We start from the raw sequence: 144,179 nt of genomic DNA on the forward strand, positions 1-144,179 counted from the left end.
GTATTCTGTTTATTGAACTCAAATTCAAGCCCCTTACAATATGAAATATCGTATAATATGAAAAATAACATTCAGTATAACTGAACTGATTCTAATATTAAAAGTCAAATTCATTTATCATTGAAAAACATTTGATGTTTTGATATGCAAGTATTGTGTATTATCAAGTATTATTATGTATTATCTATTAATAGTGTGTGTGTGTGTGTGTGTGTGTGTGTGTGTGTGTGTGTGTGTGAACATGTGTAGAGAGAGAGACATTAAATGTCCTCATTACATTCATCATCAGATGAGTCTGAATGGTCCATGAAAAATGGTCTTCGTGACCTAAGGCTTCCAGCAGGCCATAAGTTGATAGCTGGGGCAGGATCAACTTCTTTACAATCGCGTGAACGTTTCTAAACAGCAGCTCCATCCTCTCCAGCTCAGCCGACTTCATGACAGCCAGGGACTTGAAAGCAATGCTGTCCTGTAGTGAACTAGCCGTCTTCGCCGGTTTTGATGTTATAGTACCGATGTGTGCATTTGACTTTTCGTGGTCCTTTTGAGTTTAAAATTACTGGTGCCTGTCTTTGCCATACTTTCTACAGTCTTCGCAGTCCATGGTATTTTTGATTTTGCTATGAACTAGCCAATCTGGGGGGCACGGTGGTGGAGTGGTTAGTGCTGTTGCCTCACAGCAAGAAGGTCAGGGTTCAAGCCCCGTGACCAGTGAGGGCCTTTCTGTGTGGAGTTTGCATGTTCTCCCCGTGTCCGTGTGGGTTTCTTCCAGGTGCTCCGGTTTCCCCCACAGTCCAAAGACATGCAGGTTAGGTTAACTGGTGACTCTAAATTGACCGTAGGTGTGAATGTGAGTGTGAATGGTTGTCTGTGTGTCAGCCCTGTGATGACCTGGCGACTTGTCCAGGATGTACCCCACCTTTCGCCCTTAGTCAGCTGGGATAGGCTCCAGCTTGCCTGCGACCCTGTAGAACAGGATAAAGCGGCTAGAGATAATGAGATGAGATGAGATCTCGTATGGCGTGTAATTCACCCCTCTCATTTAAATATGTCGAAAAATTTTAGGCGCGCGCTTTGCGCATCACGGACCTCGGTGATTTTAAAATGCTGCCGCCAGCCCTGTTCATCTCTGCCCCTTTTTTCCTGAGCAGCAGGGTTTGAAACTCCAGCTATATGCCACCACATAGTGCACTTGTCAGTCGTCAGCAACTTTGTTGCTTCGTTCATTAACCGCAGGTTACCGTATCATTGATTTTATCTGAGACGTTAACAAACATTCTAAACAATTCTATGTTGTCAGAATGTTTATGCAGGTGCTCATGGGACTTGTAGGCGCGTAATATTACATTGCAATGCATTTTTTATATCAGATGCCTTCAGAGAAAACTACAATTAAAATATATTGTCATACCACAGAATAAACCACCCACCAAAGTGGCTAGTGAGACTAAAGTTATTACCCGCCAAAGCCGAATATATTATAAGACTAGATTAAGAGATTTTATCGCTTCCTATGTGGTCAGTTATTGCAATATAACCCTGTGGCAGTGGGGCCGTGGCCAAGCATCGGTTTGTGAATGGAGGGCGGGGTCAGTGAAGGTGAGTAGCAAAGTCAATGCATCTGTTGTCAATTAATGTTGCACGTGTGTGTGTGTGGTGTGTGATTTTGCAGTGACGGTGGACGGTAGAAAAGGAAAGAAAGAGAGAGCAAAGCAAAGGGAGAGAGTGAAGCGAAGGAGCTCTCCTGACCAGAACAAAAGTGTGCACGTGTGTGTCTGGATAGTGAGCAAGCGAATGAATGAATGAAGCTGAAAAGCGACAATCTTGAAAATAAAAAGTGTGTGAACATCATCTCCCGCCTGCCGTGCTGCAGTACTCCACCCACATCAGGGCTTACTACAGTGGTGCCGAAACCCAGGATACTGAAGAGAACCATCCATGGAGTCCTCCCCATTCAAGGACCTCATCCATGCCCTTGCCACTGCCCAACAAAACCAGCATCAAGCACTGACTGCCCTCCAAAAAGAGCAGGAGCAACACTTTGAAGCCTTGATGCTGGCCCAGCAGGAAGATCGCCAGGCATTCCGGCACCTGCTCACATCGGGGGGGGGGGGGGGGGTAAATCCTTGACCGCCACCGCAGAAGACCCTCCCCACGTGACTCTCACAAAGATGGGGCCACACGAATTATCCAGAAGCCTTCGTTGCTCTCTTCGAGCAAGTGACCGAAGCGTGGGGGTGGCTGGTCAAGCAGCATGGGGTGCGCTTATTTCCGACATCCGGCTCGTATACTCAGACCTGAAGCGAGACATCCTACAGCATGTTGGCCGCTCCCCAGAACAACACTGTCAGCGCTTCAGGACGCTGACATTGGAGGAGGTTGGCTGGCTGTTTGCATTCGGCCAATAGCTCTGGGACGCCTGCCGGCAGTGGCTGAGGACGGACGACTGCGATGCCAAGGGAATCATCGATCTGGTGACACTGGAGCAGTTCATCGTGCGTCTTCCAGAAGGACCGGTGGAGTGGGTCCAGTGTCATCACCTGGCGTTGCTGGATCAAGCCATCGAGTTGGCAGAGGCTCACCTGGCGGCGGTTCCAGTGGCAGGCGGACGTGTTGCCTCTTCTCTTTTTCTCTCTCCTTGTCCTGGCCCCCTCCCTCCTCTTCCTGTCCCCACCCCGTTCCCCCCACCACCACTGGAGGGGAGCCGGGCCACTGCAGCCGCACTGTCCTCCCGTCTTCCCCTTCCATGTCTGTATCTTCTCCCCCCCCAGGGGAGTGATGCCCATAACACCGGTGCAGAGGTGGAGTCTGAGCCAGTATGCTGGCACTGCGGGGAGCCCAGGCATCTCCAGGGTCAGTATCCCACGATGGGGGATACTGGTGGGAGCCGTGGTCCGGATCCCTGATGCACCAGAGACTGCCCCAGATGAGGCCAGAGCATATCGTATACTGGTGAGTGTTGAAAGGGATACGTATTACTAGACCTCAATCCACCAAAGCCTGGTGCAAGCTGAGGCACTGGGGAGAGCACAAGTGGTGAAGGTTTTGTACGCACACGGGAATGGGATGTTCACAATTGCCCATTAATGTTTGTCCACATTCTACAACCCCAATTCCAAAAAAGTTGGGATGCTGTGTAAACTGTCAATAAAAACAAATGTGATAAACTGCAAATCTTGGAAACCCTATATTTCATTAAAAATAGTACAAAGACAACAAATCAAATGTTGAAACTGAGAAATTTTATTATTTTTTGAAAAATATATGCTCATTTTGAATTTGATGTCAGCAACAAATTTAAAAAAGTTGGGACAGGGGCATGTTTACCACTGTGGTGCATCACATCTACATTGAAAAACACTCTGTAAATGTTTGGGAACTAAGGAGACCAACTGCTGTACTTTTGAAAGAGAAATGTTGTCCCATTCTTTCCTGATATACAATTTCAGTTGCTCAACAGTTGAGGGTCTCCTTCGCCGTATTTTGCACTTCATAATGCGCCAAATGTTTTAAATGGGAGACAAGTCTAGACTGCAGGCAGGCCAGTTTAGCACCCAGACTCTTTTACGACAGAGTCATGCAGTTTTAATATGTGCAGAAAGTGGTTTGGCATTGTCTTGCTGAAAGAAGGAAGGCCTTCCCTGAAAAAGATTTTGTCTGGATGGCAGCATGTTGCTCTGATCCCTTCCCAGATGTACAAGCTACCCATGCCATGTGCACTAATGCACCTTCATACCATCACAGATGGTGGCTTTTGAACTGTACACTGATGACAAGCCAGATGGTCCCTCTCCTCTTTAGCCTGGAGGACGTGGTGTCCATGATTTCTAAAAAGAATTTCTACTTTTGATTCATCAGACCTTGGGACAATTTTCCACTTTGTCTCACTCCATTGTAAAAGAGCTCGGGCCCAGAGAAGGTGGCAGTGTTTCTGGATATTGTTAATATATGGTTTTAACATGCATTTGTGGATGCAGTAATGAACTGTTTTCACAGATGATGGTTTTCTGAAGTGTTCCTGAGCCCATACAGTGATTTCCACTACAGACATGTGTCTGCTTTTAATGCAGTGTCACCTGAGGGCCTGAAGATCACAGGCATCCAGTGTCAGTTTTCAGTCTTGTCTCTTGCATACAGAGATTTCTCCAGATTCTCTGAATCTTTTAATGATATTATGTACCATAGATGATGTGATCCCCAAATTCTTTGCAATTTTACATTGAGGAACGTTATTCTTAAATTGTTGCAATGTTTGCCCATGCAGTCTTTCACTGAGCAGTGAACCCCTCCCCATTTTTACTTCTGAGAGTCTTTGCTTCTCTGGGATGTTGTTTTTATACCCAATCATCTTACTGACCTATTGCCAATTAACCAAATTAGTTTTCTTTAGCATTACACAACTTTTTCAGTCTTTTATTGCCCCTGTCCCAACTTTTTTGAAATGTGTTGCTGACATCAAATTCAAAATGACCATATATTTAAAAAAAGCAATACAATTTCTCAGCTTCAACATTTGATATGTTGTCTGTACTATTTTCAATGAAATACATTGTTTTTATTTATGTTTTACACATTGTTCCAACTTTTTTGGAATTGTGGTTGTATTTCGGGGAGAAAAACAATTTAAAGGCAGCGGTTAATCCATGCCTTACCCACCCACTGATTATGGGGAGTGATTGACTGGGGTTCAGAGGATTAATGGAGCATATAGTAGGGGGTGGGTCCTGTAATAATGCGTCACGGGGAGATAATGGTGTGGCATTAACTAGGGAAGCTGTCAAAGAGCCGTCTACGTCAGCACCATGTCAGAGCAATGCGAGGAGTGAGGAGCAGTTTGCCCCTCTTCCCTCTCTTGGGGATTCCCTCAAGGATTTCCCGTTAGAGCAGTCGCAAGATGATACTCTTTGCGGATGACAGCAAACTTTACCGGCCTATAGACTCTAAGTTCTCCGGCTTTGTTGCAGTCTGACCTAGATGGTTTGTATTTATGGAGCAGTGATCATAGGATGACATTTAACACCATTAAATGTAAAGTTTTGCGTATGTCCAAGCGAAGATCTCGTAGAAGGCCCCTCAACATATATCATCTTGGCGAGGAAGTATTATTGTACCCTCCTGAAACCTCTGATTTGGGTGTATTTGTCTCTGGCAACTGCACATGGAATAGTCATATCGAGCAGATGTGTGTGAAGGCGAATAGGGTACTTGGGCTAGTGAAGAGGGTGTGTGGCAGGGATATTTGTGACATCCAGACGAGAAAGTTGTTATACACGGCGCTTGTCAGGCCGTTACTAGAATATTCATCAAGTGTGTGGTCACCCTACTCAGTAAAGCATCGCAGACTGATAGAGAACATTCAGAGGCGTGCCACTAAATTCATATTGAACTATCCTCCAAGAGAAGTCAGTTATATTAATAGACTAGTCCAGCTTAACTTACTACCTCTTGATTTTCGTAGACAAATGCATGATTTAGTTCTCTTGTTTAAGTATAAAACTGGAACTGTTACTAGTAATTTTGGACGTTTCATCCAAACTGCCACTCGGCATTATAATACCCGTAATTTTCATCAAGCCAACTTTGACCTAATCTCTAGGCACAATCAGGAATATTATCGTAACAGCTATTTTCCTAGGATTGTTAAGTTGTGGAACAGCTTACCTAATATACTTAAGTCTAGCCAGGATCTCTTGTGGTTTAGAATCCATCTAAACGACCACTTTAGAGGTTTACTACAAACCTATAGCCCGCCATGATTTGTCAATTATTATGTATACTTTTTTTTCTTAATTTATTATGCAAGTCAAATTCTAATTCCTGTATGAATTTATATATATATATATATATATATATATATATATATATATATATATACACATACATACACACACACACACACATACTTTTTTGAGCTTAGGGGATACGTTGCAATTGGGGCTCCGCCCTGTTCGTCTCTCCAGTCACGCTTTACCATTGTTTTTTTTTTATATGTTAATTTGTGTATATATTTTCTGTGACAAATTACAATAAACTAAACTAAACTACTCTGTGTCATGCGTTTGACCAAGTGAGAGTAATCGATGGTCAAACTCTCCAGCCAAATGTGGCACCCACCTTCCTGTGTTTCGCTATTATTAAGGATAGGCTGGACACTCAAGCTGGTGAACAGTTGACCTCTTCTCTTTATCTCTCTCTTTCTCCTGCCCCTCCTCTTCCCGTCCCTGTCCCGTTTTAGGGATTAACATTGTTAGCCCCTAAGAGCCGTAGGGAACTTATGTTCCATGCGACTCACTTTAATCCCATGACCGGACACTTAGGGCAGGATAAAACACTAGCCCGAACAGGCCCAGTTCGATTGGCCAGGGATTTGCGGGGACATTTGCTGGTGGAGTACGGCGTGCTGTGAATGCCAATTAGTAAATCCCACGGCCATCCCAAAAGCGCCTTTGTGCCCGCTCCCCCTAATTGAGACCCCGTTCGTGAGAATTGGTATGGATCTCGTTGGGCCATTAGATTGGTCAGCATGAGGATATCGCTTTATTTTAGTTCTGGTGGACTATGTAATGCGATATCCGGAAGCAGTGCCTCTCCATAATATTTCCGCATGCAGTATTGTGGAAGCACTCTTCCATATTATTTCCCAGGTTGGGATTCCGAAAGAAGTCCTAACGGACTAAGGCTCTTCGTTTATGTCACACACACTGCGTGAACTGTAGGAGTTGTTGGGGCTTAAATCTATCCACACCAGCGTCTAACACCCACAGGTTTAGTAGAGCGCTTTAATCAGATACTGAAAAATTTAATTCGGAAATTTGTAAGTGAAGATGCACGTAATTGGGATAAATGGCTCAAGCCCGTTATTCACAGTACAAAAAGTCCTGCAAGCCTCCATGGGATTTTCACCATTTGAATTATTATATGGGCGAAAGCCATGTGGCATTTTAGACATGCTGCGGGAAAACTGGGAGGCGGGACCTTCAACTAGTAAGAACGAAATTCAATACGTTCTCGACCTGCGTGCAAAGCTCCACACCCTCACGCACTTTACCCAAGAGAATTTATGGCAGGCACAAAAACGTCAAGCCTGGCTGTACAACAGGGGCATGCGCCTTAGGGAGTTCCTTCTGGGAAACAAAGTACTCGTGTCATTGCCCACGTTAAGCTCCAAATTACTCTGCGATCAGCCAGTTCCGCACCATCTCCCTGCTGAGTGTAGAAGCCAAGATTTTTTTCTCAGTCTTGGCAAGACGAATAATGACCTACATGACAGAGAATGGATATGTCGACATCTCGATCCAGAAGGGGGGAATTCCAGGGTTCTCTGGATGCCTGGAACACACCACCATCCTCAGCCATCTGATCCAGGAGGCCAGGGGGAGCAAGGGCAACCTAACAGTTGTCTGGCTGGATCTCGCCAATGCATATGGGTCCATGCCCCATTCCCTCATCAACAAGGCCATGGAGCAGTACCACATCCCTAACAAGATCAGGCAGATGATCAATAGCTACCTGGGGCCATTCAAGCTGCAGCTCCAGACTGCCAAGTTTACCACCACATGGCAGCCACTGGAGAAGGGGATTGTAACAGGATGTACAGTATCCCCCATCCTGTTCATCATGGGGATGAATCTCCTGATAACAGCAGCAGCAGCAGAGGCCAAGGGACCAGTCACGGCAGCAGGGAGCAGACAACCCCCACTGAGAGGATTCATGGATGACCTCACCATAACAACCACATCACATGTGCAGGCAAGGTGGATCCTGAAGACTCTTGGGGCTTTAGCATCATGGGCGAGAATGGCTTTTAAGCCCAGAAAGGCACGGAGCATGGTGATAAGGCAGGGGAAACTGACCGATGCTTTCGAACTGCATGTCCAAGGTGAGCAGATCCCTACAATCAGGGAGAACCACCATTAAATGCCTGGGAAAGTGGTATGATGACACCCTCAGTGACAGAAACAACATCTCCGACACTGTAAATCAGGCGCACGAGTGGCTGAGGAGGATTGACAGGTCAGGCCTACCTGGCAAGTTCAAGTCCTGGATATACCAGCATGGGCTTCTACCAAGGCTGATGTGGTTGCTGACAGTCTATGAGGTCCCAATGACTGCAGTGGAGGGGGTGGAGAGGAAAGTGAATAAACATCTGAGGCGGTGGCTTGGAATCCCTCCCAGCTTCACAGCAGTGGGGCTCTACATTCGATCGGAACAGCTCCAACTTCCAGTTTACTCTGTGGTAGAAGAGTTCAAGGTGGCTAAGTGCAGGGTGGCAATGATGCTCAGAGGCTCAAAAGACAAGCGAGTCAGCAATGCGGGGGTCGTAATAAGAACAGGCCGTAAGTGGGCAGCAGACACTGCAGTCAGGCAAGCCGAAAGCTCCTAGGAGTTGAGGGATATCATTGGCAATGTCTGCACTGGCCAGCAAGGACTGGGAACATCTCACTTCACCCAGTGGAGGAAGGCAAGCGTCCAGCAGAGGAGGGAGATGGTGCAAGCAGAAGTGCGTCACCAAGAGGAAGAGACACGGAAAGCAAAGGCTGTTGAACTAGCAACCCAGGGGACATGGACTAGATGGGACCTCCCAAACAGGAGGGTCACATGGACTGAACTCTGGAGGCTGGAACCTTTCCGTGTGAGCTTCCTCTTGAGGTCTGTATATGACACACTCCCATCGCCAGCGAACCTAGCCAGGTGGGGCCTGAGGGAGGACCCACTCTGCAAGTTGTGTGGGAAGAAGGGTACACTGTCCCACATTTTAGCAGGGTGCCAAACTGCTCTGGCCCAGGGGAGATACAGGTGGCGGCATGACCAAGTGCTCAGTGTGATTGCTGACATCTTCGAGCAGGCCAGGAGACAGTCACAAGTACCATCATTGCAGTTTGTCAGGGCAGGAGAGAAGACATCCTCTGTAAAAAGAGCTAGGACCAACATCCTCCAGGGGTCACAAGGATGGGAGATGTCAGTCGACCTGGGGAAAAAACTCATTTTTCCCCCATCATCCAGACCACCTTGAGGCCTGACATTGTCATCTGGGCAGAGCAGGCAAAGAAAATCATCCTGGTGGAACTGACTGTGCCTTGGGAAGAAGGCTGTGATGAGGCCCATGAGAGGAAGAGCCTAAAATACCAGGACCTCATCATGGAGTGCAGGGAGAAAGGCTAGCAAGCATGGCTGTTTCCAGTGGAGGTGGGGTGTAGAGGGTTCCCGGCACAGTCTGTATGGTTGGTGCTCACTACACAAGGCATATCAGGTAAGGAGAGGAAGACAGCTGTGCGCAGGATTGGGGAGGCAGCAGAGAGAGCCTCATGCTGGTTGTGGTTTAAGAGGGAGGAGGGGGGCTGGAGGCCTGGAGCTGATGGGCAGTGACCTGGCCACCACTGCTGACCCACCAGCTGGAGGGTGTAGCGGTTAAGGGTTGAAACATCCCGTGAAGGTTGGGCACCGTCTGACGACATCGGCTCCAGGCCAAAAGCCACAGTCACTTTAGAGAGTGGCTGTATGTATGGCATCACGTGATGTATAAACAAGTCACCAAGTGGCAAGGGCCCTTCGAGGTCACATCGCGAATCAGGGACATCGACTCTGAAATGAGGCGAACAGATGGGGCAGGGCTCTGCAAATATACCACCTCAATCTATTAAAATGTTGGAATGAGGGGGTCCCTGTCACGTTGCCATTGGTAGTTCCAGAGAGGGCGGAGCTGGGGCTAGAGGTAAAAACAACAAAAGCAACAACTCAAACCGCTCCAGTCCCTTGTGGAATCCACCTCTCACCAGCCCAACTCACAGAGGTTGCCAAGTTGCAAGAGGAATTTTCTGACATGTCCTTGCCCCTTCCCAGCCACACCCACCTCATAGAACACCACACTGAAATGCCCCCAGGAGTGGTGGTGCGTAGCCGCCCTTACCGCTTACCTGAACACAAAAAAAGGTGGTTCGGGATGTACTCAAGGCTATGCTCAATATGGGCATAATCGAGGAGTCACACAATGACTGGAGCAGCCCAGTGGTCCTGGTACCCAAGGCTGATGGGTCGGTACGGTTCTGTGTGGACTACAGAAAAGTCAATGTAGTGTCTAAATTTGACACATACCCAATGCCTCGCATTGATGAGTTGCTTGATCGGTTAGGTGCTGCTCGCTTTTATTCAACACTGGATTTAACAAAGGGATATTGGCAGATCCCCTTGACTCCTCTATCCCGAGAGAAAATGGCTGTTTCCACACCATTTGGATAACATCAGTTTGTCATGCTTCCTTTTGGGTTATTCGGGGCTCCTGCTATGTTCCAGTGGCTTATGGACAAGATCCTCAATCCCCAAGCCGCCTATGTGGCAGTGTACCTCGATGTCATTATTGTGTATAGCAATGATGGGCCGCTGCACCTTGAACACCTTAGGTCCGCTGCAGGCTGGACAGCTCCCCAGCCTGAGTCAGGCGGTGGGGGTATGTGGCAGCAGGGGTGTGGCCAAGCATCGGTTTTTGAATGGAGGGTGTGATCAGGGAAGGTGAGTGGCAAAGTCAATGCACCTGTTGTCAATTAATGTTGTGTGTGTGTTTGTTTTTGCAGTGACAGCAGAGGGTAGAAATGGAGGGAAAGAGCGAAGCAAAGGGAGTTCTCCTGACCAGAACAAATGTATGTGCACGCATGTGTCTGGATAGTGAGTGAGCAAGTAAATGAATGAAGCTGAAAAGCGACAATCTTGAAAATAAAGTTTGTGTGAACATCATCTCCCGCCTGCCATGCTTCAGTACTCCACCCACATCAGGGCTTACTACAAACCCTTATGGTTTGGAAATGTAAAATAGCACAAGAGGTGAAATACTTTCCACATATACTGGCCATTTTATTAGCTACAACTACCTGTGAATTAGCATTCTCTACCCAGTAGTGAAAATAAGGTGTGTAAATGTGTGTACTTACATATACTGGGACAGCATTTGTGTCCACAGTAAAAGTATTGAACATTTCAACATTCATATTATTGTGGCTAACTTCAAAATTCAAATATGCTGATTGCTTTAGTATTATATATTGTGCTTTGTTTAAGCAAGCAGTCAAAACAAAATTAGAATAATAAATTTGCATCTTTGTCCATATCTTGATGAATCAAATCAAACAGATCCAGAAAAGCAGGTGGACAGTATACAAACATGAGGCAGAACATGCAGGCAAGTAAGTACATCAAAGGATTTAACCATCAAAGCAATGGGTACAAACAGTGGTAAAGCAACATTGTCCAAACCTTTCCAGTATGTTCTTCCAACCTGACTCACTTGCGGCTTAGGGTGTATCCAAACCATAAAAACAGCTGCCTGCTCAGGCTGTAGTCAGAATAGATACCTACTGAGGTATCTTCATCTCCAGGATTTTGAAAGCAGTATATACACTCCACAGCCACTTTAAGAGGAACATTTGTACCCCTCTTCATTCATGCAATTATCCAATCAGCCAATCATTTGGCAGCAGTGCAATGCATAAAATCATGTAGATACAGGTCACAAGCTTCAGAATGGTGGAAAAAAAAATCTCAGTTACTTCTGCTGTGGCAGCAATGCTACCTACTGTGCCACTGTGCTACCCATGTCGTTTTTCCCCCCAAACTTTTTTTTTTTAATCAGTTGTGAAGAGCAGTTATTTGAGTTACTATAGCCTTTCTGTCAGCTCGAAATAGTCTGGCCATTCTCCTCTGACCTCTATTATCAACAAATGCTTCTGTCTACAGAACTGACACTCACTGGACATCTTTTTTTTTGCACCATTCTGTGTAAACTCAAGACTGTTATGTGTGAAAAATCACAGATCAGCAGTTTCTGAAATACTCAAACAGATCATTTGGCACCAACAAACCTGCCATGGTCAAAGTCACTGAGATCACACTTTCCCCACATTTTGTTGTTTGATGAAAACATTAAGTTCAGTTTTTGATCTTTACTTGCATGACTTTTATGCATTTTGCTGAAGCCACATGATTGACTGAATAAGTGCCTGAAAAAAGCAGGGGTAAGTGTTGTTTAGGGGAAAAATAAATAAATAAAATATATAAAATTACACAAGTATATGTATCCCATAATCCAGTGCACCAGCCATTCTATAAAAATGGTGGCAGAAAACACAGGGGAACTTTTGTGGACAATTGTTTTTTTACTTGTATTTGTTATATTTAATAATATTATATGAATAGCAAGAAATGTTTGGTGTAGTTACAACATATTCACTCTTTTCAGTTTTTGTATTATTTTCACCACTGATACTTTATTTCATCTTGTCTAATGGACTTTAGTGTTAGTGTCTATTAAAGTATGTCAGTATCCTGGCAATGTGGTGACATGTTGTCTTTAAAGCATGTCTCAAAGTGCTGCGATATGACAACTCACATTTGTAACAGCACATACAGTAAGGCATCATGGCAGCTTTGTTTTCAGACACAACTTACAGTACTCATTCTTTTAAACCTGACAGATTTCCCTTAGCTTATTTCCTGCTTGCTTCCTCTCAAGAGTCTAAATTAAGCACATTGGCAGTCTAAATAAATTCTAACAAACAGGAAAATTGCAAAGATATGTTTACCAAAAAATAATTTGAATTTAAATTTTAAAAAGCTCCAATAATTTCACTTAAACCTTGTAATTACTCCTATACATATGGTATTACTGATTGTTGGCAGGTACCTGGTGCACAGGTGTGCAATGGTGTGAATCAAATGATTGTGTGAACAGGAGATACAAACAGATTTCACAGAAGGATTTTTTACACAGTTAATGTGTGCATATGTGTGTCTATGGGTGTGAGCAGATTTGTAGCATTTTAAGCTAACCTTTATATGCAAGTCAGAAGGCTAAATAGATCAACAACATGTCAATGTGTTTGTTAATACTGAAAGTTGCTCTCTTCGTGTGCATGTCTCAACGCCAGATCCGACAGGTATTATCTTTACTGCCTGTAGAAAAATGAACAAACACAAATTCAGTAATGTGTGTTTGCTTACTATGAACAATATAATGGCAATATGGCTCCAGGGATTCATCTATTGTTGGCAGATTCCAATAAAGAAATTGCACAGTAGGAAAAAAACAATCTACTTTTGAAGATGCTATAACATCTGTTGATATGCCTATCAACAGAGCCAGAGAAGCTCCATTTAATTTGGTGTGCATTCATTAATATGAATATTGGCAAGTTTAAATTTTTAATGCAGTATTTACAGGGCATAAGAGGCATTTGGCTTCACTTTTGAACTACCTTGTATACACCTTACGATGTGTGTGTGTGTGTGTGTGTGCCATTGCCTGTAATGATGGTGTCTCCTTCATAGTTGAAGGCACAGGAGAAGATCTCATCAGTGTGTCCTTCCAACACCTGCACACATTATCATTACTGCACATGAGTTCTTTACTTCAGAACTCATTACAGAACATGACTTCTGAAGGTTTATATAAAGCAAGTAAAGGGTGCAAAATTAGTAATTAATAAATTACATAATCACACCTGCAGACATGAGCCAGAGTTCGCACACCAAACACGTGCTGTCCGATCCGCACTCGCTGTTAATACCCGTGTCCCCTGTGGGTTAAAGCACACCTAGAAGAAATTAAGAGTCACCAGTCATGCGAAATGAATATTAATGTGATTCAACGTTATTATTTTATCTTCGTTCAAAATGCAAAAGCAAAAGTAATGGCATGTAATTCATTATACCATACATCACAAAAAAGACAGTTATAATGGTATTTCAAAATATTGTCACAATCCCTTGTTACACTACTGTTCATACTGCCTAGGTGGACGATATTATAGTGCAATGAGATAAACGTCTTACTACATAAATTATGCAGTATTTGTCATAACTACTGCCATTATATAGTGAATCCTTTCCTTTTTTTTCCTTGACCCACACCATGCATGAACACAGTATGAAGCAATATGTGATACCCTTCCTATCACCTTCCTGGTTCATAAGCGGACCATAATGGAGTTCATATTATTAGCGAATAACTGATAGTTCAGCTAATGCAACTATTATTGGTACGATGTCTCTCAGTCACTCTGGATAACAATCAATCTAAGACACTGAATGGAGAATTAACAAACTACAAACTTCACAATAAAGTATTTATTGATCATGAAAAGTTTTTTCTTTTCTTTTTTAGGCCTTTGTAACTGAGGATAATGCCTTGCACCATAACTTTATGAACACAAAGACTTTTCTTCTTTATCGTGTTTTTTTTCTCAGCCTATTTTCAAGTAAAATTAATAAATAAAAAAAGAAAACTTGATATAGATTAAGTCAAGCCTGAAGCATATTAACTAACTATAAACTAAAATCACTAACTTGCACTTCAGACACAGGACAATTAAGGCCCTGGTCATGCTATTGGTCCCAATTATGTTGCACAAGGGGTAAAGTTGAAACATCCTTATATGTACCCAGTACTATACTTTTTGATTTCCTAATACCCTAAAGTCAACAAACTGCAGGGAGTGAGAGCTTAATGGGACAGAGTGCACATTATCCAAACATCTGAATGAAGCAACAAGAAGGCTCTTCTGCTTCAAATAAGGTGGTGTAAACTCAAAGTTCCGAAAATTCACTTTACCTAGGCTTGTCAATGATCCAAGCACACTTTCTTTGTGACAAAACTTGAAAATTTCAGCAGAATCGGAACATCGGTTACAGAGGCAATTGAAATTTCATATGTGACAAATGTTTACCGAAAATAGTCAAATGAACTTTGGCCAAATGGCACATCTTAAAATTCTCAGTGTCAGAAGTCTGTGTATTACACCTACAGTATATATGTTAGACTCAGCCTTCTAAGAGGACATTTTGAATGACTCCAATTCTCACCTGTTGGGACACAGCAGCCTACTAGAAATAACTTAAAGTTGTTTACGGAAAATGTCACATACGGAACCATGGGTTTGCATTGCATCTGGTGAGACTGACATTCCACATGCAGCTTGAATCTTACTACACATTTAAACTATCAACTGTTAGTAGTCCAACCAACAAGAAATTTAGAGGCTATGCCAAACAGGCAAAAACTATCAACAGTTCCTATCTGGTCCTATATCTGCACGCAACATGGCATATGGCCAAATGGGAGGCTTTGGATGACTGTGGTCATCTGGAAATAGATCAGAAAAAAAATCATTATGCTACCCAAGCTAGTCCTATATGAACACTATTAGGACATGTTGTGCTTTTGGTGATAAATAGCAAACATGATCTAATAGTAGCTTAGACGTGACATTTTCTGGAATAAGACCAATAATGTGACCAGGGCCATAATTATGTTTTGCTCTCTCAGGCTTAATCCAAAATAGTGGTCACTCATACACATCAAGGTCAAGGCTTTTTTTTATTGCCATTTCAACCATATACAGTTAGTACAGTACACAGTTAAAACGAAACAACATTTCTTCAGGACCATGGTGCTACATAAAGCATCACAGGACTACAAATCTACATATAACAGCAAAAGTGCATGAGTGCAGCAAGTGCAAACACTGCAGACTATAAACTACACATACAACATAAAGTGCAAACATCAATAACAGAAATTGGAAACATCAAGGATAGCACAAAAAAAAAAAGACAACTAGCATAAACAGACAGCACAGTGCCAACCAGTACCTGTCACTGATAATGTACGGAAAGTTTGAGTGTGCGTTTTGAGGTAGTAATATGTTCAAAAAAATTAAATAAATGTAAACAATATGCAAGTGATAAACATTGTAAACATTGTAAAAAGTGATGTGTATTGTTCTTCACTGTGCAAAGATTGCAGTGAGAGTGGTGATCTCAACAGTCTGTGTGTATCAGACCAGTCCCACGGAGTTGAGGATTCTGATGGCATGTGGGAAGAAACTGTTACAAAGCCCGGCTGTGAAGGCCCAAATGCTTTGGTACCTTTTTCCAGATGGCAGGAAGGTGAAGAGCTTGTGTGAGGAGTGTGTGGGATCATCCACAGTGCTGGTGGCTTTCCAAATGCAGCGGATGGTGTAAATGTCCGTGATGGAGGGAAGAGAGACTCCAATGATCTTCTCAGCTGCTCTCGCTATCTGCTGTAGGATTTTGTGATCCAAGACGGTGTAATTCCCAAACCAGACCAGTAAGAACAATGAGTCAGCAGACAGAGAGAAGGTACAATGGCTATCAGACTGGTGCAGAGTCAACAACCAGTCTCTAAACGTAGACAAAACAATAGAGATGGTTGTTGACTTTGGAAAAACACAAAGTGACCACTCTCCAATGTACATTGACAGCTCACTCATGGAGGACATCAGGAGCACCAAATTCCTTGGTGTCCATCTGGCGTAGAACCTCACCTGGTCCCTCAACACCAACCCCAAGAAAGCCCAACAGCGTCTCTACTTCCTACAAAGGCTGAGGAAAACCCATCTTCCATCACCCATCCTCACAATATTCTACAGAGAACATCTGCCAGCTGGTCTGCACATCCTCTGAGCATTATACCGTGGATGGTGTCTGGTCTAGCAGCCTTCTGTGGGTTGACTCTGCGTAGTTTTCCTCACATCAGCTATGGTCAGACACAGTACCTGGTCATTGGGAGGAGGGATGGTCTTCCTCATTGCCATGCCATTCTGTGCCTCAAACCATGTGTAGAAGCTGTTTAGCGCATCTGGAAGGAAGGCATCATTGTCACAGGCAGTTGGTATTGTCCTGTAGTTTGTGATGGCCTGGATACCCTGCCACATGCGGCGTGTGTCACCGCCATCATGAAAGTAGTTGTGGATTCTCTGGGCATGTGCTGATGGCCTGAGTCAGATTGGCCCTCGCTACTCTTAGGGCTGCCCCATCACCTGCTCTGAAGGCAGCATCTCGGGTCCTCAGTAGTGCGCTCACCTCTGCAGTAATCCACGGCTTCTGGTTGGGGCAAGTGGTGATGATCTTAGAGACAGTAACATCATCAATGCACTTGTTGATGTAGCTGGTTACTGATGCTGTGTACTCCTCTAAGCTGGTGCAGTCACCATTGTTTACAGCCTTCCTAAACATGTCCCAGTCAGTTCTCTCAAAACAATCCTGGAGCGCAGGATTTTTACCAGGTTTTTACCTGCTTTAGAAAACTGACCGGTTTGGAGCATCTGACGAGTGCTCTGTATGATGGAATTAGTGTAACAGAGATGTGGTCTGAATAGCCAAGGTGGGGGTGGGGCTCCGCCCGGTACACACCAGGAAAGTTAGTGTAAACAAGATCCAGCATGTTCGCCCTTCTTGTTGCAAAGTCCACATACTGATAGAATTTGGGGAGCACTGACCTGAGATCCACATGGTTGAAATCTCTGGTGACAATAAACAGTCCATCTGGGTGTGCATTCTGCAGGTTGCTGATATCACCGTACAGTACACAGAGCGCTTACTTAGCATTAGTGCCAGGGGGAATGTAAACTCCTATTATGAAGATGGAAATCTGCTCCCATGGTAAATAAAATGGTCTACATCTAACAGTCACAAACTCCACTAGTGATGAGCAATAACTAGAAACTAGCAGTGAATTGCTACACCATTTTTCGTTGATGTAAATACACAAGCCACCTCCAAGAGTCTTACCGCACAGAGCTGCATTTCAATCGGCTCAGAACGAAGCCAGCCCATACAGCCAAATGGCGGTCACTGGAACTCTACCGCTGAGCCATGTCTCTGTGGACACAGCAGTTTCTAAATTCACGCTGGGTAGTCTGCTGGAGTCAGATATAGCCTTTCCAGCAGATCATATTTTATGATGTTTTCTGCATGATTTCTGTACTGAAGGAGTGCCTGGCGATGGTAGACATGAACACCAGTTAATCCAATGTCCATGTGCTGTACAAGGTTGGGCAAAGGAACAAAATGACAAGCGACTCCCTTTCCCTGAGAATATTGGTGTTTGGATCTCTCCATCCTGATTGGGTGTTTCAAAAGCTTCATCTTCTTCATGGTATTTTCAGCTTGTTTGTGCCACTCAGGTGTGATACATTTTAAGTCATATTATTATCGAAAAGAGTTCACCGTAAATAGAAGTGAAACTGAATTTTTTAAATGGTGTATAACAGGATGTATTCAATTTTATGATGAACTTTATGATGACAACAAAAAGGTTGCTTATTTGCTAATGATCCTAACTAGTTAAGCTAACTTGTCAGACAGGGAATGTGAACATGAGAACTGTTTAAATAGCTACCTGTCCCAGTGTTTGTACTGTTTTGCTAGGATACTGTTAGCCACTCACAACCTACAGCAATTAATTATTAAACAAAACAGGTTTCATTTTTTTTCCCATAAGCCTCATAATATTGTGCTGCTCAATATGATACAGGAATCAATACTGTAACATTGTAAACTATGATAAAAACTAGACAATTATCAAACTACAAAATTGTAATATCTGCAGATGAGTCTGTATGTGTGTGTGTGTGTGTGTGTGTGTGTGTGTGTGTGTGTGTGTGTGTGTGTGTGCGTGTGTGTGTGTGAGAGAGAGAGAGAGAGCGCGCGGGAGTAATTAAACTCTGTGTGACCCGTGTCACTGTGGCAGTATGTTCCGTAGCCAAAATTGATGAAGAGCCCCTTATGCGGATGCTGTTATAAAAATGTAAGAGTGTGTTTGAATTATAATCCATTATACAGGAAATGGGACTATTCTGGCCTTCATGATGAGAGAGAGAGAGAGAGAGAGAGAGAGAGAGAGAGAGAGAGAGAGAGATGATGGATGGACACAGGGAGGAATTGAGGGGGAGTGTGAGAAAAATAAAAGATGTGTTCATAATGATAATGGTGGCATGATGACAGGAGTGAGAAGGAAATGGGTAACTGAAAGAAATATGAGAAAATGGTATAGAGAAAGAGATAGAGAGCAAGACAGGTTGAGGCAAACAGGAAGTGACTGAAGGACAGGTAAGTAAAACAGGAAATGAACAAGAGAAAGAGGAAATGGAGATGCAATAAGGAAAAAAGAGGTGTGTGTGTGTGTGCATGTGTGTGCATGCGTGCGTGCCCTTTCATGCATGCATGCAAGACTTACCTTAGATATCTCTCCTTCATGACCCTCAAGTTTACATACACATTGGTATGTTTCTGAATTAAACACCCTGGATGTACCTAAAGAGAGGGGGAATGAGTATGAAGAGAGGATGTGAAGGTAGTGATGATAATGATGGTAATGTTTATGATAATCTTGTTGTAATGCAGATGATGATAACAATATTGACTGTGATCATGATGCTAATGATTGTAGTGATGTTGGTGAGAACTGTGCTCATGGTAATGATGTGACTGGTGTGATACTGGTAATGATGTGCCTGCTTGTTAGCTAGCACTAGTGATAATGTGGTTGGTGAGTATGGTTAGTGGTGGTGTGGAAAATTGTGATGCTGTTGTGCTGATGATAGCAATGGTCTCACCATCGGCTGAAGCTGTTGCGATGAGCTGACCAGTATAATTGAAGCAAACATCCAGCACCTCATCATCATGACCAATTAAAGTTGCCAAACACTGGCCACTCTCAGCATCCCATACCTACACACATACAAAAATACAAGCTCAGTTTAGGCCTTTTATACACACATACAAAGCATTTATTTGTGATATTTACTGACTATAGCACTGATTTCTGACCTTACAGCTTTTGTCCATAGAAGCAGAGACAATGAGGGAACAGTCCCAGTTGAAATGCACACAACTGATTTCTCCCCTGTGCCCTATTAGAGTGTGTATTCGCCTTCAATGACACATACAACCCAATAAATACATTTTTAAAATATTCCACAGAACGTTTGTGAAATGGCTATCTAGAATATGGAATGGCTATGCTAATTTCCCTTTTTCCACAATTCAGGTCCAGGCAGAGAATGTTCAAAATTCTGAGTGAATTCTGAGGACCCTGATTGCTGGGTCACACACACCTCCCTGATGGCACATCCCACAGTGTGAGTGTGTGATCAAAAGACCCAGTGACCAAACGATTTCCGACCGTGTTGAAGGAGAGAGAGATTATCTCAGCAGAATGACCCTAAGTCAGTATGAGAGACAAAAAGGCAAACAAAAGGGAAAATGAGACATTAGTCATTATTCTACACCAAGGACAAAAACAGAACATGTAGAATATTTAAGAACTGATTATTCTCATGCATAATTTACATTCACTGAAGAGGAATTGGGAAGTTAAACAATATTATGGTGTCATATCACACACACACACACACACACACACACACACACACACACACAGCAAAAGGCAAAGAGGGCTCCATATGCCACAAACTGCCTCGCTGCCTATGTGAAAGTAAAGGCACAAACAATTATGACACCAAGAACTGGCTGAATACCTAGTATCCTATCTAGGCTTTCCATAATTACATTGTTTTCAAGAATGGTGTTGGCCTGGGTTTGAGGGGATATGGTGCAATGGAATTTTGTTTTAAAAATAAGTTTGTTAGAAAAAACATATCCCTGGAAAATCAAACAAAAATAATCACCATGGAAGCAGACAGGATTGCTTCTGTGGAAGTGGTGGGATTCGTGAGAATTCTTTCTGGAGTGAACAGTGGGATTTTTAAAAACAGTCCCATGCACGTCTCGAGTCCACACCTTTACTGTGGGTACAGGTGAATGCATTATCTATTGACCTTCCAAAATCTCATCTCATCTCATTATCTCTAGCCGCTTTATCCTTCTACAGGGTCGCAGGCAAGCTGGAGCCTATCCCAGCTGACTACGGGCGAAAGGCGGGGTACACCCTGGACAAGTCGCCAGGTCATCACAGGGCTGACACATAGACACAGACAACCATTCACACTCACATTCACACCTACGGTCAATTTAGAGTCACCAGTTAACCTAACCTGCATGTCTTTGGACTGTGGGGGAAACCGGAGCACCCGGAGGAAACCCACGCGGACACGGGGAGAACATGCAAACTCCACACAGAAAGGCCCTCGCCGGCCCCGGGGCTCGAACCCAGGACCTTCTTGCTGTGAGGCGACAGCGCTAACCACTACACCACCGTGCCGCCCACCTTCCAAAATAAGAGTTGTATATAATCTTTAAACAGGCACTTGTAACATGACTGTAGCTGTTACACTTGTAGCTGTTAAAGCAATGAATGAAGGTCAAATATGATGAAGAAAGCTGCAAGTGGCAGGCACTCTTTTTTATGTATTGTTTACACTTAAAGTTGAGTTGAAGATCAGTAAAATAATATACTACTGTAATCCAGTCAGACAATAACAAATGCAACTTATTTCCATCCCTCTTTATCTCATGTACAGTATTTGAAATATAACTATAATATTGCTGCTGTTTAAACACTTCTTCTGCCATTTAGAAATGGAAATTGCATCATAGCACAGCACTGCTGTCTGGCTAAGTCTACGGTAATGCATACTCCGCATCTAATTCCTATTCTAGTGGTCAATTAACCAGATTTACTAAAGTAATAGAACAGCCCTTCAGATGGACAAAGTGGCTCAACTGAGGGTAGGGGGAAAAAAAGAATTGGAACACAGACAAAAGATACGCACTGCTAGGGTGGAAACCTCTTTACCACTTTCCACATCCCATAATTTAGCCATAGTGTCCATGCTGCCTGTGGCAACCAGGGTACTCTGGGGGTTGAAGGTTACACAGACCTGCAAAGGACACACACACACACACACACACACACACACACACACACACACACACACACATTGTATGCCTGTGCAATCTGTAAAATTAACTGGTGTGTTTTTAAATTTGTGTTATGCCTTTTTTAGGATGATAGCAAAACATACACCAATGGTTTCTGACAGGTGGAAAAAGTACTAATGTGTAACCAGCAAAGGAGGTTGCTGATGGTGTCACTGTCAGTGTTGTGAACCTAAAACCTTTTTAATTATTCAGTAATGACTATGAATTATTCAGTAACTACAGTGCATAATAGGACAATAGGAAAATGTATAGTTACGAGAGTGACAAATATAAGCCTATCATTGTTGAGTACAGGGAATTTAAGGAATCTATACAGTGTGTGAACAAGATATTCACAAATATTTTAGATTCATACATAGATTTTTCACAACAGATCTATATCAGAATAAAATAGAATAAAATCAACTCTTGCAGACTTGAGGTAAAAGACATACGATTTCTGCTGTGTGTCCTCTAAATGTGTAGAAACACTTCCCAGTTTCAGCACTCCATAATTTGCAAGTCTTATCAAAGGAGCCTGTAGCTATTTTATCTCTGAGAGAGACAAAGTTAGAGAGAAACACAGAAAATAAAAATGAATATGTTTCTGTCCATACATTTCCATATGTACAGTGGTGCTTGAAAGTTTGTGAACCCTTGAGAATTTTCTATATTTCTGCATAAATATGACCTAAAACATCATCAGATTTTCACACAAGTCCTAAAGTAGATAAAGAGAACCCAGTTAAACAAATGAGACAAAAATATTATACTTGGTCATTTATTTATTGAGGAAAATGATCCAATATTACATATCTGTGAGTGGCAAAAGTACAGTGCCTTGAAAAAGTATTCATACCCCTTGAACTTTTTCACAATTTTTCCACCTTACAACCAAGAACTTAAAAGTTTTTTTATTGAGATTTTATGTGATAGACCAACACAGAGTAGCACATACCGGTAATTGTGAAGTGAAACGAAAATGATAAATGGTCTTCAAAATTTTAAACAAATAAAAATCTGAAAAATGTGGTGTGCATTAGTATTCAGCCCCCTGTACTCTGATACCTCTAAATACAATCCAGTGCAATCAATTGCCTTCACAAGTCATCTAATTAGTTAAGAGTGTCCTACTGTGTGTAATTTACTCTCAGCATAAATACACTTGTTCTGTGAAGGCCTCAGTGGTTTGTTAGAGAACACTGAAGAACAAACAGCATCATGAAGACCAAAGAACTCACCAGACAGGTCAGGGATAAAGTTCTGGAGAAGTTTAAAGCAGGGTTAGGTTATTAAAAAATATCCCAAGCTCTGAACATCTCAAGAAGCACTGTTCAATCCATCATTCAAAAATGGAAAAAGTATGGCACAACTGCAAACCTACCAAGACATGGCCATCCACCTAAACTGACAGAGCGAGCAAGGAGAGCACTGGTCAGAGAAGCAGTCAAGAGGCCCATGATCACTCTGGAGGAGCTGCAGAAATCCACAGCTCAGGTGGGAGAATCTGTGCACAGGACAACTATAAGTCGTACACTCCACAAATCTGGCCTTTTTGGAAGAGTGGCAAGAAGAAAGCCATTGTTGAAAGACAGGCATAAGAAATCCCATTTGCAGTTTGCCAGAAGCCATGTAGGGGACACAGCAAACATGTGGAAGAAGGTGCTTTGGTCAGACGAGACCAAAGTTGGAACTTTTTGGCCTAAATGCAAAGCGCTATGTGTGGCGGAATATGAACACTGCTCATCACCCTGCACACACCATCCCCACTGTGAAACATGGTGGTGGCAGCATCATGCTATGGGGATGCTTTTCTTCAGCAGGGACAGGGAAGCTGGTCAGAGTTGATGGGAAGATGGATGGAGCTAAATACAGGGCAATCCTGGAAGAAAACCTGTTGGAGGCTGCAAAAGATTTGAGACTGGGAAGGAGATTCACCTTCCAGCAAGACAATGACCCTAAACATACAGCCAGAGCTACAATAGAATGGTTTAGATCAAAGAATATTCATGTGTTAGAATGGCCCAGTGAAAGTCCAGACCTAAATCCCATTGAGCATCTGTGGCAAGACTTGAAAATTGCTGTTCACACAGTTGTACGTCTCTGCAAAACCTGATGAGAGACACCAGCTTAATAGAATTGAGGAATGTGTTAAGGACGTTAGACACTGGATGCTTATTAATTTCCTTCTGCTTAACTCTGACAAGACTGAAGTACTTGTGCTAGGACCACATACAGCTAGAAGTAAGTTTTCTGATTACACAGTAACTCTGGATGGCCTTTCTGTTTCTTCACGTGCAGCAGTAAAAGACCTCGGAGTGATTATTGACCCCAGTCTTTCATTTGAAACTCACATTGATAACATCACCCGGATAGCTTTCTTTCATCTCAGAAATATTGCAAAGATAAGAAATTTAAATGTCATTGCATGATGCAGAAAAACTAGTCCATGCTTTCGTTACCTCCAGGTTGGATTATTGTAATGCCTTACTGTCTGGATGTTCCAATAAGTGCATAAACAAGCTCCAGTTAGTTCAAAATGCAGCAGCAAGAGTCCTTACTAGAACTAGAAAATATGACCACATCACGCCTGTCTTATCCACACTGCATTGGCTCCCAATCAAATTTCGTATTGATAATAAAATACTACTATTGACCTTTAAAGCACTAAATGGTCTCGCACCACAGTACCTGAGTGAACTTCTGCTCCTCTATGACCCGCCACGCCTACTTAGATCAAAAGGTGCAGGCTATCTGCTGGTACCTCGTATAGTGAAGGCTACAGTGGGGCAAAAAAGTATTTAGTCAGCCACCAATTGTGCAAGTTCTCCCACTTAAAAAGATGAGAGAGGCCTGTAATTTTCATCATAGGTACACTTCAACTATGAGAGACAGAATGGGGGGAAAGAATCCAGGAAATCACATTGTAGGATTTTTAATGAATTAATTGGTAAATTCCTCGGTAAAATAAGTATTTGGTCACCTACAAACAAGCAAGATTTCTGGCTCTCACAGACCTGTAACAACTTCTTTAAGAGGCTCCTCTGTCCTCCACTTGTTACCTGTATTAATGGCACCTGTTTGAACTCGTTATCAGTATAAAAGACACCTGTCCACAACCTCAAACAGTCACACTCCAAACTCCACTATGGCCAAGACCAAAGAGCTGTCAAAGGACACCAGAAACAAAATTGTAGACCTGCACCAGGCTGGGAAGACTGAATCTGCAATAGGTAAGCAGCTTGGTGTGAAGAAATCAACTGTGGGAGCAATTATTAGAAAATGGAAGACATACAAGACCACTGATAATCTCCCTAGATCTGGGGCTCCACGCAAGATCCCACCCCATGGGGTCAAAATGATCACAAGAACGGTGAGCAAAAATCCCAGAACCACACTGGGGGACCTAGTGAATGACCTGCCGAGAGCTGGGACCAAAGTAACAAAGGCTACCATCAGTAACACACTAGGCCGCCAGGGACTCAAATCCTGCAGTGCCAGACGTGTCCCCCTGCTTAAGCCAGTACGTATCCAGGCCCATCTGAAGTTTGCTAGAGAGCATTTGGATGATCCAGAAGAGGACTGGGAGAATGTCATATGGTCAGATGAAACCAAAATAGAACTTTTTGGTAAAAACTCAACTTGTTGTGTTTGGAGGAGAAAGAATGCTGAGTTGCATCCAAAGAACACCATACCTACTGTGAAGCATGGGGGTGGAAACATCATGCTTTGTGGCTGTTTTTCTGCAAAGGGACCAGGACGACTGATCCATGTAAAGGAAAGAATGAATGGGGCCATGCATCATGAGATTTTGAGTGAAAACCTCCTTCCATCAGCAAGGGCATTGAAGATGAAACATGGCTGGGTCTTTCAGCATGACAATGATCCCAAACACACCGCCCGGGCAACAAAGGAGTGGCTTCATAAGAAGCCTTTCAAGGTCCTGGAGTGGCCTAGCCAGTCTCCAGATCTCAACCCCATAGAAAATCTTTGGAGGGAGTTGAAAGTCCGTGTTGCCCAGTGACAGCCCCAAAACATCACTGCTCTAGAGGAGATCTGCATGGAGGAATGGGCCAAAATACCAGCAACAGTGTGTGAAAACCTTGTGAAGACTTACAGAAAACGTTTGACCTCTGTCATTGCCAACAAAGTGTATATAACAAAGTATTGAGATGAACTTTTGTTATTGACCAAATACTTATTTTCCACCATAATTTGCAAATAAATTCTTTAAAAATCAGACAATGTGATTTTCTGGATTTTTTTTCTCATTTTGTCTCTCATAGTTGAGGTATACCTATGATGAAAATTACAGGCCTCTCTCATCTTTTTAAGTGGGAGAACTTGCACAATTGGTGACTGACTAAATACTTTTTTGCCCCACTGTACATCAGGGGGCAGAGCCTTTTCTTACAAAGCCCCACAGTTATGGAACAGCCTTCCAAGTAATGTTCGGGAATCAGACACAGTCTCAGCATTTAAGTCTAGGCTGAAAACATATCTGTTTAGTCAAGCCTTTTGTTAATGGTGTTTATGAGGTAAAGGAGTAGATCTGGAGGGTCCTCAGACATAGAGTGTTTTGGTAAACTGGGATGTATGGATGCTGTCAGTCCCCACTCGCTTGCTCACTCGAGTTTGTTGACGGTGTAGTGGCTGGCTGCTTTATGTCCCGGGGCTCCCTCATGCCTGTGTTACCTTCTGGCTCTCTCCTTTTAGTTATGCTGTCATAGTTAGTTGCCGGAGTCCCTGCTTGTACTCGGTGCAATATGTATACCGTTCCTACTTATTCAGGTGACATTGGGCATACCTAACCACCTGTGTTTTCTTCCCCCCCCCCCCCCCCAATCTGTCCCTCTGAGTTACATGGAGTCAACAGGAAATCTTTTGGTGGAGAGGGTGGAGACCTCGACTGGCTATCGTAGCCTGCAGGGAATCGGCCGTCAGACATTCTGTCGCATGTCCCAGACCCGGTGAAATGTAACTGAATTGTCTTGGCCAGCCCTAAGGGTCCCATCTGCATCTCATCATTGCTGAGGAGTGTGCTCCCATCACCCAATCAAGCATCCAGCCAGAGCAGGTCATGATATATTTTACCGTATTAACATGCCATTGTGTGTTATGCCTGATGTAAAGACTCTCGTCTCTGCGAGCCTACCACACAGATTTAATACTTGTCATTTTTAGGGCATACCTAACAACGTGTTTTCTTTCTCTCTCTCTTCCCCCCCATCTGTCCCTCTGAGTTACATGTTGATCCTGGGATTGAGATGCTGGCCTCTTCTGCCCCTCGGACCTGCTTGATCCATCCTGGTGCCCTGTGTCTGGTCGGAGTTTTATCGCCCCACTCCTGTGAAGGACGGCCCCATGAGGACAGTTGAGGGTTATACCTGTTAAAACTGTTAATATTATAGTCAGGCTGTCTGTTGTTGCCCAAATGAGGATGGGTTCCCTTTTGAGTCTGGTTCCTCTCAAGGTTTCTTCCTCATGTCATCTGAGGGAGTTTTTCCTTGCCACCGTTGCCACAGGCTTGCTCATTGGGGATAGATTAGGGATAAAATTAGCTCATGTTTTAAGTCGCTCAAATTCTGTAAAGCTGCTTTGCGACAATGTTTATTGTTAAAAGCGCTGTACAAATAAACTTGATTGATTGATTGATTGATTGTTCACAGACACTCTCCATCCAATCTGGCTGAGCTTGAGCTATTTTGCAAAGAAGAATGGGCAAAAATTTCAGTGTCTAGATGCGCAAAGCTGGTAGAAACATAACAAAAGACTTGCAGCTGTAATTGTAGCAAAAGGTGGCTCTACAAAGTATTGACGCAGGGGGGCTGAATACTAATGCACATCATATTTTTCAGATTTTTATTTGTTTAAAATTTTGAAGACCATTTATCATTTTCGTTTCACTTCACAATTATGTGCTACTCTGTGTTGGTCTATCACATAAAATCTCAATAAAAAACTTTTAAGTTTGTGGTTGTAAGGTGGAAAAATGTGAAAATGTTCAAGGCGTATGAATACTTTTTCAAGGCACTGTATGTGAACCTTTGCTTTCAGTATCTGGTGCGACCCCCTTGTGCAGCAATAACTGCAACTAAACATTTCTGCCAAGGGAATTCAGTCACGTGATCACCATCTGTGTTTACATCCCTCCAAGGGCAGACGCAGCCACTGCATGTGAGAGGATTCACTCTGTCACAGCAAGGCTGCAGACACAGCACCCTGAGGCATTTATCATCATTTCTGGGGACTTTAATCATGCTACTTTGGACTCTACTTTGGCTGCTTTTTTACCAGGCTGTGGATTGTCCAACAAGAAACAACAGGACTGACTTGCTGTATGCTAATGTGAGTGATGCATACAGAGCCACACCCGTCCCCCCACTAGGGAAGTCTGACCACAACCTGGTTCTTCTACAGCCGAAGTACACCCCCCTGGTTCAAAGGCAGCCTGCAACAACTAGCTCCATCAGGAAGTGGTCTCCTGAAATGGAAGATGCCCTCAGAGACTGCTATGACATCAAGGACTGGGATGTGCTGCTTAGCCCACACTGTGAGGACATAGAGGGGCTGACACACTGTCTGACAGATTACCTCAACTTCTGTGCAGACGTGGTCTCCCCCGCTAAGACTGTACAGTGTTACCCTAATAACAAGCCATGGGTAACACAGGAAGTCAAAGCTGTCCTCAACAGGAAGAAGGCCGCCTTCAGGAGCAGGGATAGGGAGGCGATGAAAGCAGCACAGCAGGAGGTGAAACGCTGTGTGAGGGAAGCTAAGGACAGCTACAGGAGAAAGGTGGAGCAGAAGTTGAAGAAGAACAGCATGAGGGAGGTCTGGGAAGGTGTGAAAACCATCACAGGCCACAATACAAAGACCAGAGTCATTGAGGGGACAGTGGAGAGGGCGAACGAGTTGAATGACTTCTTCAATTGGTTCAACCAGCCCACATCCCCCCCCACCCTCTCCCTCACTGCAGCCATCTCTCCTTCTTCCCTGAACACACCTCCCCCCAGTCATCACAGCAGCCCCCTCCTCTCCCTCCTCCCCCACGTCAACACAGACTCCTCCATGCATTACTGCAGCCAGGTCAGAGGTCAACTAAGGAAGCTTCACCCCAGGAAAGCAGCAGGCCAGGACAAGGTGTGTCCATGACTACTGAAGACCTGCACTGCTGAACTGGGTGAACCACTCCAACACATCTTCAACCTCAGCCTGCAGCTGGGGAGAGTGCCAACCCTCTGGAAGACATCATGTATCGTTCCAGTTCCCAAAAAGAATAGGCCCAGCGAGCTGAACGACTTCCAACCGGTGGCACTCACTTCACATCTGATGAAGACGTTGGAGCAGCTCTTCCTCAGCCTCCTCAGACCCCAGGTACAACATACGCAGGACTGTCTGCAGTTTGCGTACCGGGCAGGTGTTGGTGTGGAAGACGCCATCCTCTTCCTGCTACACCGAGCCCACTCGCATCTGGATAAGGGAAATGGCACAGTGAGGATCCTCTTCTTGGACTTCTCGAGTGCCTTCAACACCGTCCAGCCCCTATTGCTTCAGGACAAACTGAACAGGATGCGAGTGGATGCCTGGTCACCTGAATCTCCAGCTACCTCACTGACAGGCCGCAGTACGTCAGGCTGAAGGACATCACGTCTGACACTGTGATTAGCAGCACCGGAGCACCCCAGGGCACGGTGCTGGCCCCTCTTCTCTTCACCTTGTACACCGCAGACTTCTGCTACAACTCGGAGCTGTGTCACATTCAGAAGTTTGCCGATGACACAGCCATCATTGGGTGTATCAGTGACGACAGAGAGGAGGAGTATAGGAGCCTGGTGAGGGACTCTGCTGTGTGGTGCAACAGGAACCATCTGCAGCTCAACACCTCAAAGACCAAGGAACTGGTCATTGACTTTGGGAGGTCCAGACCAAGCTCACGACCAGTTCTGATCGAGGGAGTCAAGGTGGAGGCTGTGGATTCCTACAAGTACCTTGGGCTGTGGCTGGACAGCAAGCTGGACTGGACTTGCAACACCAATCACTTACACAGGAAGGGACAGAGCACACTATACTTCCTTAGGAGGCTGCAGTCCTTTAACATCTGCAGGAAACTCCTGTGAATGTTCTATCAGTCTGTGGTCACCAGTGTCCTATTTTACACCGTGGTGTGCTGGGGGGGCAGCACATCCAAGAAGGACACATCCAGGCTGGACAAACTGATCAGGCAGGCCGGCTCTGTGGTCGGCATGAAGCTGGACACTCTGGTGACGGTGGCAGAGAAGAGGTCTATGGACAAACTATTGAACATCATGGATGATGCCAGTCACCCTCTGCACACTGTCATCAGCAACCAGAGGAGCCTGTTCAGTGACGGAATGCTCCTTCCCAAGTGCAGGACGAACAGATTCAAAAACTCCTTTGTCCCTCATGCCATCAGACTGTACAACTCCTCTCTGGGGGGGGGGGGGGGGGGGGTAACAGGAGGACAGAGGACGGGAAGGAGCAGTAGCCTAGCCTAACAATAAGCAATACCGGACAATGTGCAATATAAAGTGCAATATCTCTCCTGCTGCCCCCCTTCTCCCCCCTTTTTTCCCCTTCCTCTCTTCCCCTTATCTTATTCTTTTTATATTTGTATATGTAAATACTTAATTTATTTTAATTTATCTAGAAGTTTTCTCTATTTCTTTTCTCTGTTTATTCTGTAATGATGCTGCTGGAATCTTAATTTCCCTGAGGGAACCCTCCCAAAGGGATCAATAAAAGTTTTATCTAATCTAATCCAATTTCTGGTAGCTGTTGATCAGTCCTGCACACAGGCTTCGAGGAATTTTAGCCCATTCCTCCATACAGAACAGCTTCAACTCTGGGATGTTGGTGGGTTTCCTCACATGAACTGCTCACTTCAGGTCCTTCCACAACATTTCGATTGAATTAAAGTCAGGACTTTGACTTGGCCATTCCAAAACCTTAACTTTATTCTTCTTTAACCAGTCTTTGGTAGAACGACTTGTGTGCTTAGGGTCGTTGTCTTGCTGCATGACCCACCTTCTCTTGAGATTCAGTTCATGGACAGATGTCCTGACATTTTCCTTTAGAATTTGCTGGTATAATTCAGAATTTATTGTTCCATCAATGATGGCAAGCCATCCTGGCCCAGATGCAGAAAAACAGGCCCAAACCATGATACTACCACCACCATGTTTCACAGATGGGATAAGGTTCTTATGGTGGAATGCAGTGTTTTCCTTCCTCCAAACGTAATGCTTCTCATTTAAACCAAAAAGTTCTATTTTGGTCTAATCCATCCACAAAACATTTTTCCAATAGCCTTCTGGCTTGTCCACGTGATCTTTTGCAAACTGCAGCTGAGCAGCAACGTTCTTTTTGGATAGCAGTGGCTTTCTTCTTGCAACCCTGCCATGCACACCATTTGTTGTTCAGTGTTCTCCTGATGGTGGACTCATGAACATTAGCCAATGTGAGAGAGGCCTTCAGTTGCTTAGAAGTTACCCTGGGGTCCTTTGTGACCTCGCCGACCATTACACACCTTGCTCTTGGAGTGATTTGTTGTTTGACCACTCCTGGGGAATCAATGGTCTTGAATTTCCTCCATTTGTTCACAATCTGTATGACTGTGGATTGGTGGAGTCCAAACTCTTTAGAGATGGCTTTGTAACCTTTTCCAGCCTGATGAGCATCAACAACGCTTTTTCTGAGGTCCTCAGAAATCTCCTTTGTTCGTGCCATGATACACTTCCACAAACGTGTTGTGAAGATAAGACTTTGATAGATCCCTGTTCTTTAAATAAAACAGGGTGCCCACTCACACCTGATTGTCATCCCATTGATTTAAAACACCTGACTCTAATTTCACCTTCAAATTAACTGCTAATCCTAGATGTTCACATACTTTTGCCACTCACAGATATGTAATATTGGATCATTTTCCTCAATAAATAAATGACCAAGTATAACATTTTTGTCTCATTTGTTTAACTGGGTTCTCTTTATCTACTGTTAGGACTTGTGTGAAAATCTGATGATGTTTCAGCTCATATTTATACAGAAATATAGAAAATTCTAAAGGGTTCACAAACTTTCAAGCACCACTGTATACACACCACAACCCCACTATAATGAACTCCTTGGAGGACGTCCGAATAGTTCATTATACTGAAAAGTTTGTAATACAGAAATGGACCCACTTCCACATATAAATATATGACCAATTATAATTTTTGTCTCATTTGTTTAACTGGGTTCTCTTTATCTACTTTTAGGACTTGTGTGAAAATCTGATGTTGTTTTAGGTCATACTTATGCAGAAATATAGAAAATTCTAAAGGGTTCACAAACTTTCAAGCACTACTGTATGGATTGAAATATATATGAAAGTGTATAGTAAACTACATTGATTTCTTTATCCATATCTCAGTGATTTATAAACCAATTTCCAAACTTTGACAAACACAAGCTCAATATAATAAGTATAAAGTGAATTTTAATGAGCTAGTGATACACAATACACATCCTGTCACCTGAATATCAACTTACAGAAAATGAATATACTATATTGAACAGATGTTTAGGATAAATACCATAATTGGTCAAATTGTCTGCACAATATGTACGCTAAGCCAATCCCATCTTTAAACATCTTTATAAAGGGACTGAGAGAGATAAATACCGGTCCTTATAACAGTCAATGCTTACAAAAGGCTATTGTACAGTAGGTGCATCAAGTAGGATAAAGTTTCTGGAGCAGGGGCTGCATATTTTTGAGTCCTGGATAGGTGACAGACAGTGCATGAATGAGATTTCCAAATCAAACATAGCATTACAGAGAGGGAGTAATAAGCTGTTTTGAATTGAAGCAGAAAGTGAATGAGGGAGATAGAGCAAGAGAGTGATAAAGAAAGGCAGATAAAGACACAGAAGGGGGCAGTAGGATAAGGGAATGAGCACCTGACTCAAAATGACAAGTGCTCCCACAAAACAGCCCGGAGCTGGCTGAATCTGTAGTGTGCGTGCGTGTGCAGGTTCTGTTTGAACTTCAGTTTTGTCAATTTAATTCAGCAGCAAGTGATGTGGCTTTTTTAACTTAATACTTTATTTAAAATATTTCAGATTCAAGTGTGAATGTATTGTTGAATTCCAGTTGAAAGCCAATATCACATACAGTTGTGCTCATAAGTTTACATACCCTGGCAGAATCTATGATTCTTTGACCATTTTTCAGAGAATATGAATGATAACACAAAAACATATTTTCCACTCATGCTTAGTGGTTGGGTGAAACCATTTATTGTCAAACAACTGTGTTTTCTCTTTTTAAATCATAATGACAACAGAAACTACCCAAATGACCCTGATCAAAAGTTCACATACCCTGGTGATTTTGGCCTGATAACATGCACAGAAGTTGACACAAATAGGTTTGAATGGCTACTAAAGGTAACATCCTCACCTGTGATCTGTTTGCTTGTAATCAGTGTGTGCGCATAAAAGGTGAGTGAGTTTCTGGGATCCAGACAGACTCCTGCATCTTTCATCCAACCACTGACGTTTCTGGATTCTGAGTCATGGGGAAAGCAAAAAATTGTCAACGGATCTACGGGAAAAGGTATTTGAACTGTATAAAACAGGAAAGGGATACAAAAAGATATCCACGGAATTGATAATGCCAGTCAGCAGTGTTCAAATTGTGATTAACAAATGGAAAATCAGGGGCTCTGTTAAAACCAAACCACGGTCAGGTAGACCAACAAAAATTTATGCCAAACAACACAGAGACAAGCCTCAAAACTTCTGGAACAAGGTAATTTGGAGTGATGAGACCAAAATTGAACTTTTTGGCCACAACCATAAACGTTACATTTGGAGAGGTGTCAACAAGGCCTATGATGAAAGGAACACCATTCCTACTGTAAAGCACGGAGGTGGATCTCTGATGTTTTGGGGATGTGTGAGCTACAAAGGCACAGGAAACTTGGTCACAGTTGAAGGAAAGATGAATGCAGCACGTTATCAGCCAATACTGGAGGCAAATTTGCACTCATCAGCCCGGAAGCTGCACATGGGACGTACTTGGAAGTTCCAACATGACAACGATCCAAAACACAAGGCCAAGTCGACCTGTCATTGGCTACAGCAGAACAAAGTGAAGGTTCTGGAGTGGCCATCTCAGTCTCCTGACCTCAATATCATTGAGCCACTCTGGGGAGATCTCAAACGCGCAGTTCATGCAAGACAGCCCAGGAATTTACAGGAACTGGAGGCTTTTTGCCAAGAAGAATGGGCAGCTTTACCATCTGAGAAAATAAAGAGCCTCATTCACAACTGCCACAAAAGACTTCAGGCTCTCATTGATGTTAGAGGGGGCAATACACGGTATTAAGAACTGGGGTATGTAAACTTTTGATCAGGGTCATTTGGATGTTTTTTGTTGTCATTATGATTTAAAAATAGAAAACACAGTTGTTTATCAATAAATGGCTTCACCCAACCACTAACCATGAGTGGGAAAAAAGTTTTTGTGTTATCATTCATATTCTCTGAAAAAAGGCCAAGAAAGCAAAAAATTCTGCCAGGGTATGTAAACTTATAAGCATAACTGTAAATGTCATGGAACTATACTATAGGTTTTCAGCCTTGGGGTTGAAACCCACTCTCCTCATCTCCTGAGATGAGGATGGGATTGTATATTTTTACCAACTACTTATTGTAGTTACATGCACATGAACAATTGATTTATAGAATATTGTAATATAACAATTAAAACTGTTTGATAATAATAATAATAATAATAATAATAATAATAATAATAATAAAATACATTGAATTAGCCTTGATTAAATTTGGAGCTTCGTTTAATCCTGCTACACCAGACTGTGTCGGTGCTGCATCCAACATGCTGCCATGCTAATTAAAGTGGTCTTTTACACCATACACTGGTTATGGTTTGAAACTAGAAACACTAAAAAAATGCAAGAATGAGTACATCTCATCTCATTATCTCTAGCTGCTTTATCCTGTTCTACAGGGTCGCAGGCAAGCTGGAGCCTATCCCAGCTGACTACGGGCGAAAGGCAGGGTACACCCTGGACAAGTCGCCAGGTCATCACAGGGCTGACACATAGACACAGACAGCCATTCACACTTCACACCTACGGTCAATTTAGAGTCACCAGTTAACCTAACCTGCATGTCTTTGGACTGTGGGGGAAACCGGAGCACCCAGAGGAACACGGGGACACGGGGAGAACATGCAAACTCCACACAGAAAGGCCCTCGCCGGCCACAGGGCTCGAACCCGGACCTTCTTGCTGTGAGGCAACAGCGCTAACCACTACACCACCGTGCCGCCCAGAATGAGTACATTTTGCAGTGTATTTCTATAATTTAAATTGGCCATGGGCAATATTTCAGGCTCTATCCTATTGCAGCATCACATACTCTGGCATTGGTTAAAATTTGATTGGCCACAAACAGTTGGGAAACCCTGAACTACACCCTCAATTATGATCTTAACACTAACTCACTACAGTAATATAATTTAATTATTTCACTACTCCAATACTTTTAGCTTCTTGTAGCTGCAGGATGTTCTCATTGATTTATAGCGGAGCTCCATACTTAAGAAAATATGGCAACCCATTCAGTTGATTTTTCATGGACACACAGGGATCCCAGCTGTGTACATCCGTCCGTGCCCCGCGCGATTCTGATTGGCTGGTTGATTTTGGCGGGAACTAGAAGCACGAGCGTGCCTACATACAGTAACTTATTTTTGTCTACAGATAATTTCATATTTATCGGTTTTTCCACCGAGAACAACTCAAACAACGCAACAAAATAATAATCATTTTTACAAACTTTAAGGCCCACTTTACACGGGGACGGTCTGAAACAAAAACGCAAAAGTCCGTTTTCGTTCTCACTTTTTTCCACGTCTACACGACCGTTTTCAAGGAGGAAATCTGCATCTATACGGTGACGCATAAATGTGTGGAATTCAATTGGATGTTGTAATAGGGTGTGCCGAGCGGATGGAGTAGTCAGTCAGAATGATGAGCAAAACAAGGAAAATTCTTGTACAAAAATAGTTTTCTTTTTATTCTTAAGCCGGCAGTTAACACAAACAGGACAAAAAAAAAACCACTGATGACAAAACCAAACAAAAAAAAAATCTGGGACAAAATGCCCACGCAAGCTAGGCTACTCTGGCATTACTCACACAGAGCTCAAGTCATGCGTCCTCTCCCTGCAGAGGCCATCCCCCGAATGAACAGTGCAGCGCATATTTAAAAGACTACGTCACAGTCTTAACACAAAATCAATCAACACATCTAGACAGATTTTAACAGTTCTAAACATTTTCACTGCATGCATTACACTCCAACAATATGCAGACCTTAAATATTACAACAAACACTTAGGTAAGATTTTTAGACCATTTCTCTCCACTCTAATGAGCTGCTTTCCCGCACATCGCGGAAGAAACCTTGAAAAGCGCTTTCAGACCTGCATTCTGGTTTGGTCCCGCACCCGAAGACTACAGCAGGTAAACGGCTACAAACATTTCTGGCTGATGTTAGATAAACTCTAGCAGAAAAGGATTCAGATGTTAAGCGTGCGCACTTAATGAATCTTTACACGCTATTGTTTATAGTGAAAACTAATAAATGCTTGCGCTGTTTAAACCTGTGTTGCGTCTTTTACTATGAACACATGTACCAAACATTTCAGGTTTACATATCTAAAAGTTGTAACAAATGTACCCGTAACAAAACATACTTGTAAAGCCCCCATTACCAAACCCACAACAAACATACAACACAGATTGTATTTGGAATGTCTTTGCAACTGTGGTTTAGTCCATTGCACTTGACCATTGAAACATGACCAGCGGGAGGAACCACTGTTTAGTGACCGACGCATTGCGCTCTGTCACAGATGTGCATGCCAGGCGGCTAGGTGGTGCTGTGAAAGACCTCCGCTATGTCTGCACGCATGCGCAACGTCTTCTGTCTTGTCTGATCTGCACATCTGCGCCGCGAAAACTTTGACTACTCTGGCTATGGTAAGTAAGAAAGTAAGTAAAAAAGTAAGAGCATACTATACCCGCCTCTGTTCATTAACAGTATATGTGCAGATTCGGTATAGATGTTCGAAGGACTCCTGGACGTTTATTAAAGCTGCCAGAGCAGCTTGAAGGTCCGTTGGATCGATGTAATCAGACATGCTCTTACTTTTTTACTTACTTTCTTACTTCCCGGGCTGGCATGTACAGTATATGACATGTATGACGTAAATGCGTACCCGACGTGCGCAGATCCGAGCAGAGTTTCGCGTATTGGGTAGTTTAGAAGGATATGCAACGGGGGCTGTTTTTAACTTATCCACTCTGGAAGGCGTTTTCAATTTTTTCCGTTTTTCAGCCTCGGAAACGCCGTCCCCGTGTAGACGAAAGGCACTTCCGATAAAATATTTAGTCGTTTTTACCCGACAGCGTCCTCGTGTAAACGGGCCCTAATACAAACTTTCAAAAGATGTCAGAACAAGTTAATCAAGGAGAAAAGGATGAAGTCAAAACTGGAAAGAGAGTTTTGACAGAGGAAGAAAAGGAAAGAAGACGTGAAAGAGCTAGAGAAAGGCGAAGAAATCTTTCACAAGAAAAGCGACAAGCTGAAAGAGAAAGAAAACATGTAAAAATGAATGAATAGAAACGATGAGTTGTAGAAATTTAATTCTAAATAGTCATGTTGATTTTGAAGTCACTCCGAAATCCTTTGGGATCTGACAAGTTGACCTGAATCCAGTCAGTGTTTTCATGAATCGTGTGTCTTCTGTTTTCAAAAACATTTTGCTATAAATCCCTAAAGCACACTAGTTTATAGTAATAAAAAGAATAATACACATGTAAGTTTGGAGAAATTTATCTTCTCGTGATAAAATTGAAATTGAAACACATCAAAGTATATCATCTGTTGCATGTTTGTTTTCATTTGAATGGAAGCTCCACTATTACGTAGTACCTAATTTTATATTTAACAAATACACTATAGGGGCAAAGGTTTGTGGACACCTCACCATCATACCGATATTTGCTTTTTGAACATAACATCCCATACATGGTCACTGTTTGTTGTTCCACTCACTTTATAAAGTTCCACTCATACAGGAAGGCTTCCCACTAGATTTTGGAGAATGTCTGTGGAGATGTGTTCATCTAGATACAAGAACATTAATCATGTCAGGCACTGATGTCAGGTGAGAAGGCTTGGGGCACAGTCAGTGTTCCAGTTCATCACAAAGGTGTTCAGTGGGGTTGAAATCAAGACTCTGTGCAGGCTACCTGAGTTCTTCCACTCCAACTTTGGCAAACCATGTCTTCATGGAACTTGCTTTGTACACAGAGGCACTGTCTTCCTTGAACATGTTTGGGCTCTTTAGTTTCAGTAAAGTGAATCTGTAATGCTACAGGATACAAAAGCATCTTATACAATTGTGTAATTCCAATTTTATGGCAACAGTTTGGGAAAGGTCCACATATAGGTCTGATGGTCAGGTGGCCACAAACATTTGGACATATAATGTAACAGTTTATATTTAAGGGAGGTATGAGAATTCTGATTTATGAGGATGGAAGAGTGGAACAGAGAAAGTAATGGATAATAATAATAATAAATAATAATAATAATAATAATAATAATATTTATTACCCATAGGGATTATTGAATGCGATGGCATAAACAACATTTCTGTGCCCATCAAGTGTGTGCAGTTCCTCTCCAGACACAGTGTCCCATATTTTACATGTCCTGTCATAGCTCCCAGTTATAAAACTGCAGACAAGACAAGGGAGAAAAGATGAGTGAGTGAGTGAGTGAGTGAGTGAGTGAGTGAGTGAGTGAGTGAGTGAGTGAGTGAGAGAAACATGAGCAGCTTGGGTAAACTCACCTTGACCCTGATTTATTGAAAGCGACATTGGTAAGAGGCAGGATGTGAGCCTGAAGCGCCTAGAGAGAGGGAGAGAAAGGAGAGAAGGAGTGAGAGGGAAAGAATGATGGATGGAGAGAGTATGTTGTGAAGTGGTGTGCTTAAGTGCATTAATTCATTTCCAATCTATAATCCTGACTGAGTAATTTACATACATCAGTAATTTTCAACCTGTAAACTATGGCTTCCAAGTGGGTGGTGGTATTGCATCCAGCAGAAGCAGCATGAATATTATGCTTTTAGCATACACAGCTGCAGGGACAGCTGGGGCAACTGAAAAAAAATGTGTTATTCAGTACATGCATGAATCTGTCCTGCTGCTTCACATGTTAATATACTTGGCACTGATATTAGATAAAAAAGATGTTAGTTTTTCAAAAATGCAGAGCACATTTTTTCAGCTCTAACCCTTTATAGTTGGCAGTATTTCTTATTAATAATTGTCATATTATTAATTTTGCCACTAATGACTGTGGAGCTAAAAAAAGATGTGGCTTGTTGTTTTAAGCTGTTGTGTAACAGAGTAACAAACAAGTCCATTAAGTGTTACTTGTTGAAGCTTTGTCAACTTTCCGAATCTTTGGTTAATTTCAGGGCAGGATGGTGAGCTGTTTATTCTGCCAAGCCTTGATGGAACTGGGTTATGAACATGATCAATGCTCAAAGTATTTTAGATTTGAACATTCACAGAGCCAAAGGGCATCTCACAGGCTTTGAAAATGCTGTTATTCGTCACCTTTCTATGTAGCTTTTCAGTCAATGCAAGGAGGGAAGCAAATGGCAGATGTAAAAACGAAGGTATGCTCCTTCACCCTGTTGCAGCTGTAGAGGACTCTTCTGAACAGTCCCAGGGAAGAAGAGAGAGTCTTCATTGCATTGAAATACAGATTTGAGGAGCTGGCAGAAGGTAGCCTAAATGCTAAATGCCCTGCAATGGGATTATGATGAGCTGCATGGAATAAAAGATCCCTATGGCTCTTTGGGACCAGCAACTGGATCATTTTCTCTCCTGTTTGAGTGTCCTGCGTCACCCGATATAGCCAACCTTTAATAACAGAGAAATACAGGTAGGAGAGTGCAACATTAGGCTGGAGGTTTTGACCATCAATTACTCTCACTTGGTCAAAAGCGTGCCTCACACCTGCTACTTCATCTCACATCTGCTATAACAGGAAATCCTGAAGGGAAATCCTTGTGGAGAGCAGAAGGGCAGAGCCTTCCCCACCCTCCATGTCTCCCTGATGTGGAACTGATGCAGATGACCCTGGAACTGCCTCCACAGATAACGCTGCATTGGAATTCCCCCAGGGTGCACTACAGCAGAACTACGGTAATCCACAAATAAGTGCTTTACTAACATTTGAAACCCTGACCAATTTGTTGACAGTATTAGTGGATGGGTGATGCGAGGACTAACCGCCACCTCCATACTGTGCTTTTTGAATCAGAACTGGATAGTAATGGGCACCAGTGGATATTTATAAGCATCCCCATGTACACACTTCACCTTCACCAACTTGTGAATTCCCCAATGCCCCACATTAAATCAGGCTTTGATTAACTGTGGTCTGATTACCACCCGAGTCCACCAAGGCCTGATGTGTACCCCCTTGAAAACTCACTGCACTTGGTATGCCCTCCTTAATCAGGGGAGGCCTGAGAAATGTCAGGAACGAGGGTCAGAACCCCCACCTCCTAAAGAGGATTCTGATCCCAGAAATGGCCAGTTTTCCCACTACCCCCTCAGACCTGCCTGGGCTTTTCCCCAGCCTTGATGAGCATGGATTGTTCCACCTGTGGAGAGAGAGGGGGGTAAGTGGTAATGATGACATGAAGGCACAGGGGGATGAGTGAAAATGAGGAGGGGCACAGGTTCAGGGAGCGGGCTTCAGGAGAATTGGCTCTTGTTTTCATAGTGCAGGGGGAGGGGAGGGGTGGGATGGAAGAGAGAGAAGGGGCGGGAGCTGCCAGATGGTCTTTTGCCAGCTAGACCACCTCCTCCAGCAATGGCACACAGTGGAACTGAACCCAGGATGAAGTTCTTTCAAGCAACAAAATGACAAACTGTTATAGCACCACTCAGTTGAGGATGTCATTGGTGTTGCGCTCTTCTGTCAGCAGCCACCATTAGTAGCCATCTCAGAGCTGTTTGGCAAAGGCAAACAGGCAACCATCCTCAGTGGATGCCAGTGTGTGGAAGCACTGGAAATATTATTCCAGGGTGCAGCTGACCCACTACACAATAGGCTGCTTCAGGTCCAGATACTCCAACAGGTGGGTGGCTGGGATATGCTGAGCTGCACACTGGGCGTTCCCTGTCAGGAATGGTAAAAGGCGGACCACCCGCTGTGAGCTCCTTGACTATTCCCAAGCTGGATTCAGCTCCGGATCACCTGGGCCTGGAGCAGGACATGGAAGCGCTGCTCCTGCTCAGCACACAGCATAACGAAGGCCTGACATTGGGTTTGGTGTCTGCTCACAAGGGTCTGGAGGATCTTGGTGACTGGGGTGGACTCCATGATGGCGTTTCTTCCTCAATTTCTCAGGTTTTGGTACCAGTGTTGCAATACAAGGCCCTTGGGAAATGAGGAGATTGGAGACACACTTGACAACTCAAAGTGTGTTTTATTTTTCTTTACTTTCACTTTTTAGTGACTTCATCTGTCCTATGTATACACACAAGCACAAAGAGACACACACACACGGCATTGGATAGCTCTCTCTCTCTGGTTACTGGCTTATTCTGAAAGAACACCAAAAGGCACAAATAAATACACTGCCAGTAATCAAGCACAAGTGAAACTCATGATGTGTTACCTGTCAGTTCTACCTGACTTCTCATCGGCCACAGCTGATGCTCAACCATGCTCCAGCTGCCACATATACAATATAATGGTCTATCACACTTTAGCTCAGTGGCTAACAAATTTGCCAGATATTTACTGCTAATGAGATAACATTAAGGTTAGCTAAATTATCTAATTAGATGGTTAACATGAGTGCCTTGCTGCTTTATAGGTAATGGCTCGTTTAGCTGTTGCTAAAGTATTATAATATATAAATCCAGCCATTTGTGCTAATCCATGTGCTGACCTGAAGTTGTTCAATGAAAGGCTAGTGGTAATGTCACATGACAAGGTTTATGATTAGCTGATCAAACCTTGATCTGACCTTGATGACCCAGGGACACTTGTCATTTCATAAAGTCAAGACAAGTATGTTTTTATTCACATGGCCTTGCTTAATCACATTTTTTTTTACATAACTGACTCTCTGCTGCCATCCAGAGGTTATAGGTAAAACAGTTAACTCAAATTGTCCATTTTTGTTAAAAGTGATGCATGAAGTTTTACATGGAGTATTTTGTGTTTATGACTGTGAAGTGTTCTAAAGAACGTGCAATATAAATTATGCAATGACAAAGTTATTACTCATGTATAATAAATATCCCTTTTTAGGTTCATTAAAGTCTGTATGTACTTAAGACCAATAGCTTTAGTCCTTCCAATAAGGTACATTGCTCTCCATGATTATTCGTACCCCGTTTAAAGATTAGTAAAAAGGGGCGGGGGAAAAATCCACCTTTTGGTGAAGTAGCTTTATTTCACACTGAAAAATGAGAAAACTCAACCTTGAATTGAAATAAATTTATTCAGAGAAAAACAAATCCCTCATCAAGAAATAATTATGAGTAGCTACATTTTAGAACCATTCCCTGAAGTATGGTCAGCACACTTCTCCCTCATTTGGTTTGTGCGTTCTCTTATTTTTCTAGTGTTGATGGATGATTAAGGGAATTTGGCCTCTGCGTCACCTCATATTTGTATCCCAGTTAATTACGGAGTCATGGATTACAGCTTGAAATTTGCTACACATTCCAAATCAACTCAAAAATGTACAATTTAAATGGGAAACATGCTTCAGTTACATTGTGTTCACTATACTTACCAGGGGTGCCAATAATAGTGGGACGTGTTTTTTTTTTTTAAGTAATTATTTCTTAATGAGAGCTTTGTTTTCTCTGAATAAATTTATTTCAATTAAAGGTTAGATTTCTCTTTGTGTGTGTGTGTGAGAGAGAGAATAAGGTTTTGCTGAGATTCAAACCCGGTTCGCTGGTGTGATAATCCAGCAAACCCCCACTAGGCCACCAGGGGGATGACTCAAGTGCAGAGGCGAGAGGCAAAAGTAGAGTATCAAAAACAGCTTACAGTATATACAATCCAAGGGAAAAACAAAAAGAATAATCCAAAAGCTCAGAAGATATACAAAAACAAAAATATCCCAAGGTTCAATGTCCAAAATCCAACTCAGAAGAGAAGAGGCAAAAACTCAAACGCTCAGAAGATCCAAAGGTCAAAACAAAAATCCACAAAGTCCAAAAGAAAGCAACAAAAACCAAGAAAGCTAAGACACAGGCAAGGTACATGGGACAGAGGGAACTAGCACTAACAGCATAGCATAAAGACTCCGTGACTAGGGACCAAACAGAGGGAGAATAAATACACAAAATAAATTGAACACAGGTGACGATAATGAAGACAAACAGGCAATCAACACAAACACAGGAACAGTGGCGGCCTCTAGAGGCCAAAACAAACATGACAAGAAAAGGAAATAACAGCGGCATCTAGAGGCCAAAACAGTCCCAGTCCTAACAAGAAGCTGCTACTTCACTAAAATATTGAGTTATTCTAACCTTTTTTACTCATCATTACAAGAAGTGCCAATAATCATGGTGGGCACTGTAATACTCTCAGTAAGGTCTATTATAACTTGCTCATTTACAGTCAGCTAAAGTACCCTTAGTAAATTAGTACCCTTGGGAAAGATGAGTAAAAAATGTAAAACATATTTTTGTGACGAGACAGTGTGTAAAAATGGAGAGAATCCATTTAATTAATTTGACAAATAAGGTGACACTGGCAAGGAATTTGATTTGACATTTACTCCAAGATGAATACAAAGAGACAATAAACAATAAATAGAGGTCAACATATAGTGTCTTGCAAAAGTATCCATCCCCCTTTGTGTTTGTCCTGTTTTGTCACATTACAAGCTAGAATCAAAACAGATTTTTGGGGAGTTAGCACCATTTGATTTACAAAACATGCCTACAACTTTAAAGGTGCACATTGTTGTTTTATTATGAAACAAACAATAATTAAGATGAAACTAGATAGAACTCTATGCCAACGGCGTCGATGGGGATGCCTCTGCCCAGTAGACTACATGCCTTATTAAGTTGTGATCTGGGGATGGACATTTGACCTCACAGTAATCTTGACCTGGCGAAATTACTTGGATCAGCCTTGGAGATATTGTATTCACAAGGTTTTCGGACAGACATTTGACCTCACAGTGACTTTGACCTTAGACCTTTTGATCTCAAAATCTAATCAGTTTATCTTTGTCCCCAAATGCACAAATGGTGAAAGTTTGGTGAAATTCCTTTCATTTGCCTTGGAGATATTGTGTTCACAAGGTTTTTGGACAGACATTTGACCTCACAGTGACCTTGACCTTAGACCTTTTGATCTCAAAATCTAATCAGTTTATCTTTGTCCCCAAATGCACAAATGGTGAAAGTTTGGTACAATTCCTTTCATTCGCCTTTGAGATATCGTATTCACAAGGTTTCAGGACGGACGCACGCACGGATGGACGCACGGACAGACGGACAACCCAAAAACATAATGCCTCCTGCACCTTATGGGGGCGGAGGCATAAAAACAGAAATCTGGAGTGTGCATAAGTACTCACCCCCTTTCGTATGAAACCCCTAAATAAGAGCTGGTCCAACCAATTCACTTTATAAGTTAGCTAATTAGTTGATTAAGATCCACCTGTGTGCAATCAAAGGGTCACGTGATCTGTTACATGATGTCTGTATAAATCAACCTGTTCTGGAAGGACCCTGACTCTGCAACATTACTAAGCAAGCAACATGAAAACCAAGGAGCATTCCAAACAGGTCAGTGACAAAGTTGGGAAGAAGAATGGATCAGGGTTGGGTTATAAAAAAAGTAACCCAAACTTTTAATATCCCACAGAGTACCATTAAATCCATTATAGCAAAATGGAAAGAATATGGCACCACTACAAACCTGACAAGAGAAGGCCGCCCACCAAAACTCACAGACCAGGCAAAGAGGGCATTGATCAGAGATGCAACAAAGACACCAAAGTAAACTGTGGGTGGTAGAAATGGGCAACTGGACTTGCTTGAAGATTCTTGAAAACGTTTCACCTCTTGTCCAAAAGGCTTCCTCAGTTCTGTCTGACTAATAGGGAGAATCACTCCCTATTAGTCAGACAGAACTGAGGAAGCCTTTTGGACGAGAGGTGAAACGTTTTCAAGAATCTTCAAGCAAGTCCAGTTGCCCATTTCTACCACCCACAGTTTACTATGACCTGGATGACTGAGAATCTTCACAGACAAAAGACACCAAAGGTAACACTGAGGAGGAGCTGCAAAGATCCACAGCGGAGATGGGAGGATCTGTCCATTGAACCACTTTAAGCCATACACTCCACAGAGTGGGGCTTTATGGAAGAGTGGCCAGAAAAAAGCCATTGCTTCAGAAAACACGTTTAGAGTTTGCCCAACAGAATGTGGCAGACTCCCCAAACACATGAAAGATGATTCTCTGGTCAAATGAGACTAAAATTGATCTTTTTGGCCATCATGGGAAACGCCATGTGTGGCGCAAACCCAACACTTCCCATTACCCTGAGAAGACCATTCCTGCAGTGATGCAGTGATGCAGGGATGCTTTTCATCTGCAGGGACAGGAAAACTAGTCAAGACTGAAGGAAAGATGGTTGGCACTAAATACAGGGCAATTCTTGAGGAAAACCTGTTCGAGTCAGCCATAGGTTTGAGACTGGGATGAAGGTTCACGTTCCAGCAGGACAATGACCCTAAACATACTGCTAAAGCTACACTGGAGTGGTTTAAAGGGAAACATTTAAATGTCTTGGAATGGTGTAGTCAAAGCCCAGACCTTAATCCAATTGAGAATCTGTGGCATAAATTGAAGATTGCTGTACACCAACGCAACCCATCTAACTTGAAGGAGCTGGAGCAGTTTTGCCTTGAGGAATGGGCAAAAATCCCAGTGGCTAGATGTGCTAAGCTAAGAGAGACATATCCCAAGAGATCTGCAGCTGTAATTGCAGCAAAAGTTCGCTCTACAAAGTACTGACTTTGGGGGGGAGTGAATACCTATGCGCACTCCAGATTTTTTTTTTTCATCTTAATTATTGTTTGTGTCACAATAAAACAACGATTTTCACTTTTAAAGTTGTAGGCATGTTGTGTAAATCAAATGGTGCCAACCCCCCAAAAATCCATTTTAATTCCAACTTGTAATGCGACAAAACAGGACAAACACAAAGGGGGATGAATACTTTTGCAAGACACTAAGTATGAAGGAATACAAAAATGTACATAAGTACATTTGTATTTACATATTCAAATTCACACACACACACACACACACACACACACACACACACACACACACACACACACACACACGAGAGAGACCTACTCATCCATAGGTTTTTATGTAGTTTGACTATTTTATACATTTTAGAACAATACAGAAGACATCAAAACTATGAAATAACATGGAATATATATGGAATTATGCGGTAAACAAAAAAGCGATAAACAAAAAATTATATATACTGGATATATGTTTCATATTTTAGATTCTTCAACGTAGCCACCATTTACCTTGATGACACTTTCCACACGATTGCCAGTATCTTAACCAGCTTCATGAGGTAATCAGCTGGAATGCTTTTCAATTAATGTGTGTGCCTTGTCAAAATTAATAAGGGGAATTTCTTGCCTTAGTAATGCATTTGAGATCAAACAGTAAATAGTAAATCAGAAAAATACAGTAAATTTTCCTATTTCACAACTCTAGTATGTTCAAGAACCGCTCAACTAAGTACAACCTTGATTCCAAAAAAGTTGGGACAAAGTACAAATTGTAAATAAAAACGGAATGCAATAATTTACAAATCTCAAAAACTGATATTGTTTTCACAATAGAACATAGACAACATATCAAATGTCGAAAGTGAGACATTTTGAAATTTCATGCCAAATATTGGCTCATTTGAAATTTCATGACAGCAACATATCTCAAAAAAGTTGGGACAGGGGCAATAAGAGGCTGAAAAAGTTAAAGGTCCAAAAAAGAAACAGCTAGAGGACCAAATTGCAACTCATTAGGTCAATTGGCAATAGGTCATTAACATGACTGTGTATAAAAAGAGCATCTTGGAGTGGCAGGGGCTCTCAGAAGTAAAGATGGGAAGAGGATCACCAATCCCCCTAATTCTGTGCCGACAAATAGTGGAGCAATATCAGAAAGGAGTTTGAGAGTGTAAAATTGCAAAGAGTTTGAACATATCATCATCTACAGTGCATATCATCATCAAAAGATTCAGAGAATCTGGAAGAATCTCTGTGCGTAAGGGTCAAGGCCAGAAAACCATACTGGGTGCCCGTGATCTTCGGGCCCTTAGACGGCATTGCATCACATACAGGCATGCTTCTGTATTGGAAATCACAAAATGGGCTCAGGAATATTTCCAGAGAGCATTATCTGCGAACACAATTCACCGTGCCATCCGTCGTTGCTAGCTAAAACTCTGTAGTTCAAAGAAGAAGCCGTATCTAAACATGATCCAGAAGCGCAGACGTCTTCTCTGGGCCAAGGCTCATTTAAAATGGACTGTGGCAAAGCGGAAAACTGTTCTGTGGTCAGACGAATCAAAATTTGAAGTTCTTTATGGAAATCAGGGACGCCGTGTCATTCGGACTAAAGAGGAGAAGGACAACCCAAGTTATCAGCGCTCAGTTCAGAAGCCTGCATCTCTGATGGTATGGGGTTGCATTAGTGTGTGTGGCATGGGCAGCTTACACATCTGGAAAGACACCATCAATGCTGAAAGGTATATCCAGGTTCTAGAGCAACATATGCTCCCATCCAGATGATGTCTCTTTCAAGGAAGACCTTGCATTTTCCAAAATGACAATGCCAAACCGGGGCGGCACGGTGGTGTAGTGGTTAGCGCTGTCGCCTCACAGCAAGAAGGTCCTGGGTTCGAGCCCCGGGGCCGGCGAGGGCCTTTCTGTGCAGAGTTTGCATGTTCTCCCCGTGTCCGCGTGGGTTTCCTCCGGGTGCTCCGGTTTCCCCCACAGTCCAAAGACATGCAGGTTAGGTTAACTGGTGGCTCTAAATTGACCGTAGGTGTGAATGTGAGTGTGAATGGTTGTCTGTGTCTATGTGTCAGCCCTGTGATGACCTGGCGACTTGTCCAGGGTGTACCCCGCCTTTCGCCCGTAGTCAGCTGGGATAGGCTCCAGCTTGCCTGAGACCCTGTAGAACAGGATAAAGCAGCTAGAGATAATGAGATGAGATGAGACAATGCCAAACCACATACTGCATCAATTACAGCATCATGGCTGCGTAGAAGAAGGGTCCGGGTACTGAACTGGCCAGCCTGGGGTCCAGATCTTTCACCCATAGAAAACATTTGGCGCATCATAAAACGGAAGATACGACAAAAAAGACCTAAGACAGTTGAGCAACTAGAATCCTACATTAGACAAGAATGGGTTAATATTCCTATCCCTAAACTTGAGCAACTTGTCTCCTCAGTCCCCAGATGTTTACAGACTGTTGTAAAGAGAAAAGGGGATGTCTCACAGTGGTAAACATGGCCTTGTCCCAACTTTTTTGAGATGTGTTGTCATGAAATTTAAAAATCACCTAATTTTTCTCTTTAAATGATACATTTTCTAAGTTTAAACATTTGATATGTCATCTATGTTCTATTCTGAATAAAATATGGAATTTTGAAACTTCCACATCATTGGATTCTGTTTTTATTTACAATTTGTACTTTGTCCCAACTTTTTTGGAATCGGGGTTGTAAATGACAGTCCATCATTACTTTTTGAAATGTCTTTTAATTAAGAAAAATAAAGAAAAAACATGGAATAAGAATGTGTTCCCAAACTTTTGACTGGTACTCTTGGTCTCTGTTTCTCTCTCTCGCACGCACAGAGTGTGTGTGTTTGTTCCAGCTACCAGGGTGGCGCACCCTGCCTTCTAGAATATGTGCCTTGCCCTCCACAACATGCATCCTATCCTCAAATACCAGCTCATAATTTTGCAGAATTTACCAAGCACTCGGCACATATGTTCCACCACAGAAAGTGTGCCCTAATGAGTGTTGCCAACTTTCAATGAAGGTAACACATGTTGACCAATCACAACACACTATTACATGGGTGCAAGTATAAAATTTTCAAAAACCTGAAAAGTCTGACAAGGTGTGCACAGCCATGCGGGGGGGTTACAAAGGGAGGTGAGCCCCCCTTAGGGCTCGAAAAAAAATTAAATTACAAGTTAAAATAGTTGTCTCTCATGCAATCTCATGCAAACATTTATAATTTTAATAGTTATATGATTTGCATATTCACATCAAATTAATACATTATCAATTCATCTGAAATCATTTTTCAAGTACAAGGCTTGATATTTCAAAACATCTAGCAACTACTAATTTAAATGTTGAAACAACCATTTTTAATATGCTTTTGCTGTGATACCTTTTTTACAATAGCTGTGTTGATTTGGTCGAACAACGTGCTACGTGCATGAAACACGATATCACACATGTATAACACCGTGAAACAACGGGCTAGTCAGGACCGCTCGTCGGTGAGCGGTGTATAAATTGAATGAGGTTTGTGGCGAAGACGAGATGAAAAGATTTGTCTCGTGCAGAGACTGTACCGCTGTAACCCAGTAATACACTGAGAGTAGAGCCAATGATTTTCCTTTTCAAAATCTGCCTTTTTCCGTTTCGGACAATGAAAAATTCCGTTTCAATTCCGTTTCACAATTTCAGTTCAAAATTGTTCTGTTTGGCTCCAATTTAGTAATTCTGGCTGACATAATTTTACTTGGGTTTCAAAGTATTGCATCTCTAGACACAAATGGTCCTTTGCATGATGAAGTCATTCATGAAAAAAAATATATAATAAAACAATTACACTGACAGGAAGCTGATAAATTGCATTAATAAAAAAAATTAAAGTGGGATCACAGATTGAGACAACTCAAAATATTTTACTTGACATACTGATAACAGATAAATCAAGAAACTAGGATCACCGTTAACTAAAAACCCATCTCATATATAATATATGCAATATAATAACAGATATAATCTCAATATAATATTGAGAGTACTGATAAATTAATATTCAGTAATACTTACTGAGCCTGTAATGACAATACTCATAACTGACTAAAAATATTACTCTATAGCCATCTTTTTTAGTACACCACAAACTCATGAAACAATGTTTCCTAACAAAACACAGAACACACTCTCAAACAGACTAGAATAGTTTAACTTTGATTGTAATGACAGTCCTGAATATTCCTTGCAGATCAATCATTGCGCGCTCTCAGAGTACCTAGAAACGCTGCTCGATATCGCCATTATGATAGAGCATCATAAGTTGTTTAGTGTTGGTCTCCGTGAGACTGAATCTTCTGTCATGTAAAAGATGTTTATACATGGAAAAGGAGCGCTCAACGTCCACACTCGCCCTTGGCAACCATATGGTGTCCTTGGCCACCAGAGCATTCGTTTCTTTTAAGCGGTCGCCATTCTGGTTGCGACGCAGGGAGCGAATCTGTAAACAAGCAGCTCATTGGCTGGCTAGGTGTGCCACAAGCCAATCACAATCACCGACAAAGCTGCCTTGACCGGAAAGGCATGTCTGCTTGGGCGTTAGCGGCAGTTACGCAGAAGCCTTCTGCGGCAGTTACACTTTGACATGCGAGCAATGTTTCACTATAAAAATTCCGTAATTTCCATCCGTTTTCCGCGGTCGTGGAAAATCATTGGCCCTATGAGAGTGAGACAGTGAGAGGACCACCCCTATTACCCCCCCCCCCCCAAAAAAAAAATCTTAACGGATTTACACGATTTGGAAAAATGACTTTTCAGAACCAAAAAAAAACAGAGCTTCCGGCACATGCCGGAAAACTTGCACCTATGCTATTAGCATGGGGTCATAGACATGCTCTGGTGACCATTTTGTCTTATTACAATGATGAGTCAGTGAAGCAAGGTACGTTTGAAAAGCAGCAATGCCTACAAACATGCAAAAGAAAAAAAAAAGAATTGGTAAAAGTAGCAAGGGGCTCACAGAACCTAGCATCTCTGTTTGCCAGAACGGAAGTAGACCTAGATGTTGAGGACTAAACAAATTCAATCAAAAGTTAGGACCAACAGATCTAGACTCTTGATATACAGTGGTGCTTGAAAGTTTGCAAACCCTTTAGAATTTTCTACATTTCTGCATAAATATGACCTAAAACATCATCAGATTTTCACACAAGTCCTAAAAGTAGATAAATAGAACCCAGTTCAACAAATGAGACAAAAATATTATACTTGGTCATTTATTTATTGAGGAACATGATACAATATTACATATCTGTGAGTGGCAAAAGTATGTGAACCTTTGCTTTCAGTATCTGGTGTGACCCCCTTGTGCAGCAATAACTGCAACTAAACATTTCTGGTAGCTGTTGATCAGTCCTGCACACTGGCTTGGAGGAATTTTAGCCCATTCCTCCGTACAGAACAGTTTCAACCCTGGGATGTTGGTGGGTTTCCTCACTTGAACTGTTCGCTTCAGGTCCTTCCACAACATTTTGATTGGATTAAGGTCAGGACTTTGACTTGGCCATTCCAAAACATTAACTTTATTCTTCTTTAACCAATCTCTGGTAGAATGACTTGTGTGCTTAGGGTTGTTGTCTTGCTGTCTTGCTGCATGGCCCACCTTCTCTTGAGATTAAGTTCATGGACAGATGTCCTGACATTTTCCTTTAGAGTTCACTGGTATAATTCAGAATTCATTGTTCCATTAATGATAGCAAGCCATCCTGGCCCAGATGCAGCAAAACAGGCCCAAACCATGATACTACAACCACCATGTTTCACAGATGGGATAAGGTTCTTTTGCCGGAATGCAGTGTTTTCCTTTCTCCAAACATAATGCTTCTCATTTAAACCAAAAAGTTCTATTTTGGTCTCATCCATCCACAAAACATTTTTCCAATAGCCTTCTGGCTTGTCCACTTGATCTTTAGCAAACTGCAGACGAGCAGCAATGTTCTTTTTGGAGAGCAGTGGCTTTCTCCTTGCAACCCTGCCATGCACACCATTTGTTGTTCAGTGTTCTCCTGATGGTGGACTCATGAACATTAGCCAATGTGAGGGAGGCCTTCAGTTGCTTAGAAGTTACCCTGGGGTCCTTTGTGACCTCACCGACTATTGCACGCCTTGCTCTTGGAGTGATCTTTGTTGGGTGACCACTCCTGGGGATGGTAACAATGGTCTTGAATTTCCTCCATTTGTTCACAATCTGTCTGACTGTGGATTGGTGGAGTCCAAACTCTTCAGAGATGGTTTTGTAACCTTTTCCAGCCTGATAAGCATCAACAATGCTTTTTCTGAGGTCCTCAGAAATCTCCTTTATTCCGTGCCATGATGCACTTCCACAAACGTGTTGTGAAGATCAGACTTTGATAGATCCCTGTTCTTTAAATAAAACAAGGTGCCCACTCACACCTGATTGTCATCCCATTGATTGAAAATACCTGACTCAAATTTACCTTCAAATTAACTGCTAATCCTAGATGTTAACATACTTTTGCCACTCACAGATGTATAATATTGGATCATTTTCCTCAATAAATAAATGGCCAAGTATAATATTTTTGTCTCATTTGTTTAACTGGATTCTCTTTATCTACTTTTAGGACTTGTGTGAAAATCTGATTTTGTTTTAGGTCATATTTATGCAGAAATATAGAAAATTCTAAAGGGTTCACAAACTTTCATGCACCACTGTATATGGACACAAGTGTTTTACTGGAAAATACACCACTCGCATTTTTCATACAAGCTACATCCTGGACATGGAGATCCAAAACTGTGACATATTTCTCTATGCGTCACTTGTGAGGAATTCACTGAATTGTTTTGATAAATTTGGGTACTTGTTTGTGAATGTGTCCACATAATAAAAAGAAAATCAAATGTTGGCTTGAAGATATGAAGTTTATTTTCCCGTATTGAAAAACTCACATTTTTCATCCGAAACACATTCCAGATCTGAGTGGCATATTTAAATAATACTGGCTGGCAGTGAGTGGTATATCAGATATATTCCATTCAGCTAGCATGATATTGAGCAAGTCGAAGACAAGTTCAATATCATGCTAGCTGAATGGATTATATCCGATATACCAGGAAAAAGCTAGCCAATATTTTTATTATTATGCACACACATTCTTTTCCAGTTTTTTTATGTCTGTTAGTATGTTTTTCTCTTGTAAATATGCATGAAGAATATCTACTGAAGTTTTAGTAGCCTTTCGGGTGTTCAACACATCTTTCTCTTACTCGGCGATCAAAGAAATGCTTCTGTGCATGCGCAGCAGAAAATTCTCTCATTGACTATTCACATCAGCTCCAATGTGTGACGTTATGTTGTCTTCACAACCATGCAATATCGTTAACCATATTCAACACTCATTCTCCATGAGGTAGAATGACATGATACACATAGGATAAGTGATATCCTAACAATATTGCGCAGTATCAAACCAAAATTAATGAAACCCACTAGAAGGGAAGAGAATACATGTTTTTCATTGAAAAAGTGTCCTGTATGTATAATAATTTCCGATATTTCACTCCAGTGATGTCACTCCCAATGTTTTCCCACTGACTGAACATGCGTTGTCAAAATAGCACCCCGTTAAAAATTAAACTTTTTTTTTGTGGATATGTTCATATAACAAAGAACATTACACAGTTGGGTGAAAATATGAAGTTTATTTTCTTGTGTTGAAAATATTTTCACTCGTTTGCTTTGCTCACTTATGAATATGTTCAACACTTGAAGATAAACGAGCATATCTTCATGCAGCCATGTAATATCCTCTTTCTCTCTCTCTTCATATGTATACCTCTCACACACACACACACACACACACACACACACACACACACACACAGAGTTGTGATCAGAAGTTTACATACAGTTACTTGAATGTCATCTTGGATATGAATGTCATGGCAATATTTGGGTTTTCAGTAATTTCTTTGAACTGTTCTTTTTCTGTGACAATGATTCTACAGCATACATCTTAAAAAAAAAAAAACCACGAGAATTTGGTGCACAAGTTTTAATTTTCTTTTGGTTTTCTGAAATCAACATGGGGTCAAAAATTTATATACGCTCACTTAGATTATTAATTCAGAAGTGCTGAAACTTTAGAAATATCTCTTATCTTGCTAAGGCCTCTTAACATCCTGTTAGTGATAATGATTGACTACAGCTGGTAGCTTCTCTGTGCTTTCATAAAAAGAGTTTGTTGACAGCACTCATTGGATTGACCAACACACAGTAAAATGGGAAAGTCCAAGGAGCTCAGTGCAGATCTGAGAAAGAGGATCGCAGATGTACACAACTCCGGAATGTCTCTTGGAGCCATTTCTAAACAACTGCAAATTCCAAGATCAGTTCAAACAATTGTATCCAAGTTATTGTGAGGTGTAGTCACTTTGCCAAGCCACTTTGCTTCAAGAAAACCCAAATTGTCACCCTCAGCTGAAAGGAAATTGGTTTGGATGGTCAGGAACAACCTGGGAACCAACCATGGCACAGCCCTGCCATGAACTGGAAGCTAATGGATCATTGTCTACAGTTCAGATCACCATGGACTAAGAGGCTGCTATCCAAGAAATAACCCCCTGCTCCAAAATTGACACCTTCAAGCTTAACTAAAGTTTGAAGCTGACCACACGGACAAAGAAAAAGCCTTCTGAACGATAGCTATATGTTCAGATGAGACAAAGATTGAGTTGTTTGGCCACAATAACCACCATGTACAGAGGGACACTGAACCAACTAGTGGTAGGATCATCATGCTCTGGGGAGGTTTTGCTGCCAGTGGAACTGGTTCATTGCACAAAGTGGATGGAATAATAAAGAAAGAGGACTACCTCAGAATTCTTCAGCATAAACCATCAAAAACGAACACGACTTGGGAGTTACAACAGGACAATGAACCCAAACACGTATCAGAGCTGGTTGTGGAGGATGAAGCAGGCTAACATTAAGCTTAAAACAAGTCCTGACTTCAACCCTATTGAAAATATATGGACCGTGCTTACAAGTCCAGTCCATGCCAAGAAAAAAAAATTAATTGAACTCTATCAATTCTACCATGAAGAGTCGTGAAATATCCAATCAGAATTCTGCCAGAAGCTTGTTCATGGTAAACAAAAATGTTTGGTCAAGGTGACTCTTGCGAAGAGACATTTTACCCAAATATTAGGTGTGCTGTATGTATAATTTTGACCCTGTGCTGATTTCAGAAAACCCAAAGAAAATTAAAACTTGTGCAACAAATTCAAGTTTGTTTTTTAATTAAAGATGTATGCTGTACATTCTGCCACAGAAATAGAACAGTTCAAAGAAATTACTGAAAGCCCAAATATTGCCACGACATTCATATCTAAGATGACATTCATGTCACTGTATGTAAACTTCTGACCCAAATTTTTATATTATATAACACACACACACACACACACACAGAATACGAGCAATCATGCACTCTGATTGGTTACTCTACTACTAGGATATCAGCTCATACACTGTGAGGAGAGAAAAACAAATTGGCGGAGTGTTTTGTTGAACCAACCAAGGATGAAATAAAAACTCTACTCAAAACAAAACCCCAAAAAATACAAAAAAAAGCCACAAAATATGGAATAAATGTATCTGTCGGTAAGAACATATCTGTGGCAACGGGGGCGTGGCCAAGCAGCAGTCTGTGAATGGAGGGCAGGGTCGGGGAAGGTAAGTGGCTAAGTCATTCCACCTGCCGTCAATTAATGTGTGTGTGTTTTACAGGGATGGAGCATAAAAGGAGAAAGGGAGAGAGAGCAGAGAAAAGGCCCTCTCTCCCCGACCACAACGCATGTGTGAATGAATGAATGAATGAATGAGAGAGAGAGAGAGAGAGAGAGAGAGAGAGAAAGAAAGAAAGCTGAAAAGCTCAATAAAGTGTTTGTGTAAACATCAACTCTCGCCAGCCGTGCTTCTGTGCTCCACCCACATCAGGAACTGTTAAAGCAGTGCCCAGCAGGAAGATCACCAGGTGTTCCAGCACCTGCTCGCATCAGCAGGGGCGTCGACCGCCGCTGCCGGCACCCTCACGAAGATGGGACTGCAGGACGATCTGGAAGTGTTCCTCGCTCTCTTCAAGCAAGCAGCTGAGGCGTGGGGATGGCCGCTGCGCCTCCTCCCGCTCCTGACTGGCGAGGCGCAGCTCGCAGCTCCCTGCTGACAGCCAACTGGTGTATACTGACCTGAGGAAAGCCATCCTGCAGCGGCTCAGCCGCTCCCTGGAGCAACATCGCCAGCGCTTCCGGACGCTGGCATTGGAGGAGGTCGGACGGACGCTGGCATTGGAGGAGGTCGGCCGGCCGTTGGCATTTGGCCAGCAACTCCGGGGCGCCTGCCGGCAGTGGCTGAGAGTGGAAGACCGCGATGCCGACGAGCTCATCAATCTGGTGGCACTGGAACATTTTATCTCTCAGCTTCCAGAAGGAATGGCGGAATGGGTCCAGTGCCATCGCCCGGCATCGCTGGAATGAGCCATCGAGCTGCCGGAGGACCATCTGGAGGCGGCTCTGATGGCAGGCAGATGAGGCGTCTCCCCTTGCTTCTCTTCTCTCTCTTTCCCCCTGTCTCTCATCCCCCTCCTCACCCCATTCCCCTGCCACAGAGGCGGCAGCTGGCTCCTCCCCAGCCAACCCATCGCACCCGTGGTGTCCTTCCATCTCCCTCTCCCATGTCTGTGTTGTCTCCCCATCAGGTGAGTGACACCCATAACACCAGTGCAGAGGGAAAGCCTGGGTCAGTGTGCTGGCGCGGCGGGGAACCAGAGCATCTTCAGAGTCAGAGCTCCGCAAGGGAGGTGGGAACTTTAATCCGGATCCCCGATGTGCCAGAAGCCGCCCCCGATCGGGCCGGAACGTATCGCATACCAGTAAGTATTCAAGGGGATACATATCACGCTTTGGTGGATTCGGTTGTAATCAGACCTCAATTCACCAACGCCTGGTGCAAAGTGAGGCACTGGGGAGAGCACAAGCGGTGAAAGTGTTGTGTGCGCACGGGGACGTTCACAATTATCCCTTAGTGTCTGTCCATATTCTATTCCGGGGCCAAATGCATAAAGTAAAGGTGGTGGTTAGTCCTCATCTCACCCACTCGTTGATTTTGGGTACTGATTGGTCAGGGTTTAAAAAACTGATGGAATATCTAACATGTAGTGGGTCCTGCACTAGAAGGTCATGGGAAAATCCTGGTGTGGCATTGACTGGAGAAGCTGTCACAGAGCCGTCTACATCAGCACCACGTCAGAGTGAGGAGCAGCCCACTCCTCCTCCCTCTCTTAGGGATTCCCTTGGGGATTTCCCATTCGAGCAGTCGCGAGACGAGACTCTGCGGCATGCGTTTGACCAGGTGAGAGTAATTGATGGTCAAACTCTTCAGCCAAGCGCGACACCGGCCTTCCCTTATTTTGCTATTATTAAAGATAGATTGTACCGAGTGATGCAGGACACTCAAACTAATGAACGAATAACCCAGTTGTTAATCCCAAAGAGCCGTAGGGAACTCGTACTCCATGCAGCTCACTTTAATCCCATGGCTGGACACTTGGGGCAAGATAAAACACTATCCCGAATAATGGCCCAGTTCTATTGGCCAGGGATTCATAGGGATGTCCGTCGGTGGTGTGCGGCATGCCGTGAATGCCAATTAGTAAATCCTGCAGCCAACTCCAAAAGTGCCGTTGTGCCCTCTTCCTCTAATCAAGACCCCATTTGAGCGAATTGGGATGGATCTCGTTGGGCCATTAGATCGGTCAGCACGGGGATATCGGTTTATTTTAGTTCTGGTGGAATATAAAACATGATATCCGGAAACAGCGCCTCTCCGCAATATCTCAGCACGCAGTATTGCGGAAGTGCTCTTCCACTTTATCTCACGGGTCGGGGATTCCAAAAGAAATCCTGACAGACCAAGGCACTGCGTTTATGTCGCGCGAACTGTATGGGTTACTGGGGATTAAGTCTATCTGCACCAGTGTCTATCACCCACAAACGGATGGCCTAGTAGAGCGATTTAACCAAACACTCAAGAACATAATCTGGAAATTCATAAGTGAAGATGCGCGTAATTGGGATAAATGGCTCAAGCCCCTGTTATTCACAGTACAAGAGGTCCCACAAGCCTCCACTGGGTTTTCTCCCTTTGAATTATTATATGGGCGTAAGCCACGTGGCATTCTGGACGTGCTATGGGAAAATTGGGAGGACGGACCTTCACCTAGTAAAAACGAAATCCAGTACGTTCTTGACCTGCGCGCAAAACTCCACACCCTCACACACCTAACCCAGGAGAATTTGCGACAGGCACAAGAACGTCAAAACCGGCTGTATGACAGGGGCATACGCCTTAGAGAGTTCACACTGGGAGACAAAGTGCTAGGATTATTGCCCACGTCAAGCTCCAAATTAGTTGCCAAGTGGCAAGGGCCCTTCGAGGTCACATGGCGAGTCGGGGACATCGACTGTGAGGTGAATGGATGGGGCAGAGCACTGCAAATCTACCACCTCAACCTTTTAAAACGTTGAAATGAGGGGGTCCCTGTGGCGTTGGCAGTCCCAGAGAAGGTGGAGCTGGGGCCGGAGATGAAAAAGATAACATCTCGGACCACTTCGGTCCCTTGTGGAGACCACCTCTCACCGGCCCAACTCACGGAGGTAGCCAAGTTGCAAGAGGAATTTTCTGACGTGTTCTTGCCCCTTCCTGGTCGTACCCACCTCATAGAACACCACATCAAAATGCCCCCGGGGGTAGTAGTGCATACCCGCCCTTACTGCTTGCCCAAACACAAGAAAACAGTGGTTCAGGACAAACTCAAGGCCATGCTTGAAATGGGCATAATCAAAGAGTCCCACAGTGACTGGAGCAGCCCAGTGGTCCTGGTACCCAAGACAGATGGGTCGGTCCGGTTCTGTGTGGACTACAGAAAGGTCAACGCAGTGTCTAAATTTGACGCATACCCAATGCCTCACATTGATGAGTTGCTTGATCGGTTAGGCGCTGCTCGCTTTTATTCGACACTGGATCTAACAAAGGGATACTGGCAGATCCCCTTGACTCCTCTATCCCAAGAGAAAACGGCCTTTTCCACACCGTTTGGTTTACACCAATTTGTCACGCTCCCTTTTGGGTTGTTTGGGGCGCCCGCTACATTCCAGCAGCTTATGGACAGGGTCCTCCGCCCTCAGGCTGCCTACGTGGCCGCCTACCTAGACGACATAATAATCTACAGCCATGATTGGCCGTGGCACTTGGAACACCCGATGGCCGTTCTAAAGTTGCTGAGGCGAGCAGGACTCACAGCTAACCCGAAAAAGTGTGCGATTGGGCGGGTGGAAATACGGTATCTGGGGTTCCACTCGGGCCATGGGCAGGTGCGTCCCCAAATTAACAAGACTGCAGCGATTGCGGCCTGCCCAAGGCCCAAGACCAAAAAGGAGGCGAGACGGTTCTTGGGGCTGGCTGGCTATTATCGTAGGTTTATACCTAATTATTCGGACATCACCAGCCCACTAACCAATCTCACGAAAAAAGGGGCTCCAGATCCGGTCCAGTGGACGGAGCAGTGCCAACAGGCCTTCTCTGAGGTAAAAGCTGCACTGTGTGTGTGTGGGGGGGGGGGGGGGGCACTTTTACACTCCCCTGACTTCTCTCTCCCCTTTATTTTGCAGACTGATGCATCGGACAGAGGGCTGGGGGCTGTTTTGTCCCAGGAGGTGGAGGGCAAGAAGCGCCCCGTGCTGTACATCAGCCAGAAACTGTCGATGCGCAAAAGCAAGTACAGCACAATTGAGAAGGAGTGTCTTGCCATGAAGTGGGCGGTCCTCGCCCTCTGATACTACCTGCTGGGGCGCCCTTTCACTCTCTGTTCGGACCACGCACCCCTCCAGTGGCTCCACCACATGAAGGATGCCAATGTGCGGATCACCCGTTGGTATCTCGCCCTCCAGCCATTTAAGTTCAAGGCCGGGGGCACAGATGGTGGTGGCGGACTTCCTGTCCCATCGGGGGGGGGGGGGGAGTCAGCTTCAGGCCGGATGGCTCCCCAGCCTGAGTCGGGCGGAGGGGGTATGTGGCAGCGGGGGTGTGGCCAAGCATCAGTCTGTGAATGGAGGGCAGGGTCGGGGAAGGTAAGTGGCTAAGTCATTCCACCTGCCGTCAATTAATGTGCGTGTGTGTGTGTGTGTGTGTGTGTGTGTGTGTGTGTGTGTGTGTGTTTGTTACAGGGATGGAGCATAAAAGGAGAGAGAGCAGAGAAAAGGCCCTCTCTCCCCGACCACAACGCATGTGTGAGTGAGTGGGTGAGTGGGTGAAAGAAAGAAAGAAAGAAAGAAAGAAAGAAAGAAAGAAAGAAAGAAAGAAAAGCTCAATAAAGTGTTTGTGTAAACATCAACTCTCGCCTGCTGTGCTTCTGCGCTCCACCCACATCAGGAACTGTTACAGTATCTTTTTTTTTTTATTTTTCAAGAATTATAAGATTTTTCACAAACTGCTACTGTCATTTTGCCGGTTTATTTACATTCTAAGTGGAAATGATTTTGCTGGACGTTTTGTATACATTTTTATTCATTGAATTTGTAAAAAATAACAATAAAAATGTTCTGTTTCTCAAAATCCAGTGAATGCTTTCAGTGTAAAATGCAGTGAACTTTCATACATTCTATATTCATTGCATATAAAGTGAAAAATTTCAAGCCTTTTTTTATGATTATGGCTCATGAAAATCAGAAATCCAGTATCATAAATTAGAATATTTCCTAAGATCAATCAAAAAAGGATTTACAATACAGAAATGTGTGTTCATTTATACACTCAAGACTTGGTTGGGGCTCTGTTACCATGAATGACTGCATCAATGTGGCGTGGCATGGAGGTGGTCAGCCTGTCGCACTGCTGAGGTCTTAATGAAGCCCAGGTTGCTTTGATAGCAGCTTTCAACTCATCTGTATTTTTGGATCAAATGTTTTTCATCTTCCTCTTGACAATACTCTATATATTCTCTATGGTGTTCTGGTCAGGTGAGTTGGCTGGCCAATTAAGCACAGTAATACCATGGTCAACAAACCATTTGGGAGTAGTTTTGACACTGTGGGTAGGTGCCAAGTCCTGCTAGAAAAGGAAATTGGCATCTCCATAAAGCTCGTCAGCAGACGGAAGCATGAAGTGCTCTAAAATCTCCTGGTAGACAGCTGCATTGACTTTGGACTTGATAAAACACAGACGAAAACCAGCAGAGGACATGGCACCCCAAATCATCACTGACTGCAGAAACTTCATACTGGACTTCAAACACCTTGGATTCAGTACCTCTCCACTCTTCCTCCAGACTCTAGGACCTTGATTTCCAAATGAAATGCAAAATTTCATGTCATTTGAAAAAAAGAACTTAGGACCACTGAGAACAGTCCAGTTCTTTCTCTCCTTATCCCCAGTAAGACATTTCTGGCGTTGTCTCTGGTTCAGGAGTGACTTGATATTAGGAATGCAACAATTGTAGCCCCTTTCCTGAAGAAGTCTGTGCATGATTTATTGACACCAGCCTCAGTCCACTCCTTGTGAAGCTCTCCCAAGTTCTTGAATTTACTTTTGACAATCCTCTCAAGGCTGCGGTCATCCCTGTTGCTTGTACACCTTTTCCAGCCAGCCTTTTCAGCAATTACCTTCTGTGGCTTGCCCTCCTTGTGGAGGGTATCAATGATTGTCTTTTGGATAACTGTCAAGTCAGCAGTCTTCCCCATGACTGTGATTGTGTGTATTGAACTAGACTGAGAGATACACATATTTATACTGTTTTACTCAAACTCGAAATAAAATATTCTACAACCCCGATTCCAAAAAAGTTGGGACAAAGTACAAACTGTAAATAAAAACGGAATGCAATAATTTACAAATCTCAAAAACTGATATTGTTTTCACAATAGAACATAGACAACATATCAAATGTCGAAAGTGAGACATTTTGAAATTTCATGCCAAATATTGGCTCATTTGAAATTTCATGACAGCAACACATCTCAAAAAAGTTGGGACAGGGGCAATAAGAGGCTGGAAAAGTTAAAGGTCCAAAAAAGGAACAGCTGGAAGACCAAATTGCAACTCATTAGATCAATTGGCAATAAGTCATTAACATGACTGGGTATAAAAAGAGCATCTTGGAGTGGCAGCGGCTCTCAGAAGTAAAGCTGGGAAGAGGATCACCAATCCCCCTAATTCTGCAAATAGTGGAAAGGAGTTCAAAAGTGTAAAATTGCAAAGAGTTTGAACATATCATCTACAGTACATAATATCATCAAAAGATTCAGAGAATCTGGAAGAATCTCTGTGCGTAAGGGTCAGGGCCAGAAAACCATACTGGGTGCCCGTGATCTTCGGGCCCTTAGACGGCACTGCATCACATGCAGGCATGCTTCTGTATTGGAAATCACAAAATGGGCTCAGGAATATTTCCAGAGAACATTATCTGTGAACACAATTCACCGTGCCATCCGCCGTTGCCAGCTAAAACTCTGTAGTTCAAAGAAGAAGCCGTATCTAAACATGATCCAGAAGCGCAGACGTCTTCTCTGGGCCAAGGCTCATTTAAAATGGACTGTGGCAAAGTGGAAAACTGTTCTGTGGTCAGACGAATCAAAATTTGAAAAGTTCTTTATGGAAATCAGGCATGCCGTGTCATTCGGACTAAAGAGGAGAAGGACGACCCAAGTTGTTATCCGTGCTCAGTTCAGAAGCCTGCATCTCTGATGGTATGGGGTTGCATTAGTGCGTATGGCATGGGCAGCTTACACATCTGGAAAGACACCATCAATGCTGAAAGGTATATCCAGGTTCTAGAGCAACATATGCTCCCATCCAGACGATGCCTCTTTCAGGGAAGACCTTGCATTTTCCAACATGACAATGCCAAACCACATACTGCATCAATTACAGTATCATGGCTGCGTAGAAGAAGGGCCCGGGTACTGAACTGGCCAGCCTGGAGTCCAGATCTTTCACCCATAGAAAACATTTGGCGCATCATAAAACGGAACATACGACAAAAAAGACCTAAGACAGTTGAGCAACTAGAATCCTACATTAGACAAGAATGGGTTAACATTCCTATCCCTAAACTTGAGCAACTTGTCTCCTCAGTCCCCAGACGTTTACAGACTGTTGTAAAGAGAAAAGGGGATGTCTCACAGTGGCAAACATGGCCTTGTCCCAACTTTTTTGAGATGTGGTGTTGTCATGAAATTTAAAATCACCTAATTTTTCTCTTTAAATGATACATTTTCTCAAACATTTGATATGTCATCTATGTTCTATTCTGAATAAAATATGGAATTTTGAAACTTCCACATCATTGCATTCCATTTTTATTTACAATTTGTACTTTGTCCCAACTTTTTTGGAATCGGGGTTGTAATATTTTGAGGGTTTTTTTTTTTTAACACTGTAAGCCATAATGATCAAAATTAAAATAGAAAAATGCTTGAAACATCTGAGCCTGTCAGGAGGTTTAGGCACAAGTCTATTACTGCTCAGTCTGCCAGTTGCAGCATATGTTATTGCAGGGGAGATCCTAATATTCTGTCACTGAACAGGGCCACAGCCTGGGGAAAGAAACCATCTTGGTACCTTAAAATTCTTGTTTTAACACTCCAATATCTCATCCCTGAAGGTAGGAGCTGAAAGATGGGTTGTCAGGATGTGTTGGGGAGTGACAATCTTGACCGCATTCTTTCCGCATTTGTTGATGTAGAGGTCATGCAAAGCAGGCAGGTTGCAGCTGATGATTTTTTCTGCTGGACAGATGCCTTTTCCCTTGCAGTGCACCATCCAAACTAGCACAGTCAATGAGGATGTGAGGACAGACTACGACAGCCATATGGAACTGCACCTGTCATGAAGAGCTGTTTCTGACGGCTTGAATTTTCTCAACTGTCAGAAGAACAATATCCTCTGCTGGGCCTTCTTGGTGATGCAGACAGTGTTGGTCTCCCATTAAAGGCTTTATGAGACGGCGGTCCCAATGAATTTGAATGACTCTACTTGGGTTTCCACTGTTTCACTTATGATGAGGGGAAGTCATTTCCTAAAGTCCACAACCATCCCAACAGTTTTGAGAGTACTGAGCCACTGATTGTTACAACTGCACCAAAAAAAGTAGCTGGGTCACTTCCTGTCTGTATGCTGACTCCTTACCAGAGAGAGTAAAAATTGTAACTTTCTTGTTTTTTATATTTTTCCAGTGCCTTCAGACTTTGTATATTATGCTTTTAACCTTTGTGTCAGGTTTATTTCGGCACTCAGAGAGTAAGCTCGATTATAAATTTGGCGTGACTCTTAGAGTGCAGAAATAAACCTGACACAAAGGCAAAAAGAAAGAATTGGCATTGTGTTCCAATACTTTGAAGGGCACTTTGGACTGTATAGACATATGTCCCCAATGGAATATGACAAGCTATTTTGTTAATGTTGCACAGTTAAAGACAGTAGATTTTGATTTCTGATACATTCAAAGAATGGTGAATATTCAGAATGAGTCGCAAATATATCATTTGTCAGGAACATCTGTGTGTGTGTGTGTGTGTGTGTGTGTGTGTGTACACAGACGTGTTTGTATTTTCATACCTTGAACAGGTAGAAGTTGCGTTCATCTAGTTGACCGAGTTTCTCCTGTAATCGTTTAATCAGCACTTTCACCTGATCCGTACGTGAGTCAGTGATTAACGGCTCGATTCTTCTGATTTCTGATAACAACTCATTCACATCGGTGCTGAAATGAGATGCAGTATGAATTACTTCAACTACTTGTATACAAAGTTCAATGTTATAATTGCATTAAAATACAGTGTCTTGCAAAAGTATTCATCCTCCTTTGTGTTTGTCCTGTTTTGTCGCATTACAAACTGGAATTAAAATGGATTTTTGGAGGATTAGCACCATTTGATTTACACAACATGCCTACAACTTTAAAGGTGAAAATCGTTGTTTTATTGTGACACAAACAATAATTAAGATGAAAAAAAAACAGAAATCTGTAGTGTGCATAGGTATTCACCCCCCCAAAGTCAATACTTTGTAGAGCCACGTTTTGCTGCAATTACAGCTGCAAGTCTCATGGGGTATGTCTCTATTAGCTTAGCACATCTAGCCACTGGGATTTTTGCCCATTCCTCAAGGCAAAACTGCTCCAACTCCTTCAAGTTAGATGGTTTGTGTTGGTGTACAGCAATCTTCAATTTATGCCACAGATTCTCAACTGGATTGAGGTCTGGGCTTTGACTACACCGTTCCAAGACATTTAAATGTTTCTCTTTAAACCACTCAAGTGTAGCTTTAGCAGTATGTTTAGGGTCATTGTCCTGCTGGAATGTGAACCTTCATCCCAGTCTCAAACCTCTGGCTGACTCAAACAGATTTTCCTCCAGAACTGCCCTGTATTTAGTGTAGTCTATCTTTCCTTCAGTCCTGACCAGGTTTCCTGTCTCTGCAGATGGAAAGCATCCCCACAGCATGATGCTGCCACCACCATGCTTCACTATAGGAATGGTGTTCTCAGGGTGTTGGGTTTGCACCACACATGGCATTTCCCCTGATAGCCAAAAAGATCAATTTTAGTCTCATTTGACCAGAGAATCTTCTTCCATGTGTTTGGGGAGTCTGCCACATGCTGCTGGGCAAACTCCAAACATGTTTTCTTAAGCAATGGCTTTTTTCTGGCCACTCTTCCATAAAGCCTCACTCTGTGTAGTGTACTTAAAGTAGCCCTATGGGCAGATACTCTCATCTCCGCTGTGGATCTTTGCAGCTCCTTCAGTGTTGTCTTTGTTGCATCTCTGATTCATGTCGTCCTTGCCTGGTCTGTGAGTTCTGGTGGGCGGCCTTCTCTTGTCAGGTTTGTAGTGGTACCATATTCTTTCCATTTTGCTATAATGGATTTAATTGTGCTCTGTGGGATATTAAAAGTTTGGGTTATTTTTTTATAACCCAACCCTGATCCATACTTCTTCACAACTTTGTCATTGACCTGTTTGGAGTGCTCCTTGGTTTTCATATTGCTTGCTTAGTAGTGCTGCAGAGTCAGGGCCCTTCCAGAACAGGTTAATTTATACAGACATCATGTGACAGATCATGTGACACTTTGATTGCACACAGGTGGATCTTAATCAACTAATTATGTGACTTATGAAGTGAAGTGGTTGGACCAGCTCTCATTCAGGAGTTTTATACAAAAGGGGTGAATACTTATGCACACTCCAGATTTCTGTTTTCATATCTTAATTATTGTTTGTGTCACAATAAAACAATTTGCACCTTTAAAGTTGTAGGCATGTTGTGTAAATCAAATGGTGCTAACCCCCCAACAACCCATTTTATTTCCAGCTTGTAATGCAACAAAACAGGACAAACACAAAGGGGGATGAATACTTTTGAAAGACACTGTACATCACATGATTGCAAAAGTTTAGGTTATATTAATCAATGTATTAATGGTAGGTCAGATTAATTCAATAAATTTGGAATGGGATGTTTAAAAAGCAGGCGGCATAGTGGTTAGCACTGCTGCCTCACAGCAAGAAGTTCTGGGCTTGAGCAATACACATACATACAAATATATATATTTGTGTGTGTGTGAGAGAGAGAGAGAATGGTGGTGTAGTGGTTAGCAGTGTCACCTCACAGCAAGAAGGTTCGAGCCCAGCGGTCGGTGAGGCCCTTTCTATGTGGAGTTTGCATGTTCTCCCTGTGTCTGTGTGGGTTTCCTCTGGGTGCTCCGTTTTCCCCCACAGTCCAAAGACATGCAGGTTAAGCTAACTGGTGGCTCTAAAGTGAGTGTGAACGATTGTTCATCTCTATGTGTCAGCCCTGCAACAACCAGGTGACTTGTCCAGGATGTACCCTGCCTCTTGCCCATAGTCAGCTGGGATAGGCTCCAGCTTGCCCGCAACCCTGCACAGGATAAGCAGCTACGGATGATTGATGGATGTTTAAAAAGCACATATGGGTGTGATGGTCAGGTTTCCACAAAGTTTTAGTCAGTTTGGCTGCTTTTTTTTGAGAAAAAAAAAAATCACTGCTCACCAAGATTTTTATCTAGCTCTGATGCCGACAGCAAGTTATCTCAGGGCTCCAGACCACTACCATTTTAACTTTTGGAGATGATATGACTAAATTTTTTAAATAGGAGCACCATCTGCGACTTGCACATATGCCCCCTCCCCCATTTTTTTAAAAAGTCATCATCGTATATCATGTGAAACACCAGGAGGGAATAAAATTTTATATTATCCATCCATTATCTGTAGCTGCTTATCCTGTTCTACAGGGTCGCAGGACAGCTGGAGCCTATCTCAGCTGACTATGGACGAGAGGCAGGCTACACCCTGGACAATTCACCAGGTTATCGCAGGGCTGACACAGAGACAAACAACTACTCACACCTATGGTCAATTTAGAGCCACCAATTAACCTAAGCTGCATGTCTGTGGACTGTGGGGGAAACCAGAGCACCCAGAGGAAACCCATGCAGGACACAGGAAGAACATGCAAACTCCACACAGAAAGGCCCTCACCGGCCACTGGGCTTGAACCCAGGACCTTCTTGCTGTGAGGCAACAGTGCTAATAACTACACAGAAAGGCTTGAAACCAGGACCTTCTTGCTGTGAGGCAACAATGCTAATCACTACACCATGGTGGTGTAGTGATTAGCACTGTTGCCTCACAGCAAGAAGGTCCTGGGTTCAAGCCCAGTGGCCGGCGAGGGCCTTTCTGTGTGGAGTTTGCATGTTCTCCCTGTGTCTGCATGGGTTTCCTCTGGGTGCTCTGGTTTCCCCCACAGTCCAAAGACATGCAGCTTAGGTTAATTGGTGGCTCTAAACTGACCATAGGTGTGAGTAGTTGTTTGTCTCTGTGTCAGCCCTGCAATAACCTGGTGACTTGAACAGAATGTAGCCTGCCTCTCATCCATAGTCAGCTGGGATAGGCTCCAGCTTTCCCACGACCCTGTAGAACAAGCAGCTACAGATAATGGATATATATATATATCCATCCATTATCTGTAGCTGCCTGTTCTACAGGGCTTTGTAATTTGAGATTTGTAAATTATTGCATTCCGTTTTTATTTACAATTTGTACTTTGTCCCAACTTTTTTGGAATCAGGGTTGTATACGTGTGTGTAATATATATATATATATATATATATATATATATATATATATATATATTACACACACGTATACAACCCTGATTCCAAAAAAGTTGGGACAAAGTACAAATTGTAAATAAAAACGGAATGCAATAATTTACAAATCTCAAAAACTGATATTGTATTCACAATAGAACATAGACAACATATCAAATGTCAAAAGTGAGATATTTTGAAATTTCATGCCAAATATTGGCTTATTTGAAATTTCATGACAGCAACACATCTCAAAAAGTTGGGACAGGGGCAATAAGAGGCTGGAAAAGTTAAAGGTACAAAAAAGGAACAGCTGAAGGACCAAATTGCAACTCATTAGGTCAATTGGCAATAGGTCATTAACATGACTGGGTATAAAAAGAGCATCTTGGAGTACCAGGGGCTCTCAGAAGCAAAGATGGGAAGAGGATCACCAATCTCCCTAATTCTGCGCCGACAAATAGTGGAGCAATATCAGAAAAGAGTTCGACAGTGTAAAATTGCAAAGAGTTTGAACATATCATCTACAGTGCATAATATCATCAAAAGATTCAGAGAATCTGGAAGAATCTCTGTGCGCAAGGGTCAAGGCCGGAAAACCATACTGGGTGCCCATGATCTTCGGGCCCTTAGACGGCACTGCATCACATACAGGCATGCTTCTGTATTGGAAATCACAAAATGGGCTCAGGAATATTTCCAGAGAACATTATCTGTGAACACAATTCACCGTGCCATCTGCCGTTGCCAGCTAAAACTCTGTAGTTCAAAGAAGCCATATCTAAACATGATCCAGAAGCGCAGACGCCTTCTCTGGGCCAAGGCTCATTTAAAATGGACTGTGGCAAAGCGGAAAACTGTTCTGTGGTCAGACGAATCAAAACTTGAAGTTCTTTATGGAAATCAGGGACGCCGTGTCATTCGGACTAAAGAGGAGAAGGACGACTCAAGTTGTTATCAGCGCTCAGTTTAGAAGCCTGCATCTCTGATGGTGTGGGGTTGCATTAGTGCGTGTGGCATGGGCAGCTTACAGTACACATCTGGAAAGACACCATCAATGCTGAAAGGTATATCCAGGTTCTAGAGCAACATATGCTCCCATCCAGACGACGTCTCTTTCAGGGAAGACCTTGCATTTTCCAACATGACAATGCCAAACCACATACTGCATCAATTACAGTATCATGGCTGCGTAGAAGAAGGGTCCAGGTACTGAACTGGCCAGCCTGCAGTCCAGATCTTTCACCCATAGAAAACATTTGGCACATCATAAAACGGAAGATACAACAAAAAAGACCTAAGACAGTTGAGCAACTAGAATCCTACATTAGACAAGAATGGGTTAACATTCCTATCCCTAAACTTGAACAACTTGTCTCCTCAGTCCCCAGACGTTTACAGACTGTTGTAAAGAGGAAAGGGGATGTCTCACAGTGGTAAACATGGCCTTGTCCCAACTTTTTTGAGATGTGTTGTCATGAAATTTAAAATCACCTAATTTTTCTCTTTAAATGATACATTTGATATGTCATCTATGTTCTATTCTGAATAAAATATGGAATTTTGAAACTTCCACATCATTGCATTCCGTTTTTATTTACAATTTGTACTTTGTCCCAACTTTTTTGGAATCGGGGTTATACGAGAGAGAGAGAGAGAGAGGAGGAGTTTGTGTGTGTGTGTGTGTGTGTGTGTGTGGGTGAGAGAGAGAGAGATGGAGAGTGGGGCACTAATGGTAGTTTTCCAACTGTAGTGAATTACACTTTGTTCTCATTCAGGTTGTACAGGACAAAAGTCATTATAAAACTCTTATTTATTTCAAAACTACAGCAGTTGGTTTCCCCAGTTCCCAAAAGTTAACAGAATGTTGTTGAAAGTCGAGGTGATGCAACACAGTCATAAACATGCCTGTGGCAGTGGGGGCGTGGTCAAGCGTCGGTCTGTGACCGGAGGGCGGAGTCAGGGAAGGTAAGTGGCAGAATCACTACACCTGATGTGAATTAACCTGTGTTTATGTGTCTTCCCAGCAACCACACCCTATATAAGGAGAGAGAGAGCAGAGGAAGGGAGCTCTCTCCTGAACCAGATGACTTTTGTGTGTGTGTATGCGTGTGGCTGGGAGAGTGTATGTTTGCTACTTAAAAGTGCAAATAAAAAGAGTTTTTGGAACTCAGTTCTGGCCTGCTGTACTTCTGTGCTCCACCCACCCACTCTGACTTCTACAGTGGTGCTGAAACCCGGGATCCGAGCACAGAGGAGAACAGCCCCATGGAGTCCTTCCCCTTCGCAGACCTGATCCACACCCTCACCACGGCCCAACAGAGCCAGCACCAGGCGCTGCTTGCCCTCCAAAAGGAGCAAGAACAACAGTTCGAGGCCCTGGTGCTGGTGCAACAGGAAGATCATCAGGCGTTCCGGCACCTCCTCACGTCGGCAGGGTCCACCATCTCCACCGCTGCGGGCCCACTCCACCTCACCCTAACGAAGATGTGCCCGCACGACGACCCCGAGGCCTTCCTCACGCTATTTGAACAAGCAGCAGAAGCCTCGGGGTGGCCGGTGGAACAGTGCGCGGCGCGCCTCCTCCCTCTGCTAACGGGTGAAGCGCAGCTGGACGTGCTCCAGCTCCCCGCCGACAGCCGGCTGGTCTACGCGGACCTGTGCCGGGCCATCCTCCAGCGTGTGGGGCGCACCCCTGAACAACATCGTCAGCGCTTCCGTGCTCTGCACCTAGAGGAGGTCGGCTGCCTGTTCACGTTTGGCCAGCAACTCCGGGACACCTGCAGGCGGTGGCTGAGGGCTGACAACCGCGATGCCGAGGGAGCCGTTGACCTGGTGGCACTGGAGCAGTTCATCGCGCAACTTCCCAAAGAAATGGTGGAGTGGGTCCAGTGCCATCGCCCGGCGTCGCTGGATCAGGCCATCGAGTTGGCGGAGGATCATTTGGCGGCTGTTCCCGCAGCAGGATCACAGATCCCCTCTTCGCTTCTCTCCTCTCGCTCTCTCTCCCCCTCCCCTTCTGTGTCTCATCCTCGCCCCGTTCCCCCACCGCGGAGGCCGGCTCCCTCACAGCCGGTCCGCCACACTCGCGGTGTCCTCCCGTTTCCTGCTTCCGTGTCTGTCTCTCCCCCCCTCAGGTGAGTGAGCCCCAGAGTATCGGTGCAGAGAGAAAGCCCAGGCCGGTTTGCTGGCACTGCGGGGAGCCGGGGCGCCTCCAGCATCAATGCTCGGCAAAGGAGGTGGGCGCGGTGGTCCGGATCCCCGACGCGCCAGGAGCCGCCCTCAATCGGGCCGGAGCGTATCGCATACCGGTGAGTATCCAAGGGGATACATATCAGGCGTTGGTGGACTCTGGCTGTAATCAGACCTCAATTCACCAAAGCCTGGTGCAAGACAAGGCATTGGGGGGAGCACAGGGGGTGAAGGTGTTGTGTGTGCACGGGGATGTTCACAGCTACCCTTTAGTGTTGGTCCACATTTTTTTCAGAGGGGAAAAATTTAAAGGCGGTGGTTAATCCTCGCCTCACCCACTCGATAATTTTGGGGACTGACTGGCCGGGATTCAGGGAGTTAATGAGTAATTTAGTAAAGAGTGGGTCCTGCCGTAATTCAGCAGGGGGAGGTCCCGGTGTCGCATTGGCAGGAGCCGCTGTCACAGAGCTGTCTATGTCATCTCTGCGTCAGAGTGAAGAGCCGCCAGCTCCTCCTCCCTCTCTCGGGGAATCCCTCGTGGATTTTCCATTAGAGCAATCGCAAGACGAGACTCTGCGGTATGCGTTTGACCAAGTGAGAGTAATCGATGGTCAAACGCTCCAGCCAAACGCCACCCCGTCCTTCCCCTATTTTTCTATTATGAAGGATAGACTATACCGAGTGACGCAGGACACTCAGACTAAAGAACAAATCACGCAGCTCTTGATTCCAAAAAGCCGCCGGGAATTGGTATTCCAGGCGGCTCATTTTAATCCCATGGCTGGACACTTAGGGCAGGATAAAACACTAGCCCGAATAATGGCCTGGTTCTATTGGCCAGGGATTCGCGGCGATGTCTGTAGGTGGTGTACGGCATGCCGCAAATGCCAGTTAGTAAATCCAGCGCCATTCCAAAAGCGCCTTTGCGCCCTCTCCCATTAATCGAGACCCCGTTCAAAAGGATTGGGATGGATCTCGTCGGGCCATTAGATAGGTCAACATGAGGGTACCGCTTTATATTAGTTCGAGTGGACTATGCAATGCGATACCCGGAAGCAGTGCCTCTTCGCAATATCTCAGCACGCAGTATTGCGGAAGCGCTCTTCCGCGTTATCTCCCGAGTTGGAATCCCCAAAGAGATTCTGACTGATCAAGGAACCTCGTTTCTGTCACGAACACTGAACGAACTGTATGGGTTATTAGGTATTAAGCCGATCTGCACCAGCGTTTATCACCCACAAATGGACGGTTTAGTTGAACGATTCAATCGCACCCTCAAAAATATAATTAAGAAATCCGTAAGTGAGGACGCACATAATTTAATGTCTCTGCAAAACCTGATGAGAGACACCAGCTTTATAGAATTGAGGAATGTGTTAAGGACACTAGACACTGGATGCTTATTAATTTCCTTCTGCTTAACTCTGACAAGACTGAAGTACTTGTACTAGAACCACATACAGCTAGAAGTAAGTTTTCTGATTACACAGTGACTCTGGATGGCCTTTCTGTTTCTTCACGTGCAGCAGTAAAAGACCTCCGAGTGATTATTGACCCCAGTCTTTCATTCGAAACTCACATTGACAACATTACCAGGATAGCTTTCTTTCATCTCAGAAATATTGCAAAGATAAGAAATTTAATGTCATTACATGATGCGGAAAAACTAGTCCATGCTTTCGTTACCTCCAGGTTGGATTATTGTAATGCCTTACTGTCTGGATGTTCCAATAAGTGCATAAACAAGCTCCAGTTAGTTCAAAATGCAGCAGCAAGAGTCCTTACTAGAACTAGAAAATATGACCACATCACGCCTGTCTTATCCACACTGCACTGGCTCCCAATCAAATTTCGTATTGATTATAAAATACTACTATTGACCTTTAAAGCACTAAATGGTCTCGCACCACAGTACCTGAGTGAACTTCTGCTCCTCTATGACCCGCCACGCCTACTTAGATCAAAAGGTGCAGGCTATCTGCTGGTACCTCGTATAGTGAAGGCTACATCAGGGGGCAGAGCCTTTTCTTACAAAGCCCCACAGTCATGGAACAGCCTTCCAAGTAATGTTCAGGAATCAGACACAGTCTCAGCATTTAAGTCTAGGCTGAAAACATATCTGTTTAGTCAAGCCTTTTGTTAATGGTGTTAATGAGGTAAAGGTGTAGATCTAGAGGGTCCTCAGACATAGTGTTTTGGTAAACTGGGATGTATGGATGCTGTCAGTCCCCACTCGCTTGCTCACTTGAGTTTGTTGACGGTGTAGTGGCTGGCTGCTTTATGTCCCGGGGCTCCCTCATGCCTGTGTTACCTTCTGGCTCTCCCCTTTTAGTTATGCTGTCATAGTTAGTTGCCGGAGTCCCTGCTTGTACTCAGTGCAATATGTATACTGTTCCTACTTATTCAGGTGACATTGGGCATACCTAACCACCTGCGTTTTCTTTCCCTCCCCCCCCAAATCTGGAGTTACATGGAGTCAACAGGAAATCTTTTGGTAGAGAGGGTGGAGACCTCGACTGGCTATCGTAGCCTGCAGGGAATCGGCCGTCAGACATTCTGTCGCATGTCCCAGACCCGGTGAAATGTAACTGAATTGTCTTGGCCAGCCCTAAGGGTCCCATCTGCATCTCATCATTGCTGAGGAGTGTGCTCCCATCACCCAATCAAGCATCCAGCCAGAGCAGGTCATGATATTTTTTAACCATATTAACATGCCATTGTTGTGTATTATGCCTGATGTCAAGACTCTCGTCTTTGCGAGCCTCCCACACAGATTTAATACTTGTGTCATTTTTAGGGCATACCTAACAACCTGTGTTTTCTCTCCCCCCCCCATCTGTCCCTCTGAGTTACATGTTGGTCCTGGGATTGAGATGCTAGCCTCTTCTGCCCCTCGGACCTGCTTGATCCATCCTGGTGCCCTGTGTCTGGTCGGAGTTTTATCGCATCGCTCCTGTGAAGGACGGCCCCATGAGGACAGTTGAGGGTTATACCTGGAGGATGCTCTGGACTCTTACAGTAATGCTTTTATGGCTGAGGACTACAGTTGACTTGCTAACTTTAGGACTGCAGTTGTCACAAGCAGTTTTGCACTCAAGTTTCCATCAATGAAGAGTTTATAACATCAACGAAACTGTCTTCATGTTAAAACTGTTAATGTTATAGTCATGCTTTCTGTTGTTGCCCAAATGAGGATGGGTTCCCTTTTGAGTCTGGTTCCTCTCGAGGTTTCTTCATGTCGTCTGAGGGAGTTTTTCCTTGCCACCGTCGCCACAGGCTTGCTCATTGGGGATAGATTAGGGACAAAATTAGCTCATGTTTTAAGTCGTTCAAATTCTGTAAAGCTGCTTTGCGACAATGTTTATTGTTAAAAGTGCTATATAAATAAACTTGACTTGACATAATTGGGATAAATGGCTCGAACCCTTGTTGTTTGCAGTGCGAGAGGTCCCACAAGCCTCCACAGGGTTCTCCCCATTCGAATTGTTATATGGGCGTAAGCAGCGCGGCCTTTTAGACGTGCTGCGAGAAAATTGGGAGGAGGGACCTTCACCAAGTAAAAATGAAATTCAATACGTTATTGACCTGCGTGCAAAACTCCACAAACTCACACACCTAACCCAGGAGAATTTGCGGCAGGCCCAAGAACAGCTAACCCGCCTGTACGACAAGGGCACGCGCCTTAGGGAGTTCGCACCGGAAGATAAAGTACTCGTACTGTTGCCCACATCAAGCTCCAAATTGGTCGCCAAGTGGCAAGGACCCTTTGAGGTCACACGGCAAGTCGGGGACGTTGACTACGAGGTGAGGCAAACGGACAGGGGTGGGGCGCTACAGATTTACCACCTCAATCTGCTCAAACTCTGGAACGAGGAGGTCCCCGTGGCGTTGGTGGTTCCGGAGAAGGCAGAGCTGGTTCCGGAGAAGGCAGAGCTGGGGCCGGAGGTTCAAAAGGGAGCATTGACATCGCGTACCTCTCCGGTCCCTTGTGGAGACCACCTCTCCCCGACCCAACTCGCGGAGGTTGCCCAGTTGCAGACTGAATTTTCGGACGTGTTCTCGCCCCTGCCCGGCCGCACCGACCTCACAGAGCACCACATTGAGACGCCCCCGGGGGTGGTAGTGCGTAGCCGCCCTTACAGGCTACCCGAACACAAGAAAAAAGTGGTTCGGGAAGAACTCGAGGCCATGCTCGAAATGGGCATCGTCGAGGAGTCCCACAGCGACTGGAGCAGCCTGGTGGTCTTGGTACCCAAGGCCGACGGGTTGGTCTGGTTTTGTGTAGACTATAGAAAAGTCAACACGGTCTCTAAATTCGACGCGTACCCAATGCCTCGTATTGATGAGTTGCCCAATCGACTAGGCACGGCTCGCTTTTACTCGACACTGGATTTGACAAAGGGTTATTGGCAGAGACCCTTGACTCCATTATCCCGAGAAAAAAATGGCCTTTTCCACACCGTTCGGCTTACACCAGTTTGTCACACTTCCTTTTGTGCTGTTTGGGGCGCCCGCTACGTTTCAGCGGCTGATGGATAGGGTCCTCCGTCCCCACGCCACCTATGCGGCCGCGTACCTTGACGACATCATTATTTATAGTAATGACTGGCCGCGGCACCTACAATACCTGAGGGCCGTCCTTAGGTCGCTGAGGCGGGCGGGTCTCACAGCCAACCCGAAGAAGTGTGTGATTGGGTGGGTGGAAGTACGGTATCTGGGCTTCCACTTGGGCAATGGGCAGGTGCGTACCCAAATTAACAAGACGGCAGCGATTGCGGCCTGCCCGAGGCGCAAGACCAAAAAGGGGGCGAGACAGTTCCTGGGGCTGGCTGGCTATTATCGTAGGTTTATACCTAATTATTCGGACATCACCAGCCCGCTGACTGATCTCACTAAAAAGGGGGCACCAGATCCAGTCCAGTGGACAGAGCAATGCCAGCTGGCTTTTTCTGAGGTAAAGGCTGCACTGTGTGGGGGGCCACTGTTACACTCCCCTGACTTTTCTCTCCCTTTTATATTGCAGATGGACGCATCGGACAGAGGGCTGGGGGCTGTTTTGTCCCAGGAGGTGGAGGGGGAGGATCGCCCAGTGCTGTACATAAGTCAGAAGCTGTCAGTGCGTGAGGGGCGCTACAGCACCATAGAGAAGGAGTGCCTGGCCATCAAGTGGGCGGTCCTCACCCTCCGTTACTACCTGCTGGGACGCCCTTTCACCCTCTGTTCTTTCCACGTGCCCCTCCAGTGGCTCCACCGCATGAAGGATGCCAATGCGCGGCTCACCCGTTGGTATCTGGCACTCCAACCCTTTAACTTCAAGGTGGTCCACAGGCCGGGGGTGCAGATGGTCGTGGCGGACTTCCTCTCCCGTCAAGGGGGGGGGGGGGGGGGGGGGAGTCGGCTGCGGGCCGGACGGCTGCCCGGCCTGAGTCGGGCGGTGGGGGTGTGGTCAAGCGTCGGTCTGTGACCGGAGGGCAGAGTCAGGGAAGGTAAGTGGCAGAATCACTACACCTGATGTGAATTAACCTGTGTTTGTGTGTCTTCCCAGCAACCACGCCCTATATAAGGAGAGAGAGAGCAGAGGAAGGGAGCTCTCTCCTGAGCCAGATGAGTTATGTGTGTGTGTGTGTGTGTGTGTGTATGTGTGTAGCTGGGAGAGTCTATGTTTGCTACTGAAAAGTGCAAATAAAGTTTTTGGAACTCAGTTCTGGTCTGCTGTACTTCTGTGCTCCACCCACCCGCTCTGACTTCTACAATGCCCCTGTCCCAACTTTTTTGAAGTGTTGTTGACATCAAATTCAAAACAAGCATAAATTTTACAAAAAACAAATTTTCTCACTTTCAACATTTGATATGCTGTCTTTGTACTATTTTCAATGAAATATACTGTAGGTTTTCCAAGATTTTCAAATCATCATATTCTGTTTTTTTTTATTTACATTTTACACAGTATCCCAAATTTATGGAATTGGGGTTGTAGTTGTGTGTAGTGTCATGTAGTTTTGTGGTGTTTTATGTCGCATCATGGTCCTGGAGGAGCACTGTTTTGTTTGAGTATTGTACAATCTGTATAATGGTTGATATGACAATAAAGCCACTTGACTTAATCTGATCATAGTACACAGTTGTGGTCAGAAGTTTACATACAGTGACATGAATGTCATCTTAGATATGAATGTCATGGCAATATTTGGACTTTCAGTAATTTCTTTGAACTGTTCTTCCGTGGCAGAATGATTGTACAGCATATATCTTTAATTAAAAAAAATAGAATTTGGTGCACAAGTTTTAATTTTCTTTAGGTTTTCTGAAATCAGCACAGAGTTAAAATTATACATACAGGGTCAAAAATATACATACAGCACACCTAATATTTGGGTAAAATGTCTCTTCGCAAGATTCACCTTGACCAAACATTTTTGTTTACCATGAACAAGCTTCTGGCAGAATTCTGATTGGATATTTCACAACATGGTAGAATTGGTAGAGTTCAATTAAAATATTATATATATATATATATATATATATATATATATATATATATATATATATATATATTAGTGCATCTCAAAAAATTAGAATATTGTGAAAAAGTTCAATATTTTCCATCAGTTATTTAAGAAAGTGAAAATGTTATATATTATAGACTCATTACACATAAACTAAAATGTTTCAAGCATTTTTCTATTTTAATTTTAATCAGTATGGCATACAGTACAAAAACAAAAAAACCCATCTCAAAATTTTAGAATATTTCATTTCGAGTTTGAGTAAAACAGTATGAACACAGTGTATCTCTCGGTCTAGTTCAGTACACACAACCACAATCATGGGGAAGACTGCTGACTTGACTGTTGTCCAGAAGATGATCACTGATACCCTCCACAAGGAGGGTAACCCACAAAAGGTCATTGATGAAAAGGGTGGCTGGAAAAGGTGCACAAGCAACAGGGATGGCTGCAGTCTTGAGACGATGTCAAAAAAAGTCGATTCAAGAACTTGGGAGAGCTTCACAAGGAGTGGACTGAGGCTGGTGTCAGTGTATCAAGACCCATCACGAACAGACATCTTCAAGAAAGGGGATACAACTTTCGCATTCCTAATATCAAGCTACTCCTGAGCCAGAGACAATGTCAGAAGTGACTTATCTGGGCTAAGGAGAGAAAGAAATGGACTGTTGCTCAGTGGTCCAAAGTCCTCTTTTCAGATGAAAGTACATTTTGCATTTAATTTGGAAATCACGGTTCTAGAGTCTGGAGGAAGAGTGGAGAGGCACAGAATCCAAGTTGTTTGAAGCCCAGTGTGAAGTTTCCACAGTCTGTGATGATTTGGGGTGCCATGTCATCTTCTGGTGTTGGTCCACTGTATTTTATCAAGTCCAAAGTCAACACAGCCATCTACCAGGAGATTTTAGAGCACTTCATGCTTCCATCTGCTGACGAGCTTTTTGGAGATGCTGATTTCCTTTTCCAGCAGGACTTAGCACCTACCCACAGTGCCAAAACTACTACCAAATGGTTTGCTGACCATGATATTACTGTGTTTGATTGGCCAGCCAACTTGCCTGACCTGAACCCCATAGAGAATCTATGGGGTATTGTCAAGAGGAAGATGAGAAACACCCGACCCAAAAATACAGATATGCTGAAGGCCACCATCAAAGCAACCTGGGCTTCAATAACACCTCAGCAGTGCCACAGACTGATCACCTCCATGCCACACCGCATTGATACAGTAATTCATGGTAAAGTAGCCCCAACCAAGTATTGAGTGTATAAATGAATATACTTTTCAGAAGTTGGACATTTCTGTATTGTAAGTCCCTTTTTTGATTGATCTTAGGGAATATTCTAATAATTTGAGATACTGGATTTCTGATTTTCATGAGCTATAAACCATAATCATCAAAATTAAAACAAAAAAGGCTTTAAATATTTCACTTCACATGTAATGAATATAGAATATATGAAAGTTTACCTTTTTGAATTAAATTATGAAAAAAAGGAACTTTTTAATGGTATTCTAATTTTTTTTAGATGCACTAGTATACATATATATATATATATATATATATATATATATATATATATATATATATATATTTTTTTTTTTTTTTTTTTCCCCTTGGCATGGAGTGGACTTAGAAGCATGGTCCATATATTTTCAAGAGGGTTGGAATCAGGACTTGTTTTAAGCTTAATGTTAGCCTGCTTCATCCTCCACAACCAGCTCTGATACGTGTTTGGGTTCATTGTCTTGTCGCAACTCCCAAGTTGAGTTCAAGTTTCTGATGGTTTGTGCTGAAGAATTCTGAGGTAGTCCTCTCTCTTCATTATTCCATCCACTTTGTGCAATGAACCAGTTCCACTGGCAGCAAAACCTCCCCAGAGCATGATGATCCTACCACCACCACTAGTTGGTACAGTGTCCCTCTGTACATGGTGGTCGTTGTGGCCAGACAACTCAATCTTTGTCTCATCTGACCATACAGCTATCTTTCAGAAGGCTTTTTCTTTGTCCGTGTGGTCAGCTTCAAACTTTAGTTAAGCTTGAAGGTGTCAATTTTGGAGCAGGGGGTTATTTCTTGGATAGCAGCCTCTTAGTCCATGGTGATCTGAACTGTAGACAGTGATCCATCAACTTCCAGTTCATGGCAGGGCTGTGCCATGGTGGTTCCCAGGTTGTTCCTGACCATCCAAACCAATTTCCTTTCAGCTGAGGGTGACAGTTTAGGTTTTCTTGAAGCAAAGTGGCTTGGCAAAGTGACTACACCTCACAATAACTTGGATACAATTGTCTGAACTGATCTTGGAATTTGCAGTTGCTTATAAATGGCTCCAAGAGACATTCCAGAGTTGTGTATATCTGCGATCCTCTTTCTCAGATCTGCACTGAGCTCCTTGGACTTTCCCATTTTACTGTGTGTTGGTCAATCCAATGAGTGCCATCAACAAACCCTTTTTATGAAGGCACAGAAGCTACCAGTTGTAGTCAATCATGATCGCTTACAGGAACTTAAGAGACCTCAGCTTTGACAAGATAAGAGACATTTTGGAAGTTTCAGCACGTCTGAATTAATAATCTAAGTAAGCGAATGTAAATTTTTGACCCTGTGTTGATTTCAGAAAACCCAAAGAAAATTAAAACTTGTGCACCAAGTTCGTGTTTTTTTTTAATTAAATATGTATGCTGTACAATCATTCTGCCACAGAAAAAGAACAGTTCAAAGAAATTACTGAAAGCCCAAATATTGCCATGACATTCATATCAAAGATGAAATTCCTATCACTGTATGTAAACTTCTGACCACAACTATATGTTCATACAACATTTGTGAAAGACTTTATAGTCACATAAACCTAAAAACACTTTTGCTAGCATTTGCTAGTGGGGTTATTTGAATTGATGTGGGATTCAAAACCCTATGCTAGGTAATGATACTTTCCTTGTTAGTTTAGCTACAAACCTGCAGTCCTCTCTATGGTCACTGTAGTTATTAAAACAATCCAAAACAACTAACTCTCACTAGTTTTACTTATTTGTTGTTTGGATGTGTTTATGTGCTTGAATGTCATTCATTTGGTGATATAATAATATTTGTTTTGTTTCAGCTATGAGAAAGTTCACTGGATTCCACCATATGTATCTTTTGGTCAGCTAGACCAGTTGTTAGCATCACTGCCTTGGCAATGTGTGTCCATATACAGTGCCTTGAAAAAGTATTCATACCCCTTGAACTTTTTCACATTTTTCCACCTTACAACCACAACAGGGGCGGCACGGTGGTGTAGTGGTTAGCGCTGTCGCCTCACAGCAAGAAGGTCCTGGGTTCGAGCCCCGGGGCCGGCGAGGGCCTTTCTGTGTGGAGTTTGCATGTTCTCCCCGTGTCCGCGTGGGTTTCCTCCGGGTGCTCCGGTTTCCCCCACAGTCCAAAGACATGCAGGTTAGGTTAACTGGTGACTCTAAATTGACCGTAGGTGTGAATGTGAGTGTGAATGGTTGTCTGTGTCTATGTGTCAGCCCTGTGATGACCTGGCGACTTGTCCAGGGTGTACCCCGCCTTTTGCCCGTAGTCAGCTGGGATAGGCTCCAGCTTGCCTGCGACCCTGTAGAAGGATAAAGCGGCTAGAGATAATGAGATGAGATGAGACAACCACAAACTTAAAAGTTTTTTATTGAGATTTTATGTGATAGACCAACATAGAGTAGCACATAATTGTGAAGTGAGACGAAAATGATAAATGGTCTTCAAAATTTTAAATAAATAAAAATCTGAAAAATGTGATGTGCATTAGTATTCAGCTCCCCTGTGTCAATACTTTGTAGAGCCACCTTTTGCTGCAAGTCTTTTGTGGTATGTCTCCACCAGCCTTGCACATCTAGACACTGAAATTTTTGCCCATTCTTCTTTGTAAAATACCTCAAGCTCAGTCAGATTGGATGGAGAGCATCTGTGAACAGCAATTTTCAAGTCTTGCCACAGATGCTCAATGGGATTTAGGTCTGGACTTTGACTGGGCCATTCTAACACATGAATATTCTTTGATCTAAACCATTCCATTGTAGCTCTGGCTGTATGTTTAGGGTCATTGTCTTGCTGGAAGGTGAATCTCCTTCCCAGTCTCAAGTCTTTTGCAGCCTCCAACAGGTTTTCTTCCAGGATTACCTTGTATTTAGCTCCATCCATCTTCCCATCAACTCTGACCAGCTTCCCTGTCCCTGCTGAAAAAAAGCATCCCCATAGCATGATGCTGCCACCACCATGTTTCACAGTGGGGATGGTGTGTGCAGGGTGATGAGCAGTGTTAGTTTTCCGCCACACATAGCACTTTGCATTTAGGCCAAAAAGTTCTAACTTTGGTCTCATCTGACCAAAGCACCTTCTTCCACATGTTTGCTGTGTCCCCTACATGGCTTCTGGCAAACTGCAAACGGGACTTCTTATGCCTGTCTTTCAACAATGGCTTTCTTCTTGCCACTCTTCCAAAAAGGCCAGATTTGTGGAGTGTACGACTTATAGTTGTCCTGTGCACAGATTCTCCCACCTGAGCTGTGGATTTCTGCAGCTCCTCCAGAGTGATCATGGACCTCTTGGCTGCTTCTCTGACCAGTGCTCTCCTTGCTCGCTCTGTCAGTTTAGGTGGACGGCCATGTCTTGGTAGGTTTACAGTTGTGCCATACTTTTTCCATTTTTGAATGATGGATTGAACAGTGCTTCTTGAGATGTTCAGAGTTTGGCATATTTTTTTATAACCTAACCCTACTTTAAACTTCTCCAGAACTTTATCCCTGACCTGTCTGGTGAGTTCTTTGGTCTTCATGATGCTGTTTGTTCTTCAGTGCTCTCTAACAAACCACTGAGGCCTTCACAGAACAAGTGTATTTATGCTGAGAGTAAATTACACACAGTAGGACTCTATTAACTAATCAGATGACTTGTGAAGGCAATTGATTGCACTGGATTGTATTTAGAGGTATCAGAGTACAGGGGGCTGAATACTAATGCACACCACATTTTTCATATTTTTATTTGTTTAAAATTTTAAAGACCATTTATTTTCGTTTCACTTCACAATTATGTGCTACTCTGTGTTGGTCTACCACATAAAATCTCAATAAAAAACTTTTAAGTTCATGGTTGTAAGGTGGAAAAATGTGAAAAAGTTCAAGGGGTATGAATACTTTTTCAAGGCACTGTATATGGGGGGGGGGGGGGGGCAGCACTTCGGTTCAGGTTTATTATAAAGCCTTTTCAAAACAACAACAGTTGACTAAAGTGCTGAACGGTCCAACTAAGTAAAGAGTCAAACATATGGCCTAAAAGCAGATCAAAGACACAGTAAGGGATACACACTCCACAGAAGTAGCACTTCTGAAGAAAGGTGTGTATTTGTTTGGCTGTTGAGTTCAAATATCAATAATCTTTCTCCAAAATCGATAATTCCCCGTTTAATACATCTTGATCCTACTGAAAGAGTTATTTAAGCAATATCACTATATTCAGTTCAACAGTACAACCTTGTGTGTGATATTGCTTTTATACAATGGTTCTATAAACAAAAAATTAATATCAAGTAAGTGACATTTTGGACACAACATGACCACATGTTCTCTTTATTTTTGCTCTGTGAGAATAAATAGATCCTGAAGAAGCCACACTCACTTTACAGCACATCAGTTAGCTGGCTGGCTAGCTAGCTCACACTGATTTGTACATTCCTATTCAAGGTTCTTCTGGTAAAATAGGCATCCCTTCTTCCTTTTCATCTTCATCTGAAGAGCTTTCATATTTTAAGTCAAAAGGTATATTCTTAAAAAAGTATAATTTGCCATGTCCGATGATGGTGTCATTAGCACTACCGTCATACCCATTTCAAATTAGGAAGTGGAGTTTTTTAACCAGTTGAACATAGACAAGTAGAGTGATAAACACAGTGAAACAGCTCACTGCTGTTATATTAAATATCAGCACTCTTGGAACATCGCTTGACCAAATTAGTGGACCAGACCTAACTGTTGTATAATTATGGTTAATGTATGTCTAGCTAATTAACAAGCTAGTTCATACATCAAAATCTGTTAAAACAGTTTACAGCAGAACAAGGCATGGCTTTGTTACAAAACTGTCAACATTGTACTAAAGTTTTACAGCGTTGTCAAAGTTTTAAAGATGTCAAATGAAATTCGCTGGACTGTGGTCTCAGTAAGAGCTTCAGGTGCATGTTGGAAAGTTTGTGCATGTTCATGAGGCTCAACCGCGCTTGTAAAAATGACAGAACACTATTCTTCAAAGTAATTTGTGTCAATGTAAATTAAAATGCAAATTTTGGCTTGTTTTCCATTCACTTACATAGAGACGGGCAGGGTTAATGTTGTACTACAGCCAGCCACTAGAGGGTCTCAAAAGATACAGTATTTTGGCTTCCCTTTCCCACCCATACTGTATACCCATAAAGTAAATTTTTTTCCAATTTCAGAGCCTAAGGCTAATTTTAGTTCTAGTTTATTACATGATCTTTGTGTCAGACACCTTTAATGGAAACAATACGAATATCCATCTACTCATCCAGTCAAACCCAGTTCTATTTAGAACGTGCCTGGTGCAAGATTGACATCTGTACCAAATTGTGGGGCTCAAGAATATTCTGTTGAACATTGTAACGTTGGTCCAAACCTAAGAACCTGCAAGTCACTTTGAATAAGTTAAATAATTGTAAAGTGCATGCTGATTTCAAACTGGGGCAGCATGATGCTGTAGTGGTTAGCACTGTCACTTCAAGAAGGGAGAAAGAGCAGAGCAAGAAGGTCCTGGGTTCGAACCCAGCGGTTGGTGAGGGCCTTTTTGTGTGGAGTTTGCATGTTTTCTCCATGTCTGCATGGGTTTCCTCTGGGTGCTCCGGTTTCCCCCACAGTCCAAAGACATGCAGGTTAGGCTAATTGGTGGCTTTAAATTGACCGTAGGTGTGAGAGTGTGAATGGTCGGTTGTCTCTGTGTCAGCCCTGCAATAACCTGGAGACTTGTCCAGGGTGTACCCCGCCTCTCGCCCATAGTCAGCTGGGATGGGCTCAAGCTTGCCTGCGACCCTGTAGAACAGGATAAGCGGCTACAGATAATGGATGGATTTCAAACTGGCAAAGCATTAAACACTCACTTTGGTGTTAAGTGCAGCAGGTCAATGCATCTGCTTCTCTCCTGCCCTCCTTTTTCATAGTCCAGAATTATACCTGCACAACAACCAAGTTTAGACTCACTGTGATGTGGGAATTAGGTGTTACATTCCTGGACTGACCTGTTATAATAGTTTTCAGTACATCACAGCATATGTTTAATCAGTTTCATAAATAAATCCCATATAACATATTAATCCTATATATTGAAAAGGTCTGTGTTTTGGTTTAGTTAGGCAAATTCATAATAAATAGTAACTAGCGGAGTATCTAGTCTTTATTCATGGTAATTCATTCACGTCCTCGTTCAAGAGCTAGCTTAGCTTCCACTCAGCAGCTAGGGCCAATGTGTTTTTTCTGGAAAACAGGTTTAGTTTGTGTTAAAAACACAGGCTATCTACGAAGAAACAAAATCAGTCGGATATATACCCATTCCGAAAACAGACCATATGAAGCTGTAAAATAAGTATTTAAAAGTCACGTAATGTTACTTTTTCCGAGTTACCTGGAGGATAGTAACGAATGTGGAGCCGCTTCAGTCTCATTTCTGCTTGAGTTTAACACAGCGTTACCACAGCAACCACGACTACGCTGCTCATTGTTCGATGTACGCATGCGGCACAAACAGGTGCATGTAATGCGTGTAATAAGTGACTAGACTTCGGATTGCCTACTCACTGACTCAATATGTAGTGTTTGCTACATAGAAAACTCACTAGTGAATAAGGTTAGACAGCTGTTGATACATTTCGGACACTACTTGGATATTAAGCTGCTACAGCGTAATTATGCGAAGGATATTCGTTTTGAGGTAGAAAATGTACAATACATGGCAAGTCATACATAGGCGCCTGAGAAAACAGAGCACACAATGTTAACAAAACAAACAAAAAAAAAAACACAAGTAAAGGATCATTTCTAACAAATTTAAGACATCAATAATCTTCAGTAATTTCTTTGCTGTTTTCTTTTTCATAAATTTTAATGATTTGTAATATAGCGATAGTTCTCTCATAAACATGACCAATAAGGGTTGTTTTATATATTTACATTTATGAATATAAAAATTTCCTTGAATAACTAAAATATTTAATCAAAATTCAGTCTTTTTATCCTCCATTTGACGTAACAGTGGTGTAATGGTTAGCACTGTCGCCTCACAGCAAGAAGGTTCTGGGTTCAAGCCCAGGGGCCGACGGGGGCCTTTCTGTGTGGAGTTTGCATGTTCTCCCTGTGTCTGTGTGGGTTTCCTCTGGGTGCTCCGGTTTTCTCCCCCAGTCCAAAAACATGCAGGTTAGGCTAATTGGTGGCTCTAAATTGACCGTAGGTGAGTGTGTGAATGGTTGTTTGTCTGTATGTGTCAGCTCTGCAATGATCTAGTGACTTGTCCAGGGTGTAGCCTGCCTCTCGCCCAGAGTCAACTGGGATAGGCTCCAGTTTACCTGCGACCCTGCAAAGGATAAGCAATTACAGATGATGGATGGATAGCCTCCATTATTATTCCAAATGTAATCACATTTCTGTTAAACTATTTAAGAGAGGATATTTTTGGTTCGAACCAAAAGGCATTGGTATACCGACAAGAGAAAAATACTGTAAGTGATCTGTACTTTCTATTTCATCATCACAGAATGTGCAATCATTTTGATGAAAGTTGAATCTTTGTCTAAGGAGTTCACCTGAGGGATGGATATATAAATTATTATTAAATACCTTAAAATGAAGCTCTTTCATTTTTGGAGGTAAAGGTAAGCTTAAGAAATCAGTGCATAATTTCTTTAAGGTAAGCTGACTAAAAATACGAGAAGCTGAGTTCCTGTTTAATTGCATAGGATATAAAGCATTTGTAAAAAGACTTTGGATCACTCATTGGCAAAATCTTGCTTGAGAATCTTTGGTGATCACGAACCAGAAACAGAGAACTGCCATGTTGTCATGAGAAGCTGCTGTGGTTCTGGAATGGCATGTTCAACAAACACATGGGTGTGATTGGGCAGGTGTCCAGATACTTTTGGCCACATGTATTTGTATCTACGTTAATTGCTATAAACATATTTAAAATACTTGCTTAAGCAAATTTACAGACTTACATGTCCAAGTGAAGTTTCATCCATCCATTATCTGTAACTGCTTATCCTGTGCAGGGTCGTGGGCAAGCTGGAGTCTATTCCAACTGACTATGGGAGAGAGGCAGGGTACACACTAGACAAGTTGCCAAATTATCGCAGGGCTGACACATAGAGACATTCACCATTCACACTCACCTTCACACCTACGGTCAATTTAGAGCCACTAATTAACCTAACCTGCATGTCTTTGGACTGTGGGGGGAAAACGGAGCACCTGGAGGAAATCCACTCAAGCTCCACACTGAAAGGCCCCTGTCGGCCACTGGGCTCGAACCTAGAACCTTCTTGCTGTGAGGCGACAGTGCTAACCACTACACCACTATGCCATCCCAAGTAAAGTTATATTATAAAACTAAAAATTAATCACAAACATTTATTATACACTATAATACATTTTGAATGTCTCTAAGCAGATGGAAAGCTCACTCTTGACAATTAAATCCGTAATGAGCAGCACATGGGCAACATTAACACTATCAATAATGAATATTATAAAACATACAGGACACTTTTTCGATGGAATAAAAACATTTATCCTAGTCCCACCTTGGGGGTTTCATTCATTTGGCTTGATAGCATGCAATATTGTTAGCATATCGCTTATCCTACACGTATTATGTCACTCTAGCCAATGGAGAATGAGCATTGAGTATGGTTTACAATATTGCATGGTTGTCAAGACAAGATGATGTCACATGTCGGAGCTGATGCGAATATTAAATGAGAAAGTTTTCTGCTGTGCATGTGCAGAAGCATTTCTCTGTTTGCCAGCAGCACCCACAGTAACCTGTTGCAATTAACTGAAAATGCCATAAGATACATATTACATGTAAAATTTCCATGCTGGTGAGCTGCTGCTTCTTCTTCCTCCTCCTTGGACAGCACGATTGCCAGGTAGGGGTCCATGTGGACCCTACTGATCCACATGTCATACTAATTGGAGCACAGTTTTATGCCAGATGCCTTCTGTGCTAGCGAGCGACTGGGACAATTTGTAAATAAACTGCCAGGTTTGCTTCGTTAAATGTGGAAGATTTTGAGAGAATTTTGAAAGAGAAATGAATATGTTTGTATGTACAGTGGTGCTTGAAAGTTTGTGAACCTTTTAAAATTTTCTATATTTCTGCATAAATATGACCTAAAAGATCATCAGATTTTTACACAAGTCCTAAAAGTAGATAAAGAGAACCCAGTTAAACAAATGAGACAAAAAATATTATACTTGGTCATTTATTTATTGAAGAAAATGATCTAATATTACATATCTGTGAGTGGCAAAAGTATGTGAACCTTGAGGATTAGCAGTTAATTTGAAGGTGAAAATAGAGTCAAGTATTTTCAATCAATGGGATGACAATCAGGTGAGAGTGGGCAACCTGTTTTATTTAAAGAACAGGGATCTATCAAAGTCTGATCTTCACAACACATGTTTGTGGAAGTGCATCATGGCACGAATAAAGGAGGTTTCTGAGGACCTCAGAAAAAGCGTTGTTAATGCTCATCAGGCTTGACAAGGTTACAAAACCATCTCTAAAGAGTTTGGACTCCACCAATCCACAGTCAGACAGATTGTGTACAAATGGAGGAAATTCAAGACCATTGTTACCCTCCCCAGGAGTGGTCGACCAACAAAGATCACTCCAAGAGCAAGGCGTGTAATAGTCAGCGAGGTCACAAAGGACCCCAGGGTAACTTCTAAGCAACTGAAGGCCTCTCTCACATTGGCTAATGTTCATGAGTCAGCCATCAGGAGAACACTGAACAACAGTGGTGTATATGGCAGGGTTGCAAGGAGAAAGCCACTGCTCTCCTAAAATAACATTGCTGCTCATCTGCAGTTTGCTAAAGATCATGTGGACAAGCCAGAAGGCTATTGGAAAAATGTTTTGTTGATGGATGAGACCAAAATAGAACTTTTTGGTTTAAATGAGAAGCGTTATGTTTGGAGAAAGGAAACACTGCATTCCAGCATAAGAACCTTATCCCATGTGTGAAACATGGTGGTGGTAGTATTGTGGTTTGGGCCTGTTTTGCTGCATCTGGGCCAGGATGGCTTGCCATCACTGACGGAACAATGAATTCTGAATTATACCAGCGAATTCTAAAGAAAAACGTCAGGACATCTGTCCATGAACTGAATCTCAAGAGAAGGTGGTTCATGCAGCAAGACAATGACCCTAAGCACACAAGTCGTTCTACCAAAGGATGGGTAAAGAAGAATAAAGTTAATGTTTTGGAATGGCCAAGTCAAAGTCCTGACCTTAATCCAATCGAAATGTTGTGGAAGGACCTGGTCTCATCCGTCCACAAAACATTTTTCCAATAGTCTTCTGGCTTATCCACGTGATCTTTAGCAAACTGTAGATGAGCAGCAATGTTCTTTTTGGAGAGCAGTGGCTTTCTCCTTGCAGCCCTGACATGCACACCATTGTTGTTCAGTGTTCTCCTGATGGTCGACTCATGAACATTAATATTAAGCCAATGTGAGAGAGGCCTTCAGTTGCTTAGAAGTTACCCTGGGGTCCTTTGTGACCTCGTGGACTATTACACACCTTGCTCTTGGAGTGATCCTTGTTGGTTGACCACTCCTGGGGAGGGTAACAATGGTCTTGAATTTACTCCATTTGTACACAATCTGTCTGACTGTGGATTGGTGGAGTCCAAACTCTTTAGAGATGGTTTTGTAACCTTGTCCAGCCTGATGAGCCTCAACAATGCTTTTTCTGAGGTCCTCAGAAATCTCCTTTGTTTGTGCCATGATGCACTTCCACAAACATGTGTTGTGAAGATCAGACTTTGATAGATCCCTGTTCTTTAAATAAAACAGGGTGCCCACTCTCACCTGATTGTCATCCCATTGATTGAAAACACCTGACTCTAATCTCACCTTCAAATTAACTGCTAATCCTACAGGTTCACATACTTTTGCCACTCACAGATATATAATACTGGATTGTTTTCCTCAATAAATAAATCTCATCTCATTATCTCTAGCCGCTTCATCCTGTTCTACAGGGTCGCAGGCAAGCTGGAGCCTATCCCAGCTGACTACGGGCGAAAGGCGGGGTACACCCTGGACAAGTCGCCAGGTCATCACAGGGCTCAATAAATAAATGACCAAGTATCATATTTTTGTCTCATTTTTTTAACTGGGTTCTTTTTATCTAGTTTTAGGACTTGTGTGAAAATCTAATTATGTTTTAGGCCATATTTATGCAGAAATATAGAAAATTCTAAAGGGTTTACAAAACTTTTAAGCACCACTGTGTCTGCATTATTTAAAATATTTGCAATAATAATTGTAATACACAATTACAAGCCCAATTCCAAAAAATGTGAGACACTGTGCAAAACAACTAAAAGATTTGCCAACCATGGAAAGCCTATATTTCACTGAAAGTAGTACAAAGACAACATATCAAATGTTGAAACTGAGAATTTTTTTTTTTTGGAAAAATATATTCTCATTTTGAATTTGATGTCAGCAACACATTTCAAAAAAGTTGGGACAGGCAGCAAAAGATTGGAAAAGTTATATAATGTTCACAAAAAATAATTTGGTTAATTGGCAACAGGTCAGTAATATGATTTGGTATGAAAAGTGTATCCCAGAGTGGCTGAGTCTCTCAGAAGTAAAGATGGGGAGGGGTTCACTGCTTTGTGAAAGACTGCGTGGTCAAACAGTGCAACAATTTAAGAATAACATTCCCCAGTGTAAAATTGCAAAGAATTTGGGGCTCACATAATCTACAGTACATAATACCATTAAAAGATTAAGATAATCTGGAGAAATCTCTGTCTGCAAGGGAAAAGGCCAAAAACCAACAGTGGATGCCTGTGATCTTTGGGCCCTCAGGTGACACTGCATTAAAAGCCTGATGGACTTGCACTGGTGAAGTGTTCCCAATGACCAATCACTGATCATCATTGTTCCCAACTACCAATATTTGTTGTTCCTGTGATCACTGTTCCACTGATTACTAAGAAGTTTTCACACATCTTTGTTCTCCATTTTTAAACTTTCTTCTTGGATATATTTACAAGTAATAAAAGCAACTTGTGCAATCCAAAATCATTTCCTCTGTGTCCATTTCCCAACACCTCACTACCACTGCTTACTTTTATTGTTAAAAGAAGAAACAATGTTACGTGAGAGGTTATCACAAAAAAACCCAACACCGAATTCGGTTATAGAAAAGTTTTAACATTAATCAGAAGTGAAACATGTTCAAACAAAACCCCAACACGTTACACACATAAAACCCTAGGCCTAGGTCGCAAAACAAAAGGTTCCCTTTGCAAACCACATCAAAATACAGACATATTTGTAACATAACATATAAAGGACACAGAATTTGTTATCTCACGGTCCCTTTGTGCCTCGCGTTAGGCAAGCGCCGGTCAGCAGGTCCCATTGCCCGACCGCCGAACTGTTCACAGTCTTTAAATGTCCTCCGAAGTAGCAGTGGTGTTTCCAGAGGCATCCGTGAAAGGAAAAGTCCGAAAAGCATAATCCAACGCGAGGGAAAAATATCCACAAAAGACAAGAGTCTCTGAAGCGAGGGCACCGAGAGCTGTCCACCTGTCTCGAGCGCATCCAAGAGTGTGTCGCCACAACGTCTCGGCCTGAAGTTGTTCACGTGAACTTTTAATTGACATCAGCCAGGCACTGCGTGGCACCTGCAGCTCGCCGGAATGTCTCCCTCATGAACTTTATCTAAGGGCAAAATCGAGTGGGGTGTAACATAATGATTATCAGAAATGTCCATCGTGCACAAGTAATCATAGAATAACAGAAAATAACCCCAATAAAATATAGAAATGCTCTTAATATCCAAACACAGGATATTTACATATTGCAATGGAAATAACTGAATAAATAATAAAAAAAAAACACTTGTACATCACACCTTCCTCCTTAAAGGGAAAATTTTGATTTTAAAGATCAAAATTTTCAGTCAAGTTCTCTTCTTTATCCCATTTTTACATTTTTCACCAGCGGGATAGACAATCAGCAATAACGTTGTCTTTACTTTTTATTTGTTTGATTACAATGTCATACTCTTGAAGAATTAAACTCCAGTTTAATAACCTTCTATTCTTGTTTTTCATTTTACCCAAGAACACTAAGGGATTATGATCCGTATAGATAATCAAAGGTTTCTGACTGGTACAAACGTATACATCAAAGTATTGAACTGCCAGAATAAGGGCTAAGAGCTCCTTTTCAATCGTTGAATAGTTCCTTTGATGCCGGGTTAACTTTTTCGAAAAGTAAGCTAGAGGATGCTCAACACTGTCACTCTCATTGTTTTGTAATAACACGGCACCTACTGCATCATCACTAGCATCCACGGCTAGGGCAAATGACTTGCCAAAATCAGGGGAACTGAGAACAGGGTAATGACACAACAAGCATTTCAGTTCGTCAAGTGCCTTCTGGCAGGTGTCAGTCCACACAAACTTCTCACTTCTCTTAAGCAAATTTGTCAGAGGCAGGGCTACATCGGCAAAGTTCTTGCAGAACTTACGGTAGTATCCTACCATGCCTAAAAATCGTCTAAAGGCTCTCTTAGTGCCGGGAACTGGATAGGACACTATAGTCTGGATCTTAGCATCAACAGGGGCCACCTTGCCTTGGCCAATAACATGCCCCAGATAAGTAACACTGGCATAGCCAAATTCACTCTTCGCCAGATTAACTGTAAGATTGGCTTCTGACAGTCTCTGAAACAGTTTTTCAACATCAGTGATATGACCTTCCCATGTGTCACTGCCAGTAACTAAGTCATCAATGTAAGCACTAGTGTTGGGTAAGCCCTTAACCACAGAATGGATCGTTCTTTGAAATGTGGCAGGGGAATTCTTCATTCTGAAAGGGAGCACATTGTATTCATACAACCCCGATGGTGTGACAAATGCAGAGATTTCTCGACCTCTCTCCGTTAGTGGAACACACCAATATCCTTTCAACAGGTCAACTTTGGTGAGAAACTTTGCTTGTCCAACTTTGTCAATGCAATCGTCCACTCTTGGGATTGGAAAAGCATCTGTTTTACTGACAGCATTTACTTTTCTATAGTCAGTACAAAATTGTGTACTACCATCGGGCTTAGGCACTAGTACGCATGGTGAGCTCCAGTCAGAGTGAGACGGTTGAATGATGCTGTGCTCCAGCATGTACCGCACTTCATTCTCGGCAAGTTTGCATTTCTCTGGACTCATTCGATAGGGGTGTTGCTTGATGGGCGGAGCTTCACCCACATTGACGTCATGAACGGCCACATGAGTTCTCTTAGGAACATCTGGAAACAGATCCCGATACTTGAGTATCAAGGCAATCATTTGGTCTTGTTGAGCAGGTTCTAAGTGAGATAATTTTGAGTCCAGGCTCTGCAGTATGTCAGAATTAGACAGTTTACAAGGAATGATGTCAGGCTTGACTGAGGGTTCTTCATCCAGTGACTCCTCATCCTCTACAGAGCTCTCACCACACTGCTGATTGACCATTGACACAACCTCCATGAGCCTATCATGGTAAGACTTCAACATGTTGATATGGCATAGCTGCCTAGCCTTTCGCCTGTCTGGAGTGGACACAAGGTAATTGAGGCCATTGACCTTTGAATGGATTACATAGGGGCCATGAAACTGAGCTTGCAAGGGATTGGACTGCATTGGGAACAACACAAGCACCTTGTCCCCAGGATGGAATGTCCTAGCTCTGGCTTTTTGATCATACCAAGTTTTCATCTTTCCTTGGGTAGACTCAAGCTTTTCTCAAGCCAATGCACAGGCCCTGTGAAGTCTCTCCTTGAAGTTCAAGACATAATCCAACAGATTCACATGGGTGTCTTTGTATGTCCACTGCTCACACAATAGCGCTAACGGTCCTCTCACCTGATGCCCGAACACCAAATCAAATGGGCTAAATCCAAGGGACTCCTGGACTGACTCCCTAGCAGCGAAAAGCAACAAATGAACTCCTTCGTCCCAGTCCTTCTCATTCTCAAAGCAGTAGGCTCTGATCATTGTTTTCAGAGTAGCGTGAAATCTTTCTAGAGATCCCTGACTCTCAGGGTGATAGGCACTTGAAGTGATCTGCTTGATCCCCAGCTCGTAGACAACTTGCTGGAAGAGTCCAGAGGTAAAATTGCTACCTTGATCTGATTGGATCTCTTTCGGCAGACCAAACAAAGTGAAGAATTTAATCAAGGCCTTCGAAACAGTAGCTGCTTTGATATTTCGAAGTGGAATTGCTTCAGGGAACCTTGTAGCGGCACACATAATAGTCAACATGTACTTGTTTCCAGACCAAGTTCTCGGCAAAGGTCCCACGCAATCCACGATCACTCTGGAGAACGGTTCACCAAAGGCTGGGATGAGTTTTAGAGGAGCCACGGGAGGATCCAACTGGTGTTTGCCAACCATCTGACAACTGTGACACGTCCTGCAAAAGTTAGCCACATCCTTACGTAATCCTGGCCAGAAAAACTGCTTCATAATCTTGCAACAGTTTTGTTAACACCAAGATGACCACCTAGTGGTAAGCAATGGGCCATAGTGAGGATGTCATTCCTGTAGGCTTTAGGAACAACAACTTGATGGACGACTGCCCAGTCCTCACTTGCAGGAATATCAGGGGGGCACCATTTTCTCATCAACACCCTATCTTTCAGGTAATAACCAACTGGCACCTTTCCAATTTTGTCCTCAGCGAGAGCTTTTCCTCTCAACTCAGCAATTTCTGCATCATTGCTATGCTCGGTAATTAGCTGTTTTCTTAACAAAGACAGCTCATCAGACACCTGAGGATCTTCACTAGCTTCCACTGGTGAACTACTATGATCCTGTTCAAACAGTGTTTCAAGAAAAGTGTCTGACACCTCGTCAGGACAGTCACTCTCCCTAGAATCATGGTCTACTTTGAGACCAGACTCGTCAGTGTCCTGATGTAGCACAGTGCTAGATTGCACATGGTCCTCCTCTTCCTTAGCCTTTCTGGCCATAGCTCGAGTAACTGCACACAAGGGAAACACATCAGAATCCACATTAGACTCTTCTATAATACTCGGCTGAGAAGTCAAATGCATAGAGGGGACAACTTTACCACCGGCCAAGTCGTTGCCTAGCAACAAAGAAATACCTTTAATAGGCAGGCTGGACATGAGGCCCACCTTAACTTGTCCTGTAACCAAGTCTGACTTCAAGAACACAGAGTGCAGAGGTACGGTCACGATCCTACCCTCAATACCCTGAACCAGAGTGAAGTCACCCATAGTGGTGTCATCACATTCACAGGAGGACAATGCCTCTTTCAACAAAAGTGACTGGGAAGCCCCAGTATCACGAAGAATTCGAATGGGCTGAGGAGCAGAATTTTCATTTAAAGCAACAAATTCCTCTGACACGAAAGGCAGGAAATCTTTCCTGAGAAGATCAGACGACTCAACTTTTTTAGTCTCAAGAGGACAAGATGGCTCCATTGAACCAAAGTCAAGAGGCATTTCCCTAAAAGACGCCACTAAAGCATTGCCACTAGCAGACGCCTCTCTTTCCTTTTTCTTCTTAAGGTGTAGGCACTCAGACAAGACATGACCTGGTTTCTTGCAAAAGTAGCAAGTAGGAGTTGAAAATGCTTCCTTTTTAGCATCTTCACTCTGTTTTGTTCTCAGTCGTTTTGACTTTCACATCTGTGGTATGTGCAACGACAGGTTTGCCACCAGTCTTCTTGACAGCAGACTGCCGGCCCTGGACCCCGAACTTGGACTTATGCGTCAATGAATACTCATCAGCTAGCTTCGCTGCTTCATGGAGTGTCTTGGCATCTTTTTCATCAAGATATGACTTAATGTCATCCTTAACACACCGTTTAAATTCTTCCACTAGCATCAAGTCCTTTAACAGTTTGAAGTCATCACCAACAGACCTAGACATGCACCAGCGTTCAAAGTACACCTCATCATGTGCAAATTCAACATGAGTTTGATTTTCATTTCTTCTTAGGCCTCTGAATTTCTGCCTGTATGCCTCTGGCACTAATTCGTAGGCAGTCAATATGGCTTTCTTAACCACATCATATTTTGTTGCATCATTAACAGACAAAGCTGAATATGCTTGCTGTGCCTTCCCTCTTAAGACACTCTGCAGCATCAAAGGCCAATAATCTTTGGGCCATTTTAAACTCTCGGCCACCTTCTCAAAATGTTGAAAGTATTTATCTACTTCCAGCTCACCAAATGGTGGAACCAATCTCACTTCTCTGCTTGCAACAAAATCACTTGCATTTTCTTTATCTTTTCCTAACTTTGCCAACTCTATTTGCTTTGCTATTTTTTCTCTTTCCACATCTAATTTTTCTCTTTCCATCTGCAGTTGGTCTCTCATTCCAATTCTAACTGCAGTAACATTATTTTACTCTCCATTTCGGAGGCGGAGCTAGGTTCAGCGGGAGGTTCAGGCTCTGCAAACTGCGCTAAATCAGTACTTGTAAAAACGTCTTCATCATGATAATGCTGAGCAATAGCTAGAGCTATCTTAGCTTTTGCAATGTAGAAGTTACATCAACTAGATTTAGAGACTTGGCGACTTCTAGCAACTCAGTTTTTTTCAACTCCTGCAGACCTGCAACGGTTGGGCTTTCCAGAAAATTCTTCACTTTCGCCATGATGACAAAGGAAAAAAAATAGCTTGGACACTAACTTCGTCTTTTCACAATGTTAATAAGCTACAAATGACTCGGAATCTGCGGCATAGATCCCGGACGAGCCCCCATTATGTTACGTGAGAGGTTATCACAAAAAAACCCAACACCGAATTCAGTTATAGAAAAGTTTTAACATTAATCAGAAGTGAAACATGTTCAAACAAAACCCCAACACGTTACACACATAAAACCCTAGGCCTAGGTCGCAAAACAAAAGGTTCCCTTTGCAAACCACATCAAAATACAGACATATTCGTAACATAACATATAAAGGACACAGAATTTGTTATCTCACGGTCCCTTTGTGCCTCGCGTTAGGCAAGCGCCGATCAGCAGGTCCCATTGCCCGACTGTCGAACTGTTCACAGTCTTTAAATGTCCTCCGAAGTAGCAGTGGTGTTTCCAGAGGCATCCGTGAAAGGAAAAGTCCAAAAAGCATAATCCAACGTGAGGGAAAAATATCCAAAAAAAAAGACGAGTCTCTGAAGCAAGGGCACCGAGAGCTGTCCAGCTGTGTCGAGCGCATCCGAGAGTGTGTCGCCACAACGTCTCGGCCTGAAGTTGTTCGCGTGAACTTTTAATTGACATCAGCCAGGCACTGTGTGGCACCTGCAGCTCGCTGGAATGTCTCCCTCATGAACTTTATCCAAGAGCAAAATCGAGTGGGGTGTAACATAATGATTATCAGAAATGTCCATCGTGCACAAGTAATCATAGAATAACAGAAAATAACCCCAATGAAATATAGAAATGCCCTTAACATCCAAACACAGGATATTTACATATTGCAATGGAAATAAATAACTGAATAAATAATAAAAAAAACACTTGTACATCACAACAAACAAACAAAAAACAAAGAAATAAAGGAAGAAAGAAGTTATCTGTAGTTATAATAGTAATCTATTTTCTATTCTGATAAAATTATATTCTGTTCTGTGCAGAAAATCTAAAATTCTTTGTTTTGAGATGCAAACAATCATGACTATTCAAGAAATATGCAAATTAGTCTATGGGGTAAGCTGGTAAATTTTGAGTATACATTAAAGCTAGACGGCCTTTCAATTTCAAAAAAATCGGTGAAATTTAGTTCCCTCTGAAATTTGGTCATTGTGATATATGTTTATTTGTGTAATATCTCTAAAAAACAAAAACCCAGGCCATTCTGTGGCTAGGAACTTATTTAAATTGAGAATTGAGAGGATTCCCTAGCAAATAATGTGCATGAAATCACTCATGTTACACAGTCAAGCAGACAGAGGAAGTCCGTGTGCACACATGCAGGTTTACCTTCTTCTTTTGGGTTTTACAGCAGTTGGCATCCACAGTCAGTGCGTTTACATGCACATAGAGAGAATCGAATTTCTGCCGTTGCTCGACTGAAATCGAAGTTCAAAATGCCATGTATACACCTTAATTCGGCTGAAATTGAACCGAACTTGATTTCTCGGAATCAAGCTACACGACCTAGATTATGCGATTTCTGCCGAGCTACTTAGTGCATGTAAACCCTATCGAGCTACGTAGTCGAGCTACTTACTTCAGCACTGCCCTTTCCGGAAGTGACGAGTGACGAGACCACAAGCGGGAAACACAACAGCCTTGGTCGGCATGACAACGAATCATGACAACGGCATGAATCTTTTCTTTTTGTGGCATTGTTTGCACTGTTAAAATTTAGCTCACTTACTGTATCACCAAATACATCTGTACAGCTGTTGCATAGCTGTGAATTGTGTACATAAACAAGTCATTGTATTTGTGTGTGTGTGTATATGTCCAACATCTGAAGAATGTCAATAAAAACAAAACAATTGAACTTTTTGTGTGTTTATTAAGACATAAGTTAAATTGTAAGCAAAAAAAAATATTTTTTGTAAGCAAAAAATGGACTTTAGAAAAATGTAAAATTGTGCAAAATAAGTTGTCTTACAAAACAGTGGTCTGTGCAGGACAGTTTGTAGCCATACAGTCTGTTAGAGCAAGCATAACAGCTTGAGCGCGGAACTTGTGAACATGGAACTGCCAGTGTTGCCAGATTGGGCGGTTTTAAGTGCATTTTGGCGGATTTGAACGTTTTGGGCTGGAAAACGTCAGCAGTATCTGGCAACACTGCTGATAACTTTGTTTATACTCTTGAATAGCTCTTCTTCATGACGACAACCAGAAGTGTACCAACACGATGGGGCGTGTAGCGCCACCTGTGGCTCGGGTGCACAATGTACCTCACACAATAGCTCGATTTCCTTGTGTGCATGTAGGATTGGATTTCTCTGGCACCCCTGCTGGGACCCTTAGCTCAATTACCGACAGTAGCTCGATTTGGATGTGCATGTAAATGCACTGAGTGTTGCATTAGATTAGATTAGATTAAACTTTATTGATCCCTTTGGGCGGGTTCCCTCAGGGAAATTAAGATTCCAGCAGCATCATTACAGATAAACAGAGAAAATAAATAAAGAAAACTTCTAGATAAATTAAAATAAATTATTTACATATACAAATATAAAAAAAAATAAGATATGGGGAAGGGGGAAGGTGAAAGGTGGGGGCGGCGGCAGGAGAGATATTGCACATTATATTACACATTGTCTGGTATTGCTTATTGTTAGGCTAGGCTACTGCTCCTTCCCATCCTCTATCCTCCTGTTACCCCCTCCCCCTCAGAGAGGAGTTGTACAGTCTGATGGCGTGAGGGACAAAGGAGTTTTTGAGTCTGTTCGTCCTGCACTTGGGAAGGAGCATTCTGTCACTGAACAGGCTCCTCTGGTTGCTGATGACGGTGTGCAGAGGGTGACTGGCATCATCCATGATGTTCAATAGTTTGTCCATAGACCTCTTCTCTGCCACTGTCACCAGAAAGTCCAGCTTCATGCCGACCACAGAGCCGGCCTGCCTGATCAGTTTGTCCAGCCTGGATGTGTCCTTCTTGGATGTGCTGCCCCCCCAGCACACCATGGTGTAAAACAGGACACTGGTGACCACAGACTGTTAGAACATCCACAGGAGTTTCCTGCAGATGTTAAAGGACCACAGCCTCCTAAGGAAGTATAGCCTGCTCTGTCCCTTCCTGTATAAGTGTTTGGTGTTGCAAGTCCAGTCCAGCTTGCTGTCCAGCCACAGCCCAAGGTACTTGTAGGAATCCACAGCCTCTACCTCGACTCCCTCAATCAGAACTGGTCGTGACCTTGGTCTGGACCTCCCAAATTCAATGACCAGCTCCTTGGTCTTCGAGGTGTTGAGCTGCAGATGGTTCCTGTTGCACCACACAGCAAAGTCCCTCACCAGGCTCCTATACTCCTCCTCTCTGTCATCACTGATACACCCAACAATGGCTGTGTCATCGGCAAACTTCTGAACGTGACACAACTCCGAGTTGTAGCAGAAGTCCGCGGTGTACAGGGTGAAGAGAAGAGGGGCCAGCACCATGCCTTGGGGTGCTCCGGTGCTGCTAATCACAGTGTCAGACGTGATGTCCTTCAGCCTGACGTACTGTGGCCTGTCAGTGAAGTAGCTGGAGATCCAGGTGACCAGGCAGGGGTCCACTCACATCCTGTTCAGTTTGTCCTGAAGCAATAGGGGCTGGATGGTGTTGAAGGCACTCGAGAAGTCCAAGAAGAGGATCTTCACTGTGCCATTTCCCTTATCCAGATGCGAGTGGGCTCGGTGTAGCAGGTAGAGGATGGCGTCTTCCACACCGACACCTGCCCTATACACAAACTGCAGACAGTCCTGGGCATGTTGTACCTGGGGTCTGAGGAGGCTGAGGAAGAGCCACTTCCAATGTCTTCATCAGATGTGAAGTGAGTGCCGCCGGTCAGAAGTCGTTCAGATAGTTGGGCCAATTCTTTTTGAATAGAATAGAATAGAATGCCCTTTATTGTCATTTTACAATCAATTGTATAACGAGATTAGAAGCTTCTCCCTTTTCAGTGCAAAAAAAAATAAGTACCAAAACAAACTTAAATCCTAACACATAAACATTACAAAAATTGAAATATGTATAAAAGTGTCTTATATCCAAGTATGAATACGGATGGCTATGTACAGAATAAATAATACATTATTTGTATTGCACAGAATGTAAAAGTGACAGTGACAGATGTGTTGCATAATGTCAACATTATATTTGTTTCCTTTTAGAGTTCAATATGGTGATGGCTCTTGGGAAGAAGCTGTTTTTCATTCTAGTATTCCTTGTTTTAATACATCTGTAGCGCCTCCCAGAAGAAAGAAGCTCAAACAGCTGGGAGGCAGGATGTGAATTGTCCTTAATGATGCTCCGAGCTCTGCTGATGCACCGGGTGGTGTATATGTCTGTCAGGGAGGGGAGAGGGCAGCCGACAATCCTCTGCGCTGCTGCGACTGTCCTCTGAAGCCTCTCTCTATCTGCAGCAGTGCAGCTCCCGTACCAGGTGGACAAGCAGTATGTCAGCAGGCTTTCAATGGAGGAACGGTAGAAGGCCAGCAGCAGCTTCTGGTCTGGATTGTTCTTCCTGAGGACTCTCAGGAAGTGTAGACACTGCTGAGCCTTCTTTATAACAGCTGAGATATTGATTGTCCAGGAGAGGTCGTCAGAGATCTGGACTCCCAGAAATCTGAAATCATGAACCCTCTCCACACACTCGCCATTGATGTAGAGGGGGAGGTGGTCACTTTTCTTCCTCCTGAAGTCCACAATGATCTCCTTTGTCTTTGTAGTGTTTAGAGCCAGGTTGTTTACTGAGCACCAGGTCACGAGCCTCTGAACCTCCTCCCTGTAGGCTGTCTTGTCTCCATCTGAGATCAGCCCGACCACTGTGGTGTCGTCAGCAAATTTGACGATCATGTTGTCGCCGTGAACTGGACTACAATCATAGGTGTATAGACAGTACAGGAGGGGGCTCAGCACACAGCCCTGTGGTGAACCGGTGCTCAGTGTATGTGTGGAGGAAAAGTGGGGGCCAAGTCTCACAGTCTGGGGCCTGTTGGTCAAGAAGTCCTTAATCCAGGTGCATATGAGAGGGGGGAGGCCTAAAATGTCCATCTTTGTGATCAGAATGTCCGGGATGATCGTATTAAATGCTGAGCTGTAGTCTATGAAGAGCATTCTTGCATAGCTCTGCTGCTGTTCCAGATGGCTCAACACAGCGTGCAGAGCTATGGCGATAGCGTCCTCCGTAGATCTGTTTGCCCGGTATGCGAACTGGTGGGGGTCAAGTGGGGGGGGGGGGGAGAGACAGTCTTTGATGTGCTGGAGGACCAGTCTTTCAAAGCACTTCATAATTATCGGGGTGAGGGCAACAGGGCAGTAGTCATTCAGGCTGGTTGTGGGTCACTGTTTTGGGATGGGAATTATTATGGCTGACTTCAGGCAGGTAGGGATGACTGCTTGAGCCAACGAGAGGTTGAAGATCCTGCAGAGGATGTAGGACTGCTGGTGGGCACATGCTCTGAGCACCTTGCCAGGTACTCCGTCCGGACCGGCAGCCTTCCTGGGGTTCACTGCCTGGAGCACACGCCTCACCTCCTGCTCTTCTACAATGAGTGGAGGGGTGCTGGGATCTGATGGAGTGGGGGCAGGGCTAGAGCAAGTGAGTGTCGCTGCGGAGATTCGAAGCGAGCAAAGAAGCAATTGAGCTCCTCTGCTAGCGACTTACTCGGGACTCCTGATATCACATCACCGCCTCTGAAGTTGGTGATGTTCTCCATGCCCTGCCACACCTCTCGTGGTCTGTTGCTGGTGAGATGGGACTATCTTCCTTTTATAGTCAGCTTTGGGGCTTTTTTAATCCCTTTCTTCAGGTCAGCTCGAGTCGTGCTGTAAAGGACTCTGTCGCCTGACCTGAAGGCAGTGTTGTGGGCCTTGAGGAGTGAGCAAACCTGGCTGGTCATCCAGGGTTTCTGATTTTGAAAAACCCGGATGGTTTTGTCCACAGATACAGTTCCCATACAGAACTTGATGTAGTCCAAAACTGTCTCTGCAAACGTTTCCAGGTCCTGATGTTCAAATAGGTCCCAGTCAGTGTGGTGAAAGCAGTCCTGGAGTTTGCAGAGTGCATTCTCAGGCCAAATTGTTACAGTCTTTGTGGTGGGCCTGAATCTGCGTCTGAGGGGGGTGTATGCAGGGATGAGCAGCAAGGAAAAATGGTCTGACTGTCCGAGGTGGGAGAGGGGCATGGCTCTGTAACCGTGTTTGATGTTGGAGTACACGTGATCGAGAGTCCTTTCCCCTCTTGTTGGACACTTCATGTGCTGGTGAAACTTCGGGAGTACAGTCTTAAGATTGGTCTTATTAAAGTCTCCAGCTATAATGTGAATGCCATCAGGGTGGGCCCGCTGCTGTTCATTGATGGCGTTCAGCAGGAGAGAGAGCGCCGCACTAGTGCTAGTGTCTGGCGGGACATAAGCAGCGGTGACGATCACTACGGTTATCTCTCTTGGGAGAAAATAAGGCCGACATCTTACAGACATGTACTCTATGTCGGGGAAGCAGTACTTCCCTATAATACTGCTGTTGTTGCACCAGTCCTCATGCACGTAAATACAGAGCTCCCCACCTCTACTTTTGCTGGAGTCCTCAGTCCTATCCCCGCAGTGCATGGAGCGGCCAGCTAGCTGCACGCTAGCATCGGGGATCTTCGGGTTCAGCCAGGTCTCTGTAATAATAAGGGCACAGCAGTCTCAAATGTAGCAATTTCCCACCAGTTGTACAACCCTGATTCCAAAACAGTTGGGACAAAGTACAAATTGTAAATAAAAACGGAATGCAATAATTTACAAATCTCAAAAACTGATATTGTATTCACAATAGAACATAGACAACATATCAAATGTCGAAAGTGAGACATTTTGAAATTTCATGCCAAATATTGGTTCATTTGAAATGTGTCAGATAACGGAATCCAGGGACACATGTCCGCCCGGGGGCATTTTGAGTTATTGACAGATTCAGAAAGTACAGTTTCTAAGCTTTCCAATGATGCCTTCCATGTGGAGATCTGACAATATTTGAAGAATGTGTGGCCTTTTGAAAGTGTATACGTCTTAAAACAGAAAAGGGAGAAAATCGCCCTCAAAGTTTTCCATCTCAGCTACTCTGGGTGTAGGGCGGGCACATAATGGTGCTCATCTGCATGACATTAAGGAAAGCCCTACCCCCTATGAGCTAGCACGATACTACTTTCATGTAAACAAAGATCACCACGTCAATTTTCCTTCCATGCAAAGTATGCCCAAAACAATTATGAAGTGCAAAAATAAGTCCTAAAGTATACTTTAATGTTTTGTGGTTGAAAAATTACTCACACCGTAAGAAAGATAGCACGATGATGACACAACTAACACAATGCTAGTTTCATGTAAAGCCTCGGTCACAACCGGCCGTACGTGCTCTACGGCCGGTCTACATGCAAAAAACGCAAGAAACGCATGGAGGGCACGCGTGAAACGCACGAGAGCGCGCATGTGACATGCTGATTTTCGAGCCGTAGACTGGCCACAGAGGTTCTTTGTCATGTCAAACAAACTCTATGGGCGCTTACGTTTTTTTCAGGTTGCAAGACAAACTTATGGCCAATGCACGTCTTTCTCCATGAACAAAAAAAAAACCGCAGCGATTTGGGAAATGCCAAAAATCGCACAGCCAAAAAATCGTATGTCTGGTTGTGACCTAGGCTTAACCAAATCACAACACTCTCCATTACATGCAAAAATAACCACACAGCCTTAGATTAATAAACTTACCCCATCAGAAAGAGAAACGGCGCCTTGCACACGTCAATGCCTCCGATGGAATGTAGTCCTAGAACGGTCCGTGTATCATCCGATCATTCAAGTATTCCATTCAATCTGGAAAACGAGGTTGCGGGGTTTTTTGCTAGAAATGGTTATCTCCGATGTAAATACCGTGTGTCTGTTTGCTTTGCGGTGTTTCAGCTCCTCTGCGCTCTGTTTAGCTTGCTCATTCCATAGTGAAATTACATGCCTGGATGCAGCTTAAGTAGCCATGAGCTCAGCTCGTATCATACAGCTGATTGGCGAAAAAAAAAAAACCAAAAGACTTAAATCATCATGTGAATGGCCCATATGGTAATTTACCCACACCCCCCAGCAGGCTACAGTCCTGACAAAAACAAGACAATTTGCAACAAAAAATGTATGCTTTTCCAACAAAACAATCTATTATCTGAAATACTGATTGCATTCTTCAAGATCTCAACGTGCACATGATGGAAAAAAACGAAAATCACAAATTTCGAAAAAAAAAAAGCTTCTTTTGCGATTATCTCGGATTCGTTTCGGCCGACATGCGTCCCTGGATTCAGTGAGGGGTCACAAATTTCATGACAGCAACACATCTCAAAAAAGTTGGGACAGAGGCAATAAGAGGCTGGAAAAGTTAAAGGTACAAAAAAGGAACAGCTGGAGGACCAAATTGCAACTCATTAGGTCAATTGGCAATAGGTCATTAACATGACTGGGTATAAAAAGAGCATCTTGGAGTGGCAGCGGCTCTCAGAAGATGGGAAGAGGATCACCAATCCCCCTAATTCTGTGCCGGCAAATAGTGGAGCAATATCAGAAATGAGTTCGACAGTGTAAAATTGCAAAGAGTTTGAACATATCATCATCTACAGTGCATAATATCATCAAAAGATTCAGAGAATCTGGAAGAATCTCTGTGCATAAGGGTCAAGGCCGGAAAACCATACTGGGTGCCCGTGATCTTCGGGCCCTTAGACGGCACTGCATCACATACAGGCATGCTTCTGTATTGGAAATCCACAAAATGGGCTCAGGAATATTTCTAGAGAACATTATCTGTGAACATAATTCACCGTGCCATCTGCCGTTGCCAGTTAAAACTCTATAGTTCAAAGAAGAAGCCATATCTAAACATGATCCAGAAGCACAGACATCTTCTCTGGCCCAAGGCTCATTTAAAATGGACTGTGGCAAAGTGGAAAACTGTTCTGTGGTCAGACGAATCAAAATTTGAAGTTCTTTATGGAAATCAGGGACGCCGTGTCATTCGGACTAAAGAGGAGAAGGACGACTCAAGTTGTTATCAGCGCTCAGTTCAGAATCCAGCATCTCAGATGGCATGGGGTTGCATTAGCGCGTGTGGCATAGGGAGCTTACACATCTGGAAAGACACCATCAATGCTGAAAGGTATCTCCAGGTTCTAGAGCAACATATGCTCCCATCCAGACGACATCTCTTTCAGGGAAGACCTTGCATTTTCCAACATGACAATGCCAAACCACATACTGCATCAATTACAGCATCATGGCTGCATAGAAGAAGGGTCTGGGTATTGAACTGGCCAGCCTGCAGTCCAGATCTTTAACACATAGAAAACATTTGGCGCATCATAAAATGGAAGATATGACAAAAAGGACCTAAGATAGTTGAGCAACTAGAATCCTACATTAGACAAGAATGGGTTAACATTCCTATCCCTAAACTTGAGCAACTTGCCTCCTCAGTCCCCAGACGTTTACAGACTGTTGTAAAGAGAAAAGGGGATGTCTCACAGTGGTAAACATGGCCTTGTCCCAACTTTTTTGAGATGTGTTGTTATCATGAAATTTAAAATCACCTAATTTTTCTCTTTAAATGATACATTTTCTCAGTTTAAACATTTGATATGTCATTTATGTTCTCATCTCATCTCATTATCTCTAGCCGCTTTATCCTGTTCTACAGGGTCGCAGGCAAGCTGGAGTCTATCCCAGCTGACTACGGGCGAAAGGCGGGGTACACCCTGGACAAGTCACCAGGTCATCACAGGGCTGACACATAGACACAGACAACCATTCACACTCACATTCACACCTACGGTCAATTTAGAGTCACCAGTTAACCTAACCTGCATGTCTTTGGACTGTGGGGGAAACCGGAGCACCCGGAGGAAACCCACGCGGACACGGGGAGAACATGCAAACTCCGCACAGAAAGGCCCTCGCTGGCCACGGGGCTCAAACCCGGACCTTCTTGCTGTGAGGCGACAGCACTACCCACTACACCACCGTGCCGCCCCATTTATGTTCTATTCTGAATAAAATATGGAATTTTGAAACTTCCACATCATTGCATTCCATTTTTATTTACAATTTGTACTTTGTCCCAACTTTTTTGGAATCGGGGTTGTAGTTCCAGATCCTCCATCTTGTGGGTGAGAGATCTGGCATTGGTGAGATATAGGCTCGGCAGGGGTGGCTTGTGCAGTTGGTTCCTTAGCAGGAGGCCGGACCTGCGACCTCGCTTCTGCTTCCTCTCCCTCCTTCGCCTGCACCACTTTCCAAACCTGACAACAAACCACGGAGAATCCGGTGGTCTTGCTAGCTCGTCCGGGATGTTGTGACTAAATTGAAATTACCTCGAAATGGTGATCTTATGTCAGTAGCCAAAATCTACGAGGTCTTGGTGGCTGTAGTGATGTACTGCCGAAACAAAAATACACAAAGTCCACAAAAAAAAACATACAAAAGACGTAAAAAAACCCACACTGGTACGATACATGATGTCTTCCAGAGGGTTGGCACTCTCCCCAGCTGCAGGCTGAGGTTGAAGATGTGCTGGAGTGGTTCACCCAGTTCAGCAGCGCAGGTCTTCAGTAGTCGGGGACACACCTTGTCCAGGCCTGCTGCTTTCCTGGGGTGAAGCTTCCTCAGTTGACCTCTGACCTGGTCTGCAGTAATGCATGGAGGAGTCTGTGTTGAGGAGGGGGAGGAGGGGGCTGCTGTGATGACTGGGGGGAGGTGTGTTGAGGGAAGAAGGAGAGATGGCTGCAGTGAGAGAGAGGGTGGGGGGACGTGGGCTGGTTGAACCGATTGAAAAAGTCATTCAACTCATTCGCCCTCTCCACTGACCCCTCAACGACTCTGGTCTTTGTATTGTGGCCTGTGCATTACTGCCATCTACAGGTTTACCTTGACCGTGCACTGACAGTTACATCATTCTGTTGCTAAACGAACAGCGGATCACACAGAGGTGCTCGCTGACCAGCGATATTTATTAGTTTGGGCCTGCGTTTCCTTTCCTTCACAATGTAACATCTTTTCTTCGCGCTTTCCATTACTGTAGTTGGTCTTTCATGTTTCATTTGCACGCTCACGTTGTCCATTTTTCTCTCCTGTTTCACATTTGCATCCCACAATGCCTTGCACGAACGGGTAAAGCCCACCACGTGATGCATGATGTAGTATCTTGAATTGGGTCATGGTGAAGCAGGAAAAAATAGCGGAGACTTTAGGGTCACGTGGCCCTAAATTCATTAATTGTTCTTTTTAAAAAATCTAATAAAATTGGAAGTCTTTGATTTGAATTCAGTAGCTTTCGGTCCACTAAACAACAGTAATTGGGTGTCAGGGAAAATTATTTTTACCGGTATGACTTACACTCTGGCACAGATTTAATACAGAGTGCTTTCTGCACCTAAATATCTCCTATTCCCCTCTGAAAATGAGTAATAACTATAGAAATTGGAAGATATTTTAATAGGTCTAGACTAGCCTGGTACTCAACTCAGAAGTGAAAATAAAGGGTTTCGCTGAGTGCACTGACTGCCATTCGCAGCCACACATAAAACCACATTCTAGGCACAGGTCACTAGATGGTGCTGTTGCGTGATTTGACTTTGATTCTGTTCCCGGCGTCCTGGAATTGGAAAATGAAGAGGCATGCTACGAAGTGTTTTCATTTCAAATCTAATGTTGTCCTTTAAAGGTGTCATTCCATGAGAAACCGTTTAATACTTGCTCTTTTTGAAATACCATAGGTCACTCTGAGTTGCATATGCATGCTGCATGTGAAAATGTTCTTCTACCCCCATTCCCTGTATCAGCCTATGAAAGAAAATAGACGGAAAAATGAGCGAATCAGAAAAAGCGCTACGAACTTGCGTCACTTCGAAAATTAACAGTCATGGCCTCACCCATAACCCACTGGAGGGAGCGTCACAGTGCTGTTAGCCAATCAGAAGCGATATGTTTACATGTCATGAATATTCATGAGTAAGAGCTGAAATCCTGTTGTTCTCTCCCCACCCACTCCCCCACCAAACTAGAACCACCTGAAACAGGAGCACCACAGCATTTTTTTCACCAAAACTGGCTCACAGGGCATTCATTCATACTAGAGACCACCGCACAATTAATGAAAAAACGATGCAATGACACCTTTAAGTTTTGCCCCTTGCATATAAAAAAAACAGCAAATTTAATAATGTTGAATTGTACCTAAATCAGGGGTAGCACGGTGGTGTAGTGGTTAGCACTGTCGCCTCACAGCAAGAAGGTCTTGGGTTTGAGCCCAGCGGCTGGCGAGGGCCTTTCTGTGTGGAGTTTGCATGCTCTCCCTGTGTCCGTGTGGGTTTCCTCCGGGTGCTCCGGTTTCCCCCACAGTCCAAAGGCATGCAGGTTAGGTTAACTGGTGACTCTAAATTGACCGTAGGTGTAAATGTGAGTGTGAATGGTTGTCTATGTATTAGCCCTGCGATGACCTGGTGACTTGTCCAGAGTGTACCCCACCTCTCGCCCATAGTCAGCTGGGATAGGCTCCAGCTTGCCTGCGACCCTGTCGGACAGGATAAGCGGCTACAGATAATGGATGGATGTACCTAAATCAGCCATGGATGCCGCCAGAATGCACCAGGTGAAGTCTCTAATTTCAAAGTTTTTCCAGGGGAGCATGCCCCCGGACCACCCTAACAGCCTTTGGGGCCCTCCGGGCCAGGCTTCACATCAGTAGCACTGCTCATACATACTAATATATATTAGTATGTATGAGCAGTGCTACTGATGTGAAGCCTGGCCCGGAGGGAAAATATATATATAATATAAATTTTCCCTGGGGAAAACCCTGTATATGTACATGGTACACGTGCCATTTTGGTGGTGAGCCTCACTTTGATTTTTATGACTGCGGCTGGAGAGGTCTGTGAGAGATGTTGACTTTTGCAATGGTTCTGAAGAAAATCTGCTTGAAATGCTCTGAGTCTTGGGAACTAAGACTTATAATAAGACTTGTTCACATGCAACTCACACAATCATTATAGAGTTATCTCAGTCTATTAGACTCAGGAGCTCAGATTGCAGTTACTGACTTTGTATTATAGACATACAACTCTTGCAGTCTTTGTTTATAGTTATCTCGGTATTAAACTCTGTCTGAAGTGGCCACTTGCATTCCCTCAGTTTACCTGGGTATATTCACTGTCTTATATGTACACAATGCCCTGAGCAGGAGCTCAGATTGCAGTTGCTAAAATAGTAATAATTTATTGATATAAGGTGTTTTGTGTTCTGTGTACTACACTGTAATGTGTCATGTGGTAATGCATTATAGGACAATGCAACTTATCAATATTACCTTATATCAGTTGTAATTATGTTCTATGCATATACCTACAACTCTGACAATATCATTTTCAGTGACTAATAAAATGGTTTTGAAAGTTCCTACTTTTAAAACATATTTTGATATGGTAATTTTCTTTAAGAGAGTTCATTCACAGCATGTCTCTAACAGCTCAAAATGCATCTCCAGGCATTTAAAAACTGCAGAGCTTCAGGGGGCCTCTAGCGGCCCCCGGACCATCAGCTTTACTGGGTTGACACCCCCTCTTCCCATTTTCCTGGAGCCGCCCCTGTATACTTGAAAAATCTTCAAGGTAGTCTACCTTTTAAGTTATTTATTTATTTATTTATTTATTTATTTAACCTTATTATTCTTACAAAGCAACTGTTCAAAAATGCAACACGAGTTTCAGTGGAGTACTTCCACAAAGGAATAAGTCAGGAAACAGTCCGATGTGGGCTGATATTAACAATTACACAACAACAAAACAATTCTCAAAATCTGTCAATACTGTCAGTACTGGAAAAAAAAATACGAGTTAAACATATATAGTCGTTTCAGTGTTCACGGTCGCACATTTACCATCGCTATTAACAACGTTATTCATTTAATGTGTTTATATTTATTTGGCATTCTTATTCTGGGGGTGATTTTCAGTAATACATGTCCAGTTTTTATTCTGTTTTCCTACAAATAAATAAATCTCAAACTTTTGAGTTCCAGGAAGCGCTAACGGAATTACGTCACCAACGCAACATGCCGTGGTGGTCCCTGGGAAATGTAGTAGCATGTCCTCCCTCTGTCACTGTAAAGGTCTTACTTACATTATGGTAAAAGTGCATGTTGCTTTATATATCAACCGAGATTCAAGATATACCTAATTAAATATTCCTAATAAAATCCACACTTTGATATATCCATTTCAAAACGTAGGTCGTGTAAATAAACACACAAAAACTAATTATTTCCTAAAACTGAGTTATTTTCTTCACCCATTTAGTTTATATATAAAGTAATTATTTATAATGATAATATTTTATGTATAAACAATAAGTAAAATTTGTGTTTGTACAAACATCAATTTGGTGTTATTTTGGACAAATCTTTTGTAGAGGTAACTCTTCTTGACTCGGGGGGAGACCGAAAAAGTTCAAGTAAAACTACATTTCCCATTCTACACCGCAACACAGTTGTGTAACTTTCCAGCTTCTTCCAGGCGAAAACTCTCGCGGCCGTAGCTAGTTAGCTAGCCACATCGGCTAAAATACAGACATCGGTCTAGTTTCGTTCTGGATGTTTAGAAAAAGTTTATTTTGTGTATAAAGGTGGAGAGTTTTATTACACGGACAGAACGAGGTGAAAAGAGAAGAAGAGAAAAGAGACAAAAGAAAATCGGGGGCGGATCAGAAATCAAACATGTCCTCCTCTTCCTCCTCGCAGGCATCTTCCAGGCGGCAATGGTGTTATCTTTGCGACTTGCCCAAGATGCCTTGGGCCATGATTTGGGATTTTAGCGAAGCTGTGTGTCGCGGGTGTGTGAATTATGAAGGTGCAGACAGGATAGAAATGCTAATAGACACGGCAAGGCAGCTAAAACGCACCCATGTGATGCAGGACGGAAGGTCTCCAGGTCCCCAGTCGGGTGGTAAACACGGCCCTGGGGCGAAAGATGGCGCGCTGGATGGGGGGAGAAACACTGCTGAACGATTTGAAAGGAGCAGAGGAGATTTTGTACCTGCTCGACTTCCTAATGGACTGCCCAGGTTGGAAGACGGTGCTGTTGCAGAGGTTAGCAGGCAAAGTCCCAATGCGAGGAGGACGATGGTGGCAGGTGTGCCGCCCAATTTGATGGCCCAGGGGATTATGAGTACACCGCATGGCCTCTTAATCGGCCCTAGATCCAGCGGTGCACCGCTGGCCCTATCTGGATCAATGTTGAGCGAACTTGGGAAGAGACAGGCAATGGGTGTTGGGATGTCATTTGTGAGTTCAGAGGATCTGAAGGAGAGACAGAGGAATAATGAAGCACTAGCTGAACTTTCCGAAAGTGTCCGGAACCGGGCTGATGATTGGGCTGCCCGTCCCAAACCTGTGCGTGACACTTTGCTTGCACTTTCCAGTTGTGCACCATTCAACGTGCGCTTTAAGAAAGACCATGGCCTTGTTGGGAGGGTGTTTGCATTTGACGCCAAGCTTGGTGTGGATTTTGAGCTCAAGGTGTTTGTCGAGTACCCGTGTGGCTCAGGCAATGTTTTCTCGAGCCTGTTGGCACTGGTGAAGCAGATGTTCCAGGATAGCCAAAAAGACTCAGGCAAAGTGATCAGCTCAGGCTTTAAATATGTCGAATATGAGAAGCGGCATGGCGCTGGTGATTGGCGTCTCCTTTCTGAGCTACTCAGCGACACTGTTCGGGCATTTAAAGAACCACCAGTACCTGATTCATTCCCTCAACCTTATTTGGATGCTGCCTATGCCATGTTACCCACTGCACTCTGCCATCCTGGACGTCCTGTCCAGCCTCGAATGCGGCGCCGAAAACCTTCTCCGGATCCGGATGGCGCTGAGAGGATGACATCAGAGGAGCAAATACGACAGCACTGGTACCCTGGCATGAGCACCCACATTCCCACAAGTTCTCTTGCCAGTGCTATGCCTGGCCAGCCTCCAAATCTTCAGGAGGTGGTTCCTGTTTCCCATGGTAGTGACCCTTCACCTATCAGCGCCCTCATGAGTGTTGCAGACAATGTTGGTGCCATTAGCCAGTCGCCAAAAGACATGCCAGGAAGCAGTGGCACTCACACTTCCAGTGCTAGCCCTTCTTCATCCGGGCAAAGGAGACTGGCATCACGTAATGGTGAAAATGGTTCCGGAACTGCTGCGGTTGCCACAGCAATGCCCCCTGTTGCAGCGGCAGACCAAGGATCTGAAATCTCTGGAGCATCTGGAGCTCCTCTTTGTTGCACCATTTGCCATGAAAGGCTTGAGGATACACACTTTGTCCAGTGCCCTTCAGTACCCGTGCACAAATTCTGCTTCCCATGCACCAGAGAATTCATCCGTAATCAGGGCTCAGGGAGTGAAGTGTACTGCCCAAGTGGTGATAAATGCCCACTGGTGGGCTCCAATGTGCCCTGGGCATTCATGCAGGGGGAGATTTCCACCATCTTGGCTGGAGATGTGAAAGTCAAGAAGGAGAGGGACCCTTAGTTTAAAGCAGGTATGGTTCATACTGAAAATACACACATCAGTTAATATCTGCTAATACATACAGTATGTTAAATGATAGATAGAAAGAAACTTTATTGGTTCTGTGGGAAATTGAAGCATTACTGGTAAAAATACAAACATTCACAGATAATCACAAATACACTAAGGTAGCACAGTACAAAGTGGCAAAAAAAAAAAAATCTAATGGAATGCAATAGGCCATAACACTTCTACTTTGTCTATACAATTTCTTGGTCATGGCCATTTTAAAATGCAGTCTAGGTAGGTATTGTTTGGAAAGCTGCTGTGCTGTGCTAAATGGATGATGCATTTTTCTGTTTCAGCGTAGGAAGTTGCAGTTCCTGAACCCCAAAGATGACCGACACCACATGCATTGAAGAGATGACTGTTCACATGCGCATGTCCTCTTCCTCCATTTATCTCATTCCTCTGTCCATGATGAAGAATCCTTCCATCAATTCATTTATTCATGAAGCCATCCTCTTCAGTGTAGAGGAAGATTTCCTCTGACTCCTACATCTTTGTCTATCACTCTCCCCATCTTCTACCCACAATAAAATCAACCGTCCTTCAGCTCCCTCTTTCACTCTATCCTCTCATCACTTTTCTTCCCCTCTCTCAACCTTTATTTCTATCATTTACTCCTCTCTCATATACACACACACACACACACACACGTGTGTGTGTTGAGTGTTTTTATCAAAACAGCCATTTTCCTTTTCACCTTTTTTCATTCAATTAATGCCTTTTAATGGACAATCAGATTTGTTTTGCTTTTTTTCACCCCAACATGTAGTGCTTTACTGCAGAGCTAAATCTTTTTATGTAGGGTTTTAGAATCCTTTTTAACACTTATTTAGCATTACTGATTTCCAGAAGTAGATTTGTTTCATGTACAGCATACAACAAACGCTTAATCTGAATGAATGTTCTAAAATGCATATTTGCAAAAGGTTTATCTACAGTTTTCTTTCTAGTTTTCTTCAAATATAATTGATCTGCCAAGACCAGTATTTCGCTGTGGAGCTACAAGTCTAACAACTAACTAAACTTTTTCTCACCCAAAAATTCTGTTAATCCAGGGTGGAATACAGCCTGGAAGAGACACTAGTCACTAAATGTTTTCTAAAATATTCTTGGTTGATTGACTACATTTGGCAAAAGGACTAGCTTTTGATCCCCCCCCCCCCAAGCTGCTTATTTAACAGCAACAGTGGCACTAAATTAAGCATGTGCCTGTGATAGACATGCACATTGCAATAATTGCAGTCATTTTTTTCTTAATTGTGGTTTACAATATTATATTGTATTAATTAAATAATCATTCTTCAGTTGATGCACCTGTCATATCTGCCATGTTTTTATTATCTGCTGAACAAAATTATAGACTAAATTATATAGTTGTCTTAAATAAGGTATACAACTGTCCTTATACTAGCACAGATTTGATTTTAAAAAAGCTACCTACCTAGGTAGCCTTTTTTAGACCAAGATGCAGCAGTTTTGACAGTAATTTAGTGTTCACAATAACAGCATTGTCAAATATTGCAATATATCATATTACAATCAATGATTTTTATGAAATCATTGATTATTGGCATATGCCTACAGTGTTGTGACATTATTTTGTATTTTGGTTTTTTGTGTGTGTGTGTGTGTGTGTATATATATATATATATATATATATATATATAATGTGTGCGCGCGCTGCATTAAAGGTGCATGTATAGTAGAAATATTTATATTTTATACAATATAGATTGTAAGAAATATTTGTTGTTAATGCTTATTAGATAGATGTGCAATTTCTATAGATTTGATACAACAAACAAAACCAAAGATAGAAAATATATATATATATATATATATATATATATATATATATATATATATATATATGGCAGCATAAAAACATGGCTTTTGTTAAATAATGGCACCATAGGTGGGGAATGGTTCACATAATTATATTTAATCATAAACACAGATGTTGTTCTTATTAAAGTGTTAGCCAATCAGTATATTTTGTATTCTAACACTGTTGAGTTGAAGATATTAATTTTTTTTTCTACAATTGTTATTATAGTCTGGATATTTTTCGATGTATTAATTTTCTTTTTTTATTGTTATACCTTTTCTTTTACATGTCCTGATATGTGTAGTCCTCACCTCTTCAATTCTGTTTTATGAATAGAAAATGTATCTCTGGTCAAATGTGTGTGTAAACAGAAGCACTGTTTTGTTTAATCAGCTCTTGAATTGTATTTAAATTAAAAGGTGACCTGCTTTTCACTTAAAATATTTCACACACATTTGCTTTGTACAATCAGTTAAAAAAACTTTCTTGAAGAGAAATTCAAAAGTTTTTATTAAATGAATCCCTAAAGATACACATCTCTTGTCTTTACTATTATTATAATAAATGTATTTATTACAGCACTTTGTTCAAAAAGAAAGAAGGAAAGAAAAAAAACTTCATGAGTGACTTAAAGAAAGTACAAAAATACATTCAAGTACTATAGAATAGAGAACCTCTAAACTAGTAGTAGAAACTCTATGTTCAAACAAATTGAATCACGTGCTCCAAACTGAATGGTTTCACATTTGTGACTCCCAGACAGTTTTAGCACAACAGCTCAGTTCTTGACCTTTTCTGCTATTTTGTTGGGGTTTTTTTCATAAGCTAGATGTGATGATTTATTGGTTGCAAATCATTAAGTGTCACCATAACTGAAACAAAGCATCATTAGGCTTGATTGTTGTTATGATTATGCTGCAGTGTTCTTTGGATGATTTTGACTAAAAGTATATCAATAAAAAGCTCTCTGTTGGCCAGAATAAATAAATAAATAAATAATAATTATTATATAAATGTATATAATATAATGAATAAATACATTAATAAAGATAGATATAACAGTTAATAACATTGCCCTGATGCTGAGTTTTAATTTTATAATTTTGTATAGTCATCAGGGGCTGGCATCAATTCATTTTTATTAATATAGTGCTTTTAACAATGGACATTGTCACAAAGCAGCTTTACAGAAATCTGGATACAGATTTAGATTTATCCCTATAATGAGCAAATCTAAGGTGAGTATTGGGGTGTCTCTGGTCTTGGTCTCGAGGGTTGAAGTAGAATCTTGTGATTCAATAGCTGAAAGTTTTGTAGTATCAGCAGAATCAATGAAGGATGTGGGAATGCATAGAATGGTTAGTTTAATGAGTAGTTGTGTATAATAGTCCATCCAGTTTGCATCAAGTCCCACAGTGCTATTCAGCTTCATCAGGAGAGAAGCACACACTCAAGAGTGAATCAACATTGCATTGGGAAAGAGATCCATCTGCGTGTGGCCGCTGCCTAGACATTTAATCTAAACATTTTGCTCTGTGTTAAACAAATTACTGACCATTGTGTAGTTTTATGAAGTCTTCTTTTCTTTCCTAAATAAGATAAATTAGCAATTTCTGGTAAGAAATTATTAAAGATTGGCTTTAATTACACAGCAATTAGTAGTAGTATTTAGTAGTTAATTTTTTTCACATTTTAGTAAAAAAAACTTTATCAAATCGGTATATAAAGTTTATCACTGTAACAATGATATATAAAAAAATATTTTGTGACATAATTTTATTACTCAGCCTTGCAGTAACCATAATAACTTGGGTAACCGTAACAACTTGGGTGACTGTAGTGCAATAATGTACTTATTCTTACCCATAAGTTGGTTTAGAAATCAACCAAATCTTTCCAAATGGACCTTAATTGACCCTAATTATATTATTTTCATACCAGTAATTTTAGTGTAAGCCTCAACACAATTAGATTACAAACAGTACAATACTGTAAAATTAATATATTTGAGTATACATCCACTTTATTAGGAACACCTGTTCATTCAGTTATCTAAGCAGCCAATCACGTGGTAGCAGCACAATGATAAATAAATAAATAAATAAATAAACAGGTAAGAGCTTTAGGTAATGTTTACATCAAATATCAGAATGAATGAAATGTGTGAACTCTATGACTTTGATCATGGCATGGTTGTTGGTACCAGATGGACTGGTTTGAGGATTTCAGAAACTACTGGTCACCTGGGATTTTTACACCTAGCAGCCTCTAGAGTTTACACCAGAATGCAACAAGCAAAAAAAAAAAATTTGACTGAGCAGCAGTTCTGTGTTAAAACACCTTTTTGATAAGAGAGGACAAAGGAAAATGGCCAGATTGGTCTGAGCTGCCAGGAAGGATAGAGTAACTCTTGATGTCACTCTAATCATAATCACTCTTTGCAACTTTGGTGAGCAGAAAAGGCATCTCAGCATGCACAAAACATCAAACCTTGTGGTGGAAAGGCTACAGTAGAAGAAGAAGAATGTCAGGTTCCACTCTTGTCAGCCAAGATCAGGAATCTGGGGCTATCGTGGGCACAGGCTCACCCAAATTGGACAGTTAAAGATTAGAAAAAGAAATCACCTGGTCTTTGTTCAGTCTTAAATGAACTTTCCTGGCAGCACCTCCTGGTGGCAACACGTTCATAGCACTTAAACAAACAAACAAACAAACAAAAACAGTGTTTATTACTGCACCTTTAATAAAGATGAAAAAAAAAGTTTAAATTATTGTTCAAAATAAATTTGACAACAACTGTCAATTAACAAGAGAACTGTATAGGTCTGAACTCAGCCTTTTACAGCAACACCAGGATTAGACCTGACATTGCAAACCTGTTCCTTCCCTAGACAGCATGCTAGACTGCTCAGCCACAGGGGATTACATTGCAAGCTTTGACTTTATTTGGATCCACAATTAGCTTGACATTTCTGTTAGCTATTTTCCCTGTGGTCCTATACATGAAGTACAATACAATATCACATGACAGACAAGGAAACTACAGAACAATCACACTAAAATACATAAAATACATAATCATACTGCAAAAATAAAGGAAAAATACAAGTTCATTCATTAACTGTCCTGTTGTGTGTTGTATTCCATTGATGAGACAGACAGCAGAGGAAGCGTTTCCTTTCAGCATTGGTTTTAGGTTTTGATGGAGTTTGTTGTTGTTGATCGAGTTTGGTACCGATTGTTGTTTGACTGGAAGGTGAGTTGGTTGTACAATGTTTTCGACACTCCAGTGTGTATTATCCTACAAAATGTAGCAAAGCTTCTGTGTTGGATTCTCTCTCTCACTGGTAACCAGCCTAAGATGTGTAACATTGTTGCACTGTCTGTCTTGGTATCACATCCTAGGGCAAACCTTGCTGCTCTATTTTGCACTACTTGGAGGTGTTTGATATTTTTAGCTGTTGTGTTTCCCCATACGGGAGAGCAGTAATCCAAGTGAGAGAGTACCAGGGTTTGTGCCAGGTCCTTTCTTATCCTAGGAGGTAGTGTTTTGCTCAGAATCGAACCCGGGTCACTGGTGTAGTGATCCAGCAAACCCCCACTAGGCCACCAGGGGAATGACTCAAGTGCAGAGGCGTGAGGCGAAAGTAGAGTATCAAAAAAAACCCAGTTTATTTACACTATATACACTATATACAATCCAGGGCAAAAAACAAAAAGTATAATCCAACGCTGAGAAGACAAAGGGAAAAATAAAAAAATCCAACAATTCAAAGTCCAAAAAAAAGGAAAAGGCAAAAATGCAAAAAGCTCAGAAGATCCAAAAGTACAAAGTTCAAAGAAAGCAAAAAATATCAAAAACACAAGGGCACAGGCAAGGTACAAGGGACAGTGGAAACTAGCACTAGACAGCATAGCATAAAGACTCCGTGACTAGTGAACAAACAGAGGAGTATTTAATGTATACACAAAATAAATTGAACACAGGTGACGATAATGAAGACAAACAGGTAATCAACACAAACACAAAACACAGGAACAGTGGCGGCCTCTAGAGGCCAAAACAAACATGACAAGAAAAGGAAATAACAGCGGCCTCTAGAGGCCAAAACAATCCCAGTCCTAACAGGACCCCCCCCCCCAGGAGCATCTCCTGACGTTCCCAGGGCGATCCGGATGGGCCGAATGGAACTCCCGACAAAGTTCCTTATCTAAAATGTCCTGGGTGGGGACCCAACAGCGTTCCTCAGGGCCATAGCCCTCCCAGTTCACCAGATATTGAAGCCCGCCACGGACCCGGCGGGAGTCCAGCAGATGGCGCACAGTGAACACAGTCTGACCCTGGAAGATGCGGGGGGGAGCGGGGGATTCCTAGGGGCAGGGGCATACGTGGACGACAGTACGGGCCGCAACAGGGAAACATGGAATGTAGGGTTGATCCTAAGAGTTCGTGGTAACTGGAGCCGGTAGGAGACAGGGTTCACCCTGCGCACAACTTTGAAGGGGCCAATGTAGCAAGGAGCAAGCTTGCGGTTCTCCACCCGCAGTGGAAGGTCCTTGGTGGACAGCAAAACCCGCTGCCCCGGGCGGAAAACGTGGGCAGGCCTTCTATGGCGGTTGGCCTGAATCTGGTTGGACCTGGAAGTCTGGATGAGGGTCCTCCTGACCTTGTTCCAGGTCTTGCGACACCGTCTCACGTACTGATCGACCGAGGGCACCCCAGCATCCTCCTCCTGGTCCGGAAACAGAGGTGGCTGGAACCTGAACTGGCACTGGAACGGTGATAACCTGGTGGCCGATGACTGCAGGGTGTTGTGAGCGTACTCTGCCCATGGCAGCCAGGTGCTCCATGTAGTCGGGTTATCCATCGCCAGGCCTCGCAGGGTGGTTTCCAGGTCCTGGTTGAGCCTCTCCGTCTGGCCATTGGACTGGGGGTGGAACCCAGAGGAGAGGCTGGCAGTGGCTCCGATAAGCTTGCAGAACCCGTGCCACACTCGGGAGGAGAACTGGGGCCCCCGGTCTGAGACGATGTCCTGCGGGAGACCAAAGACTCGGAAGACATGAGTGAAAATGAGTTTGGCTGTTTCAAGAGCAGAAGGGAGTTTGTACAGTGGTAGGAAGCGGCAGGCCTTAGAGAATCTGTCGACTATTACCAAAATGACAGTGTTACCTTGTGAGTCTGGAAGGCCCGTGATAAAGTCGACCGCCACATGAGACCAGGGACGCCGGGGAATAGGCAGAGGGTGCAGGAGGCCCTGGGGATGCTGTCGTGGATTCTTGCTTCTGGTGCACACTTCGCAGGACAGGACGAATTACCTCACCTCCTTCTCCATGATTGGCCACCAGAAGCGTCTTTTCAAGAAGTCCAGGGTCCTCCGAGCTCCCGGGTGGGCGGTGAGAGGGAATGAATGACCCCACTGGAGAACCTTGGCCTGGGCTTGATGAGGGATGTACAAGAGGCCCAGTGGCCCCGTCCCAGGACCGGGGTCCTGGCGTTGAGCTCGTCGGATGACCTCCTCGACACCCCAGCAGACAGGGGCCACAATCCGGGACACAGGGATAATAGGCCCGACTTCACTCTCCCTGTTAGTGGCAGAGAACAGCCTGGACAGTGCGTCAGGTTTGGTGTTCTTGGAGCCGGGGCGGTACGATAGGGTGAAGTCAAAATGACTGAAAAACAGGGCCCACCTAGCCTGTCGTGGGTTCAGTCTCTTGGCTTGCTGGAGGTACTCCAGGTTCTTGTGGTCCGTCCAAACCAGGAATGAATGTTGCGCTCCCTCCAGCCAGTGCCTCCACTCCTCAAGGGCCAGTTTGACTGCTAGCAGTTCTCGATCCCCCACATCGTACCGGGACTCCGCAGGGCTCAGGCGGTGGGAGAAGTATGCGCAGGGGTGCAACTTTCCTTCCGAACGTTGAGAGAGCACCGCGCCGACACCACTGTCCGAGGTGTCCACCTCCACGATGAATGGTTGGGAGGTGTCTGGGAGGACCAGAATAGGTGCCATGCAGAAGCAGTGCTTGAGGTCTTTAAACGCCTTTTCTGCCTGAGGAGACCAGACATAAGATCCACCAGTCCCTTTGGTGAGATCTGACATGGGTGCTGCTACGGAACTGAAGTTCCTGACGAACTTGCAGTAAAAGTTAGCGAATCCTAAGAATCGCTGCACCTCCTTGATGGACGTGGGAGTGGGCCAGTCCCAGACGGCCAGGGTCTTGGCTGGGTCCATTTGGAGTTGTCCCGTCCGAACAATAAATCCCAGGAAGGAGACCTCGGGGACATCAAACTCGCATTTCTGGGCCTTCACAACCAGATTGTTCCGTAGCAGCCTCTGGAGAACCTGGTGGACATGGTGACGGTGCTCCTGCAAGGTCTTGGAAAATACCAAGATGTCGTCGAGGTAGACAAAAACATACTGGTTAATCATGTCCCTCAAGACATCGTTGATTAGGGCCTGAAAAACAGCTGGTGCATTGGTGAGTCCGAAGGGCATCACCTGGTACTCGTAGTGCCCTGACGGGGTGTTAAAGGCAGTCTTCCACTCATCTCCCTGTCAGATACGGATGAGGTGGTATGCGTTCCGTAGGTCCAACTTGGTGAAGACGGTGGCGCCTTGGAGCAGGTCGAATGCTGTGGTCATCAGCGAAAGGGGATAGCGGTTGCGCACAGTGATCTTGTTCAGGCCCCTGTAGTCAATACATGGTTGGAGCCCCCCATCCTTCTTGCCGACAAAGAAGAAGCCGGCCCCAGCAGGTGAAGTGGAGGGTCGAATGAACCCAGAGACCAGGGCGTCCTTGAGGTATTCCTCCATGGCCTTGCGTTCTGGCTGAGAGAGGGAGAACAGTCTGCCCCGAGGAGGGGTAGTCCCAGGGAGCAAGTCGATGGCACAGTCGTAGGCACGGTGCGGAGGAAGAATGGCGGCCCTGCTTTTGCTAAAGACTTCTTTGAGGACCCAGTACTCTGTGGGAACTTGAGATAACTCGGTGAGATCAGGAGGCTCGGCAGGAGACACAGGAGAGCTAGAGAGCAGACAAGAGGCATGGCATGCAGGACCCCATTCCACAACCTGGCTTGTTACCCAGTCTATACAAGGGTTGTGGCGGGTAAGCCAAGGAAGGCCTAGAATCACTGGGAACTCTGGTGAGTGAATAAGGTGCAGGGATATTTCTTCTTTGTGAGCTTGAGACTGGAGAAAGACTGGAGAAGTAACTTGGGTGACTCTTCCGTCACCTAAAGCTTGGCCATCGAGGGCAGACACAGACAGCGGGATTTCAAGAGGAGCAGTCGGGACATTGATACTTTGGGCGAAGTGAACATCCATAAAGTTTCCAGCCGCCCCGGAGTCTAACAAGGCTTGACAAGAGTGGACGGACTCACCCCAGGAGATGGAGACCGGGATGTAGACTCCTTGGCCAGGGAGTTCGGGAGAGAGGGTAGGCCCCGTCACAACCCTCCCTCGGCTGGACGGGGCGGTCCTTTTCCCGAGAGTTCGGGACATGATGCTCGGAAATGACCAGGCTTGCCACAGTAGATGCAGCACTTGTCCCTCCTTCTGCGCTCCCTCTCAGATGCGGAGAGACGAGTACAACCCACTTGCATGGGCTCTGGACAGTCACTGGAGGGGGTAGACAGGCTCCATGTTGAGGCAGTGAGGCCAGGGAGGCTCAGGACTTGGCAGCGTTCTCTAATCCTGTTGTCAAGATGAATAGCATGTGAGATCAGAGTTTCGAGGTCACTTGGGCATCCGATAGAGGCCAGGCCGTCTTTGATGGGGTCAGACAAACCATGGTGAAAGGCTGAAACCAGGGCAGCCTCGTTCCATCTGCTGACTGCTGCAAGCATCCGGAACGATATGGCGTAGTCTGTGACGCTTCCTCCTTGCCGGATGGACATGAGCGTTCTGGCTGCGTCTGTACTGATGTCTGCCTGATCGAAGACCCGAAGCATCTCTTCTGTAAACAGTTCGAAATCAGAGCACTCGGGTCCCCATCTCTGCCAGATAGCTGTTGCCCAAGCTCGTGCCTTACCAGCTAACAAGGTTATCACAAAGGCAATCTTGCGGCAATCCGTAGTGTAGGTGGTAGGCTGGAGCTCAAAGGTGAGTTGGCACTGGATAAGGAACTCCCTGCACTCACCGTGCTTGCCGTCATACCTCTGTGGTGCAGGAAGGCTGGGTTCGCGAGGTGAAGGAGACAGCATGGCGTGAGGCACTGGAGCGGGATCAGGATGAGGAGATGTGGGCAGAGGAGTCAGCTGTGCCAGGGTTTTCCCAATTTGCTGAAGCAGTACCTCGTGGCGAGCAAGGGCCTCACGTTGGCTTGCGAGCATTCGTCCATGAGTGTCCATGGTCACTCCGAAGCATGTCATAAGCTGCCATAATTCCCTGAAGGTTGGCCAGGTAGACAGTTGAAGCAGCCTCTGCCGAGTCGGTCATGACGGAGTCTTTCTGTTAGGGTTTTGCTGGGAATCGAACCCGGGTCACTGGTGTAGTGATCCAGCAAACCCCCACTAGGCCACCAGGGGAATGACTCAAGTGCAGAGGCGTGAGGCGAAAGTAGAGTATCAAAAAAAAAAAAAACAGTTTATTTACACTATATACACTATATACAATCCAGGGCAAAAAAACAAAAAGTATAATCCAACGCTGAGAAGACAAAGGGAAAAATAAAAAATCCAACAATTCAAAGTCCAAAAAAAAAGGAAAAGGCAAAAATGCAAAAAGCTCAGAAGATCCAAAAGTACAAAGTTCAAAGAAAGCAAAAAATATCAGAAACACAAGGGCACAGGCAAGGTACAAGGGACAGTGGAAACTAGCACTAGACAGCATAGCATAAAGACTCCGTGACTAGTGAACAAACAGAGGAGTATTTATACACAAAATAAATTGAACACAGGTGACGATAATGAAGACAAACAGATAATCAACACAAACACAAAACACAGGAACAGTGGCGGCCTCTAGAGGCCAAAACAAACATGACAAGAAAAGGAAATAACAGCGGCCTCTAGAGGCCAAAACAGTCCCAGTCCTAACAGGTAGTTTGTATCTAATCCTGTTTCATTGACTCATGCTTACATTACACTTCTTCACTAAGTGACTTATGTGACAGTCCCAGGTCAGGTGCTGATCTACAAGTACTCCTAATAGCTTTACGGCTGGGACCTGCTCCAACTGTTGTCCCCTGAGCTCTAGTTCTAGCAGTGGTACTTTCCCTGTTTGCTTGGTTGTTCCCACTAGCATCGATTTTGTTTTCCCATTGTTCAACTTAAGCAAGTTGTTGTCGGACCATTTCGCGACATTCTCTAGGTCGGCTTCAGTTTTTATTCTGATGTCGTTCACTGTACGTCCTGCTGTCTGAACCGTGCTGTCATCTGCGTATTGGTCAAGTTCACCAATTTCTGTGACCGTTGCCATGTCATTCACGTAAATGTTATATAACTGTGGCCCAAGACAGCTTCCCTGTAGGATGCCGCACTGTAAGGTTCGCTCTTTGCTGTGGGATCCATTGACGTATGCCTGCCAAGATCGATTTGACAGGTATGACTGTATCCAGCTGACAGTCTCCTCAGAAAAACCGAACAATATGAGCTTGTTCAACAGAAGACCATGATCTACAAGATCAAATGCTGCACTGTAGTCCAACAGAACCACAGCCGTCATCATGCCGTTGTCCATACTGTGTAGCCATTCGTCGGTCATCTTTAGGAGTACTGTTTCGGTGGAATGGTAGTTCTTATAGGCATGCTGTGCTTCTGACTGAAGACCAGACTGGAAAAGGTAGGATACTATCTGCTCACTTGCTAGTATCTCACACACTTTTCCACATGCTGGAAGTAGACTTACTGGGCGTGAGTTTGATCCTAACAGAGGTTTACTGTTATCCTTGGGGATAGGAACCACTTTAGCCTGAGGTTATGTAATGTGACACTTACATAGTTAGTATGCCATGGTGCCACACCACGACTGGGGAATTGCTACCTGATGCTGGCACACCAATTACATTCTTAAACATGCTCGAACTCGGTTAAACATACACATACAGACAGGTGCCTCTATAGGCTTCAGCCAAAAACTATTACCTGTGAATTTGTTTATAGCTATTAATTATGTATTATTAAAAGTTATTATAAAAATTTCTCTCTACCAGAGATGTTACCAAATATGGTAAACTTGTAATATGTTCCCATTTTAGTCAGTGTGACATGTGTGCAGCATGACAATTATAAGATTATATACATACTGAGAATAATCTGGCGGTCACAATAAACATTTTTTATTAGTACATCAGTAAGCTAGGGTGTTTACTAATCCTGCCAAGAGATGGCACCAAATCACAGGTTCTATTATACAACTTCAAAGGCCTCAAATCACCATCCTCTCATCATTAATGAAAACTGCATTATTTGATTCCCATGATAATAGTGAATCTGGTGATCAGGATTTTGTAAAATTGTCTCACATACCTCCTTTAGTCATTCCATGTAACAGCTTGAAAATGAAAGCTCAGTGCTCTGCTGATATTGAATTGAGGAATATGTCAAGGACATTAGACACTGGATGCTTATTAACTTCTTTCTACTTAATTCTGATAAGACAGAAGTACTTGTACTAGGTCCACATGCAACTAAAAGTAAGTTTTCGGATTACATAGTAATGAATGTAATGGATGGCTTTTCTGTTTCTTCATGTGCAGCAGCAAAAGACCTTCGTATGGTGTCTTGCAAAAGGATTAATCCCCTTCATGTTTGTCCTGTTTTGTTGCATTATAAGCTGGAATTAAAATGTATTTTTGGGGGGTTAACACCATTTGATTTACACAACATGTCTACAACTTGAAAGGTGCAATTTTTACCTCCGTCAAGGAGGTTATGTTTTCGGTAGCGTTGGTTTGTTTGTTTGTTGGTTTGTCTGTTAGCAACATTACGGAAAAAGTTATGAACGGATTGCTCTGAAATTTTTTCCAGAGGTATGACCGGGCACAAGTAACAATCCATTAAATTTTAGCGGTGATCCGGATCACCTTCTGGATCCCAGATTTTTTTAAAGGATTCTTGGCGGAGGTCTGCGCTCTCCGAATGCTTTTCTAGGTTTTTTTTTTGTGACACAAACAATAATTAAGATGAAAAAACAGAAATCTGGAGCGTGCATACATGTGCGGCTGCCGGTGCCCGCGTCTCCATCCTCCCAGAACCAGACGCGTTTTCTCTCTCTGACCAATGCTCCATCAGTATTAAAAGGAGACACTACGGCCTGCAAGCGGAAGCGAAGAAACAAAGAAACGAACATGCACGGTTGTGTACAGACCTCTGGCCACTGTTAAAAGAAGGAGTACACCGAAACAGAGGATCACTGATGAACTCCTTCATGCTGCCACGTGAGAGTGGTCCCAAGTAAGGCTGGCATTTGGGCAACATTACTCTTAGCTTGATTAGTTTATGTGAAAAATGCTATTTAAACTGAAGGTTGTTTCAAGTGTGCACACAATAATCACATATTTTTGGTTTGATCATGTTGTTGTATTTCTCAGTTTTACTCTGGTAGACAGATTTTGCATGCCCGATCTCGCTTTATTTTTCTCTCTCTAACATTTTCTCTCACTATGCACTATTATACACATCTCAACTTTCAGACTTCAGTAACCTAAGGGTTGGTTAGTTCAGTTGGTTAGAATGTGGTGCTTATAATGGCAAAATCCTGGGTTTGATCCCTGCATAGGGCAAAGTTTATTTATGCACCTTTTTTAAAAATTCTTTGTCGAATTAGTCACGCAGAGCACCTACGGTCCCCTCCTTTTCACCTTTTTCACGCGCTTTCACTTACCTGCAAACATACATACACACACACACAGACACACATATAACATTGCTACCTCATATCACCATTTTGTACCTTGATGGTTAAACTGCTGCTAGTATTATTGAATGTACCTGATCAGTATTATCCTCACTTGTGTTTGTCTCATCTCATCTCATCTCATTATCTCTAGCCGCTTTATCCTTCTACAGGGTCGCAGGCAAGCTGGAGCCTATCCCAGCTGACTACGGGCGAAAGGCGGGGTACACCCTGGACAAGTCGCCAGGTCATCACAGGGCTGACACATAGACACAGACAACCATTCACTCTCACATTCACACCTACGGTCAATTTAGAGTCACCAGTTAACCTAACCTGCATGTCTTTGGACTGTGGGGGAAACCGGAGCACCCGGAGGAAACCCACGCGGACACGGGGAGAACATGCAAACTCCGCACAGAAAGGCCCTCGCCGGCCACGGGGCTCGAACCCAGACCTTCTTGCTGTGAGGTGACAGCGCTAACCACTACACCACCGTGCCGCCCACTTGTGTTTGTCATTTTAATAAATTAAATATTGACAAGAAACTGTGTCTTGTCTGTTTTGCTGCAGTATTACTTGAAGCCATCCTCTGCCATCAAAGAATTCACATTGCCTTCACTGATCTAGTGTATCATGAGAGTAATTCATTCATTAATTTAATAATTAATAGAAATATTGATGAGTAAAATTAATTAACTGATATTTTATGAGACTGATTGTATGACACTGATTTAATAGTGTAATTGCACCCACATAATTTTGGTACCTCGTATGAGGACTGGTATTGTACCTACATAATTTTGGTACCTCATGTGAGGAGTGCAATTGCACCTACACTGCCCACCAAAACACACAGATCAGGCAAGGAGGGCATTAATCAGAGGTGCAACAAAAACACCAACGATAACACTGAAGGAGCTGAAAAGATCCACAGCAGAGATGGGAGTATCTGTCCATAGGACCACTTTAAGCTATACACTCCACAGAGTGGGGCTTTATGGAAGAGTGGCCAGAAAAAAGCCATTGCTTAAGAAAACACATTTTGAGTTTGCACAACAGCATGTGGCAGACTCCCCAAACACATGGAAGAAGATTCTCTGGTCAAATGAGACTAAAATTGATCTTTTTGGCCATCAGGGGAAATGCCATGTGTGGCACAAACCCAACACCCTGAGAACACCATTCCTACAGTGAAGCATGGTGGTGGTAGCATCATGATGTGGGGTTATGTTTCATCTGCAGGGACAGGAAAACTAGTCAAGACTGAAGGAAAGCTGGATGGCACTCAATACAGGGCAATTCTGGAGGAAAACCTGTTTTAGTCAGCCAGAGGTTTGAGACTGGGACAAAGGTTCACATTCCAGCAGGACAATAACCCTAAACATACTGCTAAAGCTACACTGGAGTGGTTTAAAGGGAAATGTTTAAATGTCTTGGAATGGCCTAATCAAAGCCCAGACCTCAATCCAATTGAGAATCTATGGCATAACTTGATAGCATTCAGTAGGGGTTAATCAGAATGTCATCGGCCCCACCCATAATGGTGGTCACACTCTCGATCTAATACTAACATTTGGGTTAAATATAGAAAATATAGTCACACTTCCACAGTCTGAATTTATCTCAGATCATTATCTCATCTTATTCAAAATATGTCTGAGCATCAATATATTCACTTCACCACGCTACTGTATTAAACGTATATTCATGTCAACTACTGCACAGAGTTTTATAAATAATCTCCCAGAGTTATCAGCTTTGATTGGATCACTGTCAGCCCCCACAGAACAGGGAAGTGAATGCTTAGAGTCAACATTCTTCTATACATTAGATAATGTAGCTCCACTTAAAAGGAAAATGATTAGAGAGAAAAAATTAGCACCTTGGTATAACGATGACACTTGCACTTTAAAACCGACCACTCAAAAACAGGAACACAAATGGCATCAAACAAAATTGGTAGCATTCAAATTAGCTTGGAAGGAGCGTTTCCTGAAGTATAGAAAACTCTTAGAGCTACTCAGTCAACATATCTCTCCACCCTAATAGAAGATAACAAAAATAATCCTAGATTCCTATTTAATACTGCAGCAAAATTAACCAGGAAAAAGACCACTATAGACACATGCACACCTGCAGTATGTAGTAGCAACGACCCTTCCTACATGACTCTTCAAACAGATAATACCAGAAGTAATTGAACTGCTTCTAAAAATAATAAATTCTTCTCTTAGGATTGGCTATGTACCCAAATCCTTTAAACTAGCAGTTATCAAACCCCTGATTAAAAAACCTGACCTCAATCCCTGTCAGCTGTGCAATTATCGGCCAATATCAAACTTCCCCTTTATCTCCAAGATCCTAGAAAAAGCTGTCGCACAGCAGTTATGCTCATGTTTACATCGGAATAATATCCATGAAATGTATCAGTCAGGATTTAGACCTCGTCATGGCACAGAGACCGCACTGGTTAAAGTAGTAAACGACCTACTGTTGGCATCTGATCAGGGCTGTGTCTCGCTGCTTGTGTTGCCTGACTTTAGTGGAGAATTTGATACCATTGATCATTCCATTTTCCTGGATAGACTAGAAAATGTTGTGGGAGTTAAGGGAACGACCCTCTCCTGGCTCAGCTCTTATTTAACTGATCACTATCAGTATGTTGATGTAAATGGTGATTTTTCTAGACATGCTGAGATAAAGTTTGGTGTTCTGCAAGGTTCTGTCTTAGGCCCACTGCTTTTTTTCTTTATATATGTTACCTCTGGGTGATATTATTTGTAAGCATGATATTAGTTTCCACTCTTATGCTGATGACACACAGTTGTATGTTCCTACAAAACCAGATGAGAGACACCAGCTTAAGAGAATTGAGGAACGTGTAAAGGACATTAGACATTGGATGCTTATGCACTTCTTTCTGCTTAACTCTGACAAGACTGAAGTACTTGTACTAGGACCACATGCAGCTAGAAGTAGGTTTTCTGGTTACACAGTAACTCTGGATGGCCTTTCTGTTTCTTCATGTGCAGCAGTAAAAGACCTCCGAGTGATTATTGACCCCAGTCTTTCATTCGAAACTCACATTGATAACATTATCCAGATAGCTTTCTTTCATCTCAGAAATATTGCTAAGATAAGAAATTTAATGTTACTACATGACACGGAAAAACTAGTTCATGCTTTCGTTACCTCCAGGTTGGATTATTGTAATGCCTTACTGTCTGGATGTTCCAATAAGTGCATAAACAAGCTCCAATTAGTTCAAAATGCAGCAGCAAGAGTCTTTATTAGAACTAGAAGATATGACCACATCACCCCTGTCTTATCCACATTGCTTTGGCTGCTAATCAAATTTTGTTTTGTTTATAACAAAACACTATTAAATAAAATACTATTAGTATTTTTAGGACTATTAGTATAAAATACTATTATCCTTTAAAGCACTGAATGGGGCGGCACGGTGGTGTAGTGGTTAGCGCTGTCGCCTCACAGCAAGAAGGTCCTGGGTTCGAGCCCCGGGGCCGGCGAGGGCCTTTCTGTGTGGAGTTTGCATGTTCTCCCCGTGTCTGCGTGGGTTTCCTCCGGGTGCTCCGGTTTCCCCCACAGTCCAAAGACATGCAGGTTAGGTTAACTGGTGACTCTAAATTGACCGTAGGTGTGAGTGTGAATGGTTGTCTATGTGTCAGCCCTGTGATGACCTGGCGACTTGTCCAGGGTGTACCCCGCCTTTCGCCCGTAGTCAGCTGGGATAGGCTCCAGCTTGCCTGCGACCCTGTAGAAGGATAAAGCGGCTAGAGATAATGAGAGAGAGAGAGAGAGCGCACTGAATGGTTTTGCACCACAGTACCTGAGCAAACTTCTGGTCCTTTATGACCCACCACGCCTACTTTGATCAAAAGGTGCAGGCTATCTGCTTGTTTGTTGACAGTGTAGTGGTTGGCTGCTTTATATCCCGGGGCGCCCTCATGCCTGTGTTACCTTCTGGCTCTCCCCTTTCAGTTATACTGTCATAGTTAGTTTTGCCGGAGTCCCTGCTTGCACTCAGCACAAAATGTATACTGTTCTTACTCATCAGGTGACATTGGACATACCTAACAATCTGTGTTTTCTCTCTCTCTCATCCCCCCCACACACACTCTCTGTATGTCCTTCTGAGTTACATGTCAATCCTGAGATCGAGATGCTGATCTCTTCTGCTCCTCATACCTGCCTGATCCATCCTGATGCCCTATGTCTGGCTGGAGTCTCATCACATTGATCTTGTGGAGGATGGCCCCATATGGACCGTCAAAAGTCACACTTGGAAGATGGCTCTAGACACTTATAGTAATGCTTTTATAGCTGAGGACTACAGTTGAGGGCGGCACGGTGGTGTAGTGGTTAGCGCTGTCGCCTCACAGCAAGAAGGTCCTGGGTTCGAGCCCTGGGGCCGGCGAGGGCCTTTCTGTGTGGAGTTTGCATGTTCTCCCCGTGTCCGCATGGGTTTCCTCCGGGTGCTCCGGTTTCCCCCACAGTCCAAAGACATGCAGGTTAGGTTAACTGGTGACTCTAAATTGACCGTGAGTGTGAATGGTTGTCTGTGTCTATGTGTCAGCCCTGTGATGACCTGGTGACTTGTCCAGGGTGTACCCCGCCTTTCGCCCGTAGTCAGCTGGGATAGGCTCCAGCTTGCCTGCGACCCTGTAGAAGGATAAAGCGGCTAGAGATAATGAGATGAGATGAGACTACAGTTGACTTGTTAACTTTAGGACTGCAGTTGTCATGAACAGTTTTGCACTTAAGTTTCCATCAATGAACAGTTTATAACATCAACAAAACAGACTTCATGTTAAAACTGCTATAATCATGCTACCTGTTATCACCCAAATGATCCATAATTGCTTATCCTGTGCAGGGTCATGAGCAAACTGGAGCCTATTCCAGCTGACTATGGGTAAGAGGCAGGGTACACTCTGGACAAGTCACCAAATCATCACAGGGCTGACACATAGAGATAAACAAGCATTCACATCTACAGTCAATTTAGAGCCACCAATTAACCTAACCTGCATTTCTTTGGAGGAAACCAGAGCACCCAGAGAAAACCCATGCAGACATGAGGAGAACATGTAAACTCCACAAAGAAAGGCCCCATCAGCCACTGGACTTGAACCCAGAACCTTCTTGCTGTGAGGCAACAGTGCTAACCACTACATCACCATGCCACTATTTGAAACTCATGTCGATAATATTACAACGATAGACTTCTTTCATCTCAGAAATATTACTAAGAGAAGAGATATAATGTCATTACATGATGCAGAAAAACTAGTTCATGAATTTGTTACCTCTAGTTTGGATTATTGTCATGCTTTACTGTCTGGATGTTCCAGTAGGTGCATAAACAAGCTCCAGTAAGTCAAAAATGCAGCAGTCAGAGCCCCTGCTAGAACCAGAAGACATGACCACATCACCCCTATCTTATTCACACTGCAGTGGCTAACAATCAAATCTTGCATTGATTATAAAATACTACTATTGACCTGTAAAGCACTGAATGATCTCATGCTACAGTACTTGAGGGAAGTTCTGGTCTTTTATGACTCACCACACCTACTTAGATCAAAAGGTGCAGGCTATTTTTTGGTACCTCAAGTAGTGAAGGCTACAGCAAGGGGTAAAGCCTTCTCTTACAAAGCCACACAGTTATGGAACAGCCTTCCAAGTAATGTTCAGGACCCGACACAGTCTTAATGTTTAAGCCTAGGCTGAAGACATACATATTTGTTCAGTCAAGTCTTTTGTTAATAGCTTTTTATTAGATAAAGGAACAGATCCAGAGGGTTCTCGGGCATAGAGTGTTTTGGTAAACTGGGATGTACAGTGGGGCAAAAAAGTATTTAGTCAGTCACCAATTGTGCAAGTTCTCCTACTTAAAAAGATGAGAGAGGCCTGTCATTTTCATCATAGGTATACCTCAACTATGAGAGACAAAATGAGAAAAAAAAATCCAGAAAATCACATTGTCTGATTTTTAAAGGATTTATTTGCAAATTATGGTGGAAAATAAGTATTTGGTCAATAACAAAAGTTCATCTCAATACTTTGTTATATACCCTTTGTTGGCAATGACAGAGGTCAAACGTTTTCTGTAAGTCTTCACAAGGTTTTCACACACTGTTGCTGGTATTTTGGCCCATTCCTCCATGCAGATCTCCTCTAGAGCAGTGATGTTTTGGGGCTGTCGCTGGGCAACACGGACTTTCAACTCCCTCCAAAGATTTTCTATGGGGTTGAGATCTGGAGACTGGCTAGGCCACTCCAGGACCTTGAAATGCTTCTTACGAAGCCACTCCTTCGTTGCCCAGGTGGTGTGTTTGGGATCATTGTCATGCTGAAAGACCCAGCCACGTTTCATCTTCAATGCCCTTGCTGATGGAAGGAGGTTTTCACTCAAAATCTCATGATATATGGCCCCATTCATTCTTTCCTTTACACAGATCAGTCGTCCTGGTCCCTTTGGAGAAAAACAGCCCCAAAGCATGATGTTTCCACCCCCATGCTTCACAGTAGGTATGGTGTTCTTTGGATGCAACTCAGCATTCTTTTTCCTCCAAACACGACAAGTTGAGTTTTTACCAAAAAGTTCTATTTTGGTTTCATCTGACCATATGACATTCTCCCAGTCCTCTTCTGGATCATCCAAATGCTCTCTAGCAAACTTCAGACGGGCCTGGACATGTACTGGCTTAAGCAGGGGGACACGTCTGGCACTGCAGGATTTGAGTCCCTGGTGGAGTAGTGTGTTACTGATGGTAGCCTTTGTTACTTTGGTCCCAGCTCTCTGCAGGTCATTCACTAGGTCCCCCCGTGTGGTTCTGGGATTTTTGCTCACCGTTCTTGTGATCATTTTGACCCCACGGGGTGAGATCTTGCGTGGAGCCCCAGATCGAGGGAGATTATCAGTGGTCTTGTATGTCTTCCATTTTCCAATAATTGCTCCCACAGTTGATTTCTTCACACCAAGCTGCTTACCTATTGCAGATTCAGTCTTCCCAGCCTGGTGCAGGTCTACAATTTTGTTTCTGGTGTCCTTTGACAGCTCTTTGGTCTTGGCCATAGTGGAGTTTGGAGTGTGACTGTTTGAGGTTGTGGACAGGTGTCTTTTATACTGATAATGAGTTCAAACAGGTGCCATTAATACAGGTAACGAGTGGAGGACAGAGGAGCCTCTTAAAGAAGAAGTTACAGGTCTGTGAGAGCCAGAAATCTTGCTTGTTTGTAGGTGACCAAATACTTATTTTACCGAGGAATTTACCAATTAATTCATTAAAAATCCTACAATGTGATTTCCTGGATTCTTTCCCCCCATTCTGTCTCTCATAGTTGAAGTGTACCCATGATGAAAATTACAGGCCTCTCTCATCTTTTTAAGTGGGAGAACTTGCACAATTGGTGGCTGACTAAATACTTTTTTGCCCCACTGTATGGATGTTATCGATTGGTGGCAGACTTTTAATCAGGCATAATGATGCCAGGCCAGGAGAGGCATCTGGGTCCTACATGTTGCTATCTTATACTGTGTAGGTTGCTAGGTAGCGAGAAGCATGCAGATGGAGGCACACAGATGTTGGCAAAATATGGCATTATCAAAAATTAGGAGAGTTGATATTGAACACAGAGTCTTCCGAGCACCGAGTGGACAGAAAAGTATGTATTTATTCTTCCTGCAATGAGCTCAGCAAGACCGGTGTGTCTCATTTGCTCTGAGTCTGTTGCAGCTGTCAAAAGTGGCAATTTAAAATGCCATTACAAAACTAAACACAGGCACTTTGAAGACTCTTACCTGCACCAGCCCAAGTTAAGGACACAGAAAATAAATGAGTTTAAAGCCCAGTAAGTGGCAGAACACATCTTGACAATGTTTCGCTCCACATACAGTTGCAAATCAGCATTCTCAACACTTAACATTATTCAGACCAAATACCATTCAAGAATGACCAATGAACATTTACATGCATGTTTGAGAATGGCACTGACCCCATTCCTCCCAAGGTTCAAAATACTAGCAGTGAACGCTAAAGCCAATTTCTAACACTGAATTATGGAAGTAGGCACAATAGGCTACATGCGAATGAACCTATGAAAATCATTTGTTGTTATTTTTTCTAAGAAGTTTTGCTTCAATCTTTAAGTGGTTGTTAAACTCAGTTCAACCTAAAAGAGCACTTTGTGTTTTCCGTTGAGGATGCTACATCTTTATGGATGAAAGTAATGTAGGCCTATGCAAATACCAAGACAAAATGTTTCATGTTTATGCAGCATAGGCATTGTATTTTTTGCCAGTTCATGTTAGAATGATTGCATATCATTACAAAAGCATCTTTGTGCAATAAAAATGTTAACTCAACTGATTTAGTCTGGTAAAAATGATGAGCCCATATTTGTACATATCTAATTATCCTGACCCCAGAAGGGGCGGAAGGTTCATTTCTGGACCTCTTACAATTTTAGTTGAAGAGCCCTGGTCTAAAGATACATTTAGAACGTGACTTTGGACACTTATAGTTTCACTATTATGGCTTAGGACTACAGTGGTGCTTGAAAGTTTGTGAACCCTTTAGAATTTTCTATATTTCTGCATAAATATGACCTAAAACATCATCAGATTTTCACACAAGTCCTAAAAGTAGATAAAGAGAACCCAGTTAAACAAATGAGACAAAAATATTATACTTGTTCATTTATTTATTGAGGAAAATGATCCAATATTACATATCTGTGAGTGGCAAAAGTATGTGAACCTTTGCTTTCAGTATCTGGTGTGACCACCTTGTGTAGCAATAACTGCAACTAAACGTTTCCGGTAACTGTTGATCAGTCCTGCACACCGGCTTGGAGGAATTTTAGCCCATTCCTCTGTACAGAACAGCTTCAACTCTGGGATGTTGGTGGGTTTCCTCATATGAACTGCTCGCTTCAGGTCCTTCTACAACATTTTGATTGGATTAAGGTCAGGACTTTGACTTGGCCATTCCAAAACATTAACTTTATTCTTCTTTAACCATTCTTTGGTAGAACGACTTGTGTGCTTAGGGTCGTTGTCTTGCTGCATGACCCACCTTCTCTTGAGATTCAGTTCATGGACAAATGTCCTGACATTTTCCTTTAGAATTTGCTGGTATAATTCAGAATTCATTGTTCCATCAATGATGGCAAGCCGTCCTGGCCCAGATGCAGCAAAACAGGCCCAAATCATGATACTACCACCACCATGTTTCACAGATGGGATAAGGTTCTTATGCTGGAATGCAGTGTTTTCCTTTCTCCAAACATAATGCTTCTCATTTAAACCAAAAAGTTCTATTTTGGTCTCATCTGTCCACAAAACATTTTTCCAGTAGCCTTCTGGCTTGTCCACATGATCTTTAGCAAACTGCAGATGAGCAGCAATGTTCTTTTTGGAGAGCAGTGGCTTTCTCCTTGCAACCCTGCCATGCACACCATTGTTGTTCAGTGTTCTCCTGATGGTGGACTCATGAACATTAATATTAGCCAATGTGAGAGAGGCCTTCAGTTGCTTAGAAGTTACCCTGGGGTCCTTTGTGACCTCGCTGACTATTACACGCCTTGTTCATGGAGTGATCTTTGTTGACTGACCACTTCTGGGGAGGGTAACAATGGTCTTGAATTTCCTCCATTTGTACACAATCTGTCTGACTGTGGATTAGTGGAGTCCAAACTCTTTAGAGATGGTTTTGTAACCTTTTCCAGCCTGATGAGCATCAACAAGCCTTTTTCTGAGGCCCTCAGAAATCTCCTTTGTTCATGCCATGATACACTTCCACAAACATGTGTTGTGAAGATCAGACTTTGATAGATCCCTGTTCTTTAAATAAAACAGGGCGCCCACTCACACCTGATTGTCATCCCATTGATTGAAAACACCTGACTCTAATTTCACCTTCAAATTAACTGCTAATCCTAGAGGTTCACATACTTTTGCCACTCACAGATATGTAATATTGGATCATTTTCCTCAATAAATAAATGACCAAGTATAATATTTTTGTCTCATTTGTTTAACTGGGTTCTCTTTACCTACTTTTAGGACTTGTGTGAAAATCTGTTGATGTTTTAGGTCATATTTAGGCAGAAATATAGAAAATTCTAAAGGGTTCACAAACTTTCAAGCACCACTGTATAACTGCCATGATAAATTTAGGACTACAGTTGCCATGAATAGTCTAGCACTCATCACCATCAATGAACAGCTGAAAACTTCAACAAAATAGACTTCATGTTAAAACTATAATGAATTTACTGGTTACACAATTGCACTTTTTGACCATATAGGACACACTTATTGAAGTGAGTTATTTATAATCATGTTATTTGTTAACACCCAAATGAGGATGGGTTCTGTTTTGACTCTGGTTCCTCTCAAGGTTTCTTCCTCATGTTGTCTCAGGGAATTTTTCCTTGCCACCCTCACCTCAGGCTTGCTCATTAAGGGTAAATTTCATCTCATCTCATTATCTCTAGCTGCTTTATCCTGTTCTACAGGGTCACAGGCAAGCTGGAGCCTATCCCAGCTGACTACGGGTGAAAGGCGGGGTACACCCTGGACAAGTCACCAGGTCATCACAGGGCTGACACATAGACACAGACAACCATTCACACTCACATTCACACCTACGGTCAATTTAGAGTCACCAGTTAACCTAACCTGCATGTCTTTGGACTGTGGGGGAAACCGGAGCACCTGGAGGAAACCCACGCGGACACGGGGAGAACATGCAAACTCCGCACAGAAAGGCCCTCGCCGGCCACGGGCCTCAAACCCAGACCTTCTTGCTGTGAGGCGACAGCGCTAACCACTACACCACCATGCCGCCCTAGGGTAAATTTATTTGGGATAAATTTATTAGTTCATATGTTAAAAATATTTAATTTTCTGTGAAGCTGCTTTGCAACAATGCCTATTGTTAAAAGCACCATACAGTTTTTCAGACACCACTGGATGCATGTCACTCCTGCAGCTGTGACAAATGAAGCAGGTTTTTGCTGCTCATTATTGTCCCACTTGCCCCAGCTGGCTCTTTTGGCACACCGCTGGACTGGCCTCATGAAACACACAATTCAGGAAAATTGGCACAATTTATTATCTGGACTGATGAGTGAAAGTCAAAACTTATGTTACTCAGCCCTTATAGTGGAACTGCTTGATAGAAATAACATGACTTGGCAGTATGTCATACAACCCCAAATCAGAAAAGGTTGGGACAGTATGTTGAAATTGAAATTAAAATGGAAAACAATAATTTGTAAATAATCTTTGACCTATATTGCACTCAAAACAATACAATAGCACATTATTTGATGTTTTACCTTGTAAATTTTATCTCATCTCATCTCATTATCTCTAGCCGCTTTATCCTGTTCTACAGGGTCGCAGGCAAGCTGGAGCCTATCCAAGCTGACTATGGGCGAAAGGCAGGGTACACCCTGGACAAGTCGCCAGGTTGTAAATTTTATTGTTTTCTCAAAATAAACAGATCAATTTTTATTCTTCAAAACATTTCAAAAAATGCTGGAAGAGTAAAGCATTTACTACTTTGTAATGTTGCCATTCCTTCTCACAGCACTTAAAAGATGTTTAGGGACTGAAGACACCAAGTGATTAAGTTTTTCAGGTTATTTTGTCCCATTCTTCCTGCAAATAGGTCTTAACAGTACAGGGTCATCACTGTCATATTTTTTATTTCAAAATTTGCCACACATTCTTTATTGGGGACAGTGGGACAGGCACCCTTTTCTTCCGCAACCATGCCTTTGTAATGTGTGCAGAATGTGGTTTTGCACTGTCTTGTTGAAATATCCCTGGAAAGGCAACATTGCTCCAAAATCTCAATGTACTTTTTTCTGCATGAATGCTGCCATCACAGAAGTGTAAGTTACTTTGCCAAGGGCAATGATACAACTGCATACCATAACAAACCCTGGCTTTTGGATTTGTTGCTGGTAATAGTCTGGATGGGACTTTTCATCTTTGGTCCGGCACACAAGGCATCCATTTCTTACAAAAAGACCTGGAATACTGATTCCTATAACCACTATACATGTTTCTATTGTCTGATGGTCCATCCCAAATGCCTCTGAGCCCAGGGAAGTCTATGGCACTTCTGGACATAGTTAACATAAGTCTTTCTTTTTGCACAGTAAAGTTTTAACTGCCATTTCTGGATGTAACTCCATAGTGCTTGACAAACGTTTCTCAAAGTAATTCAGAGCCCATGTGGTTAAATCAGCTATAGATGAATGATGGTTCTTGATGCAGTGTTGTCTGAGCAACTGGAGATCACAGGTTTTCAGCTTAGACTTGTGCCCTTGCCCTTTACACACTGAAATTCTTCCAGATTCCTTCATTCATTCATTCATTCATTATCTCTAGCCGCTTTATCCTTCTACAGGGTCGCAGGCAAGCTGGAGCCTATCCCAGCTGACTACGGGCGAAAGGCGGGGTACACCCTGGACAAGTCGCCAGGTCATCACAGGGCTGACACATAGACACAGACAACCATTCACACTCACATTCACACCTACGGTCAATTTAGAGTCACCAGTTAACCTAACCTGCATGTCTTTGGACTGTGGGGGAAACCGGAGCACCCGGAGGAAACCCACGCGGACACGGGGAGAACATGCAAACTCCACACAGAAAGGCCCTCGCTGGCCCCGGGGCTCGAACCCAGGACCTTCTTGCTGTGAGGCGACAGCGCTAACCACTACACCACCGTGCCGCCCTTCCAGATTCCTTGAATCACTAAATGATATTATGCACTGTAGAGGATCAAATATCCAAATCCCTTTGCATCTTTCTTCAAGGAGCATTGTTTTTAACATTTCAATAATTTTTTCATGCATTTGTTGAGCTCCTCAGCCCATCTTTGTTCCTCAAAGACTAGGCCTTTCCTGGATACTGATTTTGTAGCAAATCATGATTACAATCACCTGTTGACATCATATTTCAAATCACATCATTATTTGATTGTTTTTCCTCATTACTACCCTAAATTGCCCCAACTCAACTTTTTTTGGAATGTGTTGCAGGCCTGAAATGCAGGAATGGATGTATATTAACAAATGAAATGAAGTTGACCAGATCTCATTCTCATCTCATTATCTCTAGCCGCTTTATCCTGTTCTACAGGGTCGCAGGCAAGCTGGAGCCTATCCCAGCTGACTACGGGCGAAAGGCGGGGTACACCCTGGACAAGTCACCAGGTCATCACAGGACTGACACATAGACACAGACAACCATTCACACTCACACCTATGGTCAATTTAGAGTCACCAGTTAACCTAACCTGCATGTCTTTGGGGGAAACCGGAGCACCCGGAGGAAACCCACGTTTACACGGGGAGAACATGCAAACTCCGCACAGAAAGGCCCTCGCCGGCCGCTGGGCTCGAACCCAGGACCTTGTTGCTGTGAGGCGACAGCGCTAACCACTACACCACCGTGCCGCCGAAGTTGACCAGATAAAATCTGTAAAATCTTGGGTTCATACTGTCTGCAATGATCTATGAGTCAAAGTAAATTTAGAAATCACTGCTTTCTTCTTTTTTTCTTTATTTACATTTTACATACTGTTCCAAACTTTTTTCTGCTTTGGGGTTGTAAATAAGCATAATTTTAGTTCAAATAATCTACATTTTTTAATTGAGTAATTTTCAAGACTTACCAAACATGAGACAATTGGGTTAATTGTAATGTTTTAAAATAAGTTGATACAATAATGGATGCATGAATGGACACATGAAACACTCCACAGCTACGGTTAAACGATGCATTGATGCATTTTATGTGCATTTAAATGGTGTTTTTATGAAACCTCTTAGTAATGAGGGGAATAATGCAGACTGGGAAATGTGGAACATTAATCAGGCCTATGACTAACTATGCAGAATTTTTTATTTCATGTACTGTGTTCACATGTTTATTTTTATTTTAAATCTTGTGTTATACTGCTACTGCAAGAAAAATTACTTATAAAATGTTGCATACATTTTGGTGGTGTATTTACTGTGACTTTTACTAAATCTGTTTATACTGGATTTTAGAAATGATTGGCTATGAATTTGGAAAAAAATGAAGCTTGGCCACATTTGTTGGTGCTTGTCATGTTAAAGGTGATGGTTGGAAAGAGTTGGAAGTGCTGAAAGAGTTTATTGCAGCAAAGCTGGCAGACAAATCCAAATCAGCAATCAAAAGCAATGTTGAGAAACAGGCAAAGGGAGGCACCGACAAGATATCCAAGGTAATACAATGTCAAAGTCCTTCCTGCACCATACATGGCACGTTTGGTGGCACTGATCTCCGTTTCATAGCCCTCAGCCTCTCACCTATATTACATAGCTAGGGTTACAGTGGGGGGCTGGTCCTCTGGTAACCGTGAGAGTTTGACTCCCCACTTGCATCTGTATTGCAGCACGCCTTGCCAGTAGGCACCATTTTTACGATGGTCTTTGGTATGACCCGACCGTGAGTAGAACTCGTGATCTCGAGGCAGACACACTATCCACTAGACCACTCACCAGTGTAACACAATGGGCCAAGTCCAAAAACACAAACAAGGCTTGGTAATGTCAGACACAAGGTACAGAGCATATATTTTGCAAAGTCTGTGTGTTCTAAGAGTCCTTATATGCACATGCTGTGATTGCGCTCTGATCAGCAGCAGGTGCATGGCAATTAGTCCTAATAAGCTTGACTGCAGTGCTGTGTGCAAGATGCAGTCTGAGGCATGCGTTGTGCGTTCTGAGCGCCAATGCACATGGACATGATGGTGCTATGTTGCTGCAATGTCCTCTTCATCACAGAGACATGTAAAACATGGAATACTTATACCTGATGTGTCAGAATGAATTAAAAATTAGGCTTGTTAACCCAGATTAGAAGTCTATGATCTGTTCCTTAGCAAAATATGAAAATGGAAATTGATTACAGTCAGGAATCATAGGAGTTAGGTGCTCAGCTATGTACTTTGTACTCCCAGCTCTTCCTCTCTACAACTGTCCTGAACGATTCAGTCTTTTTAAATGATGCACTACAGTGAAGGAATCTGTATCAGTCACTACCATGCACTGAGTCACTTTGTTGCTGAGAGGATTTACAATTCTGGACGGCACGGTGGTGTAGTGGTTAGTGCTGTCGCCTCACAGCAAGAAGGTCTAGGTTCAAGCCCCGTGGCCGACGAGGGCCTTTCTGTATGGAGTTTGCATGTTCTCCCCGTGTCCGCGTTAATTTCCTCCGGGTGCTCTGGTTTCCCCCGCATTCCAAAGACATGCAGGTTAGGTTAACTGGTGACTCTAAATTGACCATAGGTGTGAATGGGTGTCTATGTGTCAGCCCTGTGATGACCTGGTGACTTGTCCAGGGTGTACCCTGCCTTTTGCCTGTAGTCAGCTGGGATAGGCTCCAGCTTGCCTGCAACCCTGTAGAACAAGATAAAGTGGCTAGAGATAACGAGATGAGATATTTGACATAGTTTTGTGTTTGCCAGTCTATATGTGCCAGTATTTTATCTGTGAATTGTGGAAGTCATATTTGAAACTAAGTGTAGGCCAAACCTCATTCATGCTCCTCATACGAATTCATCGTATTCGTAGCTAAGTGCATGTAGTAATGAGTTAGTACTGAAATTGCCCATTTCAGGTTCCAGATCTCAGATGTAATTCCGGATTTAAGGGCTGCTCAGACAGTTGCACTGGAGTTACACACAGAGGGTGCAGTTTGACCAAGACAGAGGTGTTACAGAACTGCTACATCTCTATACAAGGTCACAATCATTACAAGGATAATTATCTCAGTGTGATTGTAACCTTGTATAGAGATGTAGCAGTTTACGTCACAAACCATATCAGGGCCATATTGGCTGGAAAATTTTCAGTGGAGCACCAGTCTGTCAGCTGGAGTTCAAAAAGCAAACGAGTAATCAAGACTATATTGTCAAGATGGTAGATAGTTATTGTTCCCAGGAATGCAAAAATAAACTTCTGAAAGACATCAGCAAGTCATTTTACCATCTTCCATAAGATTCTCAAAGAAGGAATTCATGTGTGGCTCATTGAGTTCATTCATTCATTCATTGTGGCTCTAGGAATTATTTAGCCTATCTGTTGTAGCATAAATCATTCACAAATCAGATTGAAACCTTAAGCTAGAATATACAGTGGTGCTTGAAAGTTTGTGAACCCTTTAGAATTTTCTATATTTCTGCATAAATATGACCTAAAATATCATCAGATTTTCACACTAGTCCTAAAGTAGATAAAGAGAACCCAGTTAAACAAATGAGACAAAAATATTATACTTGGTCATTTATTTATTGAGGAAAATGATCCAATATTACATATCTGTGAGTGGCAAAAGTATGTGAACCTTTGCTTTCAGTATCTGGTGTGACCCCCTTGTGCAGCAATAACTGCAACTAAATGTTTCTGGTAACTGTTGATCAGTCCTGCACACTAGCTTGGAGGAATTTTAGCCCATTTCTCCATACAGAACAGCTTCAACTCTGGGATGCTGGTGGGTTTCCTCACATGAACTGCTCGCTTCTGGTCCTTCCACAACATTTCAATTGGATTAAGGTCAGGACTTTGACTTGGCCATTCCAAAACATTAACTTTATTCTTCTTTAACCATTCTTTGGTAGAATGGCAAAGAAGAGTGTGCTTAGGGTCGTTGTCTTGCTGCATGACCCACCTTCTCTTGAGATTCAGTTCATGGACAGATGTCCTGACATTTTCCTTTAGAATTCACTGGTATAATTCAGAATTCATTGTTCTATCAATGATGGCAAGCTGTCCTAGCCCAGATGCAGCAAAACAGGCCCAAACCATGATACTACCACCACCATGCTTCACAGATGGGATAAGGTTCTTATGCTGGAATGCAGTGTTTTCCTTTCTCCAAACATAATGCTTCACATTTAAACCAAAAAGTTTTATTTTGATCTCATCCATCCACAAAACATTTTTCCAATAGCCTTCTGGCTTGTCCACATGATCTTTTG

General features: G+C 43.1%; 2 protein-coding genes across 3 annotated transcripts; one reads left to right on the forward strand and one right to left on the reverse strand.

Moving 5' to 3' along the window:
* Positions 1-12,904: 12,904 nt before the first annotated feature.
* daw1 (dynein assembly factor with WDR repeat domains 1) lies at positions 12,905-85,564 on the reverse strand. The gene is made up of 14 exons (XM_060922885.1): positions 85,525-85,564; positions 85,004-85,076; positions 64,607-64,751; positions 38,635-38,693; positions 38,397-38,519; positions 22,125-22,224; positions 21,522-21,629; positions 19,905-20,011; positions 19,618-19,720; positions 19,404-19,518; positions 19,025-19,101; positions 13,488-13,580; positions 13,289-13,358; positions 12,905-12,939 (listed from the first exon to the last, which is right to left on the reverse strand). The coding sequence occupies exons 1-14, from the start codon at positions 85,562-85,564 to the stop codon at positions 12,905-12,907; spliced, it is 1,248 nt and encodes a 415-aa protein (XP_060778868.1).
* A 25,833-nt stretch (positions 85,565-111,397) lies between these two features.
* irf2bp1 (interferon regulatory factor 2 binding protein 1) lies at positions 111,398-115,814 on the forward strand. 2 transcript variants are annotated; one of them, XM_060923560.1, is made up of 2 exons: positions 111,398-113,416; positions 113,751-115,814. In XM_060923560.1, the coding sequence occupies exon 1, from the start codon at positions 111,616-111,618 to the stop codon at positions 113,404-113,406; it is 1,791 nt and encodes a 596-aa protein (XP_060779543.1). In that variant the 5' UTR covers positions 111,398-111,615; the 3' UTR covers positions 113,407-113,416; positions 113,751-115,814. The 2 variants fall into 2 exon arrangements, with proteins under 2 accessions (XP_060779543.1, XP_060779544.1); XM_060923561.1 differs by having other exon boundaries at positions 113,756-115,814.
* The last annotated feature ends 28,365 nt before the right edge of the window (positions 115,815-144,179 follow it).

This window comes from Neoarius graeffei, chromosome 6 (genome assembly GCF_027579695.1).
Source record: "Neoarius graeffei isolate fNeoGra1 chromosome 6, fNeoGra1.pri, whole genome shotgun sequence".
Lineage (NCBI taxonomy): Eukaryota > Metazoa > Chordata > Actinopteri > Siluriformes > Ariidae > Neoarius > Neoarius graeffei.

Bases quoted from the DNA above. Each gene is read 5' to 3' on its own strand.
- daw1 (XM_060922885.1), bottom strand. From the start codon at position 85,564: ATGAGACTGAAGCGGCTCCACATTCGTTACTATCCTCCAG. The intron at 19,721-19,904 runs GTGTGTGTGACC...GTGTCATTGAAG, and splicing joins TGGGATGTGCCATCAGGGAG to GCGAATACACACTCTAATAG. The intron at 12,940-13,288 runs GCAATGGCACAC...ATTTTTCTACAG, and splicing joins AGGAGACACCATCATTACAG to GCAGTAAAGATAATACCTGT.
- irf2bp1 (XM_060923560.1), top strand. From the start codon at position 111,616: ATGTCCTCCTCTTCCTCCTCGCAGGCATCTTCCAGGCGGCAATGGTGT.